General features: G+C 33.6%; 3 protein-coding genes and 1 long non-coding RNA gene across 10 annotated transcripts in view; 2 read left to right on the forward strand and 2 right to left on the reverse strand.

The window, feature by feature from the left end:
• Window positions 1–8,657: 8,657 nt before the first annotated feature.
• LOC143249208 (ubiquitin-conjugating enzyme E2 variant 2-like) lies at window positions 8,658–36,071 on the forward strand. 2 transcript variants are annotated; one of them, XM_076498691.1, is made up of 4 exons: window positions 8,658–8,814; window positions 17,930–18,078; window positions 25,353–25,478; window positions 34,257–36,071. In XM_076498691.1, the coding sequence occupies exons 1-4, from the start codon at window positions 8,790–8,792 to the stop codon at window positions 34,323–34,325; spliced, it is 369 nt and encodes a 122-aa protein (XP_076354806.1). In that variant the 5' UTR covers window positions 8,658–8,789; the 3' UTR covers window positions 34,326–36,071. The 2 variants fall into 2 exon arrangements, with proteins under 2 accessions (XP_076354806.1, XP_076354800.1); XM_076498685.1 differs by having other exon boundaries at window positions 8,659–8,814; window positions 32,627–36,071.
• Window positions 36,072–36,163: 92 nt separating this feature from the next.
• Window positions 36,164–69,068, reverse strand: LOC143249195 (uncharacterized). Of its 2 annotated transcripts, none has more exons than XM_076498665.1 (5): window positions 68,695–69,068; window positions 63,176–67,993; window positions 49,241–49,409; window positions 47,279–47,383; window positions 36,164–36,818 (listed from the first exon to the last, which is right to left on the reverse strand). In XM_076498665.1, exons 2-5 carry the CDS (start codon window positions 67,907–67,909, stop codon window positions 36,661–36,663), a joined length of 5,166 nt encoding a protein of 1,721 aa, XP_076354780.1. In that variant the 5' UTR covers window positions 67,910–67,993; window positions 68,695–69,068; the 3' UTR covers window positions 36,164–36,660. The 2 variants fall into 2 exon arrangements, with proteins under 2 accessions (XP_076354780.1, XP_076354787.1); XM_076498672.1 differs by having other exon boundaries at window positions 68,687–69,050.
• An 11,580-nt stretch (window positions 69,069–80,648) lies between these two features.
• LOC143249190 (uncharacterized) lies at window positions 80,649–86,965 on the reverse strand. 2 transcript variants are annotated; one of them, XR_013027628.1, is made up of 2 exons: window positions 86,732–86,965; window positions 80,649–83,197 (listed from the first exon to the last, which is right to left on the reverse strand). It is a non-coding gene; the product is annotated as an uncharacterized LOC143249190 (long non-coding RNA). The 2 variants fall into 2 exon arrangements; XR_013027655.1 differs by lacking the exon at window positions 86,732–86,965 and adding an exon at window positions 85,137–85,327.
• A 155-nt stretch (window positions 86,966–87,120) lies between these two features.
• The window catches only part of LOC143249218 (septin-7-like), a 59,287-nt gene continuing 2,228 nt past the window's right edge, over window positions 87,121–144,179 (forward strand). Inside the window, exons 1-15 of one of the 4 annotated variants that reach the window (XR_013027642.1) lie at window positions 87,121–87,373; window positions 92,488–92,600; window positions 104,243–104,492; window positions 121,937–122,043; window positions 122,625–122,725; window positions 122,952–123,086; window positions 123,435–123,552; window positions 124,785–124,877; window positions 125,649–125,745; window positions 127,196–127,247; window positions 128,444–128,557; window positions 132,602–132,737; window positions 134,285–134,442; window positions 137,473–137,631; window positions 141,651–144,179. The exon at window positions 141,651–144,179 is cut by the window's right edge and continues 2,228 nt beyond it. Coding sequence is in view for 2 of the 4 variants with exons in the window: in XM_076498702.1 (XP_076354817.1) it covers window positions 87,335–87,373; window positions 104,243–104,492; window positions 121,937–122,043; window positions 122,625–122,725; window positions 122,952–123,086; window positions 123,435–123,552; window positions 124,785–124,877; window positions 125,649–125,745; window positions 127,196–127,247; window positions 128,444–128,557; window positions 132,602–132,737; window positions 134,285–134,442; window positions 141,651–141,702 (1,452 nt within the window). In the remaining 2 variants the exon portion in view is untranslated. The remainder of the gene's footprint in view (window positions 87,374–92,487; window positions 92,601–104,242; window positions 104,493–121,936; window positions 122,044–122,624; window positions 122,726–122,951; window positions 123,087–123,434; window positions 123,553–124,784; window positions 124,878–125,648; window positions 125,746–127,195; window positions 127,248–128,443; window positions 128,558–132,601; window positions 132,738–134,284; window positions 134,443–137,472; window positions 137,632–141,650) is intronic. The other 3 variants (XR_013027639.1, XM_076498711.1, XM_076498702.1) reach the window with 3 other exon arrangements.

Raw genomic sequence — 144,179 nt, forward strand, 5'->3', positions numbered from 1 at the left:
GTACAGTGGTAAGTCTGCCGATTTACAACACTAAAATCAGGAGTTCGATTTCCCTCGATGGACTCAACAGATAGCCCGCTGTGGCTTTGCTACAAGAAAACAAACAAAATTATATTATTTACGCGGTCCATCAGAGTTTTCGAAGACCAGGGGAGTAGATCCTGGGGGTGATGGAGGGTATACATTCCCCCTTCATTTTAGGTGGGGGTATGGTACATACAATCATCTCCCCTACAGTTTTGTCTGTTGAATTGTTTTATTGCATCACAGGCCTACAAATTGTGTGGTTTGTTTTTGTGATTCTCGTGTTTTAACCAATCGAATTATATAATTAGGCCTAGATATAGGCTTTTTCAGTAGCCGAAATATACATATTTAATATAGGCGTGCTTCTAAGCTTTTCGATCTAAGTTATAGTTCGTAACTTCTAATCAGTCAGTAGGCCGAAGTATACATCCAAGTATCGTCGCAACAAGATTACTCTGTTACTGCATTTTACAGCTTTCAGGTTCACGTAATCATAGATTACCAATTTGCAATTTGAACAGTCCACATAAGTGGTTGCAAAAATCATCTCCCCCCATCGGGTGTAAAAAAATCTACGCCCCTGTCGAAGACAAAACTGTTCAGTAGTATTTCAGCCATGTGATATCCATAATATACATCGCCAATAATGTTTTTCAATTAATACTAGAGATCAACTCATTAGACAGGCTGAAATACAACAAACATTATACTGGTGATGGTGCGAACACATTGTGTAGGCGAGAAGAATGATGATAATTAATTACATGTGGCATAAGACGTTAGAAAGGAAAATGTAGAACATAAAGAGCTGAAGAGAGAATGTAGTCTTAGAAATATAAGTCTAATACGAATATCTTATTACAAGTATAATAAAGATAATAATGGTGTGTTTTCATAAGTTGTTTTTTATTTTCATGATGTAAACGTCTTTTGCTGGCTAAGAATGATTATAATCAGTAATATTTGAAAATTCATGATTTATCAATAACGACTTGCATAATTAACGACTCGCATAATGACCTGTGTTCAGTCTTGGCTGAAGTAGTTCAATATATGTATGTATTAAGAATCCTTGATCAGAATGTTTCATCATTTAAACTACATCTCATTATCTTAAACTATTATCCTTGTGCTATACGTATGAGAAACACCAGATAAAACTGTTTGCCACTGTCTTTGTTTTTGGTGATTCTTCTATTAAACATTCACTAGCGTCAAAATTGAAACATTCTCTCAGAAATAAGGAAAATAACAAGTATGTTGTAGTTTTAATAACATTCTTCAGGTAATTCGTCACAGATAACCTCATATTCATCAATTTTTAACACTGAGGTTAAATCTTGTGTCACCATGCTCTCATTTCTTTCCTTTTTTCTTATTATTATTTATTACTATTCTCTATATGCGACTGCTTCATTTATTTTAATTTGTTAGAACGTCTGTAAAAAACTCCATGTAATGTTTACAACATGCACATGATGCTACATATGTGTGTGTTCATTTACATACATATTGTTTATATACAGTACCATTATTCTTCATCAAGTACTCAAGACGTTTATAAGCAATAATAATAATAAATTATTTTACAAAAATTAAGTATTATGTAGGGATGGCAATGTCAAAGGTACCAAAACTAGGTAGGGATGAATACACAAAACCATACAAAATTTCCTACATAATAAGCCAAGTCTTTCCGAGAATTACTTGAAGTTACAATTATATGTTGAGTTCGTGCAGTTGCATGAATTCCGATTTGAATAGCCCGGCATGGCCAGGTGGTTAAGGCATTTGACTCGTAATCTGCAACCCCCTCACACCATACATGCTCCCCTTTTACCCGTGAGGGCATTATAATGTGATGATCACTCCCGCTATTCGTTAGTAAAAGAGTAGCCCAAGAGTTGGCGGTGGGTGGTGATGACTAGCTGCCTTCCCTCTAGTCTTACACAACTAAATTAGGAACGGCTAGCACAGATAGCCTCCGTGCAGATTTAAGCAAAACTAAAAAACAAACAAATAAACAAAAAACTAACAGATTTAGAGACAAGTGTTTAAGCTGACTCGCACTATATAGTGGCTAATAACTATAAGGTACGGCCCGGCATGGCCAAGCGTGTTAAGGCGTGCGACTCGTTATCTGAGGATCGCCGGTTCGCATCCCCGTCGCGCCAAACATGCTCACCCTTTCAGCCGTGGGGGCGTTATAACGTTTCGGTCAATCCCACTCTTCGTTCGTAAAAGAGTAGCCCAAGAGTTGGCGGTGAGTGGTGATGACTAGCTGCCTTCCCTCTAGTCTTACATTGCTAACTTAGGGACGACTAGCACAGATAACCCTCGAGTAGCTTTGTACGAAATTCCAAAAACAAACAAACAAACTATAAGGTATTGACTCGGTAATTACTGGCTACGTATGTAGTGATTTTTGTATGGTTTAAATTGGTTTTGTGTATTTACCCCTATCTTATTTCTATACTCATTGACATTCCTGCCACTGCATCAGACGTAATATTTGCCAAAAAACAAAAAAAAAAAAAATTTTATTGAATAGATTGATAAGTGAACATTTGTTTTAGTTTTATAATTCGTTGGTAATATATATTGTTAACACCATATGAGTTTTTCATTTTTTTTCTAATTTTAGATTGCATTCGAGGCCAGAGAAGTTAAAAGAATTCCTCCAAGATAGTACAAATACCCGGAAAAGCACTGTACTAATATTAAAGTGTTGATGTTGTTGTTTTGAATTAAGCACAAAGCTACACAATGGGCTATCTGTGCTTTACCCACCACGGGTATCGAAACCCGGTTTTTTAGCGTTGTAAGTCCGCAGACACACCGCTGAGCCACTGGGGGCATTATTAAAGGGATACTTACATAACCCGCGACTTCTAACTTCACCAACAATTTTCTGCAGGTTCGTACAATCGCCTCCACTGTGTGTTTAGGCAATATCAATTGACAGGAAGGATGTCATACAGATCCCAGACCATGAAGGATGATAAAGGCATGCACACACACACACACACAGGCTCAACCACACTGAAATGTAGATACTGTTTAAGGAGGATTCGATTCCCCTCGGTGGACTCTGCAGATAGCCAGATGTGACTTTGCTATAAGAAAACACACGCACACACACACACACATTATAATGTATTTTTTTAATAATTAAGAAGCTGATGTTTCAAACTTGCACATTAATAACATGTACATAGATCTGTCGGTTCATAAATTCTTGTTCTCGTTGATACCTCGAATAGTAACTTATATTATTTTTTCTTCCTTTCTTTCAGTATTTTTTGTTTAAATAGTTCTGGCAAATATTATGCTTGTGCAATCACAAACATTCATCACATAAGAAACTTTTGTGCTGCTATCTAGAGAGCAGAAATGAAACTGTTAGTTATGAAATGTGGAAATAACTTTCCTGAAAGGGTGCCGAAGGTTTGGTTTGGTTTGTTTTGAATTTCGCACAAAGCTACACGAAAACTATCTGCACTAGTCGTCCCTAATTTAGCAGTGTAAGACTAGAGGTAAAACAGCTAGTCATCACCACCCACCGCCAACTCTTGGGCTACTCTTTTACCAACGAATAGCGGAATTGATCGTCACATTATAACGTCCCATGGCTGAAAGGTCGAGCATATTTGGTGTGACAGGGCCGTAGGTCAGCCTGGAAATATTACCTTTTGTAACCACATTCACTATATATTCATACAGTCAATAGTCACTAAAATGATGTCACATAAGGGATGCTTAATTTTGCAGTTTGTATTGTCATGCCATGAATTAGGAAGAGAATTATGCATGCTGTAGGCTAGCCTACGACACAGCCTGACATTTGAACTTCGAAAGCAAGAAATAAAATAATTATTTTCTTTTGAAACAACACTTTTTGCGACCCTACAGAAGTATATCTGGTATATACTTCTTATAAACTGAACTTAGAGCTACGTAATAATTTTCTTTTTTATTATTTCTCCACAAAAATACGTGCGGTAGAAGAACAGAACAACATTACTGTTGTGGAAACTGTAAACATTCGACAATAGCATTTATATGATAAATGAGGCTGTAACTCAACTTTAACAACTATTTGTAAACATCATAGGGTAATAGACTTGAGATAACAACCAATTTTATTCTCGGTCCATCCCTACGTACTAAGCATTAGATTGCTTAGTGATACAAATGTATCTCTGAATACATTTTTACTTCAAGTGGGTTTCTCGTCATCACGGCTTAGTGATACTGTTTATTGGATGGGTTTAGAGACTGCTCAACTATTACACAAAAATTCATTTTTTCATCCAAATTGTACTGAAAATTTAAATCCTGGTAACACACATGTACTATCTTGCTTTTATCACAATTAAAACCCATCTACCAACAATTAATTGCCTAACTCGCTAAATGATCTAAATCCTTATGTAAATCGCCCCCCAGTGGCTCAGCGGTATGTCTGCGGACTTATACGCTAAAATCCGGGTTTCGATACCCGTGGTGGGCAGAGCACATATAGCCCATTGTGTAGCTTTGTGCTAAATTCAAAACAACAACAACAACCTTATGTAAATCAACAGCATTTTATTCACAATTAGCAACTCACAAGACTTTAACATCATCAGTAAATTTAAATAATTTATTGAGAATTCCTTCTTCTATGTTATTTCTGTAAGCCAAAAAAGTCCAATGGCTGAGAACTGAGATTCCACTTGTGACATTAATTCAGTTTGAGTGAGCTCTTTTTGTATCAGTTCTTGCTTTTTCTATCTACCCACCCTTCTATCTAGTTTGCTAACTTATTTCCTACATCATATAGAGATAATTTCTTTTAAGGTTTTTATATGGCACCTTATCAGATGCTTTCTGAAAATCCAGGTATAATAAATTTACAATCATATCCTCATCTAAATGAGCAATAACTTTTTCAAAGAATGTCAAAAGGTTTGTGAGGCAAGATTTTCCTTTAGTGAAATCATGTTGACGATACAATTAAATTCTAAACTTTGCTAAATTAATTTGCATAATTTAACAAACGTTCCAAAACTTTTCCCTCAGTCGATGCAATAATAACTGGTCTATAATTACTGGGATAATTTTTATTGCCTTTCTTAACAACAGGAATTACATTAGCTAGTTTCTAATCCTCTGGTATCTCTTCACTACTCAGGGACTGACAAAAGTAGTGGTAAGTGGTTCACATACGCAACTTTTAACTTCCTTCAAAACTATTGGGCTCTTGGCCCAGCATGGCCAGGTGGTTAAGGTACAAGACTTGTAATCCGAGGATCACAGGTTCGAATCCCCGTCACACCAAACGTGCTTGACCTTTCAGCTATGGGGGGCGTTACAATGTGATTGTCAGTCTCACTATTCGTTGGTAAAAAGTAGCCCAAGAGTTGGCGGTGGGTGGTGATGACTAGCTGCCATCCCTCTAATCTTGCACTACTAAATTAGGGATGGCTAGCATAGATAGCCCTTGTGTAGATTTGCACGAAATCAAAAAAAAAACATTGGGGAAATACTATCTGGCCCAAGAGCATCATCGGTTTTTAAACTTCCCAATTTTTTCTTAATCAGCACAGAGTTAATGCAGTCATTTTATTTGATCTCGTTTCCATTAGTCAACTGTTCAAGATGTGAAATAATGCTTAAATTTTCATTTGTAATAACCGAAGAAAAACTAAAAGTGAATATTCCAGCCGTCTCATAGTCACCAGATACTAACCTTCCTTTATCATACCTCAAGCGTTCTACCGCTATATTAACATTTGGTTTATCCTTAATGCATTTTTTAAAAATCCTCATTGTTAATTTTATATTTTCAGCCAACATTTTCTCGTACATCTTTTCCCTAATTTTCTGTTTCACCAACTTTCTTGATTTTCTATCATCGTCTAAATTTCCTTTAATACCAGTTAGTTTAAATTTCTTGGGGCATCGCCTAACGCGTAAGGCGTGCGACTCCTAATCCGAGAGTCGCGGGTTCGCGCCCGCGTCGCGCCAACTATGCTCGCCCTTTCAGCCGTGGGGGTGTATAATGTGACGGTCAATCCCACTATTCGTTGGTAAAAGAGTAGCCCAAAAGTTGGCGGTGGGTGGTGATGACTAGCTGCCTTCCCCTCTAGTCTTACATTGCTAAATTAGGGACGACTAGCGCAGAGAGTCCTAGTGTAGCTTTGCGCGAAATTCAAAACAAACACACAATAGTTTTCTAAAAATTATTTATTACAGATTTCACAAACAATAAAATTTTACACCAACATGAAACACGTCAAAATGAGCGTAAAGTAAAGAAAAAAACCTAAAATATACGCATATATTGAAAACGACTGAGGTGTGGAAAATGCTTTAGCGACTCTGACAGTTACTTTGAATCGAATCGTGAAAGCAATTTTTATTTGAAAAGTTTGACCCAAAACTAAAGTTTTTGAGGTTAATGCAATCGGAGTGTTCAGAAAATCATTTTTATTTCGCTTCCACATGTGATATAGTTTTGGAATGATGAAATGAATAAATAAAAAACTTTGAGGGCCACATGATGGCTGTTAGAATGGCAGCAAATAAAAAGGGAACCAAGGACGGGCAGCACAAAGTTAACAGTTGATGTGGAACTTTGATCCATCATGGCGGTGGGTGATCTATAGGTTCGATGCCTAGAGTTAGATGTTGGGGAAAAGGGATTAAGGGACGACGGAAGAAAGAGAACTAGTGCAAGTGGATTCGTCTGTGGGAAGTGGTTGAAATTCAGCTGAAGTATCTATGAATAGGGCATTAGACGAATTGGTTGATGAGTGATAGGTTTGAGGGGGCATAGGATGAATTAGGTATTATAATTTATTCCGGACGAGTGTCTATTATGTTACGTACGTTAGGTATTTTGAATTCAAATAGATAGAAATTTTAATTTTAATTTAGAAGTTAATTGAATGTCGATATATATCATATTTATAACATTTGCCAACAAGATTGAAACACGCAATTTTTTTCAAAGCAGGTAAACTTTAATATAGAAACAACAATACAATTCATAATAACGGTTATTACAAATAATGGTTTACATATAAAAGTTTTGAAAACTTATAAACAATACTGAGTCTCATATTTAGTCTGAAACTGCATCTTTTATTGACGGTTCACGTAGGTCGAATTAACTTTATGTTTATATTGTTACAATTCGCTTATGGCTAGCCTCGCACCATTTACGAGCTTACTTTTCTCCGAGGAAGATATCTAATGTTATATTAGAAATACTATTAATGTCCGAAGTTGAATAGTTTGTAGCGTTTGAAATCTTTCAGCTTTCCTGCTCAAATATCTGTAGTTTTCTGATTAATAAGGGTTTATCACAATTATAGTTTCCGAGTTTTATAGTAGCGAACCAACAATATTATTAAACTGTCTCCTGGCACGCCGATTTATAAATTTTAGGTGAATTTTTTGAAAATTCAGTTGGCCCAACAATACTGGTATTTACGTACATATGTACACATTGTTGATTCTTACACTCGAGAATCTTCTACAAATTTAGTGAATAGGCGATAATTTCGCAACACACAATTAACAATATAAATTACATGCGTTTATAAATATATATTCAACTAAAACAAACATCGACATTAAAATTGATACATAATAGTAAATTCGTTACAGATGGAAATGGTTGCTGAAGGGGATGTCGACTCCATGTTATCCTTAGGAGGTTCAGTAATCGGTAGGGCCTGTGTGGTTTTCCTTTTCCTGTAAGGTTTCGTTTGGGTAGACTGAATGATTGTGACATTGCCATCGGTTGTTGTGCAGGCGTCTCGTGTGATATTTGGGGATATTGGGTAGATTGGTTGCTGGTTGGTGTTAGTTTTCAAGTTTGAGTTGACCGAAGAACGAGTGATTAGGTATTAGTGGAAGCCGAAGTCTTCGGACGTCTGTTTCAGGAAGTGGCTGCTGAATAATAGGGACCGTGACTAGTGGCTGTAGGCGGCAGATATATTTATGGTGCGGTTGTTCGGCTTTAAAGTGGTACAGATGGCAGGAGGTGCCATGGATGAGGATATGGTATAAGACTTGCTATGATATTGTAACTATCTTAGCAGGTGGTTTTTCTGAACATCGTAAAATAATTATGTGGGCTGGGTGAAACTGGATATTCAGGGAGTGTTCTATTGTCATTTTAATGTCTTCGTGATTTATAAAGGGAGCAACATCTCTTAGAAATACCATGTATAGTTGGGACTGGTTCATGGGGTGTTGCAGGAGACCGGTGGCGTAGAGTGCTAAGGATTGCAGAGGTATATCAGAGCCGAGTTGGATGTAGCCTTTGAGAAAATAACGCCACGTCTTTGCATCCTGGTCAAATGCGACTTCTAGCTTGTACTTGTCGATGAAATCAATGACCTCACGCGGCAAGAAGGTTGTGAGTAGTGTATCTTGGATTAAAGGAGGATTATGTGCGATCGTCGTTTTAGTAGGTATGAGAGAGAGCATGATGAAATTCATTCAAATACCAATATCAAACACTAAAATTGCGACGACGAGGACAGTTACTTTTCTTCACGACAAAAACTTATATATCATTAAACGAAAGCAAGGTGAATTCAAAGATACTAAAGTTATCGCGGAGCAAACAAAATATTGTCTCAGTTTCCAAAGCATTTACCGTACCTCGATAGTTATGAATATGTGCATATTGTATAATCACTTACCAAATTACTCTTCCCCGAAATTCTAATCCTTTCACGTTTTACCAGGTGCCGTATGAAATGGCGACGTCCATGTGTGGATCAGGTATTTAAGTAAGATTTTAAAACATGAGAATTAGTTCATAGTAATGTGCATGAGTAACATATGAAAACTTTGTAAGTTTGTAGATAATTTTGTGTATAATATTGACTTTTATTTTCTCAGTTGTATTGTTTAGAGAATGTAAGTTATGTACATTATAATATGTGTTAAGTTTTATTAATGTAGTTGAGTTGTATTATACCAATTTTAAGTTTAAGCCTAACCACAGTTTATATATATTCGCATCCGATTGTTTATTGAATTCTGCTAAACTTTGATGATCCTTATATATCAAGTTAGATCCTGAGTTAACATTAACTTGTTCCGCAGTGCGAAGTAGTGTAGCCTATAGTTTTGTAACACAGCTTATGTATTTTGTATTAATTGTATGAATAAATGTATATATTCGTGGAGGTAGAGTTTGAAGCTCAAGATCAACTAAGTGAAATTGAAAGTTGTGCAAGCAAAAACTTTTTGTGTCTTTATATGTGAATGCAAACCAAAACTACTAAAGATGGCAACGTGTTCCATACAACAGTCACCTGTTTCTATTTCATTATATCACAAGATGAATGATACAGAGAAAATATTACTTGCAAGATTTTTTTTTTTGTGTGAAGTGAGTAACATTATATAAAATACCTATATAATACTTACATAAAGAAAATACAAAGTGATGTTTCTAAAGATATTTGTGCTGTAACAGTTTGCGACAAAACAGCTGCAACCCATATTGAATATAAGATAACTTCTTGAAATGTAACAACGTAAATCCCAAATAAAACAACTAGAATACAAAATTTATTACTTAGAAAACAAAAGTAGAATACCCATACCTGATAAGAACTTAAACATTAATAAACATTATATTATAAATCTCAAGGTATTAATTTTCAATAAATAAAGGAATTAGACAAAAAATTACTAGAAGAAAAATTAAAATGTGATATTCCAAAATTAAATCACTTTTCAAGATCAATAATAATATGGAACAACAATCAACAACAATTTCATCTTATGAACTAACTTGTTTAAGATCAAGGAAGTGCAGATGGCCCTCATGTAACTTTGCATAAAATTCAAAACAAACCAAGATCAAGGAAGGGTTTTTATTTAGTAGTTAGACCATAGAGTTGCATCTCATGTGACTAGCTACTACCATAACTTATATAATCTTTCATTATATTAATATTCGTATGTCAGTACTAGGAGAAGTTTGTGTCAGTTTTGTAATACAACCACACCCAAAATCAGCACGTTCTGGCTAGAAGATGAATTAACACTTTAATATAACTGAATATTCAATGTTTATATAAAACATAGCATCAAAGTATTTTATAAATAATAAACACAAAACAAATAATATTATTTGTATAGTATATAATTCATTTATAACAATTTCAAATTAAAAATTTCAGTAAGATTAAATTTTTCTGAAAAAAAAAAAAGGAAAGGGTCATAGCATCACTTCTGTTCTGCCATTTATCATGGTAGTTCTCTGAACATTTTCTGAATTAGTGTCTACTGTCAGACAAGAAAACTAAAACAATACATAGTATTCTGAATAAATATTGAATGGTGATATGTATAGTTACATTTTTTTACGTGTAGTTACCAATTTTATGTGTATAAATACACTAAAGTTTTAGCAACTTTACTTTCATTCTTGCTTTTAAGTGTTTTTTTTTTCTGTATAAAATCTTTGATTCAAATAATGATGACACAGTACATTAACTCTTTTACTTACTACAATTAATATGATCTATAAACACAAAGTATCATTTTGTCTATTAATATTATACTTTTTATTGTACACCTATTCTCATGATTAGAGCTTCAAAATTCAAATTTGCTAATTATTTAATCATTGGACTCATTAATGAGTTATTTTCAATTAATCCATTATTCTCATATAATGGCTGAAACAAAATTCTCACAGTGGGCAGAGCAAGATAGTCTGTTCTGTAGTTTTGTGATTGTCAGTAGACATAATAGTAATATTTCAATTACTTAGAGAGTCAGTGTTATCAAAAATAGTAATAATTGTAAACCTTAATTTTGATTAGTTGTTTATTTGCATGGCATCGGTCAGTGTAATTATAATTTTGATGAATCAGTTGTTTTACTTGGCACTATATGATGTTGGATTAATTATAATAAATGCAAAGTAATGCATGCAGGCTATCATAACTTGAATATGGGAGATAGAATGTTGATGTTGTGGTTTATACATTTCTTAAGGCATCCAAATAGTGTGTTGTTGCTAATAAGTAGAGAAAACAGGATCTTTGTTTGTATTTACAAAAATATGATGTATGCCACTAATTAAGCTTCATTTAAAGGGTTGTGTTTAGCTGCAAGTTCCTGACCTTAAAAAGAGCATTGAATTACTAGAAAGGGCTCAAAGGAGGATATCTGTGATGAAAGTATTGTAAAATAATATTTGTAAATATATGAGAAACTTTACAAATTTTATAGTGTAAGATTTATGTTAAAAAAAGGACCTTTTTTAACCTTCAATACCCCCTCTTATGAAACCATGTATGTGTATGTAAAAAAAATGAATTGTTTTATCAAAGTGTTTGCCAGTTAAACCAGGTTTTGTACTAATTCCTTTGGTTTTGCTAATTTTTTTTGTGCTATGTCGATTTAATTTATCAACCCTGGATACAGATATCTATGATGCTATTTCTTTCTGCATTCTGCCTGATTAATTCAGAATAATGTATATTGTATGTGTGTGTGTACACACACACACACACACGTACATGTTACATGCTTTGTTTCTTATCATTCATTATGTTGGTTTGATAAGAAAAGAATGGCAGAAGTATCTTCTAGCTATTATCACTATTAAATATCTCATTGTTGTCTTGAACTTCTTTTAATATGACAGAGTTGCTTATGTAACAATGTTATTGTATTTATGAATTTGGCATTCTCATTATTGTGTATATTCATATGAGAAAGCAGCTTTATTTTTAATTTTTTGATTTTAAATCTTTCTTGACATTCTTTGAGGATAATTATTTTTGCATCTGCCTTTATACACTCTTGTATATTCTGTCAATTTTCTACACAGTTAACATGTATTTATGTACACTTTTTTAAACAGACAAAAAAAATCCATCTGGATTTTATGTTATTATTAAGTTATATTTTCAAACACAGGGAAGTAGTTCTGGGTAAACATGTAGCTAAAGATTCATTCACAGCTTAACTGCAATTTTTACATTATCATACTGCATTGAGGTATGCATTAACATACTGTAAACCAGGGTTTACCTTTTGACAAACTTATAAAATTGTCATCTACCCCTAAATGTGCAGACTATAAATTATAAATGAAACTTCATAATCAAGAAACTGTATTATATATGAACTTTTGTTCATTATAATACAGTTATTAGGAAGTAAAATCTAAAGAAGAATGAGAGCTTCATTTTTTCAAAAGAGGTGGATGGGGTTTAACAAGCTTATGAATATTGGGCTTTAGGTCAGTGAGTTTGAGTCTCAAGTCCTTGCATTCTCCAATGTTGAGTATATTTTTCTGTTTGCTCAGAAGACCACTCATACGGCTAAATTCAGCTTTGATGAGTATGAATGTGGAAGGGCATAGGGAGGTTAATTGCATAGGCTAACCTTACCCTTGGGGCCATTTTTGATTCTTAGGTCTCTATTCACTCCCTGCACAATCTTATTGACCCAAGGGTGTTGATATTAATCATTTTGGGAAACTCTGCTGTAAATGGTACTTGCAATATAGGAGTCCATAGTTCATTGCTAGATAACTTGTGGATGACCAGTCAGACATATCAAGTTAAAAACAATATAATTTTAAGTCTGACCTGTTCTTTATCATTTTAATTAAAGAAATGTATTTAGTGCAAAATATGATTTCAAACAGATTTACATTATAGTGTTCAATTCACAGAAAATATATGTTTTGTACAATAAAAAATTCATTACATATTTAATATCCTAATATTATATGTTAATTAATATTAATTTAAATCTAGGTTTGAGTTGTTTTTGTTAGGTCTGTGGTAGTTAGAAACTCAAACAAATACTGTGAAAGAAAAATTCTGGAAGTACAACTAAAATGTGTAACTAAAACATGTTTACCCTAAATATGCCTCAGTTTTATTTTTCAGAATAAATACATTAAATTACATAAATTTGATCAATTTATTTGTGAAATCATCCTTTTCACACTAAAATGTGTAACTTCCGTGATGGTTTAAAGACCTTATACGACACTGTGAAAACTTTATTAACTTTAATTTTAATGATACTAGTTAGTTTAACATAAATTTTTCAGACAATGATAATACTGGTAATTTATATATAATAAAGCCATTGTCTAGTTCATCAAATGTTATAATTGCATTTGAAACATGCTTAGACACAGTCATAATATTCTGATTTTATCTTCAGTCTATGATATTAATATAATAGTGAAATTATTGATGCTATACCTTAAGTAGTCGTACTTTTGTGTGTCAAAACAAGTAATGAGAATAAAACATGTTATTTACTCCAAAGTAAGTGCTTATTATTTTTCAATAGTTTCTTTTGTTTTAGAATCCCAGTATTCCACATTTGATCCATCATAGAGATGTGTAAAATATTCCTCACTTTCAGTTAAACCTTGATCAATTTTTGTTTTCAACAGTCTTTGCAGTTATGTTACATTCTGATTGGCAAGATTCTGGTTAATGACATTTGAAATTTTTAACTTGAACTGCTGCTATCTGTGACATGACACAGAAACAGTGTACTGTATGCTGAAAACAGTAAATATCTCTCAGGTTCTTACAGTGCAGTGTGAGAGTTGTAAGTGAGTTTACTTAATTTAAAAGTTATCAATCAGACCTTTTACATCGTTTGTGCCATCTGATAATTTCATTCATTTGTGAATTTTCATGTTAAAGTTCACCTTTACTTATCACAAAACATTAATACTTATGTGTGTGTACAAGGTTTTTTTTTTCTCTTGTGTCAAGTGTTGCAGAACTTGTTCTTTTTCATCAGTTATCATGCAATCAAGACATGATTGTTTTTGGTTTTAGCTGCATTCTTTTGTTTTACCAAGTTCATTTTGTTTGGCTGTAACTTTTTGTTGACAGATTATTTTGGATTTTCACACTTGTTTGTTATACAACATCTCAAGCACCATAAATTCTTAAGTTCATGTTTCTGCTGTGACTATCAAGGTTTCTAAGTTTTTTTCACATGGAGAAATAATTGACCTGTATGATTTGCTCATGGGTTTCATTTCAGGAATTTGATGAAAATTACTAATTTAATACTTTTTCATTTCCTCATTGTTCAGTAATCATTTGTGTTTGCCTCTTCATTATTTTCTTTCAAATAATTTTTACTGGGATGACTGAATTTTAAAGCTAGTTCTTGTAATGTTGATTTTTGTGCTGATTCATTTTGCTTTTTTTTATTTCCACCATTGTATATATGACTGTCTGCTTCTTACCTTTTCAGAAGTTGACTCAGTCCTATGTATTCAGTTTCTTCTCCAGGAAGCTTCCAGGATGGGTTAGCTTGTTAAAGTGGAGAAGTCTTTTCTCATACATTATTTGGCTTATCTTGGGTGTTTTCCACTCCTTTCTCAGTCAGACCAGACCTTCTTCACTTTGGTTAAGAGCTATAGATTGTCTCATATAGAGTATAACATTATCCCATTCAACTGTATGAGAAGTTCTCTGTCTTTTGGGGACATGAGCTTTTTCAGTAGGCTTTGTTCCCCTTGGTCTTATCCATGTGTCACATTCAGTAGTTTTTTTTTTATTGCTAGTGGTGCTTTGTTTGGGATCCATGCAACACTTTTCTGAACCCCCTCTTTTACAGATTGACTTCACCTCGTGGTTAGATCAGGATAATGCTGCCATCACTAACATTTGCATGGTAGTCTCATACATCTCCAGTCAAGGGGGTACTTGGTTGAGGGATCCCTGTTTTCAAACATTGGTTATTCTGCATTGTGTTTTGCAGCCATTACATCACTTTGTTGGCATGTCATATGCTTGGTGCCTTGAACCTGGTCATGGACTGGTTATCTCATCCCAACATGAACAGAGTGGTCTTTGGATCCTTGTGTCTTTTGGGAGTTGTATGCACAGTGGGGTATTCCAGATTTGGACACTTTTGTCACTCATTTTGATACACAACTTCCCCAGTTTTGATCTTTTGTTCCTCATCCTTTGGCAGGTGCACTTGATGTTCTGAATCAGGATTGGACAGGTTGGTACCTATATACATATCCTCCTATTTATCTCCTCATATGTATCTTTGCCATAATTCAGATCAATCCTTGTCATATACTCTTGGTGGCTCCATATTGGAGTTTGTATGTGGTTTCTACTGCTGCTTTGTCTTTGGTGTTGCCCCTCTCCTCTTCCTCTATCTCCAACATTCCTATATCATCCCCTCTCTGGCATGTCATTCATTAATTTTTACAATTTGTCTTCATACATGGCTTTTGTCCAGTTCATTGTCAAACTCCTGCAACATGCAAGTTTCTTAGTTCAGTTCTAGAAACCACCAAGTATTGGATTTAGCACTTCAACACACACACATATATATATGTAGTTTGCTCCTTCAGCTGAGGCACCCTCCTTCCTACTATCTGCTGGATCTCAATTCCCAATGGATTTTGTGTTGGTTTTGGCTTAATGAGACACATAATTTCCTGTAGGTGTATAGTTGGCTACCATTCTCCTACCATGGACTAAATGACAATTCCCAATGTCACCAGGTGTTGGACTGGAATTAAACACCCACCAGGGCCCTTCACCTTAATAATGTCTGTCTGATGTTGGTTCCTAAGAGATTTGGTGATGGTTATGTTGGAGATGCATGCCTACAGAGGTGGATTCTTAATACAGAAGCTCCTTTTCTTTGTCAGTACTTTTTCTTGAGGTGAAAGGTAAAGGACCATTTTCCTACTGGAAATCTGAAGTAAAATCCAGATACTATCAGATGTTGTTTGAGAATGAACTTCCCTTTACAGTCTTTTGTGCCCTAGCCACTCTACACTGAGGGGTCCATTTCTATTTCTGTATTTTTGTGGGTCCTATAATTGTTTCCATCTTTTTGGTGACACATTACTCATGGATGAAGAGTATACCTGTTTTAAAAATGGTGGGGTCTTCCATGGGTGTATTATTTTCAGTTCATTTTCACATCTTATGGTTCTCCTTTGGTGTTCTTCCTGAAAGGGGATCATCTTCTCACCAGCCCTCCACCTATTCATTGAGGAATTCTGGCTTTCTGTGAGAAGAGGTAAGATATTGTATATAAAAATAAATTTTCCTAAACTGAAAATATATTTCTGAGAGATACTTACCTCCTTTTACACTTCCCACTTGTCTCCTCATTTCCAGTTTGGTTTGGTATGTTTTTATCAGTCACAAAGTGGTTAACAGCCACAAAAGGGAGCACCAGTTAATATTGTAGGGGTAGTAATACACTCCTATTGGTGGAGGGTTGCTGCATAATTATTTGCATGTTAGTATGCAGATAACTCATGTTAACATCTATGAGAGTGAGTGGGAGATCAAGACTAATGGTGAGCAAAAGTTTGTGCCAGTAGAGGGCAGTATATGTTGAGATAGCTTTTTGTAAGATAAAGTAAGTATCTATTAGAAATACATTTTCAGTTTAGGAAAATGTTGAAATCTCATAGTTATTCCTCTCATTGCTCACATCAACAGAAAGTTTCTAGGTCACTTTCTGCCATTTCACTTCTTTTAGTTTGAATGCAGGCATGTTTTATTTATAGTGCTTGTATTTGAACTTTTCCAGTTGTTTCATGGTTCTTCATGAATACAAACTGTCCATTTACGTGTCTTTCAAAACCTTCTCCCCTAACTCAGTTCTTGCAAGTGGGAAGTTGGGCCATTTTGTATCTCAATAGCAGTTGTTTAATATCAAGCTTTGACTACTACAGTTATTTATTTTCAGAACTTATCCTCCACTCTGCCACTTTTTCTCTATCTCTGTTTCTTTCCTTTAGTTTTAGGTGTCATCTTTTAAGGATATTTAAGTGAGGTTTCTGTTCTTAATCATTTCACAGTCATTTCTTCTTCAATGTTCTTTGTCATCATATCCACATTGATAACGATTCAAAGAAAATTTCTCCATTTTGTTCATACTGGGATTATTTCTCAGTTTCAAACTTTTCTTTCTGGACTTATTTCAATGATTTAAGCTGTCATGCTACTAAACTTTGCTTTCTTATTGCAGAGTTTCATTTTTATGTGAATCATTAACTTATTCTGGCAGAGTTTGAAGAAGTGTTTCAGTTGACTTGGTTAATGTTTGATCTCTCTTCACAGGTAGGCTGGTGTTGTTAAAGAGTCTTCAAATGCAAGATTGTTTGTTTTTCTTGTGAAGCCTCAGATTCTTTGCAGTTGAAACTGAGTTATTATAACACTGCATTGGGTATTTCTTTTGTTCTCATAAGAGCTCATCTATTTGAGAATGCTTTCCTCACTGTTTGATGTGTATTTCTGAATCTCAGTAGAGTCTCTGCCTTTTGATACAAGGTTGTATCTAAGATTTCTATCATCCACAGCACTTGGAATCTAATAGTTATAAAAGCATGACATAATTTCAAACTTTTAGATATTTTTTATAAAGTATTTTTTGTTTCTCTTTCATTCAAAAAGTGTTCTTTTATTATAAAAAATAATCATTCACCCTAAGTTTTAGTTTTTAATCTACTGTATGTATTTGAAATGAATAATTTGGTGGACTTTTTGATCATTAACAGTCATTATCAAATATGGTGGATACACAGAAGTGAAATGAAGTATGTAATCACCATTATTTCAGTAAAATTTCAAAATTATGCTACCTGCTAGGTTAGGTCTTTTAAATAATGTCTAAACCATGCTTTAAAGGAAAAACGTATCAACGTGTATAATTGGCTAAAAAATTTCCTTTTTGAAATATGTGTTGAAAAATATGCTATTTTGCATCAACTGAAAATGATAATTTATTTAAAAAAAGTAGTGAACATGTAAATTTTTAAAATAAAAATCCAACATGGAATATGATTTTGTTTACAGAAAACAATTTAAAAAATTTTTCATTTCAGGAGTGATAGTTCCAAGAAATTTTCGCTTGCTTGAAGAACTGGAACAGGGTCAGAAAGGTGTTGGAGATGGGACAATAAGCTGGGGATTGGAAGATGACAGTGATATGACTCTTACACATTGGACTGGTATGATTATAGGACCACCTAGAGTAAGTAGGTTTATTTTGAGGAAATATGAAAACATTATTCATGTTCATAATTTCAATATTTATGAGTGTTTAATTTGGAATTTCAGAAACTTCCGAGGTGATTAAAATTTTTCTAAATAAAAACAGTTTAATTTCTTTGCTGAACTTGCACAAATAAAAGTGTAGTAACTAACTAAAACAGGATATTGATATAGTTTAAATAACTTTTTAGTGAAGAATGATAATATTAAATATGTACTTCCTTCTTCTCACAAGATTAGCTATTCTTACTCATTGCTGCCCTCTACATGTAAACTTTTTAATTGCACAGCCACAAGCCTTCTGCTTCCCTCTATTGGAGTTGAGTGATTTGAATATGTTTCTTGTATAAATCATTATGCATTACTTCTCCACCAATAGGAGCATAGTATACTCATGTGACTCATTCTATGCATCTCTTCCAAATTCTCACTTCTCACTTGGTGGCATTGAGTTCATGTCAACTTTGTTTTCCCCATGAAATGGTTATTTTTCATTTTAATTTGATTTATTCAACCAATCTTATATTCATATTTATGAGTTACTTCATGTTGCTTAAATTCTGCACTCAGGTTTGGTGAAACCTTTCTGTACAGTGAATTCAGAAGTTAACCTTATAACCTTAGGGATTAAACTTTGGGACTAGAGTTTTTCCAAGGTCTTGAGTGCAATGGATCTGATGATGGTCTTATCTACTTTTATACTTTGGGAGATAAAACATTATAGGGCCCAACCTTTATTCCTGGATTTCACCAAGGCTTTTACCAAAATTGCTGAGCCTTTGCTCACTAATAAGGACTTCAGCTGTCTTTTTCTCTTATCAGAGTTTGCCAATCATTGCAGTTTCCAAATTGGGGAGTTTTCTAGGCCTTATTTGGTCTTAATGGATTTTATATCTCAGGTTTGTGATGTTTTGTCCTTATTACATGAACAATCTTCTCAACCTTGGTTTTTGTTTCTCTCATGATATTCAGGTCCTTGCTGATTCATTGGCCTCACAGTTATGAGTACTTCTGATTATTTTGACTTTTCCTAATGTTGTACTGTCTGCTCAGTTTTAGTTCAACAGTTATTAGGTTGCTTTTTACCTGTTTGTGGTGGGTGGTGTTCTTATGGTGTCCTTTTTACTGACATCTCCCTCTGAGGCTCTCCACAGAAATCCTATGGAATTTTTGGAGATACCCTTGTCCTTCCCTCCTACAATCTACTACATTCCACCTGTTTCTTATCTTTGGCTCTGGCATTTACTATGTTATGTGTTGTTGTTGAGACTTTGTAAGTTGATACCATATTGGATCAGGTCTGTTTATCATAGACTTCTTTTAGGGTTTTACTTATGATTCCTATTCTGTAGTGTTATATATTGATGACTGTCCTGGATGTTATCTAGCCTTGGTTAACATTGGTTCATTAATATTCTACCTTTCTACATATTATAGCCCATTGGTTTCATCAGAGCCTCATATGCCTCCAGTTCCTATTTCTTTCCCCACATTTGGTTTCTCCTCCCCCATTTCTTTTCTACCTCCTCAAGATCTTTTGACCTCTTAACATCTGGTTTAGATATTGCTTTTGGAGCAGACAATCATACCTATTCCCCATACTTTATGGTGTTTTATTCCCACCTTTTTTTTTGTTGTTCCCAATAAAACTGTGGATTGTGTAGCTGGTTATCAATTTATTCCATCTCAACTGCTTCATTTCATTATCCCAGTTCACCATAGTGTCTCTCACCTTGACATGGATATATTCATCTGACTTGTGGATGACATCAAGGTATGTCTCCAGAATTTACCTATATATATATATATATACAACTATCACCTCAGTCTTGTTTTTATTTCCAGTTTGTCCAAGTTGGCATTGCTAAACAATTTTTTGCCATTCCCTTTGGACTTGCCTCGGTACTATACCTGTTATGTTGAATTGTCTGGGCTTTTGCATAGCATTTTTATGCTCAGGGACTGTTATTTTATTTTACATGGATGGCTGGCTTAGTCTGGATCATTCCTCACAGGAATTAGTCAATCCTATTCTGCATCTGTTTTCTGTGACAGCTCAGGTCGGCTGGTGATTCAAATTGAAGTCCTTTTTAGGACCACTCAACACTTTGTCCATTTTGCCACAAATATCTCTTTATGACTTACTTTGAGAAACTTTTGGTTCACCATGCCTTCTCGGCTCTCTTGCTTACTGCTTCTTGTCTTTGTTGTCCAGTTGAGGAAATTCTGCAGTCCCACACGTGGACCATTTCCAGTATGTTCATCTTTCACTATCTTCATCATGTCGAGGTTTTCTCCTCATCAGGGTTTCATCTACCACCTATCCTGCATTTTAGAGTTTGGTGTGACTGTAACTGGTATGTTTTTATTTTTACTTTCTTTTTACAAGGGATTTATCTACTTTTTTATCACATGGTTTCCACTGTGTGGCCAGTGGTACCTGATCAGGTATTTTAACTCTAAACCCACACTATACAGCTGTGTTGACTCTTGCTGAATAAATCAGTATGGTCTGCTTCTGATAATAGAGTTTCATGGTCACCCATTGTTCTGTCTCAGGTGATGATGTTCCTCCACACTCTCCAATGCATTATCAATCTACTTTTTCTCATTTTCTTCATGTGAAGTATGAGAATTCTTACCACTTATCAGTTTCAAGCTACTGACGTAATCAGTTCTACACAAAGATAGCTTTAAACATTCAAAGTAGAGTAGGGCAGTGATATTCTGCAGCAGTAGATAACATCCTTTGGTTTACGATAATCAGTACCATATAGTCATATGACATAATGCATTTAGCTTCTTTGACTGGGAGTCTTCATCCTATTCTCTCATGAATGTTGGTACCCTGCAGGCTGGTTTTAAATTTGGTTGGCATGAACCAATCAACTTGAGTCCTTACATAAGCTTTAGGTTGTCTATCTTCCTTCCTCAATTTCCCCTACCTGTGTTTTGGGTCACAGTGGAGGTAAATGGGATTATTTTAGGTCTGTTTATGGCTACTCCTCACTCTCTTTTCTAACAGGGATCTTATTGCCATTTAGATGGCCCTGGTCTGTTTGTTAGTTGTGGGAGTTGATTGCATGCAATAGATACTCTTTCTTTCTTTTTTTTTTCTTTGCACAGATAGCCTAGTTGCTTTGCACCATAAAACATCAAACCAACCAACCGAGATACTCTTTCAATATCGAGTGTCAAGTTTCTGTATTGATAGCTAATTGCTAATCCTACTGTCTTGCTCAGGAATCTGTATAGTGCTCCATTCCCCAGTTCTTGGTTTGAGATAAAGATGGTATAATTCTCATTCTACCCTTGCATGAATGTCAGTATCCTGTATAGAGGTTTTGGATGAGGTTGACTTACCCAGTAAGGTCTACCATTTTACATCCTAAGGAACATCCTTGCTTATCCCCTTTTCTCTATATGGGATTGAGTTACCATATCTTTCTCTGGTTAAGATCACTTTCCTACCACATTCTCTCTCACTCAGATGTGCTCCTTTCTTTCTATGCCCTGATGTCTTACACATTCTATGCATTGGCGAAGAGTATACCTGGCTCTCTCACCAATGGAGGTATCCTTCAGATGCTTTTGGGGAGTACATCTTTCCTCACACTGGTCCTCCTTATCAGTGTGGGATTCTAGCTAATTTTATGAGAGTAGGGAAGTACCATGTCAGAAGTTATAATTTTTCTGTGCTGAAAATGCATTTTCAACAGCCTACTCTTCCCACTCTTCCTTCCCACACTCTTTTTGTACTTCCATCTTCTGCTAGACATTGAAGTGATAATACAGTAGAGGTGCACGGAAGGAGTTGCATGTGTCATATGAGTGTTCTTTGCTGTTATTGGTGCATAGGTGATGCATGATGAGCTACATTAGAGACGTGTTGGAATCACTTAAGTCCAGGCTTGTAGCATGTGTAAAACAAAAACACTGCATAAAGAGGGCAGTACTGAAGGAGAATAGCAGGATGGGAAGTATCTATCAGAAATAAATTTTCAGTATTGGAAAATTATAACTTGTATTTAGAATCTACACAACCTACATCAAGCTGAGAAAGTTACAAATATGCTGATATTACTTAAGTAAGTTAGATCTTGAAAGAATATTCCCAGTTGTGTAAGTATTGAACCCTTTTGCTACAGAACCCTAAATCAGTTCAGGTACAAAAGATTAGTGTGAAAGATTAGAGAATTAGTGTATTAGTCTCTGTCTCTGGGTAAAGAAGTCCATCAGGCTGCTTTTCTGATCTAAACAACTGGGTGAGCAGGATACTGGTTAGGGACACCATTGTGAAGCAAACAGTGAAAAATGTCTGCAATGGGAGTTCATACATTGTAAATATCACAGTCTTTACACAAGAAAGAAGCCATTGCTGTAAAAGAATCTTCTTAAATCCCGTATGGAGTTTGAGACAAAGCACATATTTCATACTAGAGACATGGCAGAAGGTTTTGTGTTCAGAAGGGACAAAGATCGAGTTTTTGGTCTAAATTCATGATGTTATGTGTGGTGCAAGCCCACCAAAGCACGCCACTCAGTCAATACCATCTTACCCATCAAGCATGGTGATGGCAGTATCATGTTATGAGGATGCTTCTCATCAGCAGGGACTGAGAAGCTTGTCAGAATTGAGGGGAATAGGATGGTACAAAGTACACAAGAATCCTGGAAGCAAATCTGCTTGAGTCAGCCAAGAATTGAAAACTGGGTCAGAATTTCACATTTCAACCTGACAATAACCAGAGCCAAAAGACCAAAGCTATACTGGAGTAGTTTCAAAAGAAGAAAGTGAATGTCCTGGAGTGACCCAGTCAAAGTCCTGACTTGAATTCAATAGATAATTTATGACGAGACTTAAAGATTGCAGCCAATCAGTGATTCTGAATAAACTTGTCAGAATTAGAGCAATTATGCCAAGAAGAATGGGCAAAAATTGTATCATCCAATTGTGAAAAGTTGGTATAGACCTATCCAGAAAGACTCGCAGCATTAATTGGTGCCAAAGATGCTTCCACAAAGTACTGTCTGAATACTTATGTAATCAGCAAATTTCATGTTATTTTCTTTGAAGTTTTTATTGATATTCAACCTTTTTCACACATAATAGTGTTAAGTTTGATCATTAGTTTAAAATAAAATCAGGTTCTTTTAAAAAATTATATACATTATTTGTATTTCATTAAAGTATGACATTATTGGTGAATACTTTTGTAAGGCTTTGTATATAAATTAATTTATATTTGCATATGATTTTGAATAAGTAAATCTATTGTGTTGTTTCTCTAGTTTTTTGTTTTTGACAAAAATGACTGTCAGCTGGCAGTAACAATTTTATAAATGTAAAGGCCTAGTAAGTCGCACACATGCACACGTTAATAGTTTTTGTTGCTTACAACAACACATCTTTCATTATTTAAAAGTAGGAAGGTATTATTAGTACTTCACATTAGTTTTTTGGTAACAATGAATCTGTTATTGAAGTTTCATGTGAACTTAATTCAGTCATTTGCCAAAAGTTTAAGGCATTGTTATCATAATATTCACAAAGATACTACATGGTTAAAATTAACAAGTTGTTTATGAAACAATTCATTATGTTTTATACTATACACATTATACAAAATTTTCAGACAAGGTGGAGGTTAAAATTAATGTGTAAATTTCTGCTTGAATTTGATAATGTGTGCAGAAAAAAATACAAAAAACATTTTTGACAAGATTGCAATGAGATCTTTATTGATCCTACTTGATGGTATATTAAAATGTAAAAAATATAAATCTTGTTTTATTTTTTGATGTGTGTGTGCGCGCTTGCATGTGTGTATTTTATCTAATTCTTCATGTTCTTTCCACCATCGCTTTTTCCCAATTAATTTTTTGAAGCCGTAAATTCTAAGGTTAGTTTTATGTGTGAATAAATTGTCATCCTATATAGTGAAGTAAAACCTAATAATTCTAGCTTTATATTCACAATTTCTAACTCAAAATGTATTAGAATAAATATTTTGTGACTTAGTAGCATTTATTTAGTGTAATTCATGAAAACAAATTGAAAAAAAATGTTCAAATTTTCATTCATGTACATCTCTAAGGAGTTTTTTTTACCTGTAAGTGATACAGATAATTGGTTTTTCTGTTTTTCTACTCGTCCTTCAGAATAGTTTAAATGGTCTTTGATTATGTCTTATCTATTTCTTGATTTTCATATGTTTCTCTTTTTTTTTACTTAGTAACTGTACAGCCTTGGGTATCACTCTCTGTATGATGTCACATCAGATGGTTCAGTCATTAACTAATTAAACACAGGTTTTGGAACATTTATATAAAAAATAAGCTAAAGATATGTTTGGTTAGAGAATTTATTTGACTTTTCACATTATATTAGAGTCGTGTCTGAGCTGTAGTTTATAGTTTGAGAAGTTAACTAACTGGAGGCATTCAGTGGGAAGTGTTTAAGACTTGAAAACCAATCATGGAGCTGGGAATTCTTTAGTTTCTTTTGATGTCTTTGAAAGCTACATAAAATTTCTTCAGTGACAAGGTATCCAATAGGCTTAATTAGACTTTTTGAATATATTATGTGATGGCAAATTATTTTGATGGCTCAAGTCCTTATTTATTGAATATTATTTATATTTTAACATATTCAAACAACATATACACACACGAGTTGGTTAACTGACTGCTTTATTATTTTTTCTTGCAAACGTCATTTGTTTGTGATAAATAAAAACATTATTATTGTTATCTGTCAGTGCTAGTAAAAACATGCTTTCATTATTTGACTCTCAGTTTATTTGATTTACAAATGACCATTTGAGACTGCTGTGTACAAATGTAACACCAAATAGGAAATATTCAGATTGTCTTCAGTATAAAATTGTGCAAGAAGTTTATTCCAAAAATATATTGTTTTGTGTTTCACAAAATATTCATGTTGTGACCACTGACAAAAACACTTGATTTACATATTCCCACTTATTCATAATTATCTCTTATGTTTTTGTTTTTATTTCTTGGAATGCTAGTTTTAGAAAAAGATATTGATTGTCTTAAACTGTTTTTCCTTCTGTACTATTTGATGTGAACACATTTTCAGGACTGTAGGTGTTTATATATTTTCTTGTTTCTAAACTGAAAACATGTCAAATGCAGGTTTAACTAGACATCATCTGTTAAGTTAACAGTATGGGCATATTAACATGGACAAGTAGTTTCATGTACATTTGTATTTATCGTTATTTTTAGACTCCTTATGAAAATAGAATATACAGTTTAAAGATAGAATGTGGCTCACAGTATCCTGAAGAACCTCCACTTTGTAGGTTTCTAACAAAAGTCAAAATGAATGGTGTTAGTGAAAGTAATGGTGCGGTAAGTAGACATTGCCATTTTTAATTAATCAGTAGTTTAACAAAAAATCTTACACCTGTTTCTTCAAAACAATGTGAGCTTAGCTGTCTACAAGCAAGACTTATTTTGTCTGTTTCTTTGATACTGGGATGGAAACTGTCCTCTCAAAGTTTGAGGTTAAAGTGAAGATTTTGAATTTTTTACAAAACACTTATGATTTGGTTATTAAATGAGGAAAATTGCTGATAAAAGTTAAAATTTTTTGAGGAATTTTGTTTACTACAAAACTGCTTTACGTATATTATTAAAGCAACTTCAGTAATAGGATATTTACTAAAAATCATCAAAGTTGTGTGCATAAGGTTTAAACATAGCTGTGTTTTAGTCCACTTCATATTCAACAATCAAAGTTCATGTAGTGTTAATTTCTTTACATTTTCACAACTGAAGATGTAGAAACAGATTGCTGAATTTCTGGTTAATAATTTTTTTTGGTTTTTCTTTAACTTAATGGAAAGAGATTTCAGTATTTTAAAATGAAATTGTCCTGGAAATGGAAAATGATATAGAAAAACACTGAAGGTAGGCATTCCAGTAGTTGGTTATACAATGTTCTCTAATTCAGCTGCAGAGCCTTTTGATTGTATCTTGGGCATGTGAACTTGTAGACAATTATTGATGTGTATTCTATGGATTTTGTTTGAACTTAAAGTTGGAGAGTTTTTGTTTTATTTTAACCTGGATTCTGTATTAAAGGACATTTTAATTGGATTTGTGGACATAACTGTCGATCCTTTTTTTTTAATCTTTGTGAAATAGTGCTTACCTCTAGATTCTATCACATCTTTTTCTATTCCTGGAAAGAATTCCACCATGGGATACTAGAATCTCTTGCCATTAAGCTAAGAAAAACAGCTCTTGACCAGAAGATGAGTGCATTGCCATTACATATTCAAATGTGAAACTGTAGAGAATATAATATGAATTTCAGTCATTCAAGTATAGCTGTTTAAGAAAAATATATGTGATTGAATGTACAGATGTAACTTTATGTTTGACAAGTCTTGAATTTAATAATCTATCATGTGTTTATTTCTATTACATTGAAGAAGTACAGTACTCTGGTAGCTGGAATATTTTCGTATGAAATCATAATTTTTTAGTGTTAGCACTTAAGCATATTTTTATAGGTGTGCAATGATGTACTTCATTAGTATACCTAGAGGCAGTTGTTCTCATTAAATATTAAATTAAATAATGCCATTAGCAATCAGTGTTATTCAGATTCACTGGAAGTTATGAAATAGTGTACATGAACAGGCTTTAGTAATGCACACCTTTAAATAATCTAGAAATTGATAAAACAACATCTTAAAACATTAGAATTTTGTGCAACATAAATATAAATTACCTATCTGAGCTAGTTAGCTGTTTATGTAATAGTGTAGCTTCTGTAAACTCCAGATTTAATGACGTTTAAGATAATTTTAACAAACCTGAACATGTAACATTTGTTCTTTTAATTTAACAAATTGATTTATATTACATAACTGCACATTCTTTGAATGTAGTACTATTTTCACTTACACTCTTGTATGGTGGCCGATACTTGTATGTACATGATTTACACTTTATAAAATTCAGACATTAATATGTTAAAGTTAAATTAAAGGACAATAAGGATCTTTTCGTCGATCTAAACTGTATTATCCACTCAATTAAGCTAAATACTTAAAAAGTCAAAGCAAGTGCTTATAATTCAAATATTTATCAAGCTGCCCCTCAAATTAACTGCATACACCACATCTGAAAATGACCCATTCCAAAAGTGAACCATCCTGTTTAAAAAATAAAGCTGTTTTAGCTGAATATGACTCATGCCCTGTCAAAATTTATGTCTGCTAGTCTTACAGTTTTAACTATTAAATACAAAAAAGAAAGAAATGCATCAACACTATCAATTACCAAAATCTTCTATAACACTGTTACAATCATTCCCTTCAAAATTATACCCATAATTCAAATTACATTCTAGAAATTGGTTGTTCTTGGTGTCTCTCTCAAAAGCTTTGTCTGAACACTTTATGACATCCTACTTCATCCATTTTATATATGTTTAAGTCCCTTTATTTGCTTTCACGACCTTTTAACATCTATATTATGACGTTAGAATAGATGTACAAGGCTTTTAGGAGTATTTTTTGTTATTCTAGTGCTTTATTTCATCATTTACAATCTTGTGTGGATGAATTCTTCAATTTTGAACTATCTTTCCTGCCACTTTTTGTTATTGTTTTTTGATTTTATCTCTAAAAAAAATATTTTTAGTATTAAAAGGATCCCAATTTTTCTATATTGTAGATGAATGTCACAGAGTCTCTTCATGGAGTCATTTAAATACCATGTTAGTATATGACTACATTCCACCTATCAATTCTCCATCATTTTTAATCAAAATCATAATACTTCAAATGTAACCAAATGGATATCCTTTTTTTCTTTATACAACAGGTAATGAGTTTCCATTTTCAACTTGCTGAGGAATGTATTTTCTTATCCTCGTCACATAAATAAGGGTTATTAGGCATATTTTTCTTCACTACTACTTTAATGTGTTCTGAACATCTAGATTAGAATGATGTCTTTATTCTCCACTCCTTGAATCATTCTTCTGTGAATCAGCTAAAAATATTGGACATTAGTCTTGTTTTGTACAAGGCTCGACTTTTTTACCTCTTGGCTTTTAAGAGACTAATGACCTGACCTTGATATCTTGGACACAACTTTTCATTAGTAACTAGCTCTGAACTTTATTTTTATCTTTGTATTTTAGTTGTGCCAAAGCCACAGGCTTTCAGGAGAAACAGGTAGTGTTTCTTTTCATAGTCTTATTATTCTTATTTGTAGAATCAATTTGAAATTCCAGAGAAAGTTTCTTCTTAGAGCTTTGTATATTTATATAGTCCAAATAGAAGTGTATAGTAGTTCTTATCATACCTTGTTACTGTTGAATTGCCTATCTGCATCTGAATGAGGGTACTCTGAAAATGAATACACTCATCACCCACCTGGATGCCAAGCCTCCTAACTTCTGATCTCTTATTTTTTATCCTTTGGTTGTAGCTGTTAATGCCTTCAGTCAGTACTGAGGGAACCATAACCATTTGCCTTCTTTCTCATGTCCTTAATGTCACAAGCCACTCTTTGTCAAGACCTCTTGATGGTTCCACTTTGGCTGGTGCAGTCATCATTTCCATTTCTGCAACAACTGAAAGTTATTTGGACATGCTACATATTTCCCTTCCTGTTCTTCATGTGTGGCTTTTGTCTGATCTGTTGCAAGACAGGCAGGACTATCTCTGAAGGTTGCTTCCCTAATTTCCCATTCAATGCACCTTCCTTCCTTGTCAACTAACCAGTTTAACTGAAATATCTAACTTCGATTATCTTCTTATCATGGCTCTCCTTCTTATCTTACTTTCTTTTCTTTATATCGTCTCTCCTGAAAGATTTTTTTCCTCCTCCTTTTGGTTTGTGGAAGTTGACTTTCAGATTTATTACTCTTGATGTATCTTGTACATTAATTCACTGTTTCTGTGTCATCCTTTACCAGGATCTGTCTTTTGTACCTAAACTTTTGGCCACATGTGAGAGTGAATTTGCCTTCATTTACATTTACCCCCGTACCATTCTTACCTTTGTTTTTGTTATGATCTGGATGACTCCATACGTCTTGTTTGGGCTTTTTGCTTTTATGTAGCTTGCACAGCTCCCTTCCATGGTTTCTGTTTCTTTATTCATTAGAACCGTTCCCTATCCTGTGATATTTCTGCTACTACCCTTATGAACTCGATTTTTTAGCTTATTCATATGGCTTATTTTTCCCTTTCTTTTGATGATTATTATTTCTTCCAAGTCTCCTCCCATCAAATCTGTCACTTTACCATGTTCCTTGTTGCCTGATTCCATCATCCTTTAACTGTGTTCGTGCCAATATGTGGACAACTCCCTGTACTTTTATCTCACATTATCTGTATCGTGGCCACTTTCTACTCTACTGGTAAGAGTCTATCTCTTGTCGCTATCTTAAGCTCTACAGTTTTGATATGAGTGGGTAGTTGCTGTTTTTATACTACTATATTTAACGGGGCCCTTTCTTACCTCCAGTTTCAGTGTCCAAGGGGAACAGTAGAGGACTTCCTTTCTATCATGGGCTGGACATTAGTATTACAGATGGTGTTGGTTGAGGTGGAACTCCTCATTACTGTCAGCTGCTCCCTACCTACTTTACATAGTGGTCCCTTCATTTCATTTATGGAGTTTCTTCTCTTATTCCACCCTTATTGCAACACATCAGTTTTACAGGCAGCTGAATTGGCAAATGACATCTAATTTTACAATAATTTCTAATTTCTTATAGAGATTTAATTTACATTTAGCTTTGTTTGATGCTTTTTCTCTACTGTAGAAAATTCGTACACCAGGTGCTTGTAACTTCTGTCCATCCACGAAATGTATCTGTGACCTAGTTTTCTAAATATGGTAGAGGATAGTCATTGGTTGATTTAGAAGTTTTGTATTTAACCATTTCATAGGTAAAATAGGCTTCTTGTCAATTCTTTTATCCATTACTTTGATTTGAGGCTTGGATCAATTTTCTTTTCAATTTTAATTATTTTAAGTTTAGCCTTGGAGTTTCTCATATTGATTCTCATTTCCCTTTTTTTTATATTTTATGTTTAAGACTTATTGATTTCCATTTGTGTGTGTGTATATTTAACCTCTTTTTGCAATATCTTTAGTCTCTAAAACAGCTCTAGAATCCTTGAGTTTTGTGTTACTGGTAGCTAATTTAGCTTCATTCTCTGAGTGTGAGAATTTACTGCTATGATTTTGTGACAGCACTCAAATGTTTTGTTACCTGTGTCTCTCTTTATTCTTTTCCTAATTTTATTGATACTGTATAACATACTGCACAAGAGTAATGTATCACTTTTTTTTTCATCTGATAGGATTCTAAATGACTTACAATTTGTCTTGTAAACACTATGGCAACATTAAAATCTTTCAAAATCTTGATATACAAATTAAATTTATTGGATACATTTACTCATGTTTATTATTAATTCCTTTCATTGAATATAACGTGGCTTTAAAAAAACTCAGCATAGTCTTACTTTCACTTAGTAAGGCTGTGTACTGATAGATATGCCTTTAGTTTAAAAGAAAACTTCCATGTGCTTTCTTTTAACCCTCTAAATACAGGTAGGTTGAAGTGCTTGTGTTATGACTTTTTACAGATTTACATTCAAAATTTAAGATAATTAATCATCGATGTATTTCAATAAACTTGGCATTAAAATTCAGTCAGTAAATCAAACTTTAATGTAATGTAAGTTTTATTTGATTTATTTGAAATCAAAATATATATAGATAAGTTCTCAGTCTTCACTTCTCTATAACACATAACACTAATTTACTCCAGATTTCATTTTCCCATTAACCCCTTGTGATGTCCTGGGTTTGATACGTATAATCTAGATGTCATTGAGGCTTAATCTAATTTTATACCCTCTAGTCTTCTTTTGTTTATTAGAGCTATAAACCAGAAAGTCAAACCCACTTTTCACATTTTCCTCCCAAATCCTGTCATCAAGAATCTGCAATATTTGACCTTGGATAATTTATAACCTTTAAAAAGAAAAGACTTTAATTTAATGGTCTCCATATAAGGGTAACTCATTTTGATAATAGTGTTTGGATTAAGCATGTATGTTCTTTGTTACTATTGCCAAGTTCACATAAACCATGTGAGTGAATTATCTTAAGGCATTTGCATCATAGCTGTAGAAAGCCAATTAAATTATAATAGCTATAGGATATTACATACTTTTTGCATGTTGTTATTTAGTGTTCTTAATTGCATATGTGAAAAAAGAAAATTATTTAATATACAACTACCATCATTACAAAAAGAGTTTACATTTTTTGGCACCTAGAGCAAAAAAACTACAACAAACAAACAAAACAGAAGCCAGATGTCTCTACTAAATTTCATGTTTCTTTATATTTTTTTAATTTATTGTTAAAAAATTCACAGATGTAAAATGTAGAAACTTGTGGAAAAAACATAAATGAAGAAGGTTATATAAAAGTGTTTCTCAGCAGGTGTTATGTGTATTGAATAATTCAGTAGTGTAACTAGAGTTACTTGTTTGCCATGTTTCTTTTACAGCTTGTTACATGGTTTTAGTAGTTATTATTGAAGAAAAAAAATAGTAGTTTAGATTTATTTTGTATTTTCTCCTGATCACAGTATCAGTCTGTGTAGAGTTAGGGTAGAGAAATTATTAAATAAAATTTCATTAAAAAAAGAACTTTTGGTATCCATTTAGAACATACAAATGAAATTTACAAACATTAAAATGAGAAAAGAATTTTTAATCTTACCATAAAAAATCAACATGCACTCACAAATTGTTAATAAAAATACTTAATTAAAAAATCTGATTTATGCACAAAAGGCTTAATAAAAACTTGCCAAATTTTGGGAAAAACTTACTTCATTAAAAACTGTAATATGTGTACTTTTTGGGAGACCTGCTAGGTACTAGGTGGTCACAAAGTCTGTTAAAATTACTGACCCCAGATATAAAGAGTTAACAAATTTATTATAAACTGCAATAGTCTTATGTTCTTCAGACACTTTTGTAACTTAAGTTTCCTTGTATAGTGAAACTGGAAGAAACAGAAGCATCATATACATAACACCCAAGGTGGTTTGTACATTTCTTGCATTTGACAATAGTTTTTCCTTATTGCATATCCATCGTATAGTAATCTGTGTATTTGAGCTGATTCACTACAACAGTATTACGTATTTAAACAGATTTATTAATTGTTCTAACTGCTTTGATAAAGGAAAAATGTTTTAATTGCAACTTTCCATTTACTTAATTGCTTGCATATCTTACACCAGACTCATTAATCCCTCATGTGTGGTAAATTTCTTGTGAAACATGATTTACCTGGTAGCTTACCACTGAAAAATTTGCCAGTTAGGCATGTAAGAATTGACAGTGGAATGTAGATGGCTTCTTTTGCTTCATTCCTTTGAACTTTGTAACCTTTTGGTACTGCTGCTTGAACTTTTGTATTTTTTCTTAAAGGTTGAGAGAAAATCTCTTACTGTGCTGAGTCGGTGGCAAAGGACTTACTCAATTAAGACAGTTCTTCAAGAACTTCGTAGAGCTATGACACTGAAAGAAAATCAGAGACTTAGTCAGCCACCAGAGAACTCTACATTTTAGAAAGAAATGTTTAAAATGTAGTAATGATTAACAATTTGTAGCTTCTGTGTTACTTTTCAACACAGAGATGTGTTTGAAGTGAGGACATTTGGTTATAAAGTCTTCATTTTCTCTCAGTTTGAATTGTGGACCAACTTTGTTGCATTATTCAGTGAGTTTGCTTTATTCCTAATTTCATGTTAAAGCAAACATTAAATTGAATTCATAATAAATTTATGCCCATGAGCTTTGGCAGCAGTAAGTGAAGCATGGAAAAAATAGCTTTCAGCTCCTTTTAGAACAAAGTTGCAAAGCAAAAAGCTGTTTATTTTTTTAAATTAGAATATTCAGATGGTGGTGTTCTTTCAAGATGGATGTTTTCCATGGCAGCCTCTCAGATCTCAGAAATCATTATTTTTGTGACAAAAACATCTTGTGTGTCCCAGAATTGCATGGTTTATTTTATTAGATATGATTTATGTAATATTTGCTGTACTAGAATATTTTGTATTCAAAAAACTTTAGCACTGAAAATTAAAACATCACTGATGCTTAATATCTAACAATTTTATGTTACCACCGTATTTCAAATACATGTTTAACTAATTATTCAAACATGTAATCTTTATACAAAGAAAGCAGAAATTCTTGATTGTTTGTAATTAATCATCAAGAATATAAGCATGATTTTATTTCCTTACAATATTCTGACATTTCTTCAGTTTCAACAATTATTATAGATGTATGGAACTGGTTAAAGTATTCACTACTTTGCTACTCAATTAGTACACTCTCAGCAGTTGTATTTCTTGTCCAATTGTGAAAAATGGATGTCAGAAATTTAATGACAATTCAAATTGCAGTTTCAGTAAGATGTTTATCAGTTTTCCTTTGATTATGAGCATGTGTATTTATTTGTACTTTAAACATTATGCTGGCCATGTAAAGATTAATTGGCTAAAATGCCTTTCTTGAAACTTGTCAATAAAATCTTTTGTGCATGTGAAAGCAGTCATATGCCAATAAAAAAAATACTCTTCAAATTACCTAGTGTTGTTTCTCTAACAGAAAGTATAGTCTACAATTTAATACGAACACTTAAAAGTGTTTTTTGTGGTATTTTAATATTAAGTATACTTAAACTCTGATATGTACCAGAAGAATTAATAACATGAAAATATCAAAAATAGTATACTGTTGCACCAACATTTTTTACTGATAAAACTATTCATGTTCATTATTTTTAAAAAATTGACAAATGGTTGAAGAATCATATTTTGAAGATTCATATACCTTTGTTCTTAAAAGTTGTCAGTCCATTATTATTACTAATTTATAAGTATAGAATGTGAAATAAATTGTTTTACAGATTTTTTTATATGCAGAACTAGTTTAATTCTTAGGATTTATTGTATACATATTAGATTGCTATAATATATAAAAATTACTATTTCTATATAGTATGGAAGGAGTTTTGGTAAAAGGTGTGTCCATATGTGTGAATTTTCAGGACGTATTTTTGATAGCAAAAAACTGGTTCAGCTTCAGTGGTGTGTTCAAGTCCCTAGTTTATGTATGATTCAGCTCTCTGTGCCCAAAATATGTCAGTCATTGAATTAATTCGTAAAATTTCTTTAAACATTTTTGTAAACAAAATTACTGTTCTATACACTACTGAGTTCCTTGACGATCCACAAGATAGCAAGAAGCATATGAAGACAAACATGGATAAAAAAAAAATCAAAATCAGTGTTAGCATTTTTTCAAAGTGATACCAATTATTGTAAAATTTAAGAATCATTAAAGATTATGCAGCTTAATACACCTTTAAAATAAAATGTTACAGAATGACAAATTACACTAATATGATTTTAGTAAATTAATTTGTTAGAATTCTGAGAACCTACAAGTTTACTGTTGTATTAAAGTCTATCTACACTATAAAAAAATATACAATGTAGTATATACTGATTTCATATAACTATAAAATTGTTCATTTACAATGCACTTAAATTATTTTTTTAACTCGGGATAGCTAAATAGAGAAGACAATATTACTCGTCACAAGACATTAGGATTAGGCTGATTACATTTTAAAATACTACATTATTTATTTAGACCCTTATAGATTTTCAAGAATTAGTAAAATGTATAATAATATTAATATTGCAATAACACATATACTGAGAGACATTAAAAATGCAACAAGTAATAAAATGATGATTTCATATGTACATTCAAAACTTGTTTAACCTAGTGTATTAACATTGTTTAACTGTATGTACATTGTTTCATTTTTAATGCCTCTCAGTATGTTTGTCATATCCAATACCAAAAATGCAATTTGCTTAACTGAGAGCTATTCAGGGTAGCTGAGATGCACCAAACACACAAATGGCTGAAATGCTACAATACTGAACAAAATCCATTGTTGGGAATTGTAGAAAATCTGATTGAAAGAATAGCAGTTCTTTGTTGGTTAAAGATTTTTTTTTAAAAGATCGAACTTTACACAAATACGAATTAGCAATACCCATTTTAATTTAGCTATACTGGGTACAAATTAATTGACCTTGCAATATCATAAAAATTATCCAGTTTCTTAATACTTTAGAATATTAAAGTTTCATATAAATATGTCTTAATATATACAGCTTACTGCATAAAAGTTTACAATTTTCATAACCACACTGTATCTTGGTTTCTACATTTCTATTAGAACAATTCTAATTACCACTTACTTGGAGGCCTGGTGGTTAAGGCACTCTACTCATAATATGAGGGATGCAGGTTCAAATCCCTGCCACACTAAACATGCTTGCCCTTTCAGCCATGGGGCATTATAATGTGACAGTCAACTCCACTATTTGTTGGTAAAAGAGTAACCCAAGAGTTTGCAGCAGGTGGTGATAACTAGCTGCCTTCCCTCTAGTATTACACTGCTAAATTAGGGACAGCTAGTGCAGGTAGCCCCCGTGTAGCTTTGTGCAAAATTCAAAACAAACCAAACTCAATCTTTGTATGTGGTTAAAAATAAAAAATAAAAGAATACATGATCATTTTTACTAACTATGTAATGTTCTAAAAAATTATCTTCAGAATGTATGTTAAAACTTTAGTAATTTTGGGTAGTGTTAAAATTTAAATCAATTTGATTAAATAAAAATCACCTTTTTTGGATATTTAGAATGTTTTTAACTTATCAAAAAGGGGTAAACAGAACTTGCTATTAAATGCCTCTTGCTTAAACCAGTGCATTTTTCATTAGCATATTTTATTTCTCTGTACAAATAGTACAAATAAAGAAGCCACCATTTATTAACAATCTTGTAACACTTCTTTCTCCAAAGAAATTTTTTATACAACTGATTATAAAATACATGCTTTAAAGGAAGGTGCACCAAGTACAAATGGAGATACAAATTAAATAATTTATTTATTGCTTAATACATGAAAAAATTTGTGAAATTTTAACTACAATGATAATTTGTTTTTTTATACAAAAAAGTTTATACAGGAAAATTTTTATATTAAATTTACAGGTACTAGGTAATTACTGTTTTACAAGATATGTTCATTCATTCATACACACACTATACATATTAACAGAATCATCTGAGATATACTTTAAAAACACTTTGCAAAATACAAATGATTAAATATTTTCCTGCAAAAAATTAAGTGCAAAGTTATGAGATATTGCAAATTACTAAAGTTTCCATTTTATTAAACATAAAATGAAAGAACCAGAAGAAGCTTCATTTTGATACTGCATTCATTTTGATGGACTTTTACATTTTCGGCAATGACGCAGATGGTTATTCTTTATGCATGTGCCACACAACACAAATGCACACAGATTTCTTTCGTATGTGATCTGTGAGAGCTTTCTCATACTACCATGAACATAATTATTAATTTCCTTCAGTATATATTCCATCTGCCATAACTAACTGAAGAATCATTGTGGCTAAGTGTTCACGACCTGGCCCTAAAATTCTATGTACCTGATCTAGTCCTTCTGAAATACTTGCATCATCATCGTCATGGAAGGCTTGCATTTCTTTGTAAACTTTCAAAAAAAGAAAGGGCAACTTAAAAGTAGTTGAACTTCATGAAGAATATATAATAATATATAAATATAAACAGTTTAACTTCATATGAAAACAATCTTACAAAAGATATATATAAACCAAATACAAATATTTCTAAAATTCAGACATGTTAAAATAATGCAAAATTTGAAAATTTTACTTAGATTAAAAGAAATTTTATATTTTACATATTGTTGTAATAGGTTAAAAATTTTATTGTTAAAAAAGCTGTTTCTATTCTTAATTTAAATACTACAAATTTGTTTCCAGTTCAAAATTATAAACAAACATTCAAAAGTTGATGTTTTCTTACACATTTTCTGATAGGTACTTACCTCCTGTCACAAAAAAGCTATCTTGATGTTTGTATGTTTTCTAAGCATTCCTAAACTAATTTTTTGTTATCAACATTACCACACCAGTTTTTATGCACCACCAGTTATGCCACATTCTGAACATGTATGCGACTACTCTCCAGTAATAATACTGCACCAGCTATAATGGCACAGCTGGCTCCCTCTGCTAATCTCACTCAATTCTCACTTTTGAGAACTGACAAATACTAGAATGAAAACACTGGTTTTAGTGGTAAATGTGTGACAAGAGGTAAGTACATGTTGGAAATACATTTTCATTGTAACAAAATGTTAATTTCAGAAACAAACTTACTTTCTCTAATACAAAAACTGGAATCCCACATCATAAAGGTGGAGGGTTAGTGTAGGTATAAAATGAACAACAAAGTGGAAACAAAAACACCCAGAATGAACGGGTGTGCTTAGAGATGGAAATGAAGCATACCTGTGGGGTACTGCACTACTTCTGTAACAGGCATGCTCTTTGCCAAGGAGTGAGGAATGGAATGTTCAATAAGCAGGAAATGTAATGTTTACACAGTTGTAAAAATGTTAGGAAAAATGCAAGCTGTAGAATCATATGAAAAACAAAACAAGTGGCTTGGGCAAGCAACCTGAAATATGAAGAGGAAGAGAATAACAACCGTAACTAGACAAACTCTCAAAACTTCCATAGGAGTTAGAAGTTTGACAAACTGTACTTGGCATTATTTTAACTCAACTGTAGTAGTAGAGTAAGCTGTAACTACTATTACTGGCAAAATCCTAATTCACTCAACTGTGAATGCAAAGAAGAGACATCCTGTATTTGAAATTATAGGGAGGGCAAGCAGCATTTGCCAAACCATTGGAATAGTGTGTGGATCTCCTGTTGCTGGTATTATGAGGCAGACAGTTTATCAAACCCAACTGTAGAAGCAGGAAAGAAATTTCTGCAACCAGAATTAATAAGAAAGATACCTATTGCACACAACCACAGGAACAGGGCACTGTCATCCTGAACCTGAAATTATGAAGAGGATCTCACAAAGGTTGGCCCAAATTATTATTTGATCCTTGGTTTTATTGAGTACGGTCTGCCCAGGCAGGGAAATACCAGTAGGGAACCAGCTTTGCCTTATTTTCACTGAATGGATAAATGAGCACAAGAATAGTAACATGGAATTACACTCATGCGGAAGCCTTTATGGTCCATCACCTTAATGACTGGGAACTAAGAGTGGTATGAACTTCCATGCTCCACTAAAATACAAATGGGGAGAAAGGTGGTGGTGAGTCTGAAGGAAACATCACACAGTGCAACAGGTCACTACATTTCCCAATTTTCAAATGCAGACCAAAACTTAATTAAAAAAGAAAAGTTTGACACTGGCAGTGGTGGGCAAACATTCCCTTCTGCTTTATTCAGGAAGTCCATGAGTGATGGTCCATTAAAAGGTATAGCTTTAACACTTTCTAATACATAGATATACATATATACCATCACAGAAACATCCTATCTCATTTATGAGCATTATATAGTTACTTCAATTAGTGTGGATTTGAAACAATGTATACCTGATCAGGCAACATCTACCACAGCATGGGATCTCTAAAGAAGATGCTAAGATTAGGAAAGAAGAAAACATAGATGAAAGAAAGTGAAAAGATTTACCCCATGCAAAGGCAAATAGATATGTGTAGAAATGCCATAGAAAAAAGACAATACCCAACAGATCTAGCAGATAACAAATGAAAGACATTTCTAATAGTTCATGTTCCAGCTGAATGATTCCCTTCAAAGGAAGTCAAATACAAGCAGCAAAAGAAATAGTAATGTAAAAAATTTGATGTGAAGAAGTGTTGTGGAGATGGCAACATTCCAGAAAAACATTTGGATAAGCCAGTTGGATGAGTTGATGAGCTCAACTAGAGAGAGTAATAAGTTACAAAACACTAGAAACTGAAAGGTTCAAGGGAATAAGGAGGCAAAATTTGAACCTCAAAAGGAAGGTGTCATATAACACCTGAAAGAATGAACCCAGATAAGGAAGCTTATCTGGATCAGATTGAAAGTATATGGGAAATAGAAAGTAAGGACACTGGTGTGAAAGCCAGAACACTGTCACTACCAGCATAGGCATGGAAGGAAGGACTGAGGTTGGGATAGAGGTGGCACAGGAGAAATGGTAAGGATGTAGCTAAAATGAGTGGTATAAAAATCTGAATAACAACTAAAAGCAAGTAGGAGAAGTAGATCATGAGGGAGGGAAGGTAGATGGAACATTAGGACAAAAGCTGTAATGTATAATGGAAAAGGGCCAAAAGGACCACATTGAGATTTAAATAGGTGACAGGCAATGCTGCCTGAGACCTGGGTAGAGATGAAGTAGACAAACTAACAGGTGAAGAACAGGGAAGGACAGAAGTCATTGTGGAGAGACCAAAGTCAAAGGAATACTGATATCATTGGGAAATAGACATAAAAGATTTCACAGAACAGGAAGAAAGGATGTAAAATGCAGAGTAAGACCACTGATTAAGACAATGGACAAGACAAAAACATTCATGGAGACAGAGAGTGGCATCACCTTCAGAATAAGGAACCACAATGTGTTGAGAATCTTGGTGGAAGATAATCAAATTACCACCAGCTGGAAGGAGCCAGAAAAGAGGCAAGCAAAGACCAAAATGTAGCAGAAGTGAGCCCACAAAAAAGACCTGGGATCTGAAAGCACAGAAACCATGAAATGGTACCTCCTGGCTCAGTGGAAGGTGGGAATTTACCATAATCACAAATTACCACAGGAAAGAAAGGAGGTGGGACAAGACTCAAGAAATATTTGTAGAAAGACTCCTTGATTGACCAGACACTGGAAATCTCCTGGGAGTCATAATAAGAACTTTAGACCCCTAAAGAGGGGTATGTATTGGTTGGTTGGTTTGGCATTTTATGGTGCAAAGCAACTAGACTATCTGCACCAAACATCTGGTAAAAAGTTAAAATTAAAGTAAAATTACTAAAATTCATAAATGGATCAAGGTAAAACAAAAAGTTTAATTTTTGATATACAAACAAATAGCATTAAATCCAATTTTTGTATCTAGTTTACAGCAGTAAGAGAGACACAACAGTATTACAAGTTGCAAAGGACTTTCTGTTGCATAATTGTAATTATCATAACTCACCAGGATGACTAACTGCTAAATTCAAATATCAGCATCAGTCACCTGAAGTTGGCCTTTCCAGTCCTGGTTTTGAGTTATTTCACGTTACAACAATTTTGTAATTTCAAATCAAACTAATTGTACTTTAATTCTTATAAAAGGAATCACATTAAAAAAGGTATAATTTATAAGTTAAAAACTTAAATAGCATTAAAAAGATTAATGGCTTTTAAAAACTAAAAACATTTATAAGGTGGACAGTGTCAAAATTGCCAATGACACTATAACACTATGGATAAACCTTGGGACAAAACGTTTAAAATGGTGCTATCACTGAGAGTTGTAACAATGACAAGACAGTAAGATGTGGCTTATTGTGATCTAAATGAAGAGAATGTTCAGTGCTCTTGAACATTTGACTCATAGCTGCTTGATGTGTGGTATAAAGGTCAGCTTATGGTCAAAGATAAGCCTCAAAAACTTTTGCCACAGGTAGCACAACTTCTCTGATATGGAGTTCAAGATCAGGGTGAATACCCCGTTAGTACCAAAAGTGCATGTAAATAATTTGAGAGAGAAAGAAGTAAATGATTGAGTGCAGTCTGTAGCTGCCACTCAATATACCTCATGTTCAACAACTGATATGAGATGTGAAAGTCGTTGACATAAGCCCATTTGCAACAGTAAGAGGGACTTGTTCAGTGATGGTATTAGTTTTTATACTGAAAAGTATAATACTCAAAACACAGCCCTGAGGGACTCCAAGTTCCTGTAGAAAACAACGGGAAGTGTCAAACCCACAAGAACTCAGAATCTCCTGTCCATCAAAATTTTAATAAAAATGGGCAAATGACGACGTAAATCCATATATGTGCAGGTCTCGCAAAATGCCATACCTCCAAATAGTATCATAAGCCTTATCAAGGTCAAAGAATATTGATACAAGATGTTGTCTGAGAAAGGCATTTCTGATTGGCATTTTAATTCGAATCAGGTGGTCCATGATGAAGTGCTGCAGTCGGAACTTGTGCTAGGTGGGTGAGAGGTTGTTTAATTCGAGTAACCAAACAAGACGAGTTTTAACCATCCTTTCTAAGGTCTTACACAGACAGCTTGTCAAAGCAATTGGACAGTAGTTTGAAGGAATCTTGGGACCCTTCCTTGGCTTAGAGAAAGTAGGACAATAGCCTGGTGCTATGCATGAGGAAAAGCATTCTCCTGCCAACAATCAGAAGAATAGCAAGAGAAGCATGAGATAAATGGCACAATATCTTGTAGTGTACATCATCAGGTCTGACTGATGGAATGCCAGACTGATGAAGGGCCAGTGTGAGTTCCACCAGTGTAAAGGGATGATTATAGTCATAGAGACAATCAGCTTGAAAGGAAAGAGGTGAGCAGTCTGCCTATGTCTTGATGGCTAAGAAGGTGGAGGATGAAGCAGAAATGCTAGATACCTGGCAAAAGCTTTCATCTAGAGTATCAGCTACTTCCTGGCAATTAGAAACCAAGATCGAGAATGGGGACAGAATTATATTCCCCACTGACCTTTTGAATCTTGTCCCATATGCTGGTTGTGAACTTAATCCGAGATTCCTTCTGGCTTTGATGTCTTATTCACCAAGCATGTGCATGGGCCTGCTGGAAAGTGATACAGTTCGAGAGTGTAGGACATCTACAAAAGGTATCCCAGGCCCATTTTTGAGCCTTCCATGCCATGTGGCAGGCAGGATTCCACCACGGATGAGGATATTGTGGAAAACATGCCAAGTTTTTAGGAATAATTTGAGCAGTCGCCTGTATAATACAGTCAGTCACTGCTGCCATGCAGTCATCTATGGATGACTTACAGACAATGATAGGATCAAGTTCTGCAAGAGCAGTGAAAGAGGGCCAGTTGGCTTGAACCAGCTTCCACTAGGGCACATGGATCATGTGGCATCCATGACAGCCAGTCTCTCCCAAATTTATAGGAAAATGATCACTGCCTCATGGGTTATTGTCAACCCTCCATGAAAAGGGGAGCAAATTGAAAGACCAACAGCAGTAAAGGACTGGCTAAATGCATGAAAATAAGTATAAGAACCAGTATTGAAAAGAGAAAGGTTGTGATCTGATAGCATATGCTCAATGGAGCAATCTCTCCCATCAATATCAGTACCTTCCCAGAGGTAATTATGTCCATTAAAGTCCCTCAGGATTAAAAAGAGAGATGACAAGTGTTCAATGAGAGCATCGAGGTCTGATTGATCATAGGTCTTTTCAGGAGACAGGCAGAGAGAACAAACAGTGATGGTACAACCAAAGGAAACATGGACGGCTATGTACACCTCAACAGTTCCATTGTATCAAGATGGCTATTTATTTTTATTTATATGTTGGCAAATTGGGTGGACAGCCCTTCTGTTTTCGACCGCATCTTTTTCTTTATTTGAGGGAGGTCTGTTGACCTCCATGGATCCTGCCCTGGGTCAATTGGGCAGATCTTTGTCATTGGAAGAGGATTCAAGTGACTGAGGACATGAATGAATGATCATTTTGCATCTTGGGGTGAAAGAAGAAGATGCACCCAAGGAACTACCACACCAAGAACCAAAGGAAGTGGATTTTGGGGTTTGCTGGAATGAATGTTAGGGACAGAGATGGGTGTTGATTTTGATTCATCTTTTTTTAACCATGGAGGTCAAAAGACTTTTCATAAGGTTTGAGAACAATTATTTTGGAGGTACAGAGAGATCTGTCTGCACTCCCACTGTAGTAGTGGAATGAAGTGCAGCAGCATACATCCGAGATGAAGTGGTGGACTGTAACTTTCAAGCCTCAGGGTAAGTAATATTTTGAATCATCTTCAAACACTGCACCCCTTTTTCTTCCAACCACTTAGGGCAAGAATAAAAGTAGGATGGGTGAGAGTCATTGCAACTGATGCAATGAGGGTCTGTTTCACGCTCACAGGCATCATGGTCCTTGCTACTGCAACGAGCACACGTCAAGGAACCACGATACGATGTCTTTAAGTGACTGAACCACTGACATTGGAAACATCCAAGAGGGTTTGGAATATATGACTGTACCTTCCAATTAAGATAACATGCCTTGATGGTGGCAGGTGGATGCAGTGATGTAAATGTTAGAATGAGGACATTGGTCAGCATCATAATTCCATCTTTACAAGTGGAGATACGCCTCACTGCAGAAACTCCTTGGGTGGAGAAACCAGTGAGAATCTCTGAATAGGAAATGTGATTCAAATCCCTTTCAACAAGAACTCCTCATAACAAATTCAAAGTAGCATAAAGCATAACCTCAATAGGTATATCCCCAATTGCCTTTTAATGCAAGAGGAGTTCACTGTGTTGAGATGTGGATGTTTCCACCAATATGTCACCAAAGCAAAGCTTTCTAACTGACTCTGGAGAGCCAGCAAGTCCCTCTAGTTCCTTGTGAATAAAAAGAAAACATTTGCCCTAAAACTTTTGTCTGAAAGAGAATGTAATATATAAAAATGAGGTACATGTGTTACAGATATTGAATATTGCTGCTCAAAATCTTTAAGACATGGCCATTTACTTATTTATTTACTTAAGTTTCTATTTGGGGGATCCATAACAAAAAAAGAATGTTTCAGCACCCACTGACCCTACCCACCATGGAGTCATATGAGGGGACACACTACAATGCCAAACAAGGATACTGCAGCAATACCAGGGTTTTGTGAGCACTACACTCAAACACCATCATCTGACACAATGTCCACTACACCTGTTAAGAACATCAAACACTGGTACTTGGTTGACCCTAGTGGACCAGTCGATTAACCCTAGGGGGGCCACCCCAAGGCTGCCTATATACAGGAATTCAAGGCCAAAGTGGTGTGTTAGGGTTGGACTTCTCAGCCACCAGGATCCTTTCCTTCCCCCTTCATGGGTCACCATGCATGGCAAACACATGGGTGGATGTTTGGATTCCCGAGGAGGTAACCTGAAAGAACAGAACCTTCCCTGGAAGGTCCCCTCACCACGTACAGGAATCCACATCGAGGGGGTATGGAACAGATATAAATTCAAATAAGGCAGAGTAAGTAGAACCCCTGCTGTGGTATGGTTTTTTTCAACCACCAAGCCACAGATCCAGGAAATTCCACTGATCAAGAAGTGTTCACCAATGAGAATGATAGCTTCCATGGAAGTCCACATCCCCATAGATATGCAACATATTGAGCTGCAAGAAAGTTGACAGATGTGTGAACTGCTTGCTTCAAATCCAGAGACAAAGAGAAGGCAGCTGAGCCTGACTGATGTTGGAAAGAAGAACCCTCCTATTTTCCATAATAGACTGCCCCCATATCATAAGGAAGTCAAACCATTCTCCATATTGTAGGAGCAAAGGAATATGAACTTTAGACAGAAGGAAGCAAGTAGAAGTCAGTCACATCAGAAAAGGAAGAATGCAAGACTCACAGAATGAAAAGGATTGTATAACCTAATGAAACACAGAAAGAGCTGTCTCATACATAAATGAAGAAAAGGAACCTACAATAAACTCTGCCCTCTAAACAGGAAAGAAATGAACATGCCAGTGAAATGAAAATGCAAAATGTTATCTCATATTGATGAAAATTAGAATGGGCCAGCACAACTAAATACTCATGAAAATATTCAGATTGAACAATGAAGAGATATTACTTGTAGTAATGGCATGCAACAAAGAACTGACCAACATCACATGGGGAAAGTAAACATTTTTTGGTTCACAGAGAATGTAAAAATAATGAATTTGCCAACTGACAGAAATTACCTAGAAGACATGATAAGCATTACTTAAGGTACCAGGCAGAGAAAGTAACCTAGAAGATAAGGACACAGTATTAAGACATACACTATTTAAAATTAGGATAGAAGGTATGTGCTCAACAATGGCAAAAATTATTCAAAAGTAAAAAATTAATTGTTACTAGTAGCAATAATATGGAAGGTACAAACTGATAAAATATACCTAACTAATAAAGCACTCATACACAAAAACTATTTAAAATGTACCCAGTCCACAAAATATGCAATGAAAAGGGATGTGCAAAGAGATCAAAATTACTAAGAAAACATAAATAATCAATGGCTAACATACCATTCTTCAAAATGTAAGTCTGACACTGATAGAAATGAGGATGAGAAGACATAAGCTAAACAATTATATTAACCAAAAAATAAATATAATTATGAATTATATGTTACTAGTTTTAAAGACAAGTAAGGTACAAACTATCAAAACATGTCAAGATAATAAAGGACTTATAAATAGGATACAAACAAACAAGTTAAATGCACCTAGTACACAAAACATGGAATTATAACGAATGAAAACAAAAATTAACTAGAAAATACCTGAATAAGCAATAATTATTTTGCCACAAGTCACAATTAATGAACTAACAAAATACGTAAAATTAACAAACGTGCATAACAATTATATTTACTGAAATTACATAGTACTAATCAATATGCAATGTACCATTAAGCTAAAGTAACGCAGATAACAAAATACACCTAAATATTTAACTTACCACCAAAGTCCCAGACTGATGACGTAAAATATGCAAATGTCCCATGTATAAAGAGCAAACAAAGGGCATCAGAGCTGGGTCTACCACAGATATAAACCTGATGTGAAGTATTTATGATGAAAGCTTACCACAAATCTCCAAGGAAAACTTGAAGATAGAGGAAAAAAGTAGGATAAGAACATAGTACTAATCAATATGCAATGTACCATTAAGCTAAAGTAACGCAGATAACAAAATACACCTAAATATTTAACTTACCACCAAAGTCCCAGACTGATGACGTAAAATATGCAAATGTCCCATGTATAAAGAGCAAACAAAGGGCATCAGAGCTGGGTCTACCACAGATATAAACCTGATGTGAAGTATTTATGATGAAAGCTTACCACAAATCTCCAAGGAAAACTTGAAGATAGAGGAAAAAAGTAGGATAAGAACATGTCTTTCCAACTAAAAAATGTGGCAGCAGACAATTGGGGGGAAGGTACCTGAAAGAAGAGAGACCAAAGTGACAACTCAATGAGAGTCTTCTTCCTCGGAAATAGTGTCAAGAGAAAAATAAAATGCCAGCTGAATACAAGAGTCATTCCCTGCACACTAAGGTATGTACTTCCTCAGCAAGTGAAGTCAACTTCTTGTCTTGAGAAGTCATGCCATGTGCATTAACATCTGTCACATCAATATTATTGTCCACCACAGGAAACCTTGACTTCATACTAAAACATGTACAAGTTGGGAATCAGAAAACTTCAAATATAAATTAATGGACAAATGAAATTAAACAAAAATTAGAAATGGAATAAAATTTAACAGAAACAACAACAAAGGACAACCAAACTGTAGTCATGCTTGGAAATATTAAACACACACCTAACAGTGCCATGCCAATTAAGAAAGTATGGATTCAGCAGTAATAGTAGAGAACTAGCTGTGCTGTTATAGGTGGCACATACCATTGGTAAAAAGCAGCCACATCATATGCACATGTTAGGAATGGTGCAAAACTGGTGGGGTATAGAGACTGATGCATTGATTATTAAAATATCTTTCAGCAATGCTTTAATAGCAGACAACAATCAAGATAGCTTTTGTGTAAGATGAGGTAAGTCTGTTTTGAAAAAAAATAAGACTTTTCAAGCCTTGCTTCCTTGGTAATAATTGTTATTTTAAAAGATATATATATATTGTTGTTTAAGCTTTCCTAAAACTTTGGTCTTCTAACATATGGGATATTCAATAACAAACATTTCATGTTATAAACTGTCTAATAATGTGACAAGTACTGACACAGGAACAAGATGACACATACTTTTAGGTTTGATGTTTGAAGTATCTATTTTTAATAAACTCTTCAAAGTTTTAACTTCAGGTTTACCTTGCAGAAATGTTTCTAACCCTAATTCAGTTTCCAGTTCTGTTCTTAGTTGTTCCAAATGACTGAAAACCTCAAGGTCTTGATCATTCTGAAAACCACCATCATCTAAGCAAAAAATTCACAGAGTATTATTTTGTAACAAACATTGCAATTTAATTTATTTGTGTTAAATGAGCAAACAATGTGGCCAGTTACTTGATTTCCAGTAACATTAATTGGCACCATGTACTCTAAGAAATTAATTTTTGAAAATATCAATATATTATTAACACTTCTTTTTACATTAAGATCAGAAAATATTATTATTATTATTGAATGTTTGACAACAAACTCAAAACAAGTAATTTAAAAATTATATTAATTAGTTCTACAAATAGACCAAAATTACTCAACTTTATTATAAAATAAAGCTTATACCTTCTCATCAAAACAAATACCTATAGCAAAGATATTACGGAAGCTAAAACTAGGGTATATTTATTCATCACCTCTATGAATGTTACTTAATAGAACATGAGCATAAAAGTGGATAATAAAACATCTTATTACATACAATCCACCTACATAACACTGAACAAAAGGCTAGTCTCTTTTGTCCCCTATCTTGTTCAAATGATGAAGATGTTCATTAAAAAGTGTGTACATCTTATCTGTTAGTAAACTTCTTAACATAATGAAATTGTATCAAAAGAAAGTAGTCTACTTGTTACCAACATCATCTCACACACAGAAGATGAAGTTACGAACAAAGTAATTTTTGTTATTGAATTTTATTTGAATGGACAACAACTTGTTGAAGAAACACAAGTATGGAGGACAATGTTTTAAAAGTTTTCCACCTTGCTAAAACATTGTCCTCTATACTTGTGTTTCTACAACAGGTAACTGCTATCCGTTTAACCAAATTTCATCATGAATACTCTACTTAAACAATCTATCAAAGAACTTCCTGTTGTCACTAGCTTGTACTCCATATGATAAAAACCAAAGAAAATATTACTTATTACGTATCACCTACTGTTCCAAGAGTCATTGTGATAAAACTGAATACCATGATGGAATTTTATTTTTTTCAAACCTACAGTCCACATCGTAAAGCTGTACAAGAAAGTATTTGTCATTCACTTACATGATTAAGTTGTAAAACAAGTGGTTATCATATTTGTTGTCCACTTGGAACCTACAAACACAAAATGCTATAGATGGGATGATTTCTAATTTACCATCTACTTTACCAATAACTTATGTAATGAAGCTGTAGTTCAAGATAGTTAAGTATCTGATTTTTTACTCACCATAGATCTACATAAAGCTTTCATGCAAAGGTTGTATATATCTTATTCCTCAATAACGAAGCTACTTACAGAATGTAAGTTATTTAACACCTACCAACAGTCTACATATGGCTTTATTAAAAAATATTTATTTGTTGGTTTTTTGCTAATTTATACCCTAAAAAAGTTGTATACCAAGCAATTTTATTGTTTATCCCCAACCTAGAGTTTGCAGGCAAAAGCTGTCTAACAACATCTATTTGCCACTAACTTCTATCTCACATGATTAGTATATGTATCAAATGTTTTTACTGCATTTGCCTCTAAATCTGATCCCATAAAACTGTAGAAAACAAAATGGCAATAGGTTATCACCTACTGTACAAAAGAACACAGATGATACCTAGAGTCCACGTGATGAAACTGTATGACAAAGTTTTTATCATCATATATCTGTAACTAAGATATAAGCTTCAGACCAAGATGGATTCTTTCTTATCACAAATTGTACTAGCTCAATAATGGCAGCCTGCAAGATATGCTTTGTAACAAACAAAATTATCTTATTATTCAGCAACTTAAAAGATATGATAAAAGTTTTAAATTAAGATAGACTCTCATTACATATATTTTACTGTCTCACAGACCTGAGTGAAACTGGAAACAAAAATAGTTTCTTGTCACTTACCAAGAGCCCAAATAATGGAGCTCGACACTGAAATAGTATCCTGCCTGTCACAACCTAGGTCTTGTGATGACTGGGACTGTCTCAGTATCAATTCCATGGATTCCCTCACACTACATATATCATCATCAGACTCATCACTATATTCCAAACTTTCAGTGGCATCCTGTTCCTGGAAAAACAAAACCCCAAAAAAGTGTCATGTCATCAAATTAAATAGTCAAAATGTTACAACCCATAACTAAAAAAGTTCCAAAATACCTACAACATTAAACATGAAGACCCAAAAAACTGGTTTATGAACTGTATTTAGTTCATCATGATCTAGATGATGAAACCAGATATGTAAGAATACAAGAAAATATGTGGAACACACTATGGCATAGCTGGCACCAAATGTATGTGGATGCATACAAGAGATGCTCTGTTGGAGGTTTAGAGGGCAAGTTACTACCACCCAATTAGTGTATTCTGGGACTGAATGAAAAGCTAATTGGGCAGTGATTAAAATCAGATAATTTTTTTTTTATATACAATACATCCTACAGTTCAACCTACAAATTAAAAGAAATGTGAAAAACCATGTGCAGTTAACTTTAAGTCTACTAATTTTTAAAGTATTTTGTTAGCTTTTGAGGTTTCAAACTGATATCATTATTCGCCAATTTGTACTACTTTCAATGCATACACCTGACTTTTTCTCTGCCTGTACCAAAATATACTTAAATTTTTAACTAGTATATTAAAATTAATTAATAGTTTGAAATGCAAGTTAATAGTCTTCTAAACAATAGTGTAGTTATTATTAATTAAAATATTAACCAATGAAAAGACATTTATTGATAAATATTAATTATTTCAGTTGCTCAAAAATCTTAATAAACAATGTCCTGACAGAATAGTGGCTGCAGTATTACATGCAAACAACAATGCATAACGCACTGATCAAAACTAGTTATGAAAACAACATGCATCACTATTGTCACTCACTTAATAGTTGCTAAAGAATGTTAAATAAACAAAAAAATATGACAAATGGATTTTTCTGTTTTTTGTTTATTGTATACAATTACTTTATTACACCAATTAGCTTAAAATTACATGCTTCTCATAGGTAATAACTACCAGCTTAATGCAAAGAAAGCTGTACATTGTTGATCAATAGAAAACCTTATTTCTGCAAATTTTGAAGTAATTGGATGAATGTGAATATCATAGATTGGACTGGACACAAATTGGCATTTAATAATGGTATTATGGTGATATAATTGAGATGCAAAAAAAATTATTCTGATGTAGAAAAATACTTATGAATATTTTAAGGCAAAACTGTCTCTTATTTCTACATAATTAAGGGCCAGAAGTAATCTATAGTTATTTCATACATTTCAGAGAAAACATGACCAAAACATTTTGCCTATCCTTCTTCAGCATTTGTAATTTGAATTAGTTATCACAGATATCATTATAGTACATCATGCTAGCATTTATTCTTGTTTCCAATGTGTTGATTCCATTCCTTTAATAAAAATGCAAGCCAACATACAATACTTCAAATGAGCTCTTATTAGAGTTCTACACAAAAGCACTATGACCTTCATTCTCTTACATTTTTCATTTCTTATAGAATTAAGTTTTCTTAATATTTTGCTCTTTTTATCCCAGCTACTTGTAAGTATTCAACATAATACTTTAGTATTTTATCAACCTACATGTAATATTTTTCCATTTTTTTACAACACTAATGGTCCTCTCACATTTGAAGTGTTTACCAACAATCCATACCCTAATGTAGGACAATACATCAATAACAACAAAGTGGTTGATCAGTTTCTAAAGCCATCCAAGCAGTGTGCTGCTGCTAGTAGTAGGGCAAATAGGGTTTTAGATTGTATCTACAGAAATATGAATACAAATTTAAAAATGCTACACTTGCATTGGACAGGTCATTGGTTAAACTGCATTCTTTCTTGGGCTCCTTACTCTACAAATGACATTGAATTGTTGTAAAAGGTTCAGAAAAGGGTTACTAGAATGGTGCCTGGGATGGAGGGTTGTCATATGAGGAAAGGTTAAGATATCTGAAATTTTTTCTCTTGAAAAAAAAAAAAAAGTTAGAAGGGATCCAACTGAGGCATTAAGATTGCAAAGGGAAATGGCAGTGTTGAAGCATCAACTGTTTCATACTTAATTGTGAGAACAGTAAGAATAGGGGACACAAATACAACAAAGATGGTTTTATTTTTCTAAGAGAAAGGATGGTCCATGAGTTTAAAAGAAAGCTTGATAAGTATATGATTGATAAGGACTGGTTTTAAGATTTTGTTTCTTATTTATTTAAATGTTTTAGTTTACAGAATGAGACAACCAAGATGGACAAAAAAGACTCTAGTTTCCCCTGTACATTATGTTATAATAATGAGATTAAGGAACTCCAAGCTCAATTTCACTGTTTGTGGTCATTTTTAGTTCTTTTAATAACATTATGTACAAAGCCATATACAAAATTCTACTTTTTGCACATGATAATATTTTACATTCTAAATGTTATAATTAAAATTAAAAAATAACTATACTTGGGCATACTGATATCATCACAAGTCATTATTGTGCATCAGGATATTATGCTCCTAACAAAATGTTTTTTGGTATGGTGTACTGGCACTAAAATTTTTTTTCAGTACACTGTACCAGATTACTTTCATTTCTGCAATCAGACTACTGAGTGGTTTATTTCTAGTAAATGGGTGACCAAAATGTATGATCTTGCACTTAGTATTATTAAAGGTAATTCAATTTTGACCAGTATTTCCTAACTTGTCAATCGATCCAAGCATCCTCTATATGAGAAAAAGCAACAGTTCAAAGTTTCATTCTGGCTGGATTCCATTAATAATGATCTTTTGCTTTCTTTTATTCAACCACTGAAATTCAGTTGACTAGTCCTATAAAACTTGCTTATGAATAGCTAACATTTAGTTTCATATTGATGCTTTGCTATGTGGAGAGCTGATTTTGACAAGCCAAATTGCCTTTTGTGATACTATTCATTCCTTTGTTTTCATTAGTCACATACCTGAAGTCCAGATGATAAAAATAGATACATACTATGATATTATGGTACAATTTATTTAACTTTGATACCTACCTAAAGGTTCTAGAAGTAGCTGTTAACTGATTATAGGTAATACAGATATGAGATATTCACTCTGAGGTTAACATTTTCTGTATCTGAAAACATACTTCATATCAACATCTACCTCTTCTGTACATAGTAGATACTCTTCATAAATATGTCTTTGAGATTTTGTGCATGCCACTAGCCTTGAGCTACCTCCTACCTAAGATGTGTTATAACATGAACTGATATAGTGCATGATGTAATTATCTTGTGACAAGTATTCCACAACTAGGAGGTTGACAAATCTTCCATGCACAGAAGATCCCCATAAGCACTTGCAAGGTAAATTAACTTCATTCTTAAAAGAATTAAGAATAATGCATTCCAATAGGGAAGAAAAAGGATGGATGTGTGAAGAGAGTTAAGTATCTATTAGAAATACATTTTCAGGTAAGGAAAATTTTAACTTCTGAAATATATTCTTATGTCATCAAACAGCACCCAGAATACCAAATCAGTATAATGGAGGGGCTGATGCAATTGCAAAAACCTAAATGAGCTCCCTTCAAACAAGGAAAGTGAGGAGGTATGTGTTTTCTTATAGTAAAACCATACTGAATGAGATACAAGTGAAGGGGAGAGCCCATGGAGTGTGAAACCCTATAGTATGGGTGTACTCACTGCCCAAATGGAAGTATGAAAAGAGAAAGGTAAAATCAGTCAATTTTCCCCCATGGATAAGCAGAAAAAGATATGACCAAATGAGCATTTGCACACAGATTAGTAGGATATTAGGTGTAATGTAACTACAGCAATGATTAGACCATACTGGTTGGTATGTGGTTTGTTGTACAATTTATTCACTTAACATACAGAAACAGGGATTTAAGTCCATTCCTATTACATGAAGAGAACACTTTGCCCCATCTGGCTAGTCAAATGATTAGAAATGCACAACTGATGAGAAACTTTGCAAGATAATCACTTAGGTAACTAGGAACTGGTATTAGCAAGGGTTTACTGTGCTCCACTACACAACTGGGGAATGTGGGGGAAGAGGAATGCTTGTTATGGAGGCATCAGAGCTGCCTGGACCCAATTAGACCTAACCACTGTAACGTGTGTTACTGGAGGAGGTGCAACGAGATAATGCAAAATTTCATTTGAAAAGTCGGTATGAATCAAGTGGCAGACTTCATGTGATACAGCCTTCAACCATCTATATCCAAAGAGAAACAGATGATTTGAGGAATTCATCAAGTAATTGTAGAGGTGAGTGATCCCTGGAAAAAGAGGAGTCTTATGACAAGAATTAACAATTATTGGAACCCTGAAATGGAGCCATATGTAACAAATAATGTCTAATCATTATAAATGGGCACAAAAGGTCATCATGGTTAGTATGATCATAGAGAGCCAAGACCAACAAAAATTATATAGAAGATATACTATCTCCCTCCCAAGCTGCTCAAGTCTTAGGAAGAAATGAGCAGTCAGGAAACGAACAAGGAAGATCTGTTAAAGTACTAGAGATGTCCAATCCATAAAAATTAGATCTGCAATGAACATTAGCAAGAAAGAGAAAGAAATGTTTTGAGAGAGATTTGGTACAAGAAGCAAGTGGAAATCAATTAAAATATGTAGGAGCACATTAAAGTTTCAGTCATAATGATGACAAACTTACCTGAAGTAAAAATGTATTGATTTAGTGTTTTATGGCACAAAGCAGCGAGGCTATCTGTGCCAGACATTCGGTAAAAATGTAAAAAAAAATTAAAAAAAAATGTAGTAATAGACATAAATGGAAATGAAGGTAAAACAAAAAAAATAAAACCAATGTTGACACCTAGTTTACAATGTTAAGATAGAAGGCAGAGTATAAGAAGTTATAAGGTATTTACTCTAGCAAAAAGGTAATGATCATAACCAGCCAGGAAGACTAACAGGTAAGTTCAAGAACCACCATCAGTCACCTGAAGTTGGTCTTTCCAGTCCTGGTTCCGGGTTATGTGTCATAGCAACCAGTATCAAAATGTAAAAGAATAGAAGTTTTAAAAGATACATAGCAAAATTGTAACAATGAGTAGCCAAATGTCCAGTAAAAAGATAAAGTCAAGTAAATGGAGTAAAATTTGTAAAAGTAAATGAAGGTAAAAATAAAACAGCAATTAAAACAGAAAATGGTGTAAAAACCAATGGTGACATCCAGTCTTCAAAGTTGTAAAATATTTACTCTAGCAAAATGGTAATGATCATAACCCGCCAGGAAGACTAACAGGTAAGTTCAAGAATCACCGTCAATCACCTGAAGTTGGCCTTTCCAGTCCTGGTTCCGGGTTATGTGTCATAGCAGCTATTATCAAAATGTAAAAGAATAAAAGTTTTAAAAGACACTCCATAAAATCGTAATAATGAGTAGCCAAATGTCCAGTAAAAGATAAAAGTCAAGTAAATGGAGTAAAATTTGTAAAAGTAATTGAAGATAAAAGCAAAGCGGCAATTAAAACAGAAAATGGTAAAACCAATGTTGACATCCAGTCAACAAAGTTGTAAAGGACTACCTGTAGCAGAATGGTAATGATCATAACCCGCCAGGAAGACTAACAGGTAAGTATAAAAACCACCGTCAGTCACCTGAAGTTGGTCCTTCCAGCCCTGGTTCCAGGTTAGGAGTCAATATGGCCAGTACTAAAAAGTAAAGTAGTAAAAGTGTGAAATGATATGCAGCAAAAGTATAATAACAACTCGCCAGGACAACTAACGAGCAGTTCAAACGGATAGTTCAAACAGTAGTGTTAGTCACCTGAAGTTGGCCTTTCCAGTCCTGGTGTCGAGTTATTTAATGTTCTGGCCATTGTCCAATGTCAAATTGAATGAGAGAGATTAAAATTGTAAAAAAGGAACCACAATTAAAAAGGTGTAATGAATAAATATGCAACACTTAAATGAGATTAAAAAGATTAATGGCCATTAAAAAATTAAAAATATTATCAAGGTGGACAGAGTCACCATCACCAATAACTCTGTCCAATGTTACAGACTGACCCTGGGAAAAAATATGTTTAAAATATTGCCATTGGTCTTTGAGAATTGTAAAGATGGCAAGAAAGTACGGACGCTAGATGGCCAAAGTCCATTTTGGGTTTGATTTGAAAAAAGTTTGTTGGCTGATAGTGATTTGAGTGTTACACAAACTACACATTGGTGCATCAGTTCCAGATATGGAAGGCAGCGAGAATAGGATGTGAGCTATGGCATACAGTTCAGCAGTGAACACAGAAGCTGTAGAAGGGATTCTGTCAGCAGTGAACACAACTACTGGCAACCATAGCAAACCATAGCAGAGCCCACTGAGTTACTTGATTTGGAACCATCTGTATAAATGGGAACTGAATGATTGTTTGAAAGATATTCATTGAATAAAAGACGGTACTTCCAATCTGGAGTATCTACCTTTTTTGGTGACTGAAAGAAAAGTCACATTTGGGGCTGTAATAAAGCCATGGTGGGATGGGCCAACCTGTGGAATCTGCAATGTTATCCAAGGACAGACCAAATTCATCCAATTGCGCCGGATCACGAAGGCCAAACGAGCAATGACAGATCGTCTGTTCTGAAAAGTACTGCCCACCGAGGAAGGAAAACACATTTCCAGGTGGGATGCTTTGGTAAGGAACAAAGTTTCAAGTATATTGTAGGTATTGCAAAGGTGTTGAGAAGGTTCATGAGATTCAATGTATATACTTTGAACTGGAGAGGTACGGAAAGCCCCAGTGCAGAGTCAAAGTCCTTGGTGATGAATGGGGTCCAGCATCTTTAAGGCGGTCTGGCAGAGCCATAGACCATTGATCCATAATCGAGTTTCGATCTAATAAGAGCACGATATACCTTTAACATTGAACAGCGATCTGCCCCCGAACTGGTAGAAGAGAGATAACGGAGGATGTTCAGTGCTCTTGTGCATTTGACCCGAAGCTGCTTTAAGTGTGGTATAAAGGTCAGTTTACGATCAAAGATAAGCCCCAAGAACTTGGTCTCCGGGACCACTGGCAGCAAAACATCACCGATATGAAATTCTGGATCAGGGTGAATACCCTGTCGACGGCAAAAGTGCATGCATACAGTTTTGGAGAGAGAGAAATTAAAGCCGTTCGCCAGAGTCCACTTCCGTACACAATTGAGGGTGGTTTGTAGTTGCCGCTCAATATATCTCATGTTTGATGACTGATATGAGATGTGAAAGTCGTCGACATACAGCCCATTCACAACAGTGAGAGGGAGTTGTTTAGTGATGATATTTATCTTTATACTGAAGAGTGTAACACTCAATACACAGCCTTGAGGGACTCCAAGTTCCTGTACAAAAGAACGGGAAAGTGTCGAACCCACACGAACTTGGAATCTCCTGTCCATTAAAAAATTTTTAATAAACATGGGTAGATGGCTACGTAACCCATATGTATGGAGGTCTCGCAAAACGCCATACCTCCATGTTGTGTCGTAAGCCTTCTCTATGTCAAAGAATATTGATACAAGATGTTGGCGGTTGAGAAAGGCTTCTCTGATAGATGTTTCAAGACGAATTAGGTGGTCTGTGGTGGAGTGCTGTCAATGGAACTCACACTGGGTGGGCGAGAGGAGATTGTTTGATTCAAGGAACCAAACAAGACGAGCATTAACCATCCTTTCTAATGTCTTACAGAGACAGTTCGAAAGGAAAGAGGCGATCGCTCTGCCCGAGTCTTGATGGCCAGGAAGGTGGAGGAACAAGCAGAAGTTCTAGATACCCGGCAAAAGCTTTCACCTAGAGTGTTGGCGATGTTCCGACATCAGTCACCTCCTGACCATCAGAGAGTAATATCGAGACGGGGACAGAATTGTAGTGCCCATTAACCTTTCGAATCCTTTCCCATATGATCTTGGTACTGGTGGTAGAAGATATGCTAATTGTAAACTTAATCCAAGATTCCTTCTGGCTTTGATGTCTTACCCACCTAGCATGTGCACGGCCCGTTGGAAAGCAACCCGGTTTGAAAGTGTGGGATATCTACGAAAAGTATCCCAGGCCCGCTTTTGAGCCTTCCGTGCTAAGTGGCAAGCAGGATTCCACCACGGACGAGGATATCATGGAAAACGTGTCGAGGTTTTAGGAATACACTGAGCAGCTGCATGTGTAATACAGTCAGTTACCGCTGCTACACAGTCCTCTATTGATGGCTGATTTACGATGGCAGGATCAAGTTTTGCGAGAGCAGTGAAAGTGGACCTGTCTGCCTGATCCAGCTTCCACCTGGGCACGTGGGTAGGATGGCATCGACCACGGCCAGTCTCTCTCAAAAGGATCGGAAAATGATCATTGCCTAGTGGATTACTGTCAACCCTCCATGAAAAATGGGAGAATAATGAAGGGGAGCAAACTGAGAGATCAATAGCAGTAAAGGACTGACTAGGTGCATGAAAGTAAGTGGAAGAACCAGTATTGAAAAGAGAAAGATTGTGATCAGAGAGCATCCGCTCTACAGATCGGATGCCCCTCCCATCAATAATAGCACTTCCCCAGAGGGGATGATGTCCATTAAAATCCCCTAGGATTAGAAATGGAGATGGCAACTGTTCAACGAGAGCATCAAGATCTGATTGATCATATGTCTCCCCAAGGGACAGGTACAGAGAACAAACAGTGATGGTATGACCCAAGGAAACATGGATGGCTACAGCCTCCAAGGGTGTGTTGAGTGAAAAGACAGGGTGGGCACGTGTTGATCAACCAACAGTGCCACCCCTCCATGTACTCGACCATCACACAACCTGTCATTTCTGTACAGAGAAAACTGCCGAATGGAGACAGTTTTTCTTGTAAAGAAAGACAAACAGGATGGTAGGAAGCAATCAGCGTTTTGATATCATCCAGATTAGAACATAAACCTCGACAGTTCCATTGTATCAAGGTGGCCATTTTTAAGAACGGGTAGGTGAAGTGGCTGGAGAACCCTTCGGTTTACGACCACGTCTTTTTTCTTTACTGTCTTTAGTCGGAGGAGGTCTATCAACCTCCATGGATCCTGCTCTGGGTCGGGTGGGCAGGTTTTTGTTATTGGAAGGGGAATACAGTGACTGAGGACATGAACGAATAATTGTTTTGTCTCTTGTGGTGGGAGAAAAAGATGTATCAGAAGAAATGCCTGTATTTGAAACTGAAGGACGTGGATCTTGAGGTTTGTTGGAAGGTATGGGAGGAACAGAGATGGGTGTGGAAGTCGATTCATCAACCTTTTTAACCACGGAGGTCAAAAGGCTTTTCATTTGTTTTGAAAACGATTCTCTTGGAGGCACAGAGAGATCTGTCTGCACTCCCACTGTACTTGTGGAATGAAGTGCAGCAGCATATGTCCGAGATGGAGTTGTGGACAGCAATTTCCGAGCCTCAGGATAACTAATGTTAAGTGTCGTTTTCAAACGCTGCACCTCTTTTTCCTCCAACCATTTTGGGCAAGAATGAAAGTAAGAGGGGTGAGAACCATTGCAGTTTATGCAATGTGGGTTCATGTCACAGTCATAGGCATCGTGGTCCTTGCCTCCACAACGAGCACATGTCAGGGAACCACGACAAGATGTCTTTGAGTGACAAGATCTCTGACATTGGAAACATCGAAGAGGGTTTGGTATGTATGGCCGAACCCTGCAAATGAGATAACCTGCCTTGATGGTGGCAGGCGCACGTGGTGAAGTAAATGTTAAAACGAGGGTATTTGTTGGCAGTGTAACTCCATCTTTGCGAGTGGAGATGCCTCACTGCAGAAACTCCTTGAGTGGAGAGACCAGCGAGAATCTCTGATTCGGGAACGTTCTTCAAATCCCTTTCAACAATAACTCCTCATGAAGAATTCAAGGTAGCATGGGGTGTAACCTCAATAGGTATATCCTCAACTGCCTTTGAATTCAAGAGGAGTTCACTGTGTTGGGATGTAGATGTTTCAACCAATATGTCACCAGATCGAAATTTCTTTACTGACTTTGGAGAGCCAGCAAGTCCCTCTAGTCCCTTTTGAATAAAAAAAGGGGACATTTGCCCTAAAAGTTTTTCCGAAAGAGAATGTAATATAAGGAAATGAGGTACGTGTGTTACTGATGTTGAAGATTGCTGTTCTGAGTATTCAAGAGGTGGTCGCTTACCCACTGACTGTTTTTTTACAATTTTATTTAAATTTTTTGGAGGATCCATAGGAAAAAGAAAAAAGTTTGGTACCTACTGACCCCACCCACCATGGAGCCCTACAAGGGGATGCACTAGAAAGTCATGCAAGGACAATGCAGCAAGGCCAGGGTTTCGTGAGCACTATACCCAAACACCAGCATCAGGCACAATGTCCACAACACCCGTTGAGAACTTCCAACACTGGTACTTGGTTGACTCCAGGAATTCGAGGCCAAAGTGGTGTGTTAGGGTTGGACCCCTCAACTACCAGGATCCTCTCCTCCCCTTCATGGGTCGCCACGCACGGCAAACACATGGGTGGATGTTTAGATCCCAGAGAAGGTAACCAGATAGAACAGAACCTTCCCTGGGAGGTCCCCTCACCACGTACAGGAATCCACACCGAGGAGTAAAAATGTAAAGACAAATGGTATGGGTATTAAAACTTTAATTAAAATGAAGTATAGAATGACATTTCGACCTTCTTAGATCATATTCAGGTTATCAGAGACATGCCAGCAACAGTCAGTTGCAAACTCTTTGTTAATCTGAAGATGATTTAAGAAGGTCAAAACATTGTTCTGTACTTTATTTCAATCAAAGTTTTAATACCCATATCAGCTGTTTTTTAAAATACAAGATTCTAGTCAGGCAAAGGAACCACAAGAGATGAATAATGCATTAGGGAAGACTAGAATATAGTGAAAAGAACAGGGGAATTAAAGACAGAAAAAAAAAAAAAAAAGGAAGGTAGTCAACAAGAGTGCCAAATAGCCCACAATTCTTGGTCAAACAATCAGGTAAGGAAGATTGAAAGGCAAAATATAGTAAGACAATTTGATGGTAGAGAGCAACGGATGGATCAGTGGACAAAACACATTCTCATTGTTACACAGAGAGCAAAAGGTCAAAACAAATGGGATAATGGATGGGGTGTGCAGTCAGAGAAACCTGAATGGCAAGTAAGGGACTAAAGTCCACAAATGAAGATGAAAGAATGACACTTCAAGATGAAAGAAAGACATAAGGATAAAGCAGGAATGACCACAACAGATGAAGTTTCCTGGATGTCAGTTAGTGAAGAAGAAACCAGAACCAAGCCAGCAATAAAGGCACTACAAATAGGATCTAGCAAAAAGTGTTAAGAATGTGCAAGAAAGTGGCAGACTTCATCTGATACCTGTCTGCAATGTATGTCACAAGGGAGAAGGCAGCAAAGAGGAGGATAAACATATAGAAACAGATTAGAACAGTCTTTGCTGATAACATCCACTGCAAGAGCTGTTGGGTGTAATATCATGGGCCAGAAGAGAGGGAATTTGGTATTAATAGTGGTTAAAGCACCAATTACTAAAATGCCCAACTGGGAATAAATCTAATGAAATACCTGATAATGCAGTGAATACTCCATAGAAAGAATTGCATAGTTGAGAGAGTTCTACCTCCAAGATCAAAATACTTGTGACATGACATGCTGTCAGACAAAACTGATGTGAATGGGCTGAAAACATAAAAGTCCAATATGCTAAAGCAAATATCCATGGAGTGAGTCCCACTGTGATGACTGACATGGAAAATGTTGGAGTAGCTGATAACCAATTAATCCACTAGCCAAGATAGGAAATAAAAAAAATCTTCACAAGAGAAAATCCAAGAGACGATGGAATTGTACAAAAATTCACCCCATCCTATAAGAGATTCATCAACGAAGTGATAGAAATCCATACCAGGGATGCAACAGTAGGATGCTGGCTGCAATGATGGAAAAATTGAGCCAACAAGACAGGTCCTTGAAAAGAGGTGACAATGTCTCAAGAGACATTCCATTGGTAAATCAAAATCCACTGAATAAGTCTCAGGAAAGTCCAGCACAGAGGGACAAGATATTCCACACCAGAGAATTCCCAAAAGAGATAGAACTACTCATACAAGAAAGTATGGGTGAAGAAAGAGTCAAGGTGACTAGATAGTCCATGTTCTGAGATGAATTAGGAAAGGTTAAGTCTGACTTATTTGAGAACTTAAATTCCAAAACAGACCAAGTACTGAGTCATAGTCAGAAATAATTCGAAAAACTTGATCAGCCAAACTAACAAAACCTCTTTCAGAGAAGAAATGACACAGTCATGAAAAAGGTCTCTGAAAAAAAGTGAGGAGGAGCCTGCCATCCAAGTAATAATAAAAATAAAGCCCAAGATTGTGGACATGGAAAGCAAACACTCCCATGACTCAGCTGAAAATATAAGGAGCTAAAATGATGCCAAAGAGAAGAGATTGAGACTGGTATACCTGGTCTTGGTGAATAAAATGAAGGAAATAACATGAAGATAGGATATCTGAGACATTGATCTTGATGATACATAATCAGGGGAAAATAACCAATGGAGATGATGAAATGTCTCCATCTTGAATTTATGGTGGTTGAGAGAAGAAATGTTTGTGATGGGATGCTAGTCCCCAGTCTTTTTTAGTGATAATAAAAATGCAAGAATAAAATGCTGGAAAATAGGAAAATGAACCTTTTAACCTGTATGTCCAAAAGATCCAATATTGTGGCCTTGTGATGCAGAAGATGCTTTGGATGATAAGAAGGAAGAAAATCACAAGAGGACGGAAGAAAAAGAATTATCAAGTGAAGAAAAAAAGTCATGTGTTTCAACTTAAATGATCCTTTATGGACCTTTGGATTAGATGTGCCCCTAGAGGGCCTTACCCAACTGGGTAAAAAGAAAGGAAGTTGCTGGCAGGTCATGCAAGAAATAGAGAGAGAAAGATGGAGGGTTTATGGGGTCTAGATATAGGAGTGGACTCACAAAACTGAGGGATAGGAAACCAAGGAAAAGGAAGACTAGAGGAAGACAGTCTTGATCCAAGTCTCCAAAGCTTTAGGAACATCTCTGAAAACTTCAGGGTGAATAAAAAAAGCCAGAAAGAGGTAAGTACGGAAATACAAACATAAGAGAGAAGAGCATCACGTCTCAGATGAATGAAAAATGCAGTAACAAGGCAAAAGACAAAACCCTGACCAAAGTATTAAAAAAAAACATCTTAAACCCTCAGAGAAACTATCAAGATCATGATGTAGGACTTCAGATATGAGGATAGGTAATAAAAATGTAACTAGTGCAAATTTGAGAAGTGGAAAGAGCTGATCAGTCATAATCGTTGTAACGAATTTCAGAAAGAGGAAAACACTTCAGATGCAGGAATGGGAAGATGAGACAATAAAGGCATCAAAGAGTCAACAACATGATGAACTACAGTAGTAACATTTTCAATAGTCAATGAACTACCAGTGGTCATAAACAAAGCAGAAGCAGTGTTAGTACCATTACCAGAACTTTGGAAGGACAAAGACAGTACAAAGGATAAGAACAAGAATGGGTCATTGTCCCATTGGTAGAGGGCTGTTGTCAGATGACAACTACATGATGTACTGTCAAAGTTTTTACACATCTTAGGTGAAAGATTGTTCAAGGCTAGTGGCATGCACAATCTTTCACAGGTAGACACATAAGGAGCAGCTACTTTGTGAAGAGGTAAGAATATTATTTCTGAAGTCTACAATACTGACAAAGTGCTGTTACCAGTAATTGTACAAAGTACATGTAAAAATACTTACATCAAACAGTTCTTCAGCATTAAAGTTGGGTTGTACAAGATTTTCCTTTTCAGAATTCTCTTCTGCTAAAGAAATATCTCCCAGCTGAACTTCATTTTGTGACAATGTAATGTATCTTAGATCCGGAAGTGAAGAACTGCGTAAGTGTGGCAGATGCACACTGCTTACAAAGGTAACACTTGGTACAATAGTAGCTTCTTTAACTTCAGTCACATCTGTACACATACAAATATTTCTATTCTCTTCCTTCTCCTTTTGAGAGCAATCTTCATCAGTCCTATGCACAAGAACACCTAAATTTCCCATACTGATATTTTTATCCTTAGCAATTTTATATTCCACAGAACTTGCAGAATTTGTTTCCAAATCTAACTTATCATATAACACTTCATAATCTTGTTTATTTTGATCAAATAAGCTAAAATTTTCTTCTTGTAGTACAAGAACTTTAAGAGGTTCATTAGTCAGTCCTGTTACATTAGGCACTACTTCAGACATAGCACCTTCAACATCTTCCTTAATACCCATTGTTTTAGAAATTTTACTATCTTCACAAACATTTTTTTCTACAATGGTGTTTCCTTCCAAAATATTTTTTGAAACTGGTTCAACTAAACAAGTTTGTTCAGTTTGTGGAATAACACTATCTTCACAAACATTTTTTTCTACAATGGTGTTTCCTTCCAAAATATTTTTTGAAACTGGTTCAACTAAACAAGTTTGTTCAGTTTGTGGAATGACATTTGAGCTTTCATCAGTCAACATCTGGTTCAGTTTTAAAGGTAAATTTTTATTGGTAGGAAACAATGACAACATATCCAAAGTCATACCTAAATCTCCACTTAGATTTCTGTATTCTGGTACCTTCTCTTGGGAGTCTTGATCATATGTATAACAACTAGAATCTCCTTCACTTTTATCACATTCACTTACAAAGCCAGAAGTAAAAGAGCCTCCATCATCATAAACATACTTACTTTGACTGTCCATTTCAAATAAGCATCTTTCTTTGGAATCATCTGCACCATTTGCAGTAATGTGCAAGTCCATATCAGCAGTATTTAAGTCATCAACCTTAAGATCAACATTCTTTTGTAACATAACATTTTTTGAAAAATTTATCCAAGTCAGGTAATTCTCAGTCAGACTTCCAACATCTTCTTGCTTACTCATATTTTCAGAGTTATATTTGTATAACTGTAAAACAGATGATGAAACTGAGCCAACATTCCCATCCATACACTCTGCTTCTTTCATTTTTAGTTCTTTATCTAGCCTATGAACATCCAAATATTCTATTCCTTGTTCACTGCCACAAACTTCTTTAATTTGGTCAAAGTTTGTTTGATAATTTGTGAATATAATATCTTGCTTGTCTCTCTGCTCAGTAGCTTGAGACATTGTTTCATCTACATTACCATTTTCAAGTTCTTTATCATAACTACTTGTTTCTTCAACTTGACATTCTGGTAACATATCAAAATAAGGACCAACACAATCATCTACAAAATCATTGTCATCAGTAGTTGAATTGACAACATAATTTGCAACCAAAGTGGATTCTGAATTAGTATTATTCTCATCATTATCCAATGATTGTGAAACACTTTCAGCATTATATGTATCTTGTTCTTCACTGCTATATGACTCAAATGTATCCTTATAATTCACATCACTTTTAGAAGTGGAAAGAAGGAAAAAGCTATTGCAAGTTTCCTGGTGTGTTCCTTCTAAGGGTTTACTGAACTCATCAAAAACAGTTATCATAGGTACACTTAGACTTCTCTGTTTCTGAGGGATAATCTCAGTGACTTGGTTTACTTTAGACTGTATTTCTGTTACTTGTCTAGTGCTATTTCTTGAAATATCATCATAAGAACTTTCAGAAATTACATTTCTAACATTTTCTGAAAAGTCATGCCCATCAACAACTCTTGTACAATTACTCCCAGTGACCATCTTTATGTTATCTTGTTCACTGTGATCCATTTGAAGTATTTCTGAACTTAAGGATGAGTTAGTTTGAATTTTACTCAATCTACTTTTCTCTTCATTTGTCACATTAGACTGACAAAGAAGCTCACTCTTATCTTCTACTTGTGCTGTTGTTTCTTGCTGTGGTACTTGTAAGCTGTTATAACCATCTCTAGTTATACGTAAATCCTCCTCATTTATTACAGCATGTCTTTTCATGTTTGTCTGAATGTCTTCTTCTGCATAGTACATATTGTAAGAATCATCTTTCAAAGGATTTTCATACTGATTTTTTTCTGAGGTATTATCACCAAAATTCTCACCACTGAGCATATTGTTTGTTAAATTTGCTTTATAATTTTCTTCAAAACTTCTTCCTATGTGTAAGTCTTTGTAAGTGAACTTACCACTTTTTGCTAGATTATCTTCATATTTTTTACCTGTTTCATTATTTACTTTTTGATCACTTTCCTTGTCAGAATAGTTTTTAACTTTTTCAATTTCAACAAAATAGCTTTCCTTAATAGTATCTGGACTTCTAGTGGTTTCACTTAAAACACTGGCTTCGCTAAGAGCTCTAAGAAGTGTGGATGATGGTTTTTGCCACTGACTTCTGCACAGTTTGGGTACACTGACAGGTGCTGATACTGGTCTACTAAATATTATGACACCATCTGATGGAGTAGTAGATTCCATCTGAGATGCTGTTTCTTGTAAAGGTAAATTTGCTAAAGCATTGACTACTGATAATTTGCTCCATTTTGATCTAGATGAAGAAATACCACCATACAGAGATTCTATGTTGCTATCACTGTAGTTTTGTTTTTCAAAATTTACCATAACTTCAGGAGTTTCTCTTTGTGAAGCATCTTTATATACAGATCGTATGAAATCATCTTTTAATAAATGTGGAAACAAACAATTCTTCATCTCTCCACTCTTTAACTTCATTTTTTCTTCTTCATAAGCTTTACATAGTTTTGTTTGTAATCTAGCTCTCAACTTTTCAGTGTAATTTTTTAAACTTGTTTGAGAATCAACATGATTTTCTTTTTCTTCTGTTACACATAATTCTGTAGGATTTTCAGACTTTCTTGCCTTCATCTGCTCATATATTTCTTTTTGTTCCATATAGTTTTGTTGCTGAATGGCTTCTAAACCTGACAAATATTCTCTTTCCTTCTCATATTGTTCTTTATTGAACATCTTATCTACAGATCGGGGTTCATTAATAAAATATATTTCTTTGTCTAATATATCTCTCTCTGCATTTATTTTGTTAAGATGAGCTTGGTTTCTTCTTGCCAGAAACTCTTGTATTAAAGAATTCTGTGCAGGTTTGGATAGTTCATTTTGCTCCAAAATTTTTGTTTTATCTTTTGGTACTCCACCTAACTGCCTTGTACTACAGTTTACTGAATACCAATGATATAAACCAGGATTCATCACATTTTCTTTTTCTTGTTTATTACTTCCTTGTAGTTTATCAACTAACTCATGAAATTGAGCATAACTTTGCTTAAAGTTTGGTTCTTGATATTCATATTTTACTTTATTTACTTCTGGTTTATGAACATATGGAAAAACTTCCTTTTTAACTTTGTTTTCATATAAAATTAGATTTTTCCAACCTTCTCTATCTCTGTTTATTCGCTCTATTTTCTGTTTTTCCAAAAGCTGCAAATGCTTTTTACTGGCATTTTCACTACTGTTAGCCTCATTCTTTTGCTTTTTACAAAATACCAAATTCTTTTGACTCTGAAAATCACTGTTCTTTTTCTGCAGAGTCTTTGGCTTCTTTAGTGCAATAGAATTTCCATATTTTGCTGCTGGCCCAGTGATTTTAACTTTGTTTTCTCTCTCCCCCCTTGGTTGAAGAGTAGGAACAGCAGGAAATATTCTTGGTTTTTCAGAGTTATGGATAACAGTGTGACTAAATTCTTCTTGATACTGCAAGTCTGTTAGGAATTTTCTAATCCTCTTAAAAATGAATGGTTTTCTTAGAATGACATTAATTGAAGGACGGTCCCTTGGATTTCGTTTGAAGAGCTGATTTATTAAATTTCTTAAGTCATAGCTATAATGTGGAGGAACTGGAGGATATGATCCTCTTATTATTTTGAGGACCAAGTTTTTCATGTTTTTAGCTTCAAATGCATGTTTGAGTGTTGAGAGTTCATACAGAACACATCCCAATGCCCATATGTCACTCTTATTATTATATGGTTTATTGTCACAAATTTCTGGGGACAAATAATATGGTGTTCCGATACAAGTGCGAACAAGTTCTGCAGTACTATTTAGTATCCTAGCTATTCCAAAATCCCCTAGTTTTATCAGGCCTCCTTTCGTTAAGAAAATATTTTGAGACTTTATATCTCTATGCAGAATCTTACGATCATGCACATGCTTCAAAGCTAGGCAGATCTGAATAAACCAATCTATAATGGCATCTTCAGGAAATGGTATTCCATGTTGTTGCTTGATTCGTGAATAAAGATCTCCTCCATCACAATAGTCCATCACAATGTACAAGTTTCCATTCTCTTCAAAGGATTCTCGATATCCCACTATATTTGGATGCTTCATCTGAGATAAAACTGCCACTTCCTTTTGTGCTTCATCTCTTTCATCCTGAGACATCCTTGAAATATTTATCTCTTTAATAACAAATAACACATCACTTTCTTTCTCTTTCACAAGTAAAGCTGTTCCAAAAGATCCCTCTCCAATTTTTTTAATTTTTTTGTACTTTTCCATTGTAAATTTATAACAGCATCATAAAAACTTTCTAACACTGGAATGCCAGTTTTTCAGGACTTTACAGGTTATAAAACTCATAAGCTGTAAATGCATAAAAGCAAAAATAAGTAACATGAAAAGCGGTAAAAAAAGTGAATATTTAACGAGTTATACATATAAATTATGTAAATACATGATCTAGAAACAAAAAGAAATATATAGAAAAAATAAAAGTTCAAATGCTTTTATCAGTGATTTGATTTTGTTGATTTGCATTTTAAATCTGAACTTCAGGTACTCATAAAACTGCTAATTTAAGTTTTTGATACTAGTATAGAATTTCTCCAGTAACATATTAAATGTTACTGATGCATCCATTTGTAGTAGTTTGGTTGATAACTCAAGGTTATTACAATTCTTGATCGTAATGCTAATTACAATACCTACAATGTCATTATAGTTATACTTGTTTATTATCGTATGTGTGATCCTAATATACACAACTCATCATAATTTTGTAACATAAATTATTTGTTTATTAATTTTTTGATCGATAATTTTAACAGTGAAATTTTTAGCCTTGTGTCATAGAAGACTCATGTAATAATAACGAAAATATAATAGAAACAAAATATAATGTTTACAATGCGTAACGTTTTTTTATCGTATACTGGTGAAATTCTGTACAAGTACTAAGTTTTTTTACTATTAATATATTCAGTATTATAATTAGTAAACAGCTTAATTTCTACTCAGTTCTAGAGTTTAGGGAAGTAATAACAACTGTGAACTTACATACTTACCAAAAGTTTTAGAATGATATAACGATTTATAACTGTGAATTGCAACTTGTAACTGTTAAATTGTATAATGACATCAGTGAAGCTGAAGGCTTAACACAAACAGAAATTATTTTACATTACAAATGAGAATGACAGTGGCACCACACTACTTTATAAATGCAGTAAATATAGCATAAAGACCCAGTGCGATACTTTTCTGCATTGAAATTAACAGACATATTCAACACTAACATTCGGTGTGCTTGAAATTACTAATATGTTCTCAATAACAAGTAAAACATACAGCGATTACGAATTTTGAGAAACCTATTACAAACTACCACAAAACAATCACGCAGGGTATAATGTCACTTAAGCCGCCACCTATTGCATTGCTAGGCAAATGTAAAACGATTTTTGATTATATTGATAAGAGTGGTATGTCTGAAAGTCGGAAAGGAAATCTTAGGTTTAAGAATAAAATTTAAAACATTTAATAACCCAGCTTCTCTATAAGAAGTGAGTGAAAAATTATAACTCATTATAATGCAAGGACAGAAAGCGAGTTGGTGAATTTTTCTTCACTCTATTGTGGATTAATGTTTTTATGAACTATAATTAATTGTTAAGTTATTATGCGTTTCTTTGTTTGTCCGAGAAGTATTCCGCAGTCTTTAGACCAATTTTGACCAAACTTTTCAGGTTGATACATTGTTATAAAACAACAATTACACGGCCCCATCTTTCTTGGACCACATCCACAGCTAAAATATGATTGTTCAGTTACTAACTGCACAATCTCGGACTAATATTTATTCTTAAAATATTTTATTTTGAGTATTTATTTTAACTGTTTGTTTATATTTAAAATGTAAAATATTCACATTTTTTGTCAGATAAAAAGGCAAATAAAGCACAAGGTCAGTCCCTTAAAGTTGCAGGGGTATACCTGAAAACCCCTTGTTTTTCTCATGGTAAATTCTATGTTGGGTGTTCAAGTGCAAAGTAAATTACAAATGTCTTTATTTCTGCGCAGGAAGAAGGGAGAACTTCTGTTGTGGTCTATTAAGAATTATTGGGAGTATCAACAAACATTGAGATTGCATAGAGGAATTAGTGAAAAAAAAAGGGGAAAAAAGGAAAGCAACGGTAAGTTTAACAGTATTTCTATAACGTGGAATAAAGTAGGTGGGAAATAAAGTAGCTGTAAAGTGAATTATGTGTGAAGTAAACTATGCAGAGTAGCTTTGTGCGAAATTCCAAAACAAACAAACAAACAAATCTTATTGGTTAGAACCAACGCAATATATTTTATTTAAGACTATAATTTTTAATTTTATAAAATATTAAGTAAGATTAAGCACCTACGTTATTCTTAATTGTACCTTAAAGTAACAGTTAGTGAAAAACTTATTTGCAGGTCACTGTAATCATTTTATCTTATTCTCAGATCTAAAGCTCACTTTTTAAATTAATACTGTAGAAGTCAGAATTGCAGAGTGATGGCACGTACATTTATGTTGTGTCTGTTTCCTTTGAAAAGATAGTACTCACATTAACTATTCAGTTCCATCTTTCAGTTAATAATTGATCTTCATTAGATCTTAAAATAATTGTAATGGGGCAATTACTTCACACCTAACAATGGTGTGCTTCAATATGCTTGATCTTTTCATTTTCAGTGTTAGATATACATGGGTGATTTCTAAAGTGAAAGTATCACAGCTTGTATTTTGACAGCAGAGATACAGAAGCGTAATTTGGCTTGTTAAAGGTTTTCTAAATTAATTGAATTCGTCTGTGTTGACTTTGACTAAAAGGATACAGTTATCTAAAGCTATGGATACAACTGTGTTAATCAACAGTTATAGTGAGGATTTTAAAGTGAGAATTACATTCTTGTATTGTAATAACAGAATAGATGAGAATAATTTGTCTTGTTAAAGGGTGTATTTTGATAAAACAAAAGAAACAACTATTTAAATATCTGGATACAACTGTGATAACCAATAGTGTAATGAATATTTCCATATATGTTTGACTTGTTATTAATATCTTATTTTAAAACATCTTTATTGTGTTTTGTTTCTGAATTTCGCGCAAATCTGCGCTAGTCGTCCCTAATTTAGCAGTGTAAGGCTAGAGTGAAGACAGCTAGTCATCACCACCCACCGCCAATTCTTGGGCTACTCTTTTACCAACGAATAGTGGGATTGACCGTCACATTATAACGCCACCACGGCTGAAATGGCGAGTATGTTTGGTGCGACCGGGATTTGAACCCGCGACGCTCGAATTGCGAGTCAAACGCTTTAACACACTTGATCATGACGGGCCGGTGGCTTTGCCATAAGACTATATACGTACACGATAGTATAGAACGAGTTTATATATACTATAGTTAAAATCGGCCTGGCATGGCCAAGCGCGTAAGGCGTGCGAATCATAATCCGAGGGTGGCGGGTTCGCGCCCGCATCGCGCCAAACATGCTCGCCCTCCCAGCCGTGGGGGCGTTATAATGTTACGGTCAATCCCACTATTCGTTGGTACAAGAGTAGCCCAAGAGTTGGCGGTGGGTGGTGATGACTAGCTGCTTTCCCTCTAGTCTTACACTGCTAAATTAGGGACGGCTCGGTGTAGTGGGCTAACAACCTGCTCACTTAAATACGGCCCCCCGCTAGTACAGCGGTATGTCTCCGGATTTACAATGCTAAAATCAGGGGCTTGATTCCCCTCGGTGGGCTGAGCAGATAGCCCTTCGTGGCTTTGCTATACGAAAAACACACACACTTAAACACGTGTCGAAGAATCCGCAAGCGATTGCGGCCCTATGTTCCTAAATGGAATCTAATGGTGATAACTAACTAACTATAGTTAAAATCACGATTTGATGACTGATTTTAAAAAAGTTGTATTTGTATTTGATAATTCCTTTAACTTAAATACTTATTTCAGTGCTATTTTTATAAATCGTATGATCAGCTAGTTTCTGCAAACAGAGTTATATGAGTTCAAATGAGATGATAAAAGTTTAAAAACGACTTGAATGGCTAATGAAGAAACTTTATCACCTCTTCGAGCCTCCTTCAATAAGACCTGTCTGAGTATGGAGATTGTTGTAATGAGATAAAAGTTGATAAACACAGCAGTGCATATGTTTATTTATTCTTTTCAGAGTATACATTTAAAGAGTAAATTAATATATTTTATTTTCTTATCAAGATTAAATGTATTTCCTGTCATTAACAGCAACAGCCTTGAACATACATATGTACAGTTACGACTAGGTTTAAATATTTTAGTGTCGAATGAGCTAATTTACCTATTATCGTCATTATTAAGCTAAGAAAGAGTTTGTAGAAAATTATCTGTATGTATGTAGGGAAGGCAGCTAGTCATCACCACCCACCGCCAACTCTTGGGCTACTCTTTTACCAACGAATAGTGGGATTGAACGTCCCATTATCACGCCCCCACGCCTGATAGGACGAGCATGTTTGGTGTGACGGGGATTCGAACCCGCTATCCTCAGATTACGAGTCGAACGTCTTAACGCACCTGGCCATGCCGGGCCTCTTTATTGTGTACTGTACATTTATTCTTGACATTTATCATTAAGAACTCGCAGACACCTACTGTACAAGAAACTAGCCCACGCCATTAAAAACTGACATTCAATGTCTTTAAGTTTGTACTTCAGGGGACTGCATATATCTCATGGGGAATTTGGTTTACCTTTGTTTAAAGTAAACACAAATAAATTGCAAAAAACGAAAAAAAAACATTTGACGCCTTTGGTGGTGACAGTGTGTATTAAAAAAAGCATTGTCAATATGACACAATGCTAAATTATAAAAAAAAAGCCCAGTCATGTAAATTGGAAATACGGGACACACAAGACAAGTTAATGTAAACAATTAATGCAACTTCATAGTGTTTTATTATTTTATTTATAGTAGTGGTATTAATAGTTCTATTCTTAAAAATGTATTGTTGCATTTAAATTACAACTTCTATCTTCATCTGAGTGCATTTGTGCTTGTAAATATTCACTCATTGATGTGGCTACTAAAAATGCATCAAAAGTGGAGAGAGTGGGTGGTACTGTATGAAGAGGTGAGTGTCTATTTGAAATACATTTCTGGGCAAGGAAAATATTAATTTCCAAAACGAATCCTCATCTCTTTACATAGTTTAGCTAGAAATCCAATGTTGAGATGGTGGATGGACAAGTGCAAAGTTTACCTACACACTTAGTGGCAGGGATTCCATTGGGAATACAGTCATGGGGTGTTGATTGGAACATCACGTCTCATCCAGGATATATTCTTTACCCACATGGGAAAGAAGACAGAGAAATAAGCCAGATTGGTGTTGTCTGGATAAATGGAATTGATACATGGCTGTCTGAGAAGACAAAATGATAAACAGCTAATAGAATTAGTGAGGTTGAGGCTCACTAATCCTGTACATTCTGTGTTCACTTTCTCTACCATCAGTAAATATGGGGTCTCATGCTAGCCATGAAAGGAGGGCACTGTATGAATTTTTTTTTAGCATGGACACATATATACACCTCTATTTGACCACCAGTCTCTGTAAGCCCCTTTTCAGCTACAGGTATGTTTGTGCTATAGAAGGAACTGATAATAGAATGCTTATTTCAACTTTACTGAAGAGACATTGGCTGCAGGAGGACTTGTGAGATATAGGTATTGAATGAATTGTGTTATTTGTCCATATGTACTTTGTGATGTGTGATGTATCCTAGATATATATGTAGGGTGACCCACACTACACTCTCATTGTCTCCACAGCTCACCTACTCACTATAATAAGACCCTTGGTTTTAGCCCCAGTGTTCAGGTCTTAATTAATGAGAATTCTCCATAGTCCTACAAGGATTAGTAAATGGCAATGGTTTCTGTGCGCCACTCGACAAGAGGTTTGGAGAAAATGCATAAGGGAGACCTGAAGAATATGCCCGGATGCTCATCAGTCCTTTGGTCTGGGAAAGTGTTTTGCTGATGACAATGAGTGCCTAAAAACTCTACTTTTAAAAGTTAGCAAACACGAGCCAAGGAAGTAGGAAGAAAGATTTCTCCAATCCCAATTATTCCAATTTTGGTAGTAATCTGCCATTGTTAAATAACCTTCATCTTTCTTTCTCTTACTAGATTTCATTCTTAGGTATGCTCCTTCTATTTTGCTCATGCTCTTTATTTTCGATTCTCACTTTATCATTCACAATTGTTGGGTTTATTTCTCTTTTCCTTCTCATTAGGATTGCTGCTGTTTACTTTCTCTCGTGTTCCCCGCTAGAACAGCGGTAAGTCTACAGATTTACAACGCTAAAATCAGGGTTTCGATTCCCGTCGCTGGACTCAGTAGATAGCCCGAAACTGTAAGGAAAACAAAAACAAACACCTTTCTGTCGTAGTTCCTTTCTCTTGCCCAAATGTCGTTTCTCTTTATTAATGACTATTTTTACCCAGAATTAATTACTTGTTTCTTCCATTTTCCCGATTCTCTGTCACTGGTAACTTTCTGACCAACTTGGAAATTGAGCCCATTATCTTCTATTTCACTAGAAAGTTCCCTATTTTTAATATTTCTTCTTCTTTTCCTACTTCTACATTTTATCTGAGACATTTCTTCGTGCTTCTGTGGGTTTTATTCTCTTTTATGTTTGACTTGTTCCAGTTCTTCAGTTTTATCCCTTCATCCTTTGTTCCTGTGTCTTTAGATCTTGTTGGTTAGGCTGTTCTCCTGTGCCCCTCCCCTCTTCTTGGATATGCGTTATTCATCTGACTTCCTTTCTTTGCCCAGATGTCTTCTTTGGCTTTTATGTCCTTTGGTTACCTGATCTGATTTTGTATGACTTCTGTTCTTATTTTATTCCCAGGTCTTCCTCTTCTTTTTCAACTTTGCCATTTACTCCTTTCCCTTATCTAGATCAGTCTTTTTTTCACCTTTTCATTCAGGATTTTAGGCATTCTCCCCTTTTTACTTTGTATTTCCCCCATCAAAAGTCTCATTCATCACTTTTCTGACCAGTGACTGTCAGACACATACGTTTCTTCGGAACTCTTTGTCTTCTTCTGCTGTTGACCTGCATTTCTGTCAACAGCCATTTTCCATTTGTTGACGTTAGTGCATTTTCTTACTTCTTTTCTTCTTGCTTTTCTTCCCATTTTCTTTTTTTCCCCCTTTTGATCCTATTTATGTTCTCCCCCCTCTGTGGTGGGCTATTATTATATATACAATGCTTTTTAGTGTTAATCTTAGTGTGTAGTTTATTTTGTGATTTAATATCTAATGATCGTTTAGTTTGCATAACAGTAGTGTTGAACATTGATTATTTTAAAAGTATTAGTTGTGACAAATTTTTGTTTCGCAACTCTGTATGAATCATATGTTTTTTTTTTTGCAATTAAACTGTTGTCTAGTCTTTATTCATATTCTTGACGTCACGTTACTCGAATCTCCGTATTTTTTCTTTATCGTAATTGAGTATTCTTATATTGTAGCACCTTTTGCGTAGCTTGTATAAAATTCGAGACATTAATGAATAAAGTATAATATAAGTGACCAAGCGATCACGAGCTAAGTGAAGATAAATCACGAAAATATAGTTATAAAATGTGAAGTTGTCAGGCATGTGAGTAATTAAACCTAACAGATCATATCTTAAAGCGAGTTTCACATTTTAACAGAGATAAGGAGAACAATTTGCCTTGTCAAAAGTAATTGAACCCGTCTTTGTGGACTTTGACAGAAAAGAGATATTTATCTATCCATTTCATTTGCATATTCCTATTCTTTTAGTCTCGGCATAGGTTCCTCCTGTATTCATTGGCATCATGAGGGTCTACACTTTCCATATTCATGACCTGGATCTTGTGCCATTTTCATTGACATTTGTTAGCCCATTATAGATATTTACTCTTTTCGTATCTCTTTTCTTTTATAGTAGGTACTCAGTTAAGGAACTAATCTTGGGATTTACGTTCTTTTTAACACTAACTCAATGATGGTAATGTTTGGGCGATTATTTTCTTTTTCATCTCAACTGATTTCTGCCTATTTTTTTCAGCAGTGAACTGTGAATTATCTGGTTACCAGCCATTACACTTTTCATTTTCTCCCTGAATGATAGGTTATTTGGATGCTGGAGACTCTGGCTTCCCCACAACCTTTCATTTCTTTGTGGCATATCTTTATATATTTGCTACAAGTGACCTTATAAGCCCAAGATTTTCGTTCTTAGAGTTCTTTGTTCTATTCTGTGAGCCTCTCGTCAAAGAATTGTCAAAGTGACTGGATCCTTCCCGTATTATTTCCTGCATTCCCTTTCCACTCTCATACCAGAATTTTATATGTTCCTTTCTCTGATTGAAGTACATTTTTGATGCAGACAGAACTTCTGACATTTCGACATGGGACAAGAGTTCACTCCACATTAACTTGCTTAACCTTATCGCCCTCTTTTGGGCATGTTGTCATTGCTGCTCCTACTGATGATTCATTTAGTCATAATCAATAAATTTTTTCCTGCTCCAACCATCTTTTTAACTTCTCTTTCAGGGTTTTTGTTTTGGGTATTAAGTATTATTTTCTCATCCCATTCACATTCTCTACCAGAAGTTTCAATCTTGGTGGGAGGCTGCCTCTCTTGGCTAGTCAGTGGAATAGCCTCTACACTCCCAGATCTTCTGTTTAGTTTACCATTGATTAAACTTCATCTTGATGATTGTGCCACCCTTCTCAGCTCCAGGCTTCCTCTCTTATGGCCATCTATTTGTCATTCTTAGTCTATAGTTGTTGAATTTGCAGCCTGGCCTTCTCTTACCTCTTTCTCTATACTTTATTATTTGTCTACTACTTTTCAGCGTTGGATATACACATACTTTCCTTCTCGAGCCTTTCGTCGGCATCTCTTTGGCCACCTTAGACTTGGTCAGTTTGATATTTAGATCCATTCTTCTTCCCATTATCCCATTTGTCTCTTTATTATCACTTTCACACTTCCCTACTTCATAGAGACATATTCTTTCTTAAGCTTCATGCATGGAATTTGTCCAATCTATTATCTATAAGACTAGACTTTCTACCAAGGTACAATTATTCTCATTATAATCTTGTCATCTCTCTAATATATTTGGCTATCATCATCTGTGGCAGATACATTGGTTCGTCTGCCTCTTTATTTCTCCTAGCAATAATTCTGTGCACAACCTTTTGCCCTGTACATGGCTTATCTCTTTTCCTGGTACTAAGAAGTGTTTCTTCCTCAATTCTGTTGCATTTTTTTCTTCTCATTCCTCTTCGCTGAACTTTTTTGCCCAATGGAGACATTAATGTGGTTTTGTGTGATTTCATACATGACCTATTTGAGCAGTCTTCCTGGCTTTTGGACTGTCTCTCACTCCTAAATGGCACAACATTGTCAGGTGGTTAGGGAGCTCAATTTGCAATCTGAAAGTTGCGAATTCAAATTCCTACTCTACCAAACATGATCGTCCTTTCAGCTGTGGGGGTGCTATTATGTTATGGTCAACCCCACTATTTATTGGTAAAAGAGTAGTCAAAGAATGGTGCATAGTGATGAGCTGCCTTCCTTCTAGTCTTTCACTGCTAAATTACGGATGTCAAGCACATATAGTCATTGTGTAGCTTTATGCAGAATTCAGAACAAACCAAACCAATTTTTCCTAATTTGTTTTCTCCTGCGATTACCATTGTTCATTTAGATACTTTTCACACCCTCTTCCAGAGTAATTATCTTTTCCTCACTCTAACCTTCAACTATTCGGTAGTTACACTGTACTTCTCGCCTGTCTTTCTTCCCTCTGTCTCTTGTCTATTGGGCCATTCACATCTAGCTTGACTCATGTGTTCTGTTGGGTTGTTCAGTAAGCCTTATGACAGCCTTTTCTCTTTAAATGTTCCTTCATTTGCTTGCCATTCTCCTGTGACCACTCTTTTTCTAAGGACTCCTCTTTACTTTTCCCTTATGTGTTGAATTCATTGACTTCGCCACTGACATATTTGTTTTATAATGTGGATGTTTACAGATTGTTTCTGTTTACTTCCAATTTGATTCATCGCCTGTTTCATTCTATTACATCATTTATTCAATGACTCTTAGATGAACAACACTAGGTGGGCATGGAGAGGCTCTCCGTGCATTTTTCTCCTTCTCCACTTATTCTGTTTTATCTTCTGATGGGTTTAGGTTTCCACAGTTCACCATTTTTCAGTCACCTTACTATAGTTGAAAAAAATGTGTTTTTGTCTTTCAGAATTTCTCGTTTCTTACATGGGATTTTACTAGGTGACTAGTGTTGCTTCCTATGGTACACTTACTCAAAATCTGTATCAGTTTCAAGTTATTTTCATAGTACATATATACAAGCTATTGTTAGATCCATATCGTATCTATTCCATGAATTATCATGGTAAAAACTAGTATCTGTTTTATCTTCTGATGGGTTTTGGTTTCCACAGTTCACCATTTTTCAGTCACCTTACTATAGTTGAAAAAAATGTGTTTTTGTCTTTCAGAATTTCTCGTTTCTTACATGGGATTTTACTAGGTGACTAGTGTTGCTTCCTATGGTACACTTACTCAAAATCTGTATCAGTTTCAAGTTATTTTCATAGTACATATATACAAGCTATTGTCAGATCCATATCGTATCTATTCCATGAATTATCATGGTAAAAACTAGTATCTGAGCAGTGCTTCTGCCCTCTTTCCTGGCTTACATTTCTTGGCTTTTAAAAATATGATTTTGCATCATATCCACAAAAAAGATCTTTTCAAGCTGAAGGATCCGTTAAGATGCAGGCATCTTCTCCAGCACAAATTCTTCTTCGAATGGCGTGCAGGATACCTTTTGCATTTCCCAATTCCTGGCTGTTTTGGCGGTGGAACATGGAAAATCCTCATCAATTAGGATATAATCACAAGGACTAGAATAAGGCGTGCCAATATTTGTTGGTCAGTGTAGTTGGTGCAGTGTGGGCCACTCCACATATAACTCAGCTACATTACTCATGCAACACATGCTCTTCTGCAACCTCAACCTGTTCTGTAGAGTTGAGATGTATATAAAATAAATAATTTTGTTCTTCTCCTTCAGCCAGTTCTTGTTCAGTAGGGTTCAGATGAACAATTTTGCATTCTCCTGTAGATTGTCTATACCATCAAATCTGTTGAGTTAAGCTCTCATTATACAAAACCAATAAATATTTATATCTCATTGTCAGTGTTTTAAGTATATAGACTTGAATTCTTTATACAGTAAAACCTGTCTAAGCTGGAAATATCAAAAATTTGTTGCATTATCTTAATATTTCTCTTATAAAAGACCTTCTATACGATGGATCCTGCGTAACGCGGATAGAAAACTATCTCTCACCTTCCTCATTTATCAACAAGTGGAATTGGAACCTCAGTAGGGCAGAAAAATGTTTTTGATTAAATATTATTTTTTATTTAATTAATAATTTCTTTAAATATTAATAAATTCTTGTTTAATTAATAATGTATTTAAATATTAATAAATTATCGGATATTTTGTTACAGTAAGTATTGGTTAAATATATTCTGTTTTTTTTTCTACCGTCATTATTTTTGTAGTTAAATTAGATTCATGCTTTGTGGAAATATGCCCCCTCCCCAAGTGGCTCAGCGGCATGTCTGCGGACTTACAACGCTAAAAAGCGGGTTTCGATACCCGTGGTGAGCAGGGCACAGATAGCCCTTTGTGTAGCTTTGTGCATAATTCAAAAAACAAACAAACAAACTTGTAGAAATATGTTTGTCTTTTAAGTGCAAAATTCTACTCTTTAAATAATTCTCACGGAAAAATAAATTCCTAACTTCCCTAATTTTAAAATTTAGGGACATTTGCTTAATACATTCATTTAAAAGAAAAAGCTACTAAATACCCTCATTTTTTAAAAAGTTTGCTATGACGATTCTAGTGAAACCCAAACTCTGATTGAGAAAATTGATGCAGATGATTCTGTGAATGCGGAAAGTTTTGTGAACGTCTACAAGAATGTTTAAACAGGAACTGATGAAATTGATTTTAAAATCTAGAATAGAATCGTAAGATGAACAAAATGGAAAAGGCAGTGAGCAAATAAAAAATCCTACTTTATCGCAAGAGTTAAGTTATATTAACGCTATCAAATTGTATGTGAAAATGAAGGGGGAAAATGAACTTCATGTTTGTTTGTTTGTTTTGGAATTTCACACAAAGCTACACGAGGGCTATCTGTGCTAGCCGTCCCTAATTTAGCAGTGTAAGATAGGGGAAGGCAGCTGTCATCACCACCCACTGCAACTCTTGGGCTACTCTTTTACCAACGAATAGTGGGATTGACCGTCACTTTATCGGCTGGGAGTTAAGCATTATAGCACGACGCGGGCGCGAACCCGCGACCCTCGGATTACGAGTCGCACGCCTTACGCGCTTGGCCATGCCAGGCCTGAACTTCATGAAATGGCCGTATTGCCGCCGTAGAATTGACGTTCTTTTTTAACCGCATGAGAAAGCCCATTAGAAATACGAAACAGTTGTAATTGGACACTTTCTTCAACTAAATTTGATTAAGATTTTGTGTACCTACGTATATTTTGAATGTCTATTTTTGTTCTTATTCTAATAAATATAGCATAAATAGTATAATAACTTTATTCACAAACGCCTTACATCCCTTGAGTCAAGCATGTATAATGTTCCGCTAAAAAATTATATATAATTAAGGAAATACATGTTCACTGTCTAAGCTGGAAAACCTGCTTAAGCCAGAAATTTTACTTGGTCCCGTGCGATTCCGCCTTAGACAGGGTCTATTGTAGTAGGTAGCTGTGACTTGTTGGTGATAAATTGTAACAATAAACTGAAAGCAAACAATCCACTTGTTTTAAAATAATAAATTCAAAACAAGTCAAACATATGTACAAAATTTCTTTATTCTATGGATATTACAATTGTATTTCAAACTTTAAGTAATTCTCTTTTATTGACAAAAGTTCACATAGGGTGATTCAATTACTTTATAATCAAAATGACATGATGAATTATATTTTGGTACTCTGTTCCTTACTATAAAATCTGCGATAAATTCATCTACGTTATCTCTTGGGTTACCACAGTTGTATTCAGGACTTTAAATAATTGTTTCCTTTTTATCAAAATCTACACAGGTGGATTCAGTTACTTTAGAACACTCTTTGACAAGACAAATTATTCTCCTTACCTATGTCAAACTGTGAAACTCACCTTAATACATCACCTGTTATAACTAAACTAACAATCATGCAGTCTCACTTCACTTCCACTAACTTAAATTTTCTGTTGATTACCACAGTTTTAAATAATTGTATCTTTTTTCAACAAAAGTCCATGTAGACTGGTTCCATTACTTTAGAAACAAAGTGACAAAACAAATTATTTTCCTATCTTTGTTGTTACAATACAGATAGAAATCACACAAAAAAAATCACCTGTTAAGGCTAATAACCCATACGTCTGCCAACTTCACATTTTTTTCTTTAATTTGACTGAATTTTTTTTATCTGTGCTTGCATTGTCACCTACATATATATATGTCTTCATAAATTGAGACTTGGAACTTTCAACAAACTAGGAGACAATATAGTGTAACAATACTCACAGAGCGAGAAAACTTAAGAGGTTTCCAGAAAGATATGTAAACAACTGAACTACATACACAAAGTATGACTGCTACTGAGTTATGTAGTGAAATTTGCTATAACTACTGCCTTTAAAGAAATCTACTTCAACACTATTGTTACAAAAATTAAATAATCACTAAATGAACCAAACAATAACTCTTACACTAAACAGTTTTATATCCAACACTCGTCTGTCATTTCCAGCAGCCAATGTGTTAAGTAGAGTTGATATTACCACCCTTTAATACATAATAAACATGTCCTCCTGCAGTTGATGTAAGTTCTGTAGAGTTATACGAACACTCCATGCACAGCTGTGATGTATCTCTTACAGTCTTCTCCAACAGCTAGTGTTGGGCCCCTTAAGACTGACAGGTGAGTTGAGTTATTCATACTATATATATAAAAAATGCTATCCTTCCACAGTTGGAGTTAGCCCTAGAGAGTCTGATAATAGATTTTAGGTATGCATGAATACTTATCATAAATGCCTTCCTCCTACAGCTGGTTTTGATCTGTCACATCTGATGGTAGCCTCGAGGTACACATGCAAGGTATAATCCCAATGAGGTCCAAACACTACATGCATTGGTCGTCTGATGACTTTTGGGCAAATATTCAGACAGATGTGTACTAGTTCTGTGTGTCTCTACAACATAAATTTGGTTTCTATGCCTCTTTCCCGTTTCCTATGTGAGTGTAGAGTATATCCTGGATGAGAAGAGATGAATTCTCCCAAGGGTGTTTTCTTTGAAGCTCCTGCTATTGGGTGTCACACCCCCATGGGCATCATTCATATGCTTTCTGAAGGGTGCTCATCTAGTTGAATTTTACATTGGTCCCTCCATCACATCGACATCGGATTCTAACTAATCTGTGTAAGGGGGTGAGTTATTGTCTTGGAAGTTAGCATTTTCCTTACCTGAAAATGTATTTGTGATAGGCACTCATCTTCCAACACATTACCACCCATCCTCCCCATTTTCATTGCATATTTTCTTACTTACCTTTCTAAAGAATGAAGTTTCACAATTGCAAATAAACAAGGGAAGCCAGCTTGTATGGAGGTGTGTTATCTTCATATTTTTGGAGGGCTTTTGTTACATGATGATGTTGTCACTGAGTGACACAATTTATATTAACTCATGTGAAAGTGGGTGGATGTTGCCTCAAGGCTAATTGCATGAAAATCTCTATGGCAAGTTTGCATGGAAGATAGCTAATCTGTGTGAAAGCTATCTATGTGAAATACATTTTCAGATAAGAAAAATATTAACTGCACAAAGGTTTTTCTCATTGTTAAAGTGTAATAACAAACTATAAAAAACTCCCATTTGAAGTAAAGTTTCTTTAAGTTTATTACTAAATGTTCCTTATAATTTAATGGCAATAACGTAATATCATATCCACTAATCATGACTTAAAGAAAATTTATGAATCTGTTAGTACTAATAAATTAGTCATTACTTGTAAGCTTAATTTAAAATTCCAGTATTAGAATAAATATTGTTTTTATGTAAATCGAATTTTCTTTTTCAACTTTTGTCTTTTCTGCTATGTTAGACAACAGATTTCTCCAACTAAAATTCAAGTAGGTATTTTAGTTAGTACTTCATTGATATGACTGAAATCATTATTATTACTGTAGGAATCTAGATAGAATAGTTAAAACTTTGTTACACAACATTTGAGGTAATTTCCTTATATCCATCATTGATTTCCCAAGTAATCATCAAGCCTTATCTTGAACATTCCCAAGTTGAGTCTACTAGTCTAAAGGCAGTTTATTTCAAAAGATGGCCATCCTGTTAAAAAAATAAAATTATCTAATTTTCAGATAATATCTACCCTATTAAGTCTTAAATCTAGTAAAAAATGTTGATGCATTGATACTGTATTTTTCCCATTATAATTTTGTACACTTCTGTTACATACAATCTAACCCTTTATTTCTCATGATAAAATACTTTTAAGGATCTTAACCTGTGCTGTTATAACACCAAGGATTCATTATAGTAGTATTTCTTTGAACTGTTTCTTTTGAAAGTAACTCAAGACTGAATAATATTCTAAATGAAGCTTAACAAGGGTTCTGTATAATGAGCATAAGGTTTAAATTTTATAGAAATAAAGTTACAGAAAGGCTATCAGTTATGATAACCAAGCTTACCACAGTTCAACTCAAATCTTAATATGGTGAAGTTCACAACCTTGGATTGACTAAAAAATGGTGTTTCTGAGATACAATATAATACCTCATGAATTAAAGTTGTGCACCTGTGGTATTCTCAGGAAAAACTGAAACCATTAAGTAAGTATTAAGACAATATCAAGAGTTCTGAAGGAGATGTAAGATGTATTATTAAGTTTGGCTTAGCCAAGAAGAGTAATTTGACACAAGTGTGTGATTTTAAGTAAAGAAAATATGTTAGTTGCAACTAAACAGTGGAGTGTGGTTCTGTGGAAAGAGTCTCACCAACTTTTGGCCAGTATCTCTGCCTTTTATTTGAAAACAGCAACTATGAATTATGCAATTTTAGTAGATCATTTTGTTATACATTAACATGAAAGGAAATTTGATCTAAAGTGTTAACCTCACTTGGATTATAGTTTAAGTTCAGGCCTTTCCACACTTTCCAGAAGGCCTCACCACGTGTGTGTTATAGTGTTGCAATCAAATATTTGAAGGTAAATTTTTACTTCTGTTTGTTTTTAATGATATGTAGTATGGTGGATATTGTGACAAAGAGATTAGCAACGTATATAGTGCAATAGTCACATATTGTTAAGACACTTGCACTTGCCTTGCTCATGTGAGAGGGACCTAAGAATGGAGTTAAGCACAATTCAGAGCTGAATACATCCTGTTTATGTTAAGTTGAAGTCTAAACACAGACAAGGTGTTCTGAAGTTTTTAACACATTCTTTTCTAAAGAGTGTAAGTAATACAGCCATAAAAATATCTGTATATTACACATGTATGAAGTAAACATAAGTCTAAGATATTGATCTGGAAATGATTATGCTGTTATGTTGTCTTAGTTAGAAAAAATTTATTAATTAATACACCAACATTTTTTTCATTAATAATTATACAAAATGTTTTTGTGTTGTTTTTTTTGCATTGTTTAAAAATCATACACACAGATGTTTCATTGAGTATACATGACAATAAAAAATTAACTATTTCGTTTTGGACTAAAGTAATGTATGTTTTTAAAACATTAATTTAATTTCATTTTTAAATATTAATTTAAACTTTATATGACCTGTTTTACGTAACCATAGCTACGTACACATAGATACAGAGCAAAAATGACCTTTTAAAAGTGGTTCTAGACCATTACTAATGACTAGAGCCCCAAAAGAAGCTGTTAGTAGGTTGAAACACGCTATTTGATATTACCTTTTACAAATATAAGCATAATTTAGTGGTTCAGCAATAAAGTCGAGGATTTATAATGCTGAAATTATGGGTTTTATCCCTGTTCATGTTACAAGTTACACACACACATATAGCTGACTGTATCTTTACGCTTGATAACAAACAAATGCAAGTTTCTGGTTCATAATGATTGTCTTACCAATTACGTATTAAATACTTATCTAACCTTTCGTTTGTTTAGTTTATTGAAAAACAAGTACGATTAGTAACTTAATTAATCATTTGTTTTGATCAAATATTTGCAAAACAGGCCATAAAACACAATATTAACAGGAAAGTAAAAACAGTGAATAACACACCTTTGACTGTTTTTTAACACTGAATATATAACAAATCTGAGTGTTGTTATCTTCATACTTTTACCAAATTCACTTGTAAACTGTAGGGTTTAAAAATATCTAGCTTGTTCCAGAATTTTAGAAACGTTTTCTTTCTAAGAAAGATATTATAAGCGATATTAAAACAGAGGATGTTTTACTTAATTAAATTATTATTCACTTTAACAAGTTTAGTAAACATGGCAGTGACCCGATAGTTTGTATATGCGTGCTCGTCTACTTGTATTTGCATTAGATCAGACGTGATTTACAAAGTAGGACAGCTGCAACGAGCACGTGCTCGTTAAGCAACGCTCGCAGCTGTGGAATGGCATTTGGGGGCGTCTTCTGTTTTGCATGAAAAAAATAACAAACTAAGTAATGTTTTTCATGGTATATTAGGAAATGTTCATTGTGTTCATATATATTGAACACTCGTATAAAGAACGAAAAACAGAAATAAACATAAGTTAAATCAATTGAAATGTTCCAGTTGTTTTAAATTTCAATATATTTAATTGAAATATGGAAAGGAGGTAAAACTAGTTCGTTAGAAGAAAAAAAAAAGGCATGTCTAGCATGGAAAACAAGTTATTTTTGCCAATACTTTTTGTGTGTGTATATTCATTTGGTATTCACTCACTATTGGCAGTGAGTGGTGATGACTAGCTGCCTTCCCTCTAGTCTTGTGGCCCGGCATGGCCAAGCACGTTAAGGCGTGCGACTCGTAATCTGAGGGTCGCGGGTTCGCATCCCAGTCGCGCCAAACATGCTCGTCCTTTCAGCTGTGGGGGCGTTATAATGTGACGGTCAATCCCACTATTCGTTGGTAAAAAACTAGCCTAAGAGTTGGCGGTGAGTGGTGATTAGTAGCTGCCTTCCCTCTAGTCTTACAATGTTAAATTAGGGACGTCTAGCGCAGTTAACTTTTGTGTAGCTTTGCGCAAAAGTTCCAACAAAGAAACATTTATATTTCTTGAATATTTCTAAGTGACTAGAGAAAAAAAGCGGTGAATAAAAATATCACAGACCTAATGGTCATGACAAGTATAATTACATGATCATATTGTTTACATTTGTAACCATTTATTTGCACAATCACCTAGACGTTTTGGTAATATAGTAAGGCATACAATATGTGAAGTAATTTTGATTAGTTTATGTGTATGTATTTTTTATAGCAAAGCCACATCGGGCTATCTGCTGAGTCTACCGAGGGGACTAGTTTTTGTCGCTACACAATTATTATAATTGCAAAAACAAAACAAATAGAAGACAAATAATTAGAAGTGTACAGGTTGAATGATCTGGCACAAACAGCTAGCAAGCAAAAGCGGAGAAATGACAATAAAAATGTAATACTACGTTGTATACTCATCCGTAATATGTTTAGAAATAATGATGCGTTTGGTGTTAAAATAATCTCACATAAATTGCTAATTTTTCAAATTAAATGTTGTCTCAAATACACGAAAGAAGAGAGATGGTAAACTTTCGAAAAAAACATGAAAGGAGTGAGAATACGTTAAACCAAATGAATCACGGAAAATATGAGCAAAATTTCCATATATACGTACCTACCTAGGGCTTCTTAATAAGTAAGAATTTCATCAATGTTTCTGTTGTTGTTTTAAAAATATGAAACGTTTATAGTTATTAAAAGGTGCAGGAATGTTCACAGAAATGACATAAATCTTTGATTGATCTATCTTAACACATATGTCCAATAGTGACTACAGAAATTTGAATAGGATTGTTAAAACTTTCCAAAAGATTATTATTTTTTTCACATTTCAGTCGAATAAACTATTGAGGATTTAATTGCTGCTGTATCGTTGGCAGTGTTACAGTTCAAATAGGAAATGTCACTCTTACGTTGCGATTGGTCCGAAACTAGCCACTTTAAACGTGATTAGATATCTGTGGGGGCGTGGCCTAGAACGTTGGATGGGGCTGCTACGTATGTTAAAGTATCAGATGTTTGTTTAGGCGATGTAGAAGTGAGGAGAGTATTGTATTTCACGTTAGAGTTACTTATGTACGAACTATTCTATGCCAGTGAGTTGCTTGTGGCCGTAATAGTTTGTGCACATGTCTCTATCGTAGCAATTTTAATTTTATCTGTTTGAGCATCCTGTCTGTTCTGTTATTAAAATATTGTTTTTTCACGTTTCCTCCACATGTCTTCCCCTGATGTCGATGTTGTTTCTCATCAATCAGTAAGTTACAGTTCGTATTTTCGTTATTTTAAAGTATCTATGCGTACAAAAATTAAATACAGAAATACGTCTGAGCAACTACTTATTTATCCAACATCTTCTGTGTTATAAAAAATGACATTAATAACTTTATTCAATTTTAAATGATTTATTATACTAAAATTATGTATGGGATTAAATCAAAACTTAACAGTCTGCATTTTATGAATCTTATACCTGGAATCAAAACTTATGGTTCAGACATTGTATTCGTAGCTAATGGCTATTTGATATTAAGCAAGGTTTGAAAAAAACTTTGACAGAAAGAGATTATTCTCGATAGTGTAATCTATAGAATTGATTAAACTAAGGTATATTTTATCCAGTCACACCAAACGTTAATTATTTTAATGTTGTTATCCCTCATTGAAAAACAAACAAACCGTAAGCGTTTATAAACATCTAAAATTGGCGAAGAAATGTATGTATTATGAGAATTTTTTTTTTTTTTATTACACCAGGTTGAAGTCAAGTTCAAAATAAAGTAACTTAGAATAACATATATACATTCAGGTTTATGTTGATGCTGAATTGTGTGTTAGTCGTGCAGAAAACGGGTCCGCGGTAAAGAGTTGTTTATTTTGATATTTCTAAACATGAACACTTTTTAAAATTTTATTTAAATTCGTCTGAAACTTAGATTAAAACAAATATTATACATTTCTTGAATTATTTTAAAATATGACGTAGTTTGTATCAATTCTTTGTTACTTCAAAAATTGTTGTAGACCCAACTTCAAATGTTCTGGTGTAACACTAAATGGAAATTTTTGGTAGACGATCCTGTTTCAGGTTAAGTGTATTGTTAATGTTACAGTATAGATTGTATTTCAGACATCGTTGATTGTTATATTGTTTATGGTTGGAGGGTTACGCAGCATAAAACGAATGGTTTTGTTTACAGCGTTAATTATATATTTAGAAATGTTGTTTGTTATAACAGCACGAAACAAACGGTAATAAAACGTATGCTATATAATGTATATATTATAGAACCTTATACTATCTATTATGTTGCAATCAACATCAGCATTACTCAGCTTAACTGTTGCTTAAAATACGCGGACTAATTTCTTAATTAACTATAAACTAATTAATGTTTTTATTCTTTTTAAAACTAATGCCTATTTGTTACACTTTTTTATTGTTGCATGCTAAGATACTAATACTTTCCCAGTGGCTGTGCCAATTTTATAAGTATTAAACGGTCGTGTGTTATGAAATCTAGGTTGAATATATTTGCCTTATGTAGTTTGTTTATAATTTTATACAAGATCTCTCACAGCATAGGCAGGCTGTTCAACGTTATAAACGTGTCACACACTGAAATTAGTAATGTAATAAAAATTAGTAAATAAACCTACACGAGATCCAAAAGTTTTGTACAAATCTTACTCCTAGTTCTTCGAAAGATATATCTAAGACGATAAGAACAATAAAGAACTAAATTATTGTAAATTAAGTGGCGTTTTAAACGTGTTTACTAATCGTACTGAGGAAAGATCGTCATATTAAAAAGAGCAATCAGTATAAGGCTTTTAATATAATGGACTTGCATAAACTAATTGTATTGTTTCAATATGGCACAGAGTATTATAACCTGAAAATATATATAACGCAAAACAAAAATACTTTATTCCAACTTACAATTTTATTTTCATTTGCAGTTCTGTATATATGCTAAATACTTAGCTGTATTGTTGGTAATTATACCAACAAGTCGTCTTAATTCGATATGGATGCTGAGGGATAATGGTTAGGGTGCTGGACAATGGATTTGAGGTTCCGTGGCTCACGAAGAAAAAACATATTCCGTACTTTGGAGCCGTGGCTGCGTTATAAGAATAACTGTCAAATCTTATGTTTCAGTCTGACAGTAGTAAACGAAGGGTTGAAGGGGGGGGGGAAGATGTTGACTAGCTACATTCCACTGTGGACTAACGCTTCAAAATTAAGGATGGTTAGCACAGATATTCAATATGTGGCTATGCGAGAGATTCAACAAAAACAAATATTGAATGATGAGAAAATTATAGAAGGATAAAATTATGATGGGTACAACTGAAACTTCGCAAGCATTTTGTTTTATTTTTTATTATTTTATCAACTTTGAATAAGACAGAACTATAGATCACATAAAACCATTACATTACTTCCAAAAATGACCTAATGTTTAGCGACATTGTGTTGGTTTCCCGACAGGTTAACCAATAAGATGAGAAAGAGGTACCTAATTCCCTGTTATCTAGACCAGTGTTTCCTCAAGGCTATATCATCGTACACTAGTGTGTTTTAATTGACCCAGCGATCTGTGTGTGAAAAAAGTTATTTTTTTCTATTGCTGTGTAAAACTAAATTAACAGTTACAATCAAATAAGTTAGGATATCAATTTCAACATAATTTTTAATCGGTGTCATTTGTCACTGTCTCTTTTTCAGATGTTTTAATATTTTTATTTTCTCGGTGTTATGAAATCTCCAATTTGTGGTGTGTCACATTTATACGTCAAGAACCACGAAAGCGATTTATTCATTCATAACGGGAATCTCAAGGAATTGCACAAAACCCTAACAGAATGCTCAGGTAGAAAGCACCTCAAACACTAAAGATTCAGTTCAAACAACGCTTTAAAACTTTTACCATTGACAGCTTAAGCTATACACACATAAAAATGCACAAAAAACACGCATATTAAACTTACATGGATAAGAAAATCCGCTCAAAACGGTCAGTTTGTAATTCTTATTCTTATAATTATTCTCGTGTCAGATTACAAAAAAAAATCCACAAAAAAACAGGCTTGTTATATTGCACCAAATCTTTTGAACAACACTAAATAAGGTACTGTGAAGGTCGTAGGGGTAATCAAAAATCGACTTGTTTTTTTCTATATTTCACATAAGCTACAAATATCATAATTCTAGTGTAAACAATGTTATTATTAGTTTTTGAAGCTAGCTTTTTTACAAATATCTGGTGTTTGTTCCTTTTAATAGCTTAAGTACAGGAATTACCACCCGATCATAGAAGAATGTAACATGTAGGTAGTCAATGCTCTGTACACTGTGCAATCGGTGTCTTTAGGAAACTAACCTTATATTATGTATGAAATGAAGGAGTGAAAAAATCAATATACGTAATATTAAATTTTATTACAAAACAATTAAGACGTTATAGTTCAAAAGCTTCGGAAATATACCCCTTTTTGCTTCATGGGTAAACTGGGAATGATGGTGTAATTGAAAAAAAAATGATATATATATAAAAAGAGCTGAGTGACGTGTTGAAGATTTTCTGGTTTTCTAGGAACTGTTTAGTATATTTTTCCATGTAGTGTTGTGTGTTCAATTTCCTGTATAATGTGGCTGGCGACGAGAGTGTTATGCAAAAAAGAAAAAGGCCGGGGTATTTTTGCTATTGAAATTGTTCAAAGAGAAATAAATCAAGTTATATTTAAGTGTTTCAGTAAAATAAAGGTTACACCCTGAGACTGATTTAAAAAGAGATGTTAAGCTACTTAATTTATATAAAAAGGTTCTCTAAGAGTTGTTTATGTATCTTCAACATATTTGTGATTGTATTTTTTATACTGTATAAAGTAAATTATATTTTGTGTTCCACGAGTGATTTCTTTGAGAATTTTAAGGTTTTTTGGTTGTGCTTGTCAGAAAATGAGTCAGTATTTCTTGCGAACTTGTAGGTTTGACAATGCGCTTTATTGACGATCTACAGCTGCAGCCTTAATATTTTACATCTCAAACTAATGCGATCCATTAGTCAATAGATACAGTAAATAATTATGAACCGTATCAGCTAGCTACTAGCTATGTTTTTAATGAATTACAATATGTAAAGTTAGCTACCATATCAAGCACCTGCAGTGTTAAAGCTTTCCAATTGTTAATCTTTTTATAGTTTGTTTGTTATGCGTGATAACCAGTAATTTAGAATGTGCAACGTGAAATAACCTGCAGTTATTGTTCAGCTTTGTTCCACTTATAAAATCAAGATTTGTTAAAAGTTGGAAGAAGAGAAAACTTCTCTCATAATTATCTGGAGTGTAAAATTCGTTTTTTCTAACTTATTATCAAAAGATATGTTAAGGTTTGAACGCGGCCCGGCATGGTCAGTGGGTTAAGGCACTTGACTCCAAATCGGAGGGTCGCGGGTTCAAATCTACGTCGCACCAAACATGCTCGCTCTTTCAGCCGTGGGGGCGTTATAATTTGACGGCCAATCCCACTATTCGTTGGTAAAAGAGTAGCCCAAGAGTTGGCGGTGGGTTGTGATGACCAGCTGCGTTCCCTCTAGTCTTACGCTGCTAAATTAGGGATGGCTGGCACAGATAGCCCTCGTGTAGCTTTGCGCGAAATTAATAACAAACAAACGTTTGAACGGTAATAACGTAAGATTTCTTTTGTTCGCGCTTTTTTATAGTTAATTGATATTTCTCTACTATTTCCTTTTTAATTTGACCAAGAAGTAAAAGTGAGTTAATATTTGAGGAAAACACCTGTACAGACAAAATTTACATTTGATAAAATACTGACATCTAAATATAATTCAGACGTAAGAACGGATTCGTCACTATAGTATTAATTCTACAGTTTAATTTCAAGTCATTCAGTAAGTTCAATTTCAAAAATTAGCTTGGAAATCTTGTTTTTTTTCAAAATGTGGATATGGTGTATATCGAGCCAACATCAGTATCACTGGAATGCTAAGACGTGTATGTTAAAATTACAATTTCTTTTTTTTACTGTAATTTCAGAACGGAATATGTGAGTAAGAAAACTTGCAATTCTGTTCCGTCAGAGTTAGTTGAAGTCATTCAACTTAATTTCTTACAGTTCTTTGTTGAAATAAATATTTTGACCCAAGTAATGGACACTATACATACATATAAAGTCAAGTAGAAATTTTTAAACTGAGATTTAATTTTTTTTTTCCTATTTCCGCTTGGCGCGACGTGAAGAAGATTCTGTTTGAAATTTGTCTGTTGATTTTGTTTTGCCACTTTATGGCAACGCCATGGCGAAGGAACGGTTTCATGTTTCGATATTAATCTTTCTAGATAAAAACATAGAGGAAAGACTTCATTCAGGAAGAGGAAAAAGAAGGTTTAAATTAGCTAACAGTAAAAAACAAAAAAACAAAATCGGACAACCAGATGTAAAGCCTGCATGGGTGAGTAAAGCAATAAAAAAAATGTAAAAGATATATTTATACAATATACCACTTAAGAAAGAGACGGAGAGACAAAACACGAATTTTGGAAGTATAAATTTTTCTGTTGAAGTTTTTATGGAATTATTTGTTCATATTGACAACAATTTTTTTACTTTGACTTGTTGAGAACTACAGTGAGTTTTGACATGTGTAGTATTAGAAAATGTTTCCTCGCGCTTTATATCAGAGGGTAACAGTTTGTTGTAAGCTCCACTGAGTGTAAATAAATATCTTTTATTTTTTGTTTTGCCGCCAAAGTTCAGAAAGATTATTATAACTGGAAGGCTAGACAACTTCAAAAAGAGTAATAAATGCTTATGTCAAGAAACGTATATCAAGCAAACTATTAACCACACTTTGTAAAAGTTATTTTTTAAAATCTCTAACACATGTAGTGGTTGGGGGACCGGGTGTGGCCTAGAGGTCAGTGTGCTGTACTGTAAATCCGATAATTATATTTTTTGCGACCCATTGCCACAAAAACGCTCTCAATGCATTTTAAAAAAACGTTGGTTAGTTTATATTTAATAGCATATACCCAGTCCTTTAAACCATCCTGACCTCTTTTCACTATTCTAACTTTAAATACTTTAACATTACCCAAAAAATACATTTTTGTCAGGCTCACACCTGGGATTTTACTTAGTATCACGTAGTTACTGATGATTATGTAACATAATTTGCAGAAGATGTTTCTGAAATATTACTATCCTTAATCTCTTTCGAAAATACACTTCTGGGGAGGGAGAATGCAAACTGAAACTCATGGGCGCATGTGTAACTCCCGGTGCAATTACAATTCATTTAGACAAATCCATAACCCCTAAATAAATTGCTAAAGTTTTGTTTTCTTAAAATTAAAAGATCTAACGATATTTATATGTACAGATTATTGAAACGTGTTTTTCAGATAATAAATTGTAAATTAGGGAAGCCAACATTCGCGGGCTATTTCCACACGATCAATTTTTTACACTAAAAAAATCGCGTATATCACTACGTGGAACTTATAGAAAGGTAGATAGCAGGGATGGATACAGAGGGGAGGATGAGGGCTGCATCCCCCATTGGCCACACCAAAATTGTGTAGATTAATGGGAAATCAGAAATATAAAGTACTGATCATCTCAATTAGAATATTTTTGATTACGTTGATTACTGAGTGGGATTTCTCCAGGAACAAGGAGCTACTGTCTGACCATTACTAAATTGACCTCAGACCTAGTGACTTTATAGTACGATAGTGCTGAACGATTACATGTAACTTGATATTTTAGAATAAAATGAATAAATGAGAGCTCATAGTCATACATGTTTCTTTTCTTTGTTTCTAAATTAATTCCATGAAATTTACGTTGCAGTAACAAGGAAAAGTTTAGTTGGAGTTGGGTTTAAGTCACTGTTACTTAGTCGATCATACTCCTCCCCCCACCAAAAAATCCTGTATCAACCCCTGGTAGATAGTACCAAATCTTATGCGCATTGGCCAAAATATAGCTGAGTAACTGACCACAAATTTCAAAATTATGCTTTTTTGCGGTGAAGTACGACCTCCTTAAAAAAAAAGACACAAAACTGGCATATTTCACACAAGTTGTCAATGTGTTGAACGGATGAATATTAACGTTTGCGCCAACTTTCATCTTGATTGCTGCAAATATAATCGGACAGGAGCCCAAAACATACATCTTTACCCCATAAAATCCTTAATAAGACTCAAATAAAAATAAATAAACGGTATCTGGACATATTGGTTCAAGGTATAGTCCTACCAAGTTAAAGTCAAGTTACCGGAAACTGGATGAATATTGATGGAAAAGTATTTGGAAAAATAATAAACAATAGAATCACAGTTTGTCTCTCTGTGGAGTCATAACACGTTGTATATTCAATATGCATTTTTTATTAAATTTTCATTATTTAGTTTTGTAATTGTATTATAAATTAGTTAAGTGGAAATTCTTTTAAATCACTGAGGTCATGAGAAACAACCCTTAAACTCTTTTCAAGCATCAATACATTGCAGGACTAGCTTAAATGCAAGTTTCAAACTGCAGTTCGTTCTGTAAAATTGGTACATGAAATTACAACGTGTAGCTCTTTATTTTCCATACTTATGGAAATCAGTTTGTCAAAACCTATACAATTACAATATTTAATGATTATGTTTTAACTGAATGCATATTAAGTTGTTTTTTGCTTTATTTTGGTAAAAGTGTTAATATCCATAGCAGCAGTCCTGAGATACAAATTCACATTTTGGGGAGAAGTTTACAACAAATGTGTAAAGTACAGAAAAACGTCGTAGATACAAACCTGGCGAGTTACAAGTGTGTGTGTGTGTTTTTTTTATACCAAAGCCACATTGGGCCATCTGCTGAGTCGACCCAGGGGAATCGAACCCCTAATTTTAGCGTTGTAAATCTGTAGACTTACCGCTGTACCAGGGGGGGACTACTTACAAATCAATAACATGGAGTTTCTGCTCGTAAGAACTTGAGTTCCTAAATGTGAAACACCTTCATTACAACTTACCATATTATCAAAATTTCACACGAATGTCCTCTGATGGGATAGCGGTAAGCTTATGGATTTATAACGCTAAATCCTACAGGTCTTATTTCCCATGATGGACATAGCACATATTCTAATGTGGCTTTGTTCTATATCAAATAGTGAATAGTAAGAAAATAAATCTCAATCAAGACTTCAATAGAATCTCACTAAAACTGTACAAATTACAAACAAAGTTTATTTTATTTAAATGTTTCGTACAGACAAGGTAAATAATATTTAAAGTCAGTGTATAATGAGTAGCTCAAAGAAGGTTTGTTTGAAGATAAGTACAAAGACACACACTGGGTTTTGGTTATCTTTTTAATAACCAGGTGGGTTAAGGCGTTCGGCTCTTAATCTGAGGGTCGCTGGTTCGAATCCCGGTCGCACCAACCATGCTTGCCCTTTCAGCCGTGGGGGCATTATAATGTGACGGTCAATCCCGCTATTTGTTGGTAAAAGAGTAGCCCAAGAGTTGGCGGTTGGTGGTGATGACTAGCTGCCTTCCTTCTAGTCTTACACTGCTAAATTAGGGACAGCTAGAAATTCGAAACAAACCAAACCAATCGATTATTTAATTATTAGAAAAGGAATAGGTAATTTGTTTAAGATATATAAAGAGAAAACAGTTGATTTGGGCAGAAAAAAATTTACTGAACGACACCTTGTGTATATATGGACTTAATGACCAAATCAATGAACTCCTGGGTTCAGGTACAGTCACTCCTAATTTTGAACTACCATAGGAAAGCTATCATCAAACAATATCAGATGCATGAGTGACCTTTTTGGTTCCTTTAACATATTAACAGGTGTAATGTAATAACTATTACTTATAAAAAGTGCCAAAAACTGAAAGTGTGGAATGTACTCAGTAGCATCAAGTCTCGAATCCTGGAATTTTCAATCAATAGCCTGACATGATAACCATTAGGCCAGGTCTGGCTAATTTTATACGTGAATGAATTTGAGTGTTCCCCTTTTTTTTTGTTCTGCATGTAGTGATTAATCTACATAAGATAATTATATCTTTTCCGTAAATAAATTATAGAATAAATTGGCAATATTGGTTTCAGCTCTATTAAAACATAGTTTTAAAATTTACGAGTCTAAGTCATAACAATAGATACAGAAGTAGGCTTAATAAATTTATAATAAAAACGAATAAATAAATAATAAATTTCTTGTAATAAACACTTACATCAAGTGAGTAACACGCATAATTACAGTTCTCAACTCAATTTCCTAAGCTAAATCAAAGATTAAGATTTATATATTAATCATTTTCGATTATTTCAAACAATGATACAGTTTGTTTGTTTGTTTTGAATTTCGCACAAAACTACACGAGGGCTCTACCTGCGCCAGCCGTCCCTAATTTAGCAGTGTGAGACAAGTCTTGGGCTATTCCTTTACCAACGAATAGTGGAATTGACCGTATCATTATAACACCTCCACCGCTGAAAGGGCGAGCATGTTGGATGTGACGAGGATTCGAACCCGAGACCCTCAGATTACGAGTCGAGCGTACTAATCACCTGGCCATGCCGGGCCCGATGGTACAATCGTTTGACATAATTTTAGAATTTTAAAATATACTACAAATTGCCACAAAAATTATTAAATATAATTGCTTCTAGCTTTACATAATTATCGAACATTTTAATAATGAGCTCATTATAATTAATCTCCAAAACTGCTGTCAAAATCAATCAACAGATTTTATTAGATGTCATCCTATGATACCGAATACTAATCATTAACTATTATTAATATTTATTTCTCTTAAATTTCTAAATTAACAAATTATTATATCATCAACGTGTGGAACACTTTATAGTTGCTGTTATTTTATTCGTGTTTATTGGTGCCCCTTTTGGTGATTGAGTGCACTAGGTTTTGTTTCTTTATGAATCCTCTTATAAGGACATTAGCCAGAAACGAGACTTCAGTCATCAAACTAGGATATCCCTGAAATATAATTTTGAAAAAACTAGGTCAAGGAATAGCTTAAGAGTAGTTACTATTAAAAACAAATTTTATTCTCAACATATTAGAAACAACTTTCGAATAAATGAAAACTTATCAGTATATTTGCTATTTTGATTTGTTAATGGTTTAGGTTGATTACTTGAAAATACAACTTGAAAAATTCTATAGTTAGAACGTCATTATCATATAGTTTATTTTTGTATTAGATTTCATGGCAATGACATGGTTGTTAAACTGGACGATAGCCAAAGTCTCGGAGTCCAATAGGCGCCAGCAACCTGTGTAGTTTTGTGGCGAAAGTAATGAGTCAGCTCTCTCGTCGAACGCAATAGAGTTAGCAACAGTCAGTTCCTAATGAGCAACATTTAAAATGAAAAAAATTGTTTGTTCAAAATAAGTTAACGTTACAGATAAGGTCGTATTTGTTATAACAGTAGTGAAAATGTTAAGTGAAATTAAACATAAAAGGTCGAAGAAACATCTTTCTTGCATAGTGAACATTTGTTCATTTTTTAACGCATATGTGTGTGTGTGTTTTTTCATATAGTAAAGCCACATCGAACTATCTGCTGAACCCACCGAGAGAGGTCGAACCCCTGATTTTAGTACGTAAATCCGTTTTTTTTTTTTTATTTACAAAGCTCTTGAAGAGGCCTCATAAACACATATATTACATGCAAAACAAATACAACAATCAAATACACAATTATATACAATTGAATGCTTTGTTTGTTTTGTAATTTCGCACAAAGCTACTCGAGGGCTATCTGTGCTAGCCGTCCCTAATTTAGCAGTGTAAGACTAGAGGGAAGGCAGCTAGTCATCACCACCCACCGCCAACTCTTGGGCTACTCTTTACCAACGAATAGTGGGATTGACCGTCACATTATACACCCCCACGGCTGGGAGGGCGAGCATGTTTAGCGCGACGCGGGCGCGAACCCGCGACCCTCGGATTACGAGTCGCACGCCTTACGCGCTAGGCCATGCCGGGCCACAATTGAATGTACCGAATACTATTGGTAGTTACTCATATCAAAGGACACACAATAATGTAACGTTGTGAACATGGACGAATAAGTTTACAATAAAATTGAAAGAAAGAATTGACATCATTACGAATAACATACCTGGAATAATGAAAACTTATTTTCTTTCTTAACTGACCTTTATAAAATTATAACAGATTTAATTGTATATTTTTGGCTAAACAAATTTTCCTAACAGTCATAATACAATATTTAGTTAATGTAATCAAAACATACACTGTAGACTGTCATCTTTTCTTAATCCTTTTAGGAAGCCCTGTATAAGAGGCCCGGCATGGCCAAGCATGTTTAGGCGTGCGACTCGTAATCTGAGGGTTGCGGGTTCGCATCCCTGTCGCGCCAAACATGCTCGCCCTTTCAGCCGTGGGGGCCTTATAATGTTACGGTCAATCCCACTATTCGTTGGTAAAAGAGTAGCCCAAGAGTTGGCGGTGGGTGGTGATGACTAGCTGCCTTCCCTCTAGTCTTACACTGCTAAATTAGGGACGACTAGCACAGATAATCCTCGAGTAGCTTTATGCGAAATTCAAACAAACAAACAAACAAACAAACCCTGTATAAGAATTTGCCGTTTCTGATTCAATGGTACGGATTTTTGTATGATAAAGGAAATAATGTCGAAAACTAACGTCCATAAGAGATGAACCATTGGACACAGGCAATATAAATGTCTCACTGTTTCAGTGTCTTTACTACAAACTGTACATAAACCAGTATCATGTTTTTGCATGTGAACAAGTTTATTGTTCGTCATTAAGGCATTGTGATAAAATAAATAATCCACATCAGCAAGGACAAAGCCTTTAAATGGGTGATAAGTATATTTATGTATTTTCTTCCAGTTAGTATCTCTTAAAATATCTTTCTGTGCAGTAATTTCGTCAGTAGCTGGGATAGAGTTCTGGTATATTAAATCCGTAGACTTACCGCTGTACTAGCGGATGGCCAACCAATATCGACACTATAGACTATATGCATTTACCACGGGAATCGAACCCCACATTTTAGCGCTGTAAGTCCGTAAATTTACTTTTGATCCTCTGGAATACCCAAAATCGAAAGTTTGTTCTGTACTTTATTTTACCTAATATTTTTATACCCATACCAGTGATCCCCTTCGTGTTTAGCAGCTCATGTATAGTAACATGCTTCGCGACAGATAACGAATGCAAGCTATTTTTATTAAATTATAGCTGCAAACTTATCAATGGGTAACAATTATGATTTTGAGTTTATACAATGTTTTTTTGCACTGTAGATATTGTTAAGGTAATTCACTCTGTAGCTGAATTAAGCCTGTATGTTTTCTTTACCGTTTCGGACAGTAGTTTTTGTTGGTATGAAGCTTGGCTTCAGCCATCCTCGGCCTTTCCCTCAAGCAGCTTCTCATGTTGTTTTGCAAATGAACAAACCTGGTTTCAATCCATTTCAGGCTTAGTTTCAGTACACCAAGGCTATTTTCTTCTAATTAGGCCTCGTATATCGGGCCTAATTCAACCAATGAAGTCACTTGATCGCGTTAAATATTTCTGTGAATAATTTCGTCTGTACAGTATATTTAGTCGCCATCTGGTTAAAAAAAAAAAAAAAAAGTGCTATCTGTACATTCCATTTTCAGTTTTCAACTGTGACAAAAATCGAGAATAAATTTAGCTTCTAATTCTGGCCTGATTTTATACTTTCAAAGAACTATTCATGGGTTTCACTTCCTTCAGCTGCGACCTGTGTCTCTGCCTGACTTAACCTTTGAAGGAAGGAAATGTAAAATCTGAGAATAAAGAGTGTAAAATTATCACATTTACATAAGTTGAATTATTTGTTACTTTCCTAATTATTTAATTTCTTCTTCGTAATTAAAAGCAAGGAATGCGATTTGGTTTACGATAGACATATTTTCTGAAATGTGTGAAAGCAAATAATCTTAAGAAAACAGAGCCAGCTGCTTTGGATGTCAAGTATTTTTCTTCAGACCTCATATGACGTGTTTCAAACTATCGAATATGAATGAATGCCTTGTCTGAGATGTAATTAGATATATTTGTTAGTACCGTTACACGAAATTGTAATTAGACGAATATTTGTGCTGTAACAGCTATATCTGTGATATTTATGCACTAAATTCATTCTGTTGGCCCTCTAGTGGCACAGAGGTATATCTGCGAACTTCTACTGCTAGAAACCGGCTTTCATGTTTAACAACAAACAACATTCTGTGGTTGGTTTACAAATATATAATATAATTTTACCTTCTATAAGCAGCTGTTTCTGGTAAAAATGCATTCATTTATGTATGACTGACAGTCATCAATACACTAGAAACTAAATACTTCTAATAAATGAACTTCAACTCATTAATTCGAGGTTTAAGATTATACTCTTAAGTTATAATGTTTAACAAAGACAGAGTCGAGTCGAAGAACCAAAAATTGGTGAACTCGATTAGAATTACGATTAAAAACTTCAACTTTTCATTCGCATACGTCATTATATGTTTAGGTTTCACTCTTTGTTGTTTTTTCAAGCGACCTTCAACAGTTGACTTTTACGCACACGTTAGTATATTTACTCAATGCTGTTAAGTCATTAAATACTACCAAGAAATGAAACGAGGTAGTTTTTCTTCCATCGATACTTCGCTTTTCAAAAGAGATGAGCATTAATAAACTTAGAAATTGTTAAGTAACCTTAACTAATAGTTGAATGATAACTAAAACGTGTTCAGGTTAACACTGTTCTGTCAGTACATTTACCAGTGTATATACATTCTACAAAATTATCTATTTCTATGGCACGGCTCTGGATTTTGGAGCTAGCGAACCAGGTTTAAAATTTGTGCAATACCAAAAATATTCCCCTCACTCCAGGAGTTGTGGGTGCGTTATGAGAATAACAGTCAATCCACTACCGTAGTTAATGGGCGGAAGGGTGTTGCTGACTGGTTCCATTCCCTCTGATCAGTAGTTTAAAATTAGTTTTAGTAGATAGTTTTAGTAGCTTTACTCTAAGTACAGATACAAAACGATCCACTTTCTCTGGTTACTCTAGCCTGTCCAGTTTACTAATTGTTAGATGTGTTAAATTCTTCACAGTAAAATATACCATAGTAATATTGTAAACTTCATTTCTACAGAAAATAAAATCGGATTATATAACAGTTGATCGTGGGATGCATTGCGTTTACACCTTCTTCTCTCGCACTTTACTTACGTGCAGAGTATTGCCACGTACTTAAACTGAAACTGTGAGTCCGAAAGTTTATGATTCGCAGTGCGTTATAAGAGTGTAGACCAAATTCTATTACTCGATCAGAGTAGCCCAACAGTCGGCGAAGAATGTTGTTGACTCCAGATACCTTCACTCAAGTTCATCACTTCAGAATTAGGAACGACTAGTGCACATAACCCTTGTGCGAATGCCCACAACAAATAAACCAGACATCTTTTACGACTTACTTTATAATGCAACAGGTGAATATGTTAACCCAATAAAAACTTTACTTAGGTTAGAGACAAGTCTGTTTTCATAGAAAGGAACAGTTGTCAATATTCATTTTAAGAACTGTAAGAATAATATATTATAATAAGTCAACTACACTACGTCTGTCATATCCTGTTGGTAGTGCATTCTTTCGTCTAGTTCCAGGGTTCATCATGTTAGCTGAGATACGACAGACAAACGAGTGAGTGATCAAGGCGTTATATTATCAGTTTTCATAAACAGCAACTGTTTACCCACGGTGTAATTATTATCAATTTTATTTAAAACGTTTACAAAACAGGCTTTTAGGGTAAGGATTGAAATAGTATTACAATATTATTTATTCACTTTATTTATAACACTAATTATTTATTATTTTACTTGAATTAACTTTACCACAATTCAAAAACATGCCAAGCCAGCAAGCTAGTTTTCTTCTACAAGGCATACATTTTTTAAAAATAAAATATATGGACTTTTCTGATAGAACTCCTTTATTAACTCGTAAGAACAACAGTCTTCGTTTATAAATTTATAAATTACGTTCTTACATGGATTGAAAAGACGAACCAAATTATATGAATGTTTTGTCCGTGATGCAGATAGATATAAAATAAGAATATTATGATTATTCTGGTACATCTGAAAACTTTGATATCGGTGCCCATTTACTACCATTTGAAACATCTGAGCAACACACGATAACGAAGTGAGAGACAAATTGTGTATTATTCAAAAATAAGAAAACAACAGAAATGGTAATTTCAGTACTGGTACATTTCCTGTTACCTTGACAATTGAAACATTACTCAGAAATTGGCAAGTGTACTATGTGTATTTGCCAAGATGACTGTGATAACCAATAAAATATCTTTACGTTTATTGATGTTAAACGGGCGCCTTGACCTTTAACGTAGGTCAAGTGATATATGTAATTAAATAATCGGTGAACTTTATCATATAAAGAAGGCTACAAGCAAGCTAAGGTTTGATGAAGTATGATACATTTTATTCAAGCTACAGTATACAAAGTCAATTGGGTGATATAACCCAGAAAAACAATTAATTCGTCAACGTCAAATTTTGTAACAGTCATTTAGTAAATTCTACTCGTGTTACAGAGGGCGCAAGATACTAGATACGACTTGAATATTGAACTTTGGTTGACCTTCCAATGTTTAGATAGAAATAATAAATGTTTGGTTTATGAACCTTGATAATGTCATTTAGATGCAAATGGATTTATTCGTTTTGCTATTGTAAAAACGTAAAAAAAATCGTATATATGTTTATCTAAAAGACAATAACAATAAATGCAAAGAAAGTGATTTAAGTAAAATATTAAATGTAAAAGACAAAAACAACAACAGACATTTGAGCTTGAGCTAATCAACGAACAGTGGGATTGAACTTAATATAATAGCCTTCGCACTGCTGAAAGGGTGTTATAATATCTTCGACCTATATGTTAGTCGCCCTAACAACCAGATCATGGCGGTCAAATACAAGGTTAAGAGAATGAAGCAAGTTTTGGTAAAACTGTATGTGTACTAATTAATTTTAAAATAACTATTTATTTATTTATATTATTCTACATATAAAATGTCTGTGCCCAAAATCGTTAAGAGAAAAACATAATTTGTGTCGTTAAACGTGACATTAATTTCAAGTTGGACCCAGTTGAACAATGTTCTTTTATTTCACATAGTGTGTGTGTGTGTTTTTATAGCAAAGACACATCGGGCTATCTGCTGAGCCCACCGATGGGGAATCGAACCCCTGATTTTAGCGTTGTAAATCCGTGGACATATCGCTTCACTAGCAGGGGCTTCGCGTAGTGACTAGCTTGTGTTGCTTTATATATGTTAGTGTACACCTGTTATTTTTATATAGACAGACAATGTTCAATCCTGTTATGAATAAATGAAATGAGTCTCTCCAACACAAACTTTCCATGTGAAATGCTGACAAGTGGAAAGAAATTCCAAGACTGGGGATTTGTTGAACTCGGAAACTCTGGCTAATGAGGTCAATTACCTCTGTTTCACCCATAAGGCTTTTAACTTTGGGAAATAACACCGCATTGTGTTATTTGATTAAGTTAGTGTGCTGGTTTACTACTGTTCAATTTAAGAGCGAATTTTTATAGATCTCTTTAAAACATGTAGATATGTTCTCGTATACGTCACAGAGATAAGTATATTAGGCTATAGAACTTGACTAGTTTTGGCATCACTAACCTATATTCCATTGTTCACCACTGTTATTCGTGAACGTTTTACCTCGTCGTTTGATCATTACGATAAATTACCCAATAACCTGATTATTTGTATTAACATTATTATTGAATTATGTTATTGGATTAGATGTATTTTGTTTTGATCGTGAATATATACGCTTAATAGCTGTGAAGATAGATATAGTAAATATTACATCTATTTTACAAATGTCAGACAACAACGATAAAACAATGTTGAAATAATTTCAAGTTTAAGTTCTTTTAACAACTAATTTTCTCATTTCCAGCTCTCCTCTAAAAGAGACCTGTTTTTTTGTCAAGATGGAAACGCCTCGCCTATTTCTAATTTGTCGACAAATGTCAATAAAGAAAAGGTTGTGGACAGAGACAGCGAAATAATGAATGGAAAAGGCGAAGGCAAAGAATCGTTGTCTTCACACAATGACATGCAGGATTACGTTGGATTCGCCAACTTACCAAAACAGGTGTATAGAAAAGCAGTTAAGCGAGGATTTAACTTTACTTTAATGGTGGTCGGTAGGTGAACGTTCTGTTGTTCTACATACGTTCGTACTATGTTTTAGTTACATAAAAATTACGTACACTTTTCTGTGGTGGTTAAAAATATATTAAAATTCTGTTAAAAGTACGTGTTGTTTTAGTAAATTATAACACTTTGCATCATCAGAAGGATATAATAACTTATATTTTCACATTTAATTTTTTATCTGCACTTTAATTTGAACAACAATGATAAAATAAAGAAAACGGAGTTTAATTTGTCGTCGTGTGAGGGAGTTCTTAAAATTCAAATAAAAAATACTGTTGAAATGTAAACATTTAATTTTTCATCATTGGCTTATGCTGTACCTAATTTCCAGGTTTTGATAATAAACAAATTATCATACAAGTTAAAAAAAGGTTAAATTTTTTAGAGAATGTTATGCTTGAAAAAATCGTTCTTTTTATTATTAAAGATATTTTTTTAACCACTGGTAAATTATTTCGCTTGTCGGAACAAACATTATTGTGTCAAATTTGTATTAGAGATGGATTTTATGTCATTCAGTGGTTTTGATTATCTTGTAAGATTTCAAGTTTTTTGCTCTTGGAATTAACGAAAATTGAAGCATCACACCTTGGGAAATCTTGAAGGTGGCACACCATTCTGTATAATTAAAAATGTTTTTCTGAAAAACTGAAAATTGATACCGTTGGTAATCGATCTTGCTTGCAGATGTTTTAGCTAGTTAAACTGTCCCTCCTCAGATGCCTTGAGTCTCACTTTTCACTTCACGCAACGGAATTTGTCAGGAATTTGAGCTACGCTAGTCAACTTGTAAACCTCGGAATCTACTTCCAGCCATTTTTGTAAAAGTAGAAAAAAACAGTTTGTAACTTAGGTACATCGTGGTTTAAAAATTGAATGACTGTTTTGGATTTTGTAAGATATGAAGATTATAATGAATGCATGACATTATATAGTTTATATATATATATGCTATATATATTAAGTGACAAACTTACTACTTAATATATGAACTTGAACGGTAATATTAATATATTCTGGAAACTTTAAATCCGGTTTGATCTTAATAAGTTAACAAAAGCTACAATCTTATTGATGTTATCCTATTTGTATACTAGTTAAGTTGCAGTATTATTGTTCTGCACTGTTTTGGCGGTCATGCATATCACTATGTAACATAAATTTTGTTCCTGGATAGTATGCGTTATTTCTTAATTGCTTATGTTGTAAAAGTACAGAAAATTGCCATTTTCCCCTTTAAACTTTGCTTCTGTAACCTGAATAATGAAATTTAGAAATTTACCTATTTTCTATGTAAAAATGGGCAAATTTGCAAATTTTCATTTACATAAGGTTTGAATAAAACAACATATGAATCAAGATTTACATGTATTTACATGTATAAAGTTATACAAAAATGAACAAAAATATTTAGAAGTGAGTAGTTTATCGAGATTTGCGACTGTAATGTAAATCACTTTCACATATCAGCCCCAAAATATAGTCTCCCATCATGTTTTCGTTATACGCTTCTTGGTAGCGGCATTCAAAGTCCAGTATATCTTACTGGAAGCGCTCGACTTGCTACTCTGAGTATTCTCCCATGTTCTCCTTGAATTTATCAAGATGAGCGTCAAGGATATGGACTTTCATGGACATCGTGCAGTCCATTTTGCCGTAGTTCACCAGAGCCTCAACAAGTTCCACATAATTTTCGGCCTTGTGATTGCCCAAGAAGCCCCGAACCACTGCGACAAAGCTGCCCCAAGCTTTTTTCCCTTCCTACTGAGCTTCTTGGGGAATTCTGTGCACTCCAGGATCTTCTTTGTTTGTGGCCCAACGTAGACACCAGCTTTGACCTTTGCCTCAGACAGCTGACGAAAAAGTCTCGAAGGACCTTGAAGGCTACAGACTCCTTATCAAGAGCTGTTACAAATTGTTTCATAAGACTCAATTTTATGTGCAATGGCGGGAACAAGACCTTCTGGAGGTCCACTGGTGGCTCACATTTGAGAACTCTGTCCGTTGTGACCAGTGCTTCCTGTTGTAGTGCACTGTGGTGTCCCTGCTGTCCCAAAGGCAAAGATAACAGGGAAACTTGGTAAAGCTTCTTTGGAGATCCATTAGGAATGCCACCATTTTGAAGTTTCCGATAACCTCCCAGCCATACTCATCATACTTCAAGGCTTCTAACAAGGTCTTGACGCTGTTGTATTCCTCATGGTTCTCTTTTTCCTTCTGTACCATCCTGCAAAAGAGCAAAATAAAATTGTTATTATGAATAATAAATTTATTTCATTCACAACTAATGTGTAAGAGGTTCATGCAAAATATTTTATATGTGATATTTTTTCTATACTGTTGGAAATTAAAAAACAACAAATATTTAAATTTTAAAAGGTCTAAACTTTGTATAATATAAAATATTACTACTTAAGCAAACAAAAATTGTCCGTCTTACCTTCTATAGTTTTTATTTCAGTGCTCGCAAGTAAAATGATGTGTCTAGGGTTTGTCTTGATCCCCGACAGGCATGCCGAAAAAAAACTTTGTAGGCTTCACACATTTTAGCAGATGCTGTCACAGAGTACTGTTTCGCTCGTCTTGATAAATTGGCCACATACATAGCTCAATACGTCTGGAGAATGCTTGCAGCTTCATGATGTCATCTCTGATAAAATCAGATAGGTTTGTGTGTTCACTTAGGCAGCTAAAGCTAAATTGAAGTGATGAGCCCCTACATATAAATATTACTATGGAAAGTTCTAGAAAATTCTAAAAGGTTCTTGAAAATTCTTGTAAGTTCGAAAAAATTCTCTAAGAGCTATTCAGCACTAAATCTTCCTGGAATGTTCTTGAAGATGGGTAAATTTAAAAATTTCATTATCCAGGTTACAAAAGCAAAGTTTGAAGAGAAAAATAGGTTTGTTTTCCATTTACTTTAGGCATAAGCAACTGGGAAATAGCACTTTCTGCCCAGGAACAAGAAAAAAGTAAAAATTTTGTTACATGGTGTATTTAACATGTATGTTATATACGGACTTGAGAACTGATTTAGAAATCTGATCATATAAACGCCCTTTAACATTATTCTCTCAGATTACTAGTTTCACGGTTAATATCAAGTCTATTATGGGAAGGAAATAGGCCAAGTGTTCGAAAACTAAAATGAAAATAACACTTCTCTCTGTATAGTTTGTTTTATATTGTACTTGTGGATTGATTTAATACGATCATTTAAACAACGATGAAGACTATTAACATAGACTCTCATGTTTATTAAGGAGATGCCCCCTCAAACTATTACGTTGAGCATGTTGTACTCGGTTTTAGTCTGTACGTGTTTATTGAAAACCAATAAGTCAATTAACGTAAGTTTACAGTGATGTAAAGGTTTGAAACTTCCTACAGTCAAAACGTCAACGTGCCGTGAAACATAACATCAAATATCACCATGAATTATATGAAACAAATTTTGATATCTTTATTGAAAGAAAATAAGTTTTGTTATGCCACATACTAACACTATTAGCAGACCAAATTTGTTAGGCATGACGGAAGTTAAAAAGAATGAGGTCTGTTTCCGGTGATATTCCATACAACTGCAGTAAATAGCGGTGTTATTATCAATTTAATGTCTGGACCATTGATAACATTTGAAATGTGAATAATGTAAAATTATTGAACATCAAACTCTTGGTCAAAATTAAATAAGAGACCTTTTCAGTCAAAAATGTTAGTCAAGCTTTTGCATCACCTATTTATAATGTTGTTTTAGGTTATATGTATAAATATAGTTCGTATGCCATAGTAAGCGTTTGAAGATGCTTGCTACATAATTATCTGTGTGTACAATGTTTAAATCATAATCAAGATTTATTATGATAAATCGCATTAGGGATGGTAAATTTTGTTTGTTTGTTTGTTTTGGAATTTCGCACAAAGCTACTCGAGGGCTATCTGTGCTAGCCGTCCCTAATTTAGCAGTGTAAGACCAGAGGGAAGGCAGCTAGTCATCACCACCCACCGCCAACTCTTGGGCTACTCTTTTACCAACGAATAGTGGGATTGACCGTCACATTATAACGCCCCCACGGCTGGGAGGGCGAGCATGTTTGGTGCGACTCGGGCGCGAACCCGCGACCCTCAGATTACGAAGTGCACGCCTTATCGCGCTAGGCCATGCCAGGCCTAGGGATGGTAAAGAACTGCACAAAACCCTCATAGAACGTTCAGACACAACGCACCTTAAACAGTAAAGATGTGGGTTCAGATAACACTTTAGACCTTTACTATTGACTTCTAAGGCTATATACTGATAAACGTGCGCAAAACCTCATGCATGGTAGATTACAAGAAAAAGAAAATCTGCTCAAAACGGCCTATTTGTAGTTGTTCTTATCATTATTCTCTTGCCACACTACAACAAAAACGACTTGGTATATTGTATCTAACCCTTTTGTAGAATACTAAATACGGTACTGCGAAGGTCGTAGGTATTGAAAATCAATTTTTTTCATCTGTATTTTATATAAGCAACATTATACTTATAGCGTAAACTATGTTATCATTACCCCTTGAAGTCAGCTTTCTCACAGATATCTGGTGTTCCTTTAAAAGGCTTAAATACAGGGTGAAACAGGAATTACCAGCCAATAATAGATGAACATCAGAGATAGTCAATGCTTTTGACATTTTAGAATCGGTATCTTCGAGAAGCCAACCGCTATATTAAATATGAAGTGAAGGAATGAAAAAAACAAGGCACATAGTATTAGATTTCATGATATACTTTCGTAGAATAATTACCGTAACAGACATGAAAATTCATATAAAGGTATGTTTTATACTTTTATGTTTTACTTAAAAAGGCTGGTTTTCTACTGAATTTGGTTGTGTCTTAGTCTATGCATTATATATATATATAGAATCTTGTTACACAGAAACTGTAAATGTAACTCCACTGCAGCTTAACGTTTTACACCTTGAACTAAAAGCCACTAAATGGTGAATAATTACAGTAAATCATCATAAATCTTATCATCTGACTACTAGTTGTGTTTATTATTATTATAATGTACAAAGTTAGCTACCTTATCAAGAAATTATTTGCCCATAGTTGATCATATAAAAGCCAGCAAACAACATAAATAAAGCATTAGGAATTTATAAGCCTGCAAATAGGAATCGTAAAGAAACAAAAACCGATGAAACAAGGCTGGATATACTTTAGACGTTATTTATTCAAACTACAAATCCCTATATTGACTCTACCAACTGTAATTCTAGGCTACAGTATGGAGCCAGAATAGGGGTTTGTAATTTAAATAAACAATGTCTACAGTATCTCCAGCTTTCTTTCCTTACTTTGTAATATTCAGTTTCTGCAGGTTTTTAAATTCTCAAATTTTGATTTATCTTATATGAAAACTTGGGATGAAGTGAGCTGTAACAATAGAAATCGTAACAAAAATAACTTATAAATGAATAAAGCTAATTTTGTATTATTATTTGTTTAGAGGTAGATAATGTCATGTTATGCACAACAAGAACGTGAACTTCTAGTGTTGGTTTAACCCTTAAATACTGGGAATGTTGCAGGCAGTAGCATCAATTGATAATGGCCGCCGTTTAAGGGTTAATTTATCAGCAGGTATCCTTGGTATTGTTTTAATGGTTTCTATTTTTGAATGAGTGCTTTTGGAGTATTGGGTTTTACTTATTTCACAACTAATTATAAAAGTTAGATTAACTAATATTCACTGACAAGTCTAAATTCGCAGAAGACTCTAGTAGAATACTTTCATTATTTGTTAGCTTCTCTCGTAAAAGAAAAAATGCAAAGTTCAATTGACTTAATGAAAAACATGTTTTACTTATTTCACAACTAATTATAAAAGTTAGATTAACTAATATTCACTGACAAGTCTAAATTCGCAGAAGGCTCTAGTAGAATACTTTCACTATTTGTTAGCTTCTCTCGTAAGTACTGCACTTTTTCGTATCCCTAATACTTCACTGAAATACAAATTCAACAAATACAACTATTGAAACATCACTACACAAATAGTGTCTTTACGTTTTTTTCAAATTTTAATATTTAGTATGACCACTTATGGCATCGATATCTTGATATCTTTGAGGTATTGCGTTTATGTATTTTCTAAAAGTCTGATGTTATTTGATTCTTTTTTTTCCTTCTTATTCTCCAAGTTATCTCCAAAGGCTTTCTCGAACAGCTGGTACTTCTGTTTAAGTATGAAATACTGCAAATCCCAGATTTATTCTATGCGATTAAGATATTGATTTTATGGTGGCCATTCCATTCTCTGGGTGTTTATTGAACTTTCTTTGTCACTAAGCTTGAAATCTCTTGGAAGTGTGTTTTCGGTCATTATTTTCTTGAAGGCTTGACATGGATAGGTGATTAAGGCACTCGACTAGTAATCTGAGGGTCGCGGGTTTGAATCCCCGTCACACCAAACATGCCCGTTCTCTCAGACGTGGCGACGTTATAATGTGACGGTCAATTCCATCTAGCCAGTATTTTACTGCCATTGATCTATCTATCTGCTCCCCTTCACTTTTCTCTCGCCTTTCTTGGAGGGAGAATGACCATGGTTCATGCCACCAGACCCGCGAACCTCAGTGGAAGCTGGACCAGGCCATTGGCCCTCTTTCGCTACTCTCTCGGAAGTTGATCTTGCTGTCATTTGTCTGTCATAACACTGCACAACAATTTTTTTGAAAAGTTTTGCTTCCTGAAAAGATTTTGCTGATTGTGACAGGTATCTGGTGGGTGTGCACAAATATAGTTTTGGTTTTGCTTCATCACGTAGGAACTTTGAGAAATAGACAGTTAATCGTTTACCGGCAATAACGTATTTAATTGCGTTTATGTTTCTAATACGCTATTAAGTTCAACATAATTAAAAGTGTTTTGCTTCTGATTTTCGTTTGTATTCAGTGTCCGATGCATCACGTTGCGGTGTCCAACAGTAGTCAGCAAGCATTAACGGATTTCAGTTGCCCTGATATCGTTTTTCCATTGTAGTAATGTCGTGGTGAAACCTTTCACCGTGTTCGTCACTGACAGCATCGAGATTTGTGGGTAAAAAATCCAAGTGTGAGTGGAGGAAATGAATCTTGAGTGACATGTTGCACTTCATTGTTTTGTATGCTTTGAGAAGTTTTTTCTACCAGCTGAATGTAAAACGCGACTCTGTAATTGCCAATAAAATCGTCAACAACGTCTCTGAAGGCTTTCCAGGCAATCTTTACCGGCCTAACTAACAGATCTTCGAATCGCTTGTCACTCAAAACATGTCTGATCTGAGGGCCAACAAAAATGCCTTCTTTTAACTTGGCCTCAGTTATTCTTGGGAACATGTCTTAAATAACGAAAACCTTCGCCTTCTTTGTTCATTGCTTTCACGAAATTCTTAATAAGTCCCAATTTTATGTGAAGAGGAGGCAAAAAAAAAATCTTTGCCGGGTCGACAAGCTGTTCATGCGCCACATTTTTCTGTCCTGGAACTAACATTTTACGGAGTGGCTAGCTCTGTCCAGAATAATGCGACTCTTTGGCACGACAATCCCATTCACAGATGAAACAACAGTACTTTGTATAGTCGAGCTGCAGTCCCAGTAACAGAGCAACGACTTTCAGATCTCCACAGATATTCCAGTTGTACTTGCTGTACTGGATGTTCTTCAGCAACATTTCCATGTTCTTGTAGGTTTCTTTCATGTGTGCTTCATAGCCAACAGGTATTGGAGGGTGAACGTTGTCATTGTGTAACAGAACAGCTCAATAAAGAGACGCCACTCTTGCGGGTCATGGTCACAATCCAAGGCAGAGAACAAACCTTTAGATGTCAACACAGAAACAGAGACTGTCAACTTGTGCAAATAATTTGGTTATATCATCTTGGCGGCTTCGAAAAACAGAAATTTTCGTACCTGGTGACAGCAAACACCATTCCTGCAGTCTCGAACCCATCAATTCGGCCTTTGCTTATGACAGACCCATATCTCTGACCAGATAGTTTAATTCTGACTGTGTTATGAGATGTGGATTGCCTGAGGAGCACGGTTCAAAATCCGGATCAATGTCACTGCCAGTTCTCTGCATTGCAGTTTCTACATCTGGTTCGTCTAAGGTCCATTCTTCTGGTGGTTTCGGAATTGAAAGACTGTCATCATGTGGCACGGGTCTCATTGCTAAAGGCAGATTAGGGTATTTAATTGACTTCTTGTTTTTGGCAGAGAAACCAGACACATTAGTCAAACAGAAGTAACAGTTCGTCACATGGTCTTTCTGTTCTCGCCATATCATCAGGACAGCAAACGGCATTGTCTTTCGAGTGCCTCTGAGCCAAGCTCTCAAACAGAAAGCACATGTCGCACAACAAATGTGAGGCGCTCATTCATGGTCTTGATCACCAATTTTACAGCCGAAGTACAGATGACATGCTTTCTTCACAAGAGCAGTCATTGAGCGTCTCTGATGAACAAGCGTATACTCGCCACAAATATAGCAGAATGTATCGCGGCTGTTACGACATTGACGAGACATATTGACCGACACCAATCGTCCTGTAAAACGTCTATAACATCTAACTTACTTGTTACAGTGCTAGTGAGGCAATGTTGTGCAGTGTTATTGGACGACTGTATGGTAGCAGTGACTGACTGTATTGTCCAGGTAGCTGTTTATTCTATTCCTAAGACATCAACATGTTTTCTACAGTAGCGTTGTCCATGGTGGAGTCCTATCTGTCAAGAGGCATAGAAAGCTCAAAAACGGGCATAAGTAGCTTTCACAGGCATCACACTCTTTTACATTACATTGTCTTCCAGCAGGCCCATGCCACTCTATGGCAGGTTAGACTTCAACGCCAAAAGGAATCTTGGATTAAGTTCACAACTATCATCTCTTCTAAAATCGCATGGGACAAGATCCGGGGAGGTGAATGGAAAGTATACTTCCTATCCTGTTTCCATCTTGCTATCCAATGGCCAGGAAGTTGCTGATGTCCAGAAAATCACCGATACTCTGGGAAAGAGCTTTTATCTGCATCGTGTTTATTCCCCCACCTTCTTGGCCATCAAGCCTCGAACAGAACGATCACCTCTTTCTTTTTAGGCTGATTGTCTCTCTGACTATAATCGCTTTTTTACACTCCTAGAGCTCAAGCTTGTTCTTCATTGGTCTGGCAGTACATCAATCAAATCTGATGATGTTCACTATGAGATACTGCGGCATTTCTCTCCTTCCTCTCTTGCTGTTTTTCTCTTTTTTTTTTAACTGGATCTAGCAAAAGAATGTTTTTCCTGATACTTTGTGCTGGGCTATTGTGCTCCATTTCTATAAGCCTGGGAAAAATTCTAAGATGCCTTTTAATTATCATTCAATTTCTTTGACTAGTTGTCCCTGTAAAGTCTTCGAAAGGACGGTTGATGATTGTCTTGTTTGATTCCTCGAATCAAACAGTCTCTGCTCATTCACTCACTGTGCTTTCCGTCGACAGTACTCCACTTTGGACCACATGATTCGACTTGAAACGTAGATCATGGAAACCTTCCTCAAGAGGGAATATCTTGTTTATGTTTTCTTTGACCTTAAGAAGACTTACGACACTATGTAGAGGTGAGGCATTTTGCGGGACCTTCACTGTTTTGGGTTATGTGGACATTTATCCATTTTTCATTCAGAACTTCTACTGGGCAGGCAATTCCAAGTCCGTATTGGTTTGAAACTTTTTTTTCAACACGAACTTGGAGTACCTTAGGGTTCTGTCTTGGGTGTCACACATTTCAGGAATTTCGCGATTGGAAGTACCATCATCTCTTTGCCGAACATCTTTTGAACCACTCTTCCATTCTGGTTTATATGGATAGTTCGACATCAGCTGAGTGTCTGGGATCTGCCATGGTTTGTTGTGACCCAGTGGTTACTCACAGGATCACCTCTATAGTTTTTGTGTTCATTGCTGGGTTGTATGCCATTTTTCTCTTATCTTGGATTACATAGAAGCTATGTAGTATACATATTCAACTATTTACAGTGACACTGTTGGCTCTTTACTAGTCCTGAAAAATCTCACTCTGTTCTCATCTATAGTCAGCAACGGCTGGCCCATTTTTGTCGGCTTAGCGCCAGTCGATTTGGAGTGAGCAACATCGTAACAAGCTTTTCCAGATCAAACCTTCTGTTTTTGTTTTTTGACCATCTTGTTTCAGTAAGGACAGGAAGGAGGAAGTTGTTCTAAGTATACTATGGTTTTTAACTCAGCTTTTTACTTTATCTGGGACTGATCTGCCAATGTGACATTTAAGCTGCGATAGCCCACGTTTTACTGTCGTGCCCTAGTTACGACCGAGAGTGACGGCATTATGTGTGATATGTTTTTTTACGGGTTTACCTTTGACGTTGGACAGTATCATTGGCCATAGGGATACTGTCCGACTAGCTTGTGTTTTTATATTTTTACGAGCCATTGCCCTTTTTAAATTCTATTTAATTCTTTTATCCGATTTTTAGATGTTCTTTTGTTTAACTTGATTTTTTTAACCTTCTATATTACTTTTACCTTTTCTTTTTTTACCGGTTGTTTAGCGTAGAAAACCAGTAAACGCCAAACGACTAAAGTTATTTGTTAAATTGTGTTAATTTCTCAATATTTAATAATTTATTTTAATACTATTGGCTGCAGTGATTATGCACTCAGTTTGGTCGTGTGTGGGATATTCAAGCTGCTCATTTGTTCTAATAATAGCAAAAAAGAAAATATTACCAAAGATACTGCAGGAATGCTTCCAGATACTTTGGCAGGAAAAGTTCAAGATCATGATATGATGGTTTGTTTGTTTGTTTTTGAATTTAGCACAAAGCTACTCGAGGGCTATCTGTGCTAGCCGTCCCTAATTTAGCAGTGTAAGACTCGAGGGAAGGCAGCTAGTCATCACCACCCACCGTCACCTCTTGGGCTACTCTTTTACCAACGAATAGTGGGATTGACCGTCACATTATAACGCCCCCACGGCTGAAATGGCGAGCATGTTCGGCGCGACGGGGATGCGAACCCGCGACCCTCGGATTACGAAGTCGCACGCCTTAACGCGCTTGGCCATGCCGGGCCCGTGATATGATGGATTTACTGTTATATCTATTTTAATATCAATGTTATATCTATTTTAATATCAATGTTATATCTATTTTAAGAGTGATAGTTATGATAAGTTTCGTTACATAACTATGTACGAGTAGTTTAGTTGTATTATTGGGCCCGGCATGGCCAAGCCTGTTAAGGCGTTCGACTCGTAATCCGAGGGTCGCGTGTTCGAATCCCAGTCGCACCAAACATACTCGCTCTCCCAGCCGTGGGAGCGTAAAAATGTGACAGTCAATTCGTTGGTAAAAGAGTAGCCCAAGAGTGGGCTGGTGATGACTACCTGCCTTCCCTCTAGTCTTAAAGTGCTAAATTAGCGCAGGTAGCCCTCGAGTAGATTTGCGCGAAATTCAAAAACAAACCAACAAACAGTTGTACTGTGTGTTTTGTAATATTGTTGACGTCATCGTATTCGAAATTTCTGAGTTTTTCATTTTGTGTAATAATATTGTTACTAGGAGGTTAGATATTTCTAGATTTCGCTGTTGCATATTATAAATGCGTATAGATCTACAGAAAATTAAGTTGGTGAAAGTGAAAGTAGAGGCGAAGATAGACTGCATGATTGTCAGTTTAGCTGTTGTGGACAATTTGAGAAGTGAGTTTCACAGCTTGTATTCTAATAACAGAAGTAGAGCGAAATAATTTGTCTTGTTAAAGGCTGTTCTGATACAATTGAACCTGCCTGTGTGGAGTTTGACGAAAAAAAGAGAATTATTTAAAAATCTGCATAGAATTGTGATCACCAACAGTGTAGCGAATTTTTATTTGTCTGACTTATTTTTAATTTATTATTTTAAAACAAGTGGATTGTGTAGTGTCCATTTATTGCTGAAATTTATCACCAACAAGAATCCAGCCCCTATAAACATCTGACACAGGGTTTTTCAATCTTTTCAGGAATCAGTTTGCTGCCTCCCCTCACTGTCAGGGTAAAAATATGTTATAGTAATTTACACGTGAATAATTTCCTTTTTTGTTTGTTTATTTTCATGAAATTTCGCGCACCAACAAGGCGGTTTTGACGGACTGGCGCTCGTCCTCAGACCAATAACTGGGAAACGCTGACCGATGCTCATGACAACATAGAATACAAATATACCCAACTATATAGGCGTTATATATGAGTTAACTAGTTATGATTTAGGAATTTCAGATAATGAAAGTTCTTTTATTTCAAGGTTTCTTTATTCATTCGTTTCTTCACTTGTGTTAAGTTTAACCTTATGTGGGTCTTTGTTTAAACTTATGGTACAAGTCGAAGATACTTGATATTTTATCTTCTAGTTTAATTAACACTCCGGGGCCCGGCATGGCCAAGTGGGTAAGGCTCTTGAGGGTCGCGGGTCAAATTCCCGTCACATCAAACATGCTCGCCCTTTATAAAGTGATGATCAATCCCACTGTTCGTTGGTAAAAGAGTAGCCCAACAGTTGGCGGTGGTTGGTGATGACAAGCTGCCTTTCCTCTAGTCTTACAGGGACTTATTAGGGACGCCTAGCGCAAATAATTCTCGAGTAGTTTGCGCGAAATTATAAAAAAACTACAACAACAAAAAAAACCCAACAAATTAACACTCCGAATTTAGAAGTCATGTCAAGTCCGACTAATTAAAAATCTCACTAAAAAGAAAATCTAAAATAACAAGAAAAATTAAAATACATACTTTCCAAAAAGTATGTTGTTATGTATTATGATTTATTATGATTTATTCTGTTACGTTAGTATTACGATTTCAAAGAACCAGAAATTTTAATTTAGCAGTTATTTGAATTTCGATATGTATCAGATTTATGATATTTGCAAACAAGTTTAATATACACTATTTTCTTCCTTAACATAAATATATTTTAATATACAGTCAACGCTACAATTTTTAATAACGATTATTTCAAATAATGATTTATATACAACAGTTTTACAACTTACAGACAATACCGGTCTAAAACTGAACATTTTATCGACAATCCAAGTCTATGCCAAGCATATTAATTCTAAATTGATATTACTACAGTAACTACACCTTGCTTAAGCTAGTAACTTGGTTGGCCTTACGTCACTGACTTTTTACCAATGAAGATATTTAATGTCCTCGAAGAAATACTAAAGTCCAAAGTTAATTAACTGAAGTTGAACGGTTTGCAATGTTTGAAATATATATAAATATTCCTGGTCAAATTCTGTAGTTTTCTGATTAATAAGCGTTAATCACAATTATAGCTTTCGAGACTGATAGTATATTGACTGTAGCTGGCAAATAACAAAGATTGTTTCTCGGCACGTCGGTTTTATATACCAATCATGCGAGGTTCTCGAACTTTCAACAGTGTTCGAAAACACGCTTACTTTTTCGTGAAACAAATATTGTTGATTCTTACTTTCAAGAATCTTCTACAAATTTAGAGAACAGGAGGGACTTGTGCAATACATATCCAGCAATATACTGCACATCCATCAAACTTAAACGTAGGTAAACCCTTTACAATGTTAAGAAAAATAGTTTTGTTTTGAATTTCACGCAAAGCTACACGAGGGCTATCTGCACTAGCTGTCACTAATTTCGCAGTGTAAGACTAGAGGAAAGGCAGTTAGTCATCACCACCCACTGCCAACTCTTGGGCTACTCTTTTACCAACAAATAGTGGGATTGATCATACCATTATAATGCCCCCACAGCTGAAAGGGCCAACATGTTTGGTGTGATGGGGTTTCGAACCAGCAACCCTCAGAACATGAGTCGAACGCCTTAACCCAACTGGCCATGCTGGGCCTCAGAAAAAGAGAGAGGGAGTGTTTACATCATATAACATATACATATCTAAGCATTAGATGTTAAGACATATTTTAGACTTTGTAGACAATTAATCCAAAATAATATCTCAAATATAAATGTTGTTTTAGTCTTAACTGGCCCAGGAAGTTAAATTTTCCATACACTAACTTCTGTTAACTGGAAATTTTTCACTTCGATGTACAACAAATCATGGTTTAATATTTCCAACTAGATGCCATCTTGGATTCTACTCTTGTATTTTTTCATCCAGTGGTAGTTAAAACTTAATGCTTCCAATCAGCATCTTGTATATTTAAGAAGAAGCAAGGAAAGTCTGAAATAATGCAACATTATTTACAGGGAAGCCATAATTTGTCAGACATAGTCAATTAACCATTTTAAAAAAGTAACCACTTTTCAAATAGTAACTTTGTAGTTGGATGTAGTAACTTAATCTTTGCCAATCTAGTCATCCTGTTTGGGTCAGTGTCACTCAATACCTGATATGGCAACACATGATGGAACTCTAGATCGCTTTAGAAGAAATGTTATTTTTGATTTTCAAACAAAGAGTGGGCTTCAGGATGAACAATGTGTGCCCTTGCATAAGACACCAAAATAGACACTGCAATTAAGTTTTGTTAATTTCACAGGGGCAAGGGTGCCAAAAGCAAAGTTTGCATGGACCATAATTTTGACCAGGATCAGCTGTGGTATGCTTAAATTGATTTATTTATCTGTTACATAATTCAACGTAAAGCCACATAGGAGCTGTTTACACATAGCTGCACCTAATTTTAAAATGATAGGCCACAGAAGCATTAGCTAATCAGCAGCACCAAGTACCAACTCTTAGGCTACTTTAACCTGATTTTATAGTGTAACTACTGTTCCAGAGTGTGGGGTGCATTTTTGTAATAACAGATTGCAATCCATGCATCCTAAATTCATAGTCTGGACGCAATAACCACCAAGCTATGTGTGGTCCACTTAATGAAGACAAAATAGTCTGCATGTACATTTTAACACACACACATTCACATACATATATATTGAGAGGGAGAGAGAGTGAGTACTTTATATTAAAGTTTATATATACTGAAAGAGATCAAATACTTTGTCAGAATTATTTTGTAGCTTCTCCACATTGTTATAGTTCAAGTTGTTACCTCTGGTTGTGCTATATCAGATGATATTTATTTTGACAATGGTCTTGCAGTGTAGTTTCCATTGAAAAATGCTTCAGTGTGAGGTTCTCCTGTCTAAATCATACCACTCTTCCTTGATGCTTTTTATAGTTCGTTAAATGTAGAAGGACAACAGTTTTCTAGTGGCTATTTCAACATATTGAACACACAGAAATTCATAGGTACTACATTCTGTGAATTGTCTTGTATTTCTTCACATGGGATGATATAAGTACCAATTGCATTCTATCAACTGTTTGGTGTATGTATGACACTAAACTGGACATATGGCTGGAAGTTTCTTTTTGTGAACCTATACTCTGTTGACTTCAGTTCCATATGAAGACCTTTTTATATTACATTGCATATTGTTGTACGAGTCATCTAGACAGCTTTAGCCCCAGAAATTTATGGTTGTAGATTTTCATCTGTTGCAAGAAAATGCATTTTGCTTAACACAGCAGGGATACAACATTACAGTTCTCTTTCTAAGTTATCCCAGTGCCCCTGGTTGATTAATATACCTTTGTTTTCCCATGTCAATAAGTATGAGGGATATCTCAGTTTTGGAAATTATAAATCTCTTGAATTTATTTTGCACCTGAAAGAGTTGTTACATACACTTCTGAAACATAACTTTCAATGTCATCACAAAGTATGAACACCAAACAATCTGAAGGTATAGTTCTGATACACTCCATTGCACTGTAATATTATATCATCTGTGTTTTTTGTGACTTGCTGATATGTGCATTCAAAATAATTTTAATATAGTATATCCTTTATATATATATTTAGAAAGAAATTGGTCTCTTCATGTCTGCAGAATTGAAGAAGGTAAGAAAGGTATTAGATTCAGTATACCACCATCCATGCTGTACTTCAACACTTTCATTGTGACCTTGAAATTATGAATGGTTTAAGTCATCTGATGGCTTATTTTTATGTTTGAGGATTTATAACACTAAAATACAGTGTATCTCAGTAGTGGGCATAGTGCAGATAGCCCACTGTGTATCCTTGTGCTTAAACTGACAGTGATTTGTAAAATTCAGGATACATAAAAAATTAAATGATCTCATTTTTATAAGTAATTTTGATCTTTCAACCTGTGTCAGAACTCATCAATGTTTGTAAGTACATAAAATATTGACATTTAACCTAAGTTTTTTAGAACATTATATGTTACCAGTTACTGTGAGCACTGCTGAATGTATTTATTGATGCTCAGAAATAGAAATTAATCATAAAAAAAAGACTGCAAGAGATCAAAATATATGTGAACAATAAATACCTGTGTCAACAATTTTTTTTTTTACTTTTCATAGATGTGCAAAGTTTTAACACTACAAATGGTGTATTAAAGCTATAAAATATTTTGACTGGCAATTTAAATATTAGAAACTAATATGCAAGTACTTAATTTTCTTCAAATATGCAACTAAACAATAACAACTAACTGTGGTGATGTAACTGAAAACACTAACAGAGGAATGAGAGTCATTGTTGTTTCCAATCTAGCCCTTCTTGGTTTTTGTTATGTATTTTCATTGTTGAATACATGATCAGTACAGCTGAAGAAATAGATAATTTAGTTCTACTGTATCAAGTACTGTCAATGTTCTGACAAAACAGATAACAAGGAATTTCCTGTGTATAAGCAGAGTTACATGTATAATTTAATTCAAACACTTCTCCAACAAATACATACTTCATTTTCATTGTGTCTCTCTCAGCATCTTATAAAGATGATGAGTCTCAGTGGCCATATGCATGCTCATAAAATTATTTGAATAAGTTAATAGGCTGAGTAGATACTGAAAGACAGTTGTTTATTTTAAAGAGAAAGGTCAGTGTTTATTTATGAAAAGTCACATTATATTTCAGTACCTATTAGCACTGATATTTATGAAAAAACATTCTTTCTTCTCAGTCTACTGGTAAGACTATTTATATGGACTTAAATCACCAAAATACAATGTATGATTCCCTGCATTGGACTAAGTTTTATGGTGGATTTACATTGTACTATTTTTTTTAAGTATTTATTTTGTGTTTAATTGATTAACTCAAGCTTGTTATTGAAAATATAGGGATATGTACTGCCACATATGAATTATAAAAAATTGTTTTAAAAATGAAGAATCAAATCTTGAGTGAAAATAGTGCCCTTGGATTAAAACACTAGTGGTGACTTTAGGATATATTACTTTCTTGTTTTTAATATTTACTTAAATGAAAACCTTGGTCTAATTAATTGATATAAACTTTAATTTGTTAAATTAAACATTTACAAAAATATTTTCTTTTTTATGCAGGAGAGTCTGGTCTTGGAAAGTCTACCCTTATCAATTCCATGTTTCTAACTGATATTTATTCAAATGAATATCCTGGCCCAGCTCACAGAGTGAAGGAAACTGTGGAAGTAAGGAAGAAAAAACATTAAACTTGTGTATTTTACAACTAAGTTACCCCTATTACAGCTCCAGTTCAGGTGTGATAAAATCATAGTCAGTCTTACAACAGTGTTGATGAATAAATAACGATTTAAGATCAACTGTATTCCTAATTCACAAGAAGTAATGAATTTAGACTTGCAGTCTATGAATTAAAATTATTTTTGTGAAATATTAATTTATACTTATAAATATAAATCACTAATGAAAGTTGTATGTCAAACTGAAAATTGTGAAGTTGATATTCAAAACATATTCTAACCATATCAAATTATTGCCTTTTTGCAGAAGCTAAACATAAGATTTTTAAACATGTTTTTATGTTCTAATTTTGGATTTCAGAGGTTTTTTATTAGTTGTGATGTATTTGCCTACATCTATGTTTGTGTTGGAATTAGCTTTCACTTTTTTTTTAGTATTGTTATTACATTTTTATTTTGTGCTTATGTAAACTTCTTTTTTCTGAAATCATAGTTTATTAAAATGTGGATTTAAAACAATATTAAATGCAATATTGTTTATTTATTTTTTATCACTGTTTATTTGACAGGTTGAAACCACAAAGGTCCTACTTACAGAGAATGGTGTTAATTTAACTCTCACAGTTGTAGATACACCAGGATTTGGAGATGCTGTAGATAACAATGAATGGTAGGTAACAGTCAGAGAAGTTAACAAAAGATAATGTTTTAATTACAAAATAACTACAAATGTGATAGATAAACATGGACACTATTTTTTATTTTATTTTTTAACAAATGTTTGCTACTTAGTTTAAGTTTTAAGGTAACAGTTAGGTGTGTTTAAATGGATTATTTACCTCATTATGTGTCTTAATTTAATTGTTAATATAAATGCTTTTCTTTTTATCTTACAGTTGGCAGCCAGTAATAACCTACATTGAAAGTAAATATGAAGAATATCTGAATGCAGAATCGAGGGTTCATCGTGATGCTGTAGTGGACTCTAGGGTACACTGTTGTTTATATTTCATTGCACCATCTGGGCATGGGTAAATATTATCAGTAGTCAATTTTATGATTTAGGAGAACTGTTTGATAACATAAAAGGTACCTCTAGTTTTTTGACTTCAGGAAATATTAAAGATGCTGTCTTGGTAATTGTTACTTTTGTTTAAAATTGTCACTTTTTTTCTTCTACATCATCTGATTGTATATTTTGTTTTATTGCATCATATAAAAATATTTTTCTTAGAGTAATTGTAATGAAAAAATTAAACTTAGTTAATTAGAATTTTGATGATTTATATTCCCTACTAAGAAAGCTTGTTTGATCTTTTAAGTGTAATAGTTTTTATTTTATTTAATTTCATAACTTTTATTGCAACCTCTTTCCACAGTTTAAAAACATTAGACATTGAATTCATGAAGAGACTGCATGACAAGGTTAACATAGTTCCTCTCATTGCCAAAGCTGATACAATGACTTCTGAGGAGTGTGTTCTCTTTAAAAAGACAGTAAGTCAATCAATGATGCCTTGTTCTTTGAGATGGCAAATTGATTTTAAATTTTAGATAATAATGCATTTATATGACATATCTTAAAGGTTAATTTAATGTTAGAAAATATTTCACTATGGGATTACTAAACTTGTCTTAATTTTTATATTATTTGCTGTGAAATACATAATGTATATTATTATTTACATGGTGAATACATTTGAAAATCTTTTGAATATCTAAAAGCTGTGCCATGGTAATCTTGGTTTTGCATATAAACATTCAATTTTAATGAATATGTTACTTTAAAGTGGTTATAGTCATAAAATCTCTTCTGATTTTGTTTATGAACTTTGATGAATATAAAAACCAGTGAGGGGTTTAAAAAAGTGATAGTTTTAATCTTATGTATATGGATAGGCTTTGTGTGAACAACCCTGCTTTCAGAGAATGTTGCATTTTTATTTATGGGCATTAACATTCTAATACGAACTATTCTGAAATTATTTGGGGGTTTTATAAAACTGTTCTGGGAAAATGTTAAGCAATAGATTTCTATTTCTTGCAAATGATTTGGTGGTTTTAGCTTTGGATAAGAAGTTATTTTCTCCCAAAGTACAAAATTATTTAACAGTTTGACTTTAGCTTAGAAACTTATGTTACAAATTGATAAATAGCACTGTGCTGATGTTATATGATGGTTCTGAGTGAGCTTATGAACACGTTTTCTTTATAGATAAGATTACTCTTAGTATTCCTAGTTTTGAATATAGAAATGTGATTCACCATGCCCAAGTCCATTATTAGTGATACCACAAAACAAAAACAACATAAATTATGTTTCTGATGAGCGCACACTAAATTAAGTAAAACTTATTGAATATTCAGCACAAAAATATCTCGGATAAGAAACTCATGTAGTTTATGCTGTTCATCAGATAATTCAGTCAGTTGTATTTAAATTCAACCTTGAAAACTTTCATATTTGTTTATTTCATTAAAATAAATTATGAATATTTCCAGAAGTTCTTCCATTGTCACAGTTACATAAGAATGAATATCAAGTATTGTAATTACTGCTCAAATCTTGAAAGAAAATAATATGTATATTAATTGTAATTATTGGAATTAACTTGATGTATCGTAGCTGTTGTTTCAGTTACTATGTCAGATGTTAATTTCAGATATTGCAGCTGTTTTGTTTAATACTGTATACGATTTAATTTTGGATGTTATAACTATTGCTTTAGATACTAAATGAGATAGAACACAATAAAATCAAGATATATGAGTTTCCAGACTGTGACACTGATGAAGAAAACAAGCGACATAGGGCTATGAAAGTAAGTTAAAGAATTTGATATGTTTACAAATTGGCACATTTACTTTGAAGTTACTTTGATTAAAGTAATTTATATCAGCTATATAAAGATCCTTTTGTATTTATTGTTTTCAAATGTAGTGGCTTATTCTGGTATCTTTTGAAACATTAGTAGTTTTACATGTAAAAATGAAATTGTTTTTCATAAAGTTGAATTTGTATTAATTGAGATAATTTTTTTTTAAGCCATTAGATAAATATTACTTGAATATTGTTTGAAAGATATCAATTATACACATGCAAATAAAAATATATTTTGGGTATGTTATTATGGTTCAGAAATAGTACTTGTATACCAATATTTTTTTGAAGAGGGAGTGATGTTCAAAGGAATTTAATATTCATATTTATGTAATTTAATGATTGTAATGTTTTTCAAAAAAGTACCTTTCTTTATGATTGGTCTTAAAGACTCACTTTGATTGCTGTTTTTGTGTGTTTCTAAAGCTGTCAATAAATAACAAATTTTAAATAAACTTGTTCTGAATCCTTGAGAAATATATTAATACATGTTAACTACTTGAGGTTTCACTTTTTATATTCAACTACCTTTGAAATTAAATAATAAAACGATATATTTATAATTCATATTATTTTGATAATTTCTAACAAGTTATTCCTTGATATTATGTTTGTTTATTTATTTTTATTGAATACGTTTATGCATTTTTGTTCAACTGTTAAACACGTTTTTACTATAAGTTTCAGAATAGTGAATTTTTATTCTTTTTAGGCACAGGTACCTTTTGCAGTAGTAGGAAGCAACACTTTAGTGGAAGTAAATGGGAAGAAAGTACGTGGTAGAAAGTATCCCTGGGGTATAGCAGAAGGTACGTTTCTCTTAAAATGAAAATAAACTTGTTAAAAAGTATCTAAAGGGAACATGATGAGGTAAAAAAAATTCATGGAAAGGTAAATATTTTAGAAGGCACCTCTTAAAGAATATAAAATAGGTTTATGTTGACAAATTACATATTATAATAAATTCCAACTCAGAGATCTTTTAGAATATAAAATTTTATTTAATCCAATCACTGTGGCTGGGACACATACATCTCAGCTAAAGACGAAAAGTTAAGGGAAAGGCTTGCAAAAATAAGTATTCTTAGAGTACAGTAGAGAGCATGAAGTAAAAAAAACAAAAAACATTCCTGTTCAGTAACAAAATATATGTTAAGTTAAACAAATTATAATTCTATCTTCTAAAAAATTACTTTGGATTAAAGCAAAACATAAGTCTTTCTCAAAACAATAAAAGAAGACATGCTTTAAATTATCCTTCTGGTAAAGCAGAGAAACTTGTCTTGACAGATGAAACATTCATGGACTGAAAGAGAAAGTAGAAGTTTACTATAAAAACAAAACAAAAATAGAATATATGTTCTTCCATGGAGTTTAGCAGAATAGAAAGCTCACCTTAGAAGAAAAAATGTGAGAAACAGCTTCCCAGGAATATAGAAATTTTAGCTTGTCTTAAAAAGAGGAACAAAATATAAAAGTATTCTTGCAGTATAACAACAATTTGTTGTAAAAAAGTCAAGACAGAAACTACAAGTACCAATGTATATCTGAAGGGGCACTTTCTCCCTTACATTTTTCATAATTAGTGCCTATGCACTATCATTGACAATTAACTATGTTTGTTTCACTTGTTTTTTTATACTATTAGATTATAACAAAATATGAATTCTTGTAATGAAAGAGAACACATGATAAAAATATCTCTGAGATATAGCTAAAGATAAACTTGAGTCAAAATAAAAAAAGTTGTGAAAAGCATCCTTAAAGTTTAGCAGAAAAATTAAGGTGAAAGTGGACTTTGAATATAGGAAAAAAAAAAGAAGTCAGTCTTAGTCGCTTGTTTTGAATTTTGTGCAAAACTACATGAGGGCTGTCTGTACTAGTCATCTCTAATTTAGCTGTGCAATGACAAGGGGAGAGGCAGCTAGTCATCACCATCCACTGCCAACTCTTGGGTTACTCTTTTACTAACAAATAGTGGGATTGATTGTTATGTTATAATGCTCCTATGGCTGAAAGGGCGAGCATATTTGGTATGACAGGGATTCAAATCTGCAACCCTTAGATTACAAGTCAAGCCCCCTAACAAGCAGGTCATGCCAAGCCTTAGTCTTGAAAGAAAAGACACAATGGAAACATATTTCAAATATTATATAAAGTTTCCTTTTTCAAAATGTTTAAAAAAGTAAATTTTAAATCACTTGAATATGTTTGTAGAAGTGCATTTTAATCACTGATTATGTTTTTGTTATTTTCCAGTTGAAAACCTGGAACATTGTGATTTTATTGCTTTAAGAAATATGATGATCAGGTGAGCATCAAATGAAGTCACTGAGAATATTTTTTGTTGCTAGATTATTTCCTTTTCAGGGCTTTGTAAATAAAAAAATAGAATAAATGGTTTAATATTTTATAACTTTTGTAGTGCTTATTACAAATATACATTTATCATCTAAATAACTTAAATTTATCTTCTGAAGGCTTATTCATTAGTTTTAAACCTAAATTTTGTAAATTTTATGTTGTTTTTAACCTCTTTCACACACTATGAGATATTGTAATTCAGGGTGTTATAAAATATAACATTACTACTCCCTGTGAGATTTACAAAAACACAATGAGTTAATTTGGTCTTTTTTTCCCCATTCTTCATCGACTTTCAGCAACAGAAAAGTGTTTAAAAACTTTGTTCTCATTTGTTGTGTCTTAGTTTTAGGTCAGTAATTAGGATGCTCCTCAAACTAGTTTAGTCCAGAAAGAAACAAGTACATATATTACAAAATAAAAATAATAAAAACGTAATTTTATGCTTTATAGGATGGTGATAACTGTTTTTCGTTGGTCAACACTAAGTTTACAGACTTATAATGCTAAAGTCTTTGGTTCAATTCTATATAGTAGACAAAATGCAAATATCCTGTTGTGTAACTTTGTGCTGAAACAAATAAACAGGCTGTTTTTGGCAAATGTTAAGATCAATGGGTTTCAAAATTTTTCTTTGTACTGTTGTAAAAAATTAGTTATAAATTAGAAATTGTGAAAATAAATAGGGGTGAAGTAGGTTTAATCAAGTTTATTAATTTTTATATATAATTTTTGTATTAATTAGTAATTAAGTCCCCCTACATACAGTCAATTAATGTTACTGACCTTAGCACCAGTGTCACTGACAGATATTAGTAACTTCCTCATATGTTTTTTGTTTAATCTTTATTGCTGTTTTAAATTTTGAATAGCAGAGTTCTGAATAAACTGATTTAATAGGTTAGTGTCTCAACTGTTTTATATTAGAAATAACATTAATAACATGCCAAATCACAGACCTGATCTTCTATGGATGATTATTTATTAGGTCAACTTCTTTTCTTCTTCATTCAGCTTAAAATCTAGCTTTAGAGTTGGAAAGTATTTGAGAACAATATGTTTTAAGCATTACCAAAATATATGAAAGCAATACTTTCATTAATTTGTTATGTTACTTATTAGAAATTATTTTACTATCGATAGGAGTCACATGCAAGATCTTATTGATGTTACCAACAACGTTCTTTATGAAAACTATCGACGCCAAAAACTTGCTGGTGTTGGAGCAGATAACAAACTAGGTGCTATTCCCAACAAGTCAGTTTATTTTTATTACATTGGTAAAAACTTGTTAATTATAAGATTTTTTTTAATTACTGACCTTGTGTATTGATCTTATTTCATGGAAGCAATTAAAACATAGAGATGTGTACCTAAACAAAACATAAATTTATGAACAATACTTTACATATGTCAGAACATAAAACAATTATCATGGGATCATCAAGGATATTAGACCTTTTATTTCTCTCTCTGTACATTACATCCTCATATTCTGTCATTTGTAAGCTTAAGTCACAAAAAATCCCATGTTCTCTATGAAAACTATTGTTATAATCTCTTGCCTGATTAATAGTGATATGATACCACATCTAGTGACATCAATATACTATTTCTTTTACCTTGTATTGACTTTATTTGTTTTTGCTCTGTTTTTTTCTTGGGAATTTTGGGTACTTTCTTGGGTACTTATTTCAATTTATTCATATTTACTAATTATTGATATGTCCGTTATTCTGATTTTTATTTGATAGGAGTAGGCTCATCTTTTTTGCTTTGTCCAGATAAAATTACATTTTTATGAAGATTTTTAGGTAAATACATGGGAATTTTGTTGTTGTGGTAGTTGGTGTCTTTATGTGGAAATTAAATTTTGAGTAACAGACCTTGTCAGGAATAATGCATTTATTAAATGTTGCAGCTGATGTGTTGTTATGTGTATTCTCTTATCCCCGAAAAAAGTTTATTTTGTCAGTAACAAAAACTCGATCTTGATTATTCGAAACTCAACTTTTGATGTGATAACTTATTTCACAGATGGAGTGTAATAACACTCCTGTTTTCTAAAACTGAAGAGGTTTTGCATTTGAGGTTGTTTTCATGTAAATATGAAGAGAGTTGCTCTTTTTTGATGTTGATGATATAGAATAACATGATCCTGTTCATGTGACTAGTATGCTCTCTGTTTGAGTTTTCAATGGATGCAACTGCTTGCCAATGTTCTTGTTTGAAAAAGCCTTGGCAAAATCAAAATAATTTTTTATTGTTTGGTTTGTTTGTTTTTAATTACATGCAAAGCTACACGAAGGCTATCTGCACTAGCTGTTCCTAATTTAGCAGTGTAAGACTAGAGGGATGGCAGCTAGTCAGCACCACCCACCGCTAACTCTTGGGCTACTCTTTTACCAACAAAGAGTGGGATTGACCATCACATTATAACGCCCCCACGGCTGAAAGGGTGAGCATGTTTGGTGCAACCAGGATTTGAACCTGTGACCCTTAGATTACAAGTTGAATGCCTTAACCCACCTGGCCATGCCGGGCTTTTCTATTGTTAGAAACTCATTGGCAATACAGTAGGTACCTAGTATTTGTCACCCCTTTATTTGTCGTTTTGCTTTTTTCAATGTTAGCAAATGTTAAATTAATAAATACAGTATAATAAATTTCATATTTAAAAATACGTAAAAATGCACAACATATCTTTAAAAACTGTGCACAAATGTTACCAAACAAATGCTCTCAGTAGGTAGGTTCAGTTGTAAAAATACACTAACGCAAGAAGAATCTTGGCTTCTGACATTGTGTGTGGTAAGCGAGTCAAGAACTTTGTTACAAAATTAAAATATCCCTTTGTAAAATGAGTTCCAAACACAAAGCAAATGATAGTTCTTTCTATCAACATAAGAGAGAGAAAAAGTGTTAGCTTAGATGTTTAATTAAATGTCTTGGCATGGTTTGAGAAGGAGGAATAAGGTATAAATATTGCTATGATCATAGACTTGCTACCAACAACACTGTTCTCCATTCAAGCAGATGACAATAAAATAAAGAAAAGTGCTGAAAGTGTTGCATCACAAGATGCTACTTACATTACCAGATAATGTAGGGATATCATGGAAAAGATGGAAAGATTATTAACAGTGTAGATTAACAATATGAGGCAACTTGACTTGCTGGTAACCTTGGGAGTAGTTCAGGGAAAAGCTCTGAGCCTGTATAAAGACTGAAAGCAACAGAAGCTAGCATTGGCTGATTTGATAGATTTAAGAAGCACCACTACTATCATTATATTTCATTGTCAGGGGAAAGAGCAAGTACTCATAAGAAAGCAAGTGAACATTATCAAGCTATTTTGAAGGGAATAACAGAGGATAGTGGGTACACATCTGAACAGGTTTTAATGTGAGTGAGACAGGGCTCTGTTGGAAACAGACACCAAAGAAAACATACATCTCCAAAGAAGAAAAATCAGCACCTGGTTTCTAAGCTTCTAAAGGGTGCATGTCCATCCTGTATGGAAATAACATACCAGGTGATTTTAAGCTAAAACCCTTGCTTATCCATAGTTTTGAAAATCCCATGGCTTTGAAGGGGTATTCAAAACCCCCATCTCCCAGTTATATGACACTCCATTAATAAAGCTTGGGTAACCATGGTTGTCTTTACTGATTGGTTTACACACACTTTTGCTGAACTGTTAAGAAATATTTTATCAAAATGAACCTACTCTAGCACTTCAACAATTAACTTTTGGCATGACTACAATATCATGAATGCCATTAACAACATCTAGGCCTCATGGGAGGAAGTATCACAAAGTAAATTGAACAGTTCAATGTGCAATGTCTAGCCTAAATATGCAAATAATTTCTAGGAACTTGAAGAGAGTATGGAAGTAATTTGAAAATACATTGTGGGGCTCGTTCATTAAGTTGGACATGAGGAGGTTGAGGAGTCAGACATAGTGGAGTTACTTGAGTAATAAGAAGAGCCATTGTCTAATGAAGATTTAATTATGTTGGAAGCACACTGAACCAAGGAGGAGGCAAAGAAGAAACATGAAGAACTAGATAATGCACCTTCATCACTTAACCTGACCACAAAGTTACTGTCTGAAGCATTTCAACAAACTGACAAGGCTATAGCTACACTCACTGAAAATGATCTAGAGAGAGAGCAACGTTATTTAGTTAACAAGCTTTTAATATAGAAGCACAGAATGTCATAAAAAACTTTACCAACAAGAAAAAAATGCTTCAGTGCAACAAAATCTTGATGTGTTTCCCACAAAAAGGAAGAAGAGAAGAAACATAATGATCCAGTTCCACCTGTGCATGAATACCTGTACTGGGTCATTAGACCTACCATGGGGTATATATGGTGTGTTATAAATTATCAGAAAAAATAACCATCATTAATGTCTTTACTCTAGGTTAAGTAGTTTACTACATAGGCATTCTATGAGGCTGATCTTTCTAGGCCTTTATTTATTTTTTTCATTCCTAGCAGTGTGAGGTGCACCTTTAATTCTAATGTTCAAGCTCTACTAAATTTTGGATTATAGCTTATAGTATAATTACAGTATTGTATTTGAAATGAAAAGTTTAACAGTAAAATGCAGTTCAAAGATATCCTTTTATTATAATTATTCCAACCCACCTCCTCTCATCAGAGGATTATTGGAGAAAGTGTAACCATATTAAGTTGCAGAATGCATGACTGCTGATGGTCAGTTAAACATTGTAACAATAGCGGGGCTTCTCCATGTTATATAAAAGTATAAATTGCCATTCAGAATAACACTTTATGTGATGACAAGGTTACAGGTAAGATGGAAGGAAAGTTACAAGAGAGAGAAAACATTCAAAATCCTTGGCAAATAATTTAATGTCACAATGATGGTAAGTACATCTTTACATCTTCAAAGTTCAATTAAATTAAATACCAAAGTACTAGAACCACAGCAGTTAGGAAATATTTTTTTCAATTGAATTTTTAATTAAGTAAAGTGAGAAATAAAAGGCCAAAGACAACCAAGAAAATATGTTAAAAATTATTGCCCATTAAAAATAAAAGAAGGAAAAATATGAACAATATTCACAAAATATTCTGTGTTAAGTACATTAAAAAATTACAGTGAAGAGAGTTATCTAAGATATCTTATTTTTGTGTCTAAAATAGAGAAAAATGATAACAAACTGTTTAGATTTTACTTTAATTTTGTAGTAAAGTAAGTGTTATATCTTTTTCTACATCAAGTAATAAAATGTTTAAGCCTTTTTTTGCTTTGTTCATTAGGAACCCTCTTTCACAGATGGAAGAAGAAAAGAAAGAACATGATCTGAAGATGAAAAAGATGGAAAAAGAAATGGAACAAGTCTTTGAAATGAAAGTTAAAGAAAAATTACTGAAACTAAAAGACTCAGAATCAGATGTAAGTGAGAATAAATTTAAAAAGTCTATCTATTGGAATATATATTAAATTTTTTGAATTGTTATATTTTTGTTATTTTCCTTTTGAACACACACCATATTTTTTGTTTGTTTTAAATTTCGCACAAAGCTACTCAAGGGCTATCTGCACTAGCCATTCCTAACTTAGCAGTGCAAGATAAGAGGGGAGGCAGCGATTCATCACCACCCACTGCCAACTTTTGGGCTATTCTTTTACCAATGAATAGTGGGATTCACTGTCACATTACAATGCCCCCATAGCTGAAAGGGTGAGCATGTTTGGTGTGATGGGGACACAAACCCATGACCCTTGGATTACGAGTTGAGTGCCTTAACCACCTGGTCATGCCAGGCCCATACACCATGTTTATTTTGTTGGGTAAATTTAGTTATAAAGTTTATTATTTAAGAATTTGTAAAGTATTTGTAATTTAATTCTTTAATCAAGTAGTTTTCAATTTGTATAATGAGTTATTATTTAAAATAACTGTCCAGTTTTTTACAGAGGGATGAAATTTTTTACAGTAGGTGTCTGTAATTTGTTGGTGATAAATTTCAACAATTAATAGACAACACACAATCCATTTGTTTTAAAATAATATATTCAAAACAAGTTAAATGTATGTACAAACCTTTCTTATGCTGTTGGTTATCACACTTATCCAAAGTTTTAAGTAATTGTCTTTTTTTGTTGCCAAAGTCCACAGAGGTGGGTTCAGTTAATTTAGATCATTTTGACAAGATAAATTAACCTCCTCCACTCTATTATCACAATAAAATTAGTGATAAATTCACTGGCTTTACCCTGTGGGTTACTACAGCTGTACAGAGTTTTACGTTATTCTTATTTATGTCAAAAGTCCACACAACTTGGTTCAATTAATTTAGAACACAACTGACAAGACAAGTTATTTTTCTCTACTCTGTTTCATACAGTACAATATGTGATAATTTCACTTATATAAAAAAGCACCACTATATGCTTTTTAGTACTAAATGTACAAACACACAGTTTAGACCTATATCTCTAACTAACTTTTTTACAGTTTACAAGATGAAATGTAACAACATTCATTTAAAGCAATGCAAAATACACAAAGTTTGAGTAATATATTGTAAATTCACAACAACTGAAGTACATATAACAAATCATAAACAGTTATATAGGTAAGCTTGCCATAAATACTGCTTCTTAAAATAACTTATTTTAATACTTGCATGATATAAACTTAATAGTTCTCTGGTAGCAAAGTTCAAATGAATAGTCATGTATATCTAACAATAACTAATAGCATTTATCAGTACTTTTTTTGTAAGAGAAATAGTAATAACAGTGTATAAAAAATGAAAAATAATTGATGTTTTCAATCTCACAATAACTGAATAAACTTTTGAAGGACTAAATATTGGTAAGTTTTTAGTTTGTACCAATATCCACTGTGAAGGTAGAATAGTTATTGCATTCTTTGACAACTTCTATATAAAAACTAACACTTAAAAATGTCAAATTTACTCATTCATTGACAGCTTCAGTGTAGACATGAACAAATGAATAAAAGTTTAGAGCAGCAGAGACAAGAGTTAGAGGAAAAAAGACGAACCTTTGAGAAAGAGAAAATAGTATTTGAAAGTGCTCATGGAGATGATGCCTTCCACAGAATATTTATGGATACAAACTCCAAAGAGTAAGTTCCCTTGTTTCATTTATTTATGTCTTGATTACATCCAAACTTTTATACTAACATGGACTTTAAATATGAATCATATAATTTGGATCATTTATATTAAATCTAGGTCTACTGCAACCATTCAGATCTTTAATCAATGACTACTATAGGTAAATAGTTTAAAACAATACTGAGTTCTACCTAACTTAGTTTAAACTGAGTGAAAGTTAAATTTAAGTTACACAAAATATTAAAATGATGTATATTAAGGAAGAGGCACATTTTGAGAGCACTGAGCTTAGCATGTTTCATTGACTACATTTTATTCTTTTGTATTCATAAATGGTCCCTCAAAACACGTGAATATCAATGTACAGATATTATAAACATGTTAAGTGTTATGTATTGTATAGTAAAGTTTGGCAATTAATATAATTAATTATATATGAGCATTAATTATTTAATCAATTTATGTCACAAAAATAATCAACTAGTTACAATTAGTGTTTCCAATTATTACTTTTTCAATTATTCTAACAATCTGAGTGATAAAAATATTGCCATTATGAAATTTAATTATAATTTCCAGATAATTTAAGGTTGTTTAGCTTAATAAATTAGTGTCATGACACAAAAAATAATAAACTAATCAAAGTTAATGTTTTTGATTATTCCAGGTTGTAAATGGGAGTAAATAATAAATTGAACATAATTGATATACAAACCTCAAAATTAATCAAATTATCAAATATATATCATCATCCAGCTCTATATTATAGTATTTTAGATTATTTTCTGTAAACTCTTAAACAAAGCAATATATGATGGCTTTGTAAGATTATGTATTATTACCACACTTTTTTAAAAAAAAATATTTCCCAACCAAAATGGTTTATTAGATACTACTTAAAGTCTGTAGGTTTAACTTAATCTCAAACCAAAACTAAAATTCAAATATTATGTTTACCTAATGTTTATTCTATCAAAAAGTTGCATCTACAAATCAATAAAATCACAAGACTATATTTTTACATTTCTTTTTCCTGTTTCTTATTGATAAATTATACACAGTTGCTATTTTAATTCTTTTTGGCAAGATTGTTTATTGAGGCACATTCTGTTTTTCATGTAGATTTTATTATTAAATGTCTAACTATGAATGTATAAAGCAACTATAAGACAAGGTATAAAAGTAATTTATAAGGAAAATAAAAAGAAGTTATAATGAATATTTTTGCAAATCTATCTACATATGTCTTCAAATAGTTGATATCTTTTTTTGCATAGAACATATATCATTTATAAAAAACAAATTCTGTATTTATTATGATAGCTATTTTTAGTTAACAGTTAAATTAATATTTTTTTACCTTCACACTGATTGTACATGTTTCTGAAAATTATAAAATGGAAGATAATTAGATTTCATTTAGGATCAATATAGCAGGTGTTTTCTAGTAAGTCAGTCATGTTAGCATCCTATCATAAAAAGTAAATTGAAAATTGAAAAGTAAATTCTTTTATTAAAAATACATTTAGTAGATATTAAAGTTTTTCACCTTGGTTAAAATGCTGCTTTACTGGTGGAGGTAGTAAAATAATGTGATTAAATAACATTCAATTATTTAACTCTTTTTCTGTCTTTTGTAGTTACATTATCTGTGGCATTATTGAGATAAAATACAAAGGTAATTAAAAGCTCAAACAGGGTATTCTCTTTTGTAGTTACAATATCTGTGGCATTATTGAGATAAAATACAAAGGTAATTAAAAGCTCAAACAGGGTATTCTCTTCAATGTGCTGCAACCCAGTAGTTTTCAAAGTTAGAATTCAATGTACAGAACAATTATCCTACATGAACAAGTTTTATTAGGGCTAAGTATAAAGATTCAATGTCAGTATCGTCATATTGTCAATCTGGTTAAGTCTTTCTGTTGTACTTTGTATATCATTTTAGTACTAACCATTTCCTGGTTAATCACAATTAATCAGAACATATATAACATCTTATGGTGTAAAACAGATATATGCAAATTCTCTGACTACTAAGTTCAATTAATTTTATACAAACAAGTCAATTAAGATGACTTATAAAGAGAAACTTGTCAATTAGCAAAATTCAGTAGTTGTTGTTGCAATATTAGTATGAAAATGTGAATGGCTTTATAGTAAATTCAAACCTCAAATGGTTGTGACCACTAGCCTGCATTTTTTGTAAATCTTCAGTCATTATATATTTAGGACAAATCATGTATAAATTTAAAAAGCTTTGATATGTTGTGTTTGCTTATATGGTTTAAGGCTGAGATAAATATTGCTCTTTATAGGAAGTGTACTAGAGTACCCTCTTTTTATTTAATGTGCCTCATGGGATCACTGATTTCTTACAATGGTAAATTTCAGGTGTTAGAAAACATTGAGAAAAATTGAGGGCATTGAGAAAAATCATAAGTTCAAAAGCTCAATCACTTTTAATAGGTTTTTGCTACAATTTTAATTTTTCATGTGCATAATTAGTTCCTGAGTAACAAACACATAAAATATTAGTTTTGTAGAACATCTGACAAGAACTGACATAAACCTTCAGTTCAGATAACATGTATAACTTTTATAAAAAAAATACTTTTATTTTCTTACCATCTTTCATTATATACACGCTATCAGTTAATATGAAACATTTAAGTGATACTCTGTCTTTTCAGTCATGTTATTTTTGTTAATAAAATAGTCCATATATAGGTGTGTTTAAAAATGTGCTTCAATGCAGCCATATTGTTTCATAAATATTTTAGACTTAAACTGTTCCTGATATTAGGCTGTTTTCAAATACTTTTCTGAAACTATTTGACTTTGAAACTGGATTATAGCATCACAGTGAAAAATAGTACATAAAATCATAAAAAATGATTCTACTATCTTTGTTTTTCATGTTAAGAAGTCTTAATGATAGAAATCAGCTCATGAAAGAACAGTTATTGTTTACATTGTTAATTTACTGTTGAATAACCAAGATTATGCCTGGATTTTTTTTCCTTGAAAATTTTTAGGGCTGTGGTTGCAAGAAGAACCAAAACTTCCTCACTTATGAATTTATCACAGTCGGTTCCTGCTCGCTGTCGCCCTATGTAAATTACTACATAGCTCCATGCAGTTTCTGGCAATGGGCTTCTACCATATAATAATATGCTATAATTGATTAAAATAGTGTAAATGAAATATATTTTATTTTATCGATTTCTAAATTATATGGCTAGATGTAGAAATATATATTCTTGAAAATACTTTATGAAAAGACAATATCATTCATACATTTAATAAATTAACTAGTGCTTTAATGAGAATTCTTTAAAGTAGAAATGTGCATTGTCATTACGATGTGAAAAGATCACTCTTATATGTATTTGAATAGAGATGAGAATGTGTAGTTTTCCTGCATATTTATCATTACAAAAAATATGAAACGGTAAACTTATAAAATTTAGAATTTTAAAATACGTTTGATCATTGACATATGGAAAACTTAACTCTTGATGTTATAAAACTTCATGTCTTTAAAAGTGTTTCAATGCAGGAATAAATGACTTAAGTGTATTGCAAACACATTTAGTAGAGAAGACTGTAAAATTAAGAAAACATTAATTTTTTGCTGACAGTTATGGAACGATTATGTGAACATTGAACCAACTTTCTTAACTTAATTTGTTTTAAGATTTATATGTGTCACTTGTGACACAAATATATTGTTGAATAACAGTCATTAATTATTTGTTAAGTCAGTTGTGAAAGACTGGTTTTTGATTTCAGAAACTTTGTGCTATGTATATTAATTGAAACCGTGTGATTACTCAATAATTGTGAAGAAAATTTAACTTGTAATTTTAAGAATAACATTTTTTTTATAAATTATCATTTTAATACACTTACTGGTAGAAATTGTCAGTTTTCTCTGTGTATTAATTTGGATTCACATCGGTCGTATAATTTTATTTCATTTTACTCATTTGATAAAAATGTAAATATTCTTTATTATGGGCAATGTATAAAAAAACAATCTCAATGAACTATCTATTTTGATTGACACAACTCTTAATGTTATTATTACATGGCAAAAGTTAGGATTTTAACTTGTAAGCTCTTTGTAACTATTATTTGCACACAAACAACAACAAAATCAAAATATTGAGTACTCATACACAGGTTAATTAATGTCACTTGTCTAAAATTACATTGTAAATATTTAGTGAGATGAACTTTAAAAGTGAGCATTTTAAGTACTGGTACATGATTATTTTAAACACACTTAGTAGAAAATAAGTCATTGATAGTTTGTCAGCAGTTTGTTAGCTGAGGTATCTCAACTTTTTTTTCTAAAAGATCTCTTGGATGAAGTTGTAGGTATGTGCTTATATATGTTTAAAAAATATATAAATAGCATAAGGTAATTCTTTTTTATTTTTCTCTCATGCCTCTTACTTAATGTCTTTTTTTATTCCTTTGAAACTTTTTCTGTAATCCTTCATTTTAGCAGTTGCAAAATTAAGAATGAAACTTTTTTAACTTCTGCAAAAAACCTTTATATATTTTTTATATTTTCTACACCCATTTCTATTTACATTTTCCAAAATAAGAAAATTACAAACCAATATGGAGTTTTACAGATTTTATTTACCAGATAAATCTTGGAAATGCTGGTTGGTAGTAAAGTAATAAGTAATGATTCTGAATCTCAACAAATCTTGGCTTTTGCAGCACTCATGTTTCTTCCATGGATTAATCTTATTTTCATGTTATATTTTAATGTGGCTTTGACAATCAGGAAAAACAAAAGCCAGTACACAAACTAACCCTTTTATCCCCGTTTTTACTTCTTCACTGATTTCTGCTTGTGTACCTTCTAAGATTAGCTTCTATGTGCCAAAATATTGAACAATACTTAGTGTAATTTTTTACATTTACATAAATGTTTTTACTGAAAAGTAATACATATTTTGCTACCAAATGATTTAAAATTATATTTCTTAAGAAAGCTACCATACTTTTAAAGTATTATCTTGAATTATACTGCTCATAATTTTATGTTATTAATAAGGAGCACATAGTTTGTAATTTATAAATTGAGCTAGTTGTAAACATTGAAGGTCATTAGTATTCCATGTGTAATGTTACATTGCAATACAAGTTATAATAATTTAATTCACATATAGCTTTACTGGGTCAAATAGCATACAATAGCATTTTAACAATACCATATCTGTTGTATACCATTGCAGATAGAACCTTTTGTTCAATACCAGAGTACAATATGTCAGTTGGACCACAACATATAAAGTCTTGGTTGAAATTATATTTATATCATTTAAAAGACAACAGGTCTTAAGGTGAAGAAAGATGGTTGCTTTAATAAGGATCTAGATCTTAAAGTAAACCAAAAATATATGAGAAAGTTAGACTTTGTTAGCTTTATTGTTTGAGTATGTAATAAGCAAATGTACCTGTTAAGTGGCATTAATTGTTATTTCTTACAAGTTTTATATTTTATATGAATTTGTAGTTTAGTATTTTGTGCAAAGACCTTTGATTCTTTTTGTATTTTCTCATTTCGTATAGTTTTTGTATGAAGTTTCCTGATTGTATTATGTATAGTAACATTTATAACAAAGGTAAATCATCATTTTGAAATTACCTTTGTTGTCATTAAAAAAAATGAAGTTTTGTAACTATACAATTTTTGACATTTCATTTATCAAAGTAACCTGATAAATATTCTATTAGCTATACTATAATAGCCAAATAACTTTGTTCAAGGTGAACTGTCTGTACAAAATATTATTTTCACCTGTCTGTGTTTTTTTGTCATTGTTACACTTGAAACGTTTTTGTGAATGTAATTTTCTTTTTATTTTTTTATATCAAGCAGAATTATGGTGTCTTCCTTTAAAAAATTTTCCCTCAGAAATAAGAGTACATGGAAACAACTTGTAGAACTTAGCAAGGTCTTATTAATGTTCAATAGTTGCAATATTTCAAGCTCTAACAAAATATATTCTAGATGTAGGTGTGTAAATAATCTTTTCTTTTTTTAAAATCTGATTCTGTCATTAAGTTAAAGGAAATGATTTGTGTAGCCATGAATATATTCCAAAAGTTATTAAACCAACTGCTTGTGTATAAATAAATGTTACAGTCATCAACACAGTAGTGGTTATACCAGAACTGACACATGTTTGTCTTGAAACTTGTAAAAGTTAGGTTAGAGGCTGGAATATCCCAGTTTGAGTTTTAAAGATTTTAAAATCTGTATTTTAACTTTTATGTATAATTAATACAATTTTTATGGTATATTTAGTTTATTCTTTTATTTCTGTGTTAAAATATTGTTACAATATTTAAAGTTTTTGACTGATATATAATTTTAACAATATTGTTTTTATATCAACCCAGCTAACTTAATGTATGGTGCATCAAACATCCTTGTCATGAAAATAAATTTTCAGTTAATGGTCCTTTTTTAAAGGATATAGTTCAATATTTATTCCTGAACATAACTTGAAATACTGTAGCTTGCTTATATTTTTACAATGTTCCAGAGAAAAAGAATTCTTGATATAATGATAATTCAGTCTAGAAATAATACATGGAGCCTCAAAATTTTCTAAAGCATTGTATCAAAGTCTGCATATGGCATTTAATTATCTTTAGTTAATAACACATCTAGAGTCAGCATTATCACAGTTTTACCTACACATTTGTAATTAACAGTTCTATGTCACCATGAACACATTTTTTTAAAAATTAAATGTTAATGTAAGAAATACTTCAATGTATGGAGAATTGTCTCTCTGGTTAATATAAGCTTAGCTACATCTTTTGTGTAGCACACTTAGTTTAACACACCTGAACTAAAGTTTTAAAAGCTCCATTTTGAAAGACAGCAAAACTGACAGGTGTCTGCAAGAAATAGTGCAAATGGTTTCTTAATTTGTACATGTCAGCAATTTAGCTGCTGAATGCTGGATTACAGTAACATGTCTTTTCTGTTTACAGTTTGTAACACATTTCTTTGTTTTTATACATTTTCATTTACTGTATCTGTATTAATCACATGATTCATACTAACTTATAGCATTTATAATAATGTATTTCAAACCAATAACTTATTCGGCTTTTATGAATAGGAATTAAATGTCGCTTTAAGATGCTGAAAAGCCTTGTGTTTGTGTTTCAGGCATTTGGATGGCAAACTGAAGAAAAAGGGAAAGAAGAAAGGCCTCTTCTAACCTTCTTTGTTCCTCACATACACACAGCACATGTTTATTCAATAAGATGAAAACTACTGAAGCTTCTTCTACTTTTATATCTTTTTGCTATAGCTAAAGCTGTTTTCTTTTGTACTAACTGCTGGATCCATTTCTATCTTCTACTTTACAGCTTTTTTGTTGTATATTTTTATGTCTTAGTCACTTTTAATACATTATTGCTATGTGCTTCAAGTTTCAGTCAAACAGCTTTTTCTGTAACAGTATTTTTAATGAAACACTTGATGTATACTGTATTACATTTACTTAAAAAAAACTTATATTTTATTGAACCTCACTGTTATTATCTTATGTTTTAAAATTAGTTAATATTTCATAATTGTGTAAGGCAATGTACAACATATTCCTGTGTTTAAAACTGATCTAATGTATGTTATGTGCATATGATATAGAAGTTCCTAAAAATGGCTGAAACACAAACAGTAATTTTTACGGCTTAAAAACAAAGTGCTTGTAACTTAAAAGAAAATGAAAGATCATAAATCTTTAACTACTCATGAAGAGTACTGTCAAAATTTTCATAGGAAATTGTACTAAACAGTGATAGCTAGAAGTTTGACATAATTTTGTGTATAACTTATTCTGTCGTTATTGTATTATTTAATTTTTTTTATTCTCCATATCAGCCCATAGAATAAGTATTTTTCCTGTGAAGATTATTTTGTTAGAATATTCAAGAAATATCTCTTAGATTATTAGATTAAAATGTAATGGAACATACTTGAGAGCTTTCTTTCATATATATTTTTCCTCTTCTGAGTATTATATCCATATGGTATTATATGTAACTCTCTGCATGCATACAACCAGTTTAATCACAATGGCTCTACTTCATTCACTATTAGATTTATTTAGTTATGTTCAAAGTAGTATGTATAGATTTCATTTATGTTGAAGTAAATTCACAGCAGTAACGAAAACCTATAAAATTTTGAGAATGTTATTCAAGTAGCTAGCTGCTATTTTATGAGTGTTTAGGTTACTTTATAAATTAAATTAAACTTTAAATGGAGCTAAGAAAGATATGATATAATTTTAGATTCCTCATTTTGATACTAAGCAGGGGTGAAATAACATGTACATAAGTATATCTACGTAATTTATATTTTACAATCATGACAATTTTGTTGTTTAATTTATTAAAAAGTTTGGAGCTTTAAAATGATAAACATACTTTAGTTATAAGCAATGGACCATTTAATTTCTTATGACTCAAACAATCAATAACCTGAATGGGTTTATTGAGCATATTAAAACTAGTATTTGACTTCTAAAAATGTCATGCCAATTTATAAGTTTTCCTTATAGGATTTATTCTATAATAGGGAAGGAATAAAGAATGATTTAACTTTTGATAGAAATTTTACAAAAGGAACTTGTTTTCTACAGCAAATGTATTTAACTTTCTAATAGGTGAAGAAAAATGATTTCTTAGTTAAAATTATCAAACAGTATAAAAAAACTTATGGCTCATTGATTGTTAATTTGTTTGTCCTTTGAGTTTGGTTGTGAAATTAACTTAATGTAACAACTGTGTGCAAACAATGGGAATTTAACTTAGTGAATGACATGATAAAGAAACTTAATGTCACTTTTCAGTTGCTCAGAAAAACTTTTACTGTTTTCCTTTATTAAATATTTGGAAAATAATTTATGAAAAGGAGTGACAGTTCAAAAAGATTTTTTCACCATGTTTAAAGTTTTTTTTACAAGAAAACAATGGATTTTTTTTGTAAATAACTAAAATCTCACTTTCTTGCAGATTTAAGCTCTGTACTGTAACACAAATAATCCAGTGGTTGTGAAGTACATGTCAAGGGTATATTACAACAGTCAAGTAAATACTGTAAAGTAGTTAAATTTGTTTGAAATTTAAGTATTACTGACACTGCATTTTTCTTATGCAAAAATTAAAAACAATCTGAAGTTGAGAAATATTTTAATGCAAATATCACATTCATGTGACTAGTGTTAGAAATATTACATATTCAGTCATTTCCTAATCTGCTAGCTAATTAAGTTATATGATTATAATTTCTCTCCCAGAAAATAATGCCTCCAGAAATTTGTTGTCAACATATCGCTAGTGATAGTTGTGTACATGACACCAGTTTTTTAAATTTTTCTTAGAAAGGTATTTGAAACAATATATGTTTTATAAGTGTATAGTTGAGTTGTGTTACACTAATTTTTGTAATGTATTGTTGTATTTGAAATTATAATGATTAATTGATTTGTATTATTTCTGTAAACCCTTTTACTGCTAATTTAGTTTTCTTATTCCAGAATAAAGGTTTAATTGGTATAGAAGAGATATGGTATTTTGAAGTTTCATAAGGAAATAACTTGTAATTTAGAAATGATTGATACAGAGGATTAGAGGTACCTAAAACATGTAGAAATATATAAAATACCTTGGAATTTACCCTTGAAGGTTA

This window comes from Tachypleus tridentatus, chromosome 1 (genome assembly GCF_004210375.1).
Source record: "Tachypleus tridentatus isolate NWPU-2018 chromosome 1, ASM421037v1, whole genome shotgun sequence".
In the NCBI taxonomy this organism is placed as follows: Eukaryota; Metazoa; Arthropoda; class Merostomata; order Xiphosura; family Limulidae; genus Tachypleus; species Tachypleus tridentatus.

Bases quoted from the DNA above. Each gene is read 5' to 3' on its own strand.
- LOC143249208 (XM_076498685.1), top strand. From the start codon at position 8,790: ATGGCGACGTCCATGTGTGGATCAG. The intron at 8,815-17,929 runs GTATTTAAGTAA...TTTTCATTTCAG, and splicing joins GACGTCCATGTGTGGATCAG to GAGTGATAGTTCCAAGAAAT. The intron at 18,079-25,352 runs GTAAGTAGGTTT...CGTTATTTTTAG, and splicing joins TGATTATAGGACCACCTAGA to ACTCCTTATGAAAATAGAAT.
- LOC143249195 (XM_076498665.1), bottom strand. From the start codon at position 67,909: ATGGAAAAGTACAAAAAAATTAAAAAAATTGGAGAGGGATCTTTTGGA. The intron at 49,410-63,175 runs GTAAGTATTTTT...TTGTTTTTCCAG, and splicing joins ATGCTGAAGAACTGTTTGAT to GAACAGGATGCCACTGAAAG. The intron at 36,819-47,278 runs GTAAACCTGAAG...TTTTTTTGAAAG, and splicing joins GTTAGAAACATTTCTGCAAG to TTTACAAAGAAATGCAAGCC.